The sequence below is a fragment of the Papaver somniferum genome, chromosome 1 (genome assembly GCF_003573695.1).
Source record: "Papaver somniferum cultivar HN1 chromosome 1, ASM357369v1, whole genome shotgun sequence".
Classification (NCBI taxonomy): domain Eukaryota; kingdom Viridiplantae; phylum Streptophyta; class Magnoliopsida; order Ranunculales; family Papaveraceae; genus Papaver; species Papaver somniferum.
The window spans coordinates 245,003,359-245,147,537 of NC_039358.1; the positions used below are offsets into that span (position 1 = coordinate 245,003,359).

A 144,179-nucleotide genomic window follows, 5' to 3' on the forward strand; every position below is an offset into this window, starting at 1 on the left:
AATTGTCCGTTGAAATTGATTTTCGAATTGGAAGGCATCGAGAAACCAGTCTATTGGACGATATCTAGAGATCACCAACCTGATGTACCACTTCCTATGCAAAATGTTTGATCAACCTGGAGCATCTGGTTGATGTTTAAATTAGAAGTTTAGGAATCGCAGGCATCTCAGTGTTTCCAGGTTAACTAAGTAGGCATGTTTTTCAAGAAAGTAGTAGAAGGCCGGGTGAACTCCACGTACATAGTTTATCTTTCCGATATTTTCTTACAAGTACTTTTGTCCTTTCATGATTCAATTTATTAGTCAAAATCTGACTTGATCCGATAGAATTGGAATGGGACACACACAAGGTTCACATGGCCCGTGTGCAAGAATGCCACAAAAATGGAGCACCAAACTAATTAGCTTTCTACTTGCACCTGTCAAGGCTATTAATCCTCGCAACCCTATCGAATGTTGGTTGAACCCTTAATCTTTTTTCTTTTCTGATAGATAAATCCATTGTTGGAACAATATTTATTAATTATTATTTTAATGTGTTTAACTAAATAAAATTAATTTATTGTTTTGTTTGTGAATGAAAAACTTATTAATCCCACATTGTGGAGTTTCCATTTTTTAGTTGTTTTAAGAGACTATATAAGCTTTTTAGTCCCACATCGGGGAATTCCTCTTCTTAAATTGTTTTATTCCATCGTATAAAGAAATTCACTACGTTTGTAAAATCATGGGAAAGGGGTTGTTCTATATTTTAGAGGGACCCCTAAGGGAAAATATTTTATAGCGTTTTTTAAGCATTCGCGATTTTCCTTAACGATTTTTTTCGGAGTTGCCAAACTCAAGTTGAGCATCTATTACATATGCTAGTAGTAGGTGTATTAGGGTGTTTTATCCTGGAGATATCCGTCCTGTGAGGGCTATAGCATCACTCTTGAGTGTAGCCGGGCGCTAATGTCTTAAGGACAGCGTGTTGAACACGTGACTCACTCTATTTTCCAAAGTTTTTCCTTGTTGTTGTTGCGGAGATACAGGGAGCTTGTTCGTTTCGTCAAAGCAATCACTTCCATTATAAAGGAGCTAAGTATCAATAACTTTTGCTTATTTGATTTTTCTTTTGTTTTTGATTATTGCACCCAACATCCATTTCCTTTTCCATCGTGGGAAAACCATGGCTTAGTTGTGGAAGATTGATTGACCTTTCCTTGTCAACTCAGTGTCAAAATTGTATGAATGTTTCGAGTCTAATTTCGTTGTTTCTATAATTTTTTTCAGCTGTAAATCTTTCTGGTTTTTCTAGCTTATGATTAATATTCAAAATTGTTAAAATTCATCGATTTGGTTTAGTTTTCTCCGTTTAAACTTCAACTGTTCCCTTCTTCTCTCTTCTTCGAAGAAAAACAATCTTGGTCCCCTTTTCAGTTTTTTCTGGTTTTTGTTGGACAAAGTTAATTTAGAATTCTGTTCTTTCTTCTCCCCTTGCTTTAGTTTCTCCTGCATTTTTTAGTTTACGCTTTCGAGGTTCTTGTCTGAATGAGGGTTGCACAACGGGTCGGGTGGGTCGGGTTTGGCCTGACCCGCCACCCTACCCGCTGACGGCGGGTAATTGAAGTCATCACCCGTACCCAACCCAACACTACAGAGGGTCGGTTTTCACCCGACCCAGGAGGATGGCGGGTATACCCGTCCTAAACAAACTGAACCATCAGAATGGAATCAATCATCACCTCATGCTACAGATTCAAGCAATATGCTATAAAAGAAAAATTACATCAAGGTATAAGAAAATCAAAACCCAGATACTGATATAAATGAGATACCAGTTTACACGTATTGGATGTTTAGCAGATCCAATTTATGCTATTTTTGCTTAATAGATTGATCTTGTTATTAGACTGTTTTTGATGCATCAGGAGAAGAAACTGAAAGGTAGTAGCGGTCTCAAACCATAATCTGATGATCATCGTAGTAATCTTTTTGGCACCTTTTACTTTGAAATACGCCACCAATTCCTGTTTGATTATTTGAAGAAGAATAACCCAGCAAATGAATCCTGAATAATCCACATTTAACTAAGAAATCGACCGTTTCGATGCTCTTTCCACCATCAGCATCTTTCCATTGGATTGTAAGGTATAGATTTCTAGGCGGGTGAGCGGGTAGGTCGGGTTTTATAAGGGGTGAGTCATAGTCGACCCGATACTTGGCGGGTTTTAGATGGGGCTAGTCATAGCCGACTCGTGTGTTAGGCGTGTAGGATCGGGTGCGGATAAAAACCGGCGGGTGCGGGTCGGGTCGGTGGGTAGGGTCGGGTTTGTGCATCCCTAGTCTGAATCTCCTCTTTCTTTCTTTCTCTTCTCATGTTGGGAATTAAAGGTATCAGTTTAATTATCCTCTTTCTCTTCATTGTGTTTTGCAGGGAAGGATATGTTAGAGTCAATGCTCGGTGGAGGCCTTTTCAGGTCAGTTACTCATCTGTGAGAAGAAAGGAATTGCTACAGTTACTCCCAGCAAACCCTAGTGGCGGTATTTTTTCCTCGGCTGCAAGTAATCAACAATACATAGAGCTTGGAAACACATATAAAACGACATACGATGAGAATAATGAGAAAACTTTAATCATTACGGACTGCATTGATTCTACAGAGAAGAAGTTTGAGTATAGATTATGTAAAGTGTGTGTCACCCAATATCATCATGTCAGACACTTTGTTTCTCACAGCTTCGTTCATAACGATCTTTATTTACATGTGGCAACTGGGATCAGAAGATTTTATCAACCACATACCCATTATGATCGAGTCTCGATATCTTCCTACAAAACTCACATAAAGTACATCACCTATATTAAAAACAACTCAAAAAGCAAACTCAGCTTTACTTCATCAGGAAAAAACTAAAACTGCTTCTTGGCTATTCAAATTGTTCTAAAAATGTCGGATGTTCCGACAGAAAATTACATAGCTCATCTTTCTAGTTTTCTAGAAGACCAGGATAATCCCCTTACTCAATCTTTTAGGTACTATAAAGATTTTCTTCGCACTGCTGCCATTCTTATCGATCAAGGGAAATACCCAAGAGTAGTAGTTAAGTTATTTAAAGAAATAAAGGAAAAGGGATGATCGAATGGTTTGAAGGTTGGAGAAATGGCTTTTGCTCTAAACAACTCGTGGTCACCAACAGGAAGATTGATAATAAGGAAAACAGTCAACCCAAAGATCTTCATCATTAGATTCTCAAATGCTAGTGATTTTGCAGAAGCAATCTATTCTATCCCAAACAGAGTTCATGGTAAGCTTCTTTCTATGAGGCTATGAACCAGCACATCAAAACTGGGGGATATTGATTTCAATGCTCAAGACTATTGGGTCAGTTTTAAACTAAGGAGTGATTTGGTTGACAAGGGATTTGTAGCAAAGATGGTGGCGGATAAATTAGGAAAAGTTCTTACTCTCATAGGTCCTCTTAATCCACAAGGAGAATACAATGCTCATGTGGTGGTCAGTCTCAAAAAAGCTTTAGTTCATCAAGTGAAGATAATCATTATTGAAGGGAATGGCAGAGAAACAATTAAGCTTAAGATATTCTTCATGGAACCTGTAGAAACTGCTGACATGTGTATGGAAATCATAATGAAGAGATATGCAGAGAAATATATGTAGAATACCAAAAGAACTTTCCAAAGGTCTTTGTGTACGGAGAGGAAAACAATGTGATGGGAGTTCATGAAAGTACTTCGGATGTCAGGCCCAAATCGAATAACAGGATAGTGAATGCTGCGGAGGAGAATACTAGCCCAAGGATCTATGACAACGAGATAGATATAGTGGACTACATTAATAGGGGAAGCAAAAGAAGAAGAATAGATATTCAGGAAGAAGGAGAAAACAGTTCCACTAATGAAAAAACGGCAAAGTAACAAGAAAATTACAGAAGATGATCTCAAAAGGGCTCTAAAAGGAAAGTCAGCTATCGAGGTTTCTGAACTGGAAATTGCAACAAGAAAACTGAGTATCAAGGAAAGTAACCAGAAGAAAAAACAGAATAATTAGTGTAGATTGTTAAGACAATACTCGATACTAGGTAGAAGGAGTGGTATTGTGTTTAATGAAACAAACTGTGACAAGGGGGAAGATGAGATCAATAATAATTGGGTTGAAATTGATGGAGATGAAAATTGTCTCCCGATTATAATGGCAGAAGACATTATTAAAGAAGAGAAAGTATACATGCTGGCAGAAGGAAAAAATGGGTATCCTTCATTGTATCCAAGACCTCGGATTAGTAGACCTTAACTTTACGGGATTGCCATTCACTTGGACTAACAGAAGGAAAGGGGATAAAAATATACAAGAGCGTATTGACATGGCCTTAGTCAATTGTAAATGGTTAGAGTTATTCCCAAAATCCATAAATAACCATTTAACTAGAGTTGTCTCCGACAATGCTCCGATCCTTTTAGAAACAATTCCTAGGAAGGGGAAAGGTTTTAAACCTTATAGATATATGAGATGTTGGTCATAGCACAAGGATTATAACAATGTGATCAACAATTTTATATTTAAAAGTAGACAAAAAGAATATAACCTTCTTAAAACTCTTAAAAATGTAGAATATGACCTTAAATCACGCAACAAAACTGATTTTGGTAATATATTTAAAAATATTTCAGCCATATTAAATAGTATTGAAGAAGAAAATAGGAAACCTTTTGACTCAGTAACAAAATATAAAATAGAAATTTTGCAACAAGAATTAAGCTTCTGGTATGAATTAGAAAAAATGTATTAGAGTTAGCATGTTAAAGAAAAATGGATCAAGGAAAATGATAATAACACTGAATTCTTTCACCAATATGCCTCAGATAGGAAAAGACACAACAACATCCATGCACTTACAGATTGTTCCGGGTTATGGATTGAAGGTCAAGAACAAGTAAGTAAGTTAATAACCAACCATTTTAAAAACATAACCCAAACGAGTGGGCAAGATATAGATAGCATATTTAAAGAAATCCTAAAACTTGTTATTAATGATTAAGAAAATAAAAAACTTTGTGAGATCCCTAGTGAAACTGAAATAAAAGAAGCTTTATTCAACATGTATGCCTGGGGTGCCCCATGCCCTGATGCATTTCTCCCAAGTTTCTACCAGCAACACTGGGATATCCTTAAGGATGATATAATAAATTGGTTCAAAAAGCTTTTGAAAACAAAATATTTGACAAAAAAATTAACCACACATTCATTTCCCTCGTCCCAAAAATTAAAAATCCAAAAACACCGAATTATTTCAGGCCGATTAGCTTAAGTAATGCTATATATAAAATAATATCTAAGATAATATATAACAGGCTTAAACCAATTCTTGAAGTTTTAATCTCTCAAAATCAATCAACTTTTATCCCTAAGAGACAAATTACGGACAATATTGTAGTCGCTTATGAGATTCTTCATACGATGAAAACTAGGAAAAGAAAAAAATGGTCATATGGCCATTAAACTAGACCTTTCTAAGGCTTTTGATAGGATGGAATGGGACTTTGTTATTACAGTTTTTAAACAATTTGGTTTATCTAAAGAGTGAGAAAAGGGACAGAGAAAATCCAAAGTTCCAATCCATCGGCTAGAAGATTTACCGAAATATGAGGCCCGTATCTTAGCAAAAAGACCCCTCTCTTGTGGGACCAGCCAGGCATATCTTTTCGCTTTAAAAGTCTGAAAGATCCGGGGCAAGGACAGACCCGGGAATCCTTATGAGTCGAAAGGGACTAGCTCACTTTCTGGAATTTCACAATGATGGTAGGGCTTCAGGAGCAGAAGAGTTCACAGAAGAAGGTGGCTCGGGTGAACCATATTATACCATCAAGTTGGGGAGGACACATTTATACCGAATTCAAAGTTGGATGCGCGCAGAAGTAATTGTACTGCATAGACTCTGGGGCAATTATGGTAGGGTAAAATAAAGCTTGAGAGCCGGAAACACGCCTCAGTTGAAAGAGCAGGCTTCTACACTTCTAAGCAGGAAAAGATGAGAAAGAACAATGAGAATTTACTTAGGTAATGTACTTTTCTTTCGCACATATCTGAATCGCGAAATTTTGTCACGTTACAACTCAAGTAGAAGAACGTCACACCTACCCACTCATCAATCACGGTATTCAGTAGTAGAGACCCCTATTGTATTGGAAATGGGCGCTCATCTTTTGACTGCTGTCAACTAATCTCTCAAATCTTCGATTTTATGTTAGAACATTTCTGTGAATGCTATTCCGATCTAAGTGGTCCTATTCCGTGTCCCGTGCTAGGAAGCATTACTCCTCTTTTCATTCCTAATTCAAGAATACAGGAGTGGTCATATTCCGTGTCCCGTGCTAGGAAACATTTCTGTGAATGCTATTCCGATCTAAGTGGGTTGAGCTAATCTCGTATCTTAGGTATGATTCTATCTCTTACCCCTTCATGATAGCAAGGTGCTCCTCACATTAAAGAGAAGGAGAATGCGCCTAAGATGTACATTCCGGTCATTCCATTGAGTCTCGCCTCTACATGTTCAATCTCAGGTCTGATGGTTATACGTTCAAGGTAGCCGCGAAAGTCTTCATTCAAATAGCCGAGATTATAGCAGTCCCTACTGGCATCAGAGGTATGAATCTGGTAAACGAGTAGGAAAGGATTGGACTGTTGTATTGCTTCAGTTTCTTTTGTTGTTTTAGTGAATGGTGCTCTAAGTGAAACCTTTTATCCTACTAGGGGTATAAGGCAAGGAGACCCATTGTCCCCATACATATTTATAGTGTGCTTAGAGACCTTATCTAAGCTCCTTCATCATGAGGAACATACTGGTAGAATTTCACGGATAAAAGTGACTAAAAACTGCCCTTCAGTTACTCACTTGTTTTTGCTGATGACTCTTTCATATTTACCAGTGCTAGTATAATTCAGGCTAGGAATATCTTGAATATTCTAAATATTTTTAGAAACTCTTCTGGTCAGGTTATAAATTATAGAAAATCTGGTGTCTATTTTAGTAAGAAAGTTGAAAAAAAAACATTGCAAACTCCTAGCCAGAATCCTTAAAGTTAGTAGAATAACAAAAAATGATACTTGCCTGTGCACCCCATTATTTTTTAGTACATCTAAAAGCTTTAACTACCAAAATATGTTGGTAGAGCCTACAATAGAGTTCAAGGTTGGAAAACTAAGTTTCTTTCGCAAGCTGGTAGGACAACATTAATTAGTTCAGTAACCAGTGTTATGCCTATGTTTCAAATGATGTGCTTTATGCTCCCAAAGAAAACTATAGATAATCTGAATGCTCTTCATAGAGATTTCTGGTGGCAAAAAAATAAATATAACAAAGGAATATACATAAAGTCCTGGGATTCTATGTGTGTTAGCAAAGATAATGGTGGTTTAGGAATTAAAAATCCTCACAAATTCAACCTATCCCTTTTAACTAAGATAACTTGGAGACTCATAGAAAATCCAGATAAACTTTGGAGTATAATCCTCAAAAACAAATATTTTCCAAAATGTGATCCCCTAGACTATAAGAAGAAAACTATCAAATCTTGGGTTTGGACAAGCATCTGTGAAGGGATAGATGTCATTAGAGAAAATCACGGTTGGGAGTTGGGAAATGGAAAAAACATAAATGTGTGGTCTGATAAATGGTTACCAAATGGGAAAAGCCCCAAACCAAGAAACATTGGAGATATAGGTCTAGTGTAAAAGTTTCGAATATAATTGATGCAAATGGAAAATGGAATTTCACATTAATTAAAAACCTTATCGAGGAAAATGATGTAAAGGAGATAAAAAAAATTAAAACCTAACTTAAGCTTAGACAAAATAAATACTAAGAAATGGATAGGAACAAAAGATGGCAATGGCTCAGTAAAATCAGATTATAACTACTTATGCAATAAAAATCATTCTAACCTTAACGTAAACTGGAGAGGAATTTGGAAACTAAAAGTTACTCCTAGAGTTAAAAAATTTCTATGGAAAACTCTCAGTGAGTGTCTTCATGTTAGGGAAATACTAGGAAGGTATTCCCCTATTGAAACTGTTTGTCCTCTCTGCAACAATAATGCATTGGAAACTGTAGACCATCTGTTCACCAAATGTATCTTCTCTGAAGCTGTTTGTAGAGGCATGTCAGTCGCTAGGAAATTTTACTGCAAAAAATATAAACTTAAGAATTTGTGTTTGGTCTGGCTCAAAGACAGTGAAAATAGTGAGCTCTTTGCTTGTATCTTATGGTACATTTGGAAATACAAGTGTAGCGTAGTATTTGATAAGATCATTTCTAACCCTCTTGATATTGTTGGGTTCATCCATAAAGACATCAAAAACTATACCAGTACCTGGATTTCTTCGCCCGAAAAGAAAATTAATTCAATCAATTGTGATATTCCCCACCCAAATTGTCGCTCTACTCAGTCTAATTCGTTGCAGGAAAACATTTTTATTCTCTTTGATGCCGCTTTCCATGGAAACTCTGGTAAATATTCCTATGCTATTATTAAAATGAATAACAATGGTATGGTTTGTGACTTTGCAGGAGGTTCAGGTTGGTGCTCCTGCCCAGAAGATGCAGAATCTAGAGCCTGCAGATAAGCTGTCAGATGGGCTCGAGACTGTGGTATAGAAAGTGTGTCTTCTTAAATGATAATAAAAATGTTATCGGAAGTATGATGGATAAGAACCATTTTGTGGTCAACTGGAGATCAAAGACCATTTTGCTTCAGGCTCTTCAGCAAAATCAACTTCTTGCTAGTTCTTATTTCTTTTACATTAAAAGGGATTGTAACAAGTTAGTTGATAAGTTAGCCAAATTCCTTATTAAATTCCCGGATTGTAAAATCGATTCTAGATACTGGGATATATCTAGAAAAGATATATGGCTAGATAAGCAATGTAACCAAAACTATGTTCTCTCTTTTCCTTAGTGGTATAATAATTTCCCTTTTATAAAAAAAGAAAGTCAAAATCTGACTCATTTGAATATACTACGTAATTCAAAAATTGTCTTAGGGTTACGACCCATTGACAAAGAAAATTATATCTATGTAACCAAATAATATTAATCAATAAAAATACTTTTTTTTTCTGTCTTTTTGTCTGCTTCTCTATAATTCACTGCAACACGTTATCAACACGATTCTGTAATAAGGCTATCATCACTGCTGAGATATATCTGGATGAAAAGTATATCATCCCCGTTGAATCGTAACATACACTTTAAAGCACTTGAGTTGAACTCCATTTTTGTTACGTATCTTCAAACAAAACTGATGTTGTCAACCTCAGCTACTAGAATTACAACTGTTGTTGGACCGAAAATAAAGACCAGTGCCACTACTTCTGCCATCCACCTCTGTTGCACCATCTACCTCTGCTGCACATGCTGGTGCTTCTTCTGGTGCTACTGATTTGTTTAGTCAGACTTACAATGGAGTTAACATACAGAACCAGACAAATAATATTTGTGAACCATCATCAGAAAGGCTAAAAAATCCCTACTCAAAGTATATCTAGTTATGTTATGTTTCAGTAGATTTATGTTTCCTAAAACTACCAAGACAATATGTTATGGTTATGTATTATGTTATGGTCTCTACTGTTATTGTAGATATCAGTTAGAATTTGAATTTGAATTTGTTAGGTAATATATTACTAATTTATTTTTCAACTGGACCTATGAAAAAAGATTGAAATAAACTTGGGAAGTTTAGATCTTTTAGACCAGTAGATTTAAAGAAGGTGATTGTTGTTATCCAATGGTAGGAATCATATATGGTTGACATGTGAAAAAATCTGGTATTGTTAAGAATCAACGGGTGGATGCAAGGACCACATCGACGTGGAGAAATCTGAGAGGAAGGACAAGAAAGTCATAAAGTACAAAAATAATACTTGTATTAGTAATTATTAGGAATACGTGGCCTAATCTTAACGGAGGTGGGTAATTCTATCTTTTCCTCACACGTGGGAACTCGCATGCTATTTCTCATAATGGGATATTTTTCCAACTCTTTTTAACACGTGGGAACTTGCACCTTATACTGGGCATTTTCCTAATTTTTCCATATATAATAATGCATGCTTAAAAAAAAAAAGTATTGATTTGTACCCGATCTGTTTCTTATTCAGCACGAGCCGAGATGAACAGTCAGCTCAGTGAGCTGGAAAAACATTTAAAATTGACTCTTACAGTGTGCACGTGCACACTGCTTGAGAGCTGCTCTCACTCTCTTTTCTTCCCCTCTCTAAATCTACAGAAGAAAAAGTGAAGAACCCTAATTTCCACAACTCGCGTACGAATTTTCACTTCATTCAAAGGTCAGTTGGTACTCTCAAAGTGTTTTTACTGTAATATTGGATATATAATTGCTCTCAGATTTTGTATTTTTTTAGGTCAAATTTGTGAATTAAGGTTTCCCTTTGATTGAAATTACATTGCTTGTCTTATTTACATATAACATGTTTAGATGGATCAGAAATTTTTATTAGAGACCTTTTCAAGGAATCACTGATTGAAGCAGTAGCAGTAGTAGTTTGGCCAATTGTGAAATCAAGTGACAAAAATGAACTTTTTTTTGGGTAGTAGATCGTCGTAAAATGGGAAAATAGAGAACACATGGTTAAACAGTCAAAGCTCGATGGTATAAACTGTAAGCTGAATGTTGCAAAGTTTAAGATGCCCTGTAGGTGTTATTGCAATATACTTACTGTCAGTGGGTTCTTTGCTTCGATCCATTTGGTACCTTTGGCACTAATTGAACCTAATGGTATACACTTAGCTAGACATTTGATGCTTGCTATATTTTATTGATTGTATGGCCTTATTGTGGATGTTATTTGAAATAGGGTGGTCTTGTTTTGTGGTTTGAGTTGAACTAGAGGGTCGTGCGAATTGTATTGTTTTTTGGATATTTTGTTTATTATCCTTCAAGCTGAAGTTGGTTTATTCATATGCAGCTTAAAAACAGCGACAAATAGGGTACTTAAAGTATTGAATGGGTGCTATGGCAGGCCAATGCCTGCCATCTCTGGGTCGTGTTAAACTTACAGATCTCATAGCCTCGGAAGGGCTTCCTTCTGATACATACAAGATTTTCAGTTTCAACATTGTCCCAGTCGTTAACTCAACTTTCTGCAGCAATCATTCAACTCCCTGCTAGTGATGGAGCTCTTCTAAGATCTGGTTTGGAATCTGCTCACTTGTACTTCCATCAAAAAGCTTTGTATCCCAATGCACATACGGTACATAACCATGACTCCCGAGACTGGTGCAGGACATCTGGTTATTATGCAGAACCTCAACTGTGCCAAGAGACGTATGATTTCAGACCAGGCCTCACACCAACAGAACCTAACAACAACACAATGGAATACCCTTCGGCTGGTTTGCCAGATATGTTTCCATTGCTTGCAAGAGTTGCTAGAGATATTTTGGATGTCATTACCTTTTCATTGAACTTGCGGAGCTCTGCATTTAACGGAATACTCGATAATGTTCCACTGAGAAATAGGGAAATTTCATCATCAATTTTATCTGTTTGCTGTCACTCGAGCAGGCAAGTATTTCAAGGACAACAACATGGTTTGACAACTCAAGGTGATGGTCAGTTGGTTATGTTTTCTGATCATGAGCATCAGGTCGATAAAGGTTTAATAACTCTTGTTAAGTCAGATAAACCAGGTTTACATATAAGGGACATTCATGGCAATTGGATGCTTGTGGACGCAGATCTTGGTCCTCATGAAGCCATAGTCTACCCTGGACTCGCGCTATACTATGCCACTGCCGGGTATGTCAGTCCTGCCATCCACCGAAAAGATGCTGGTAGCCTGCATGGCTATGAACGCTGTTCTCTACCTTTCAAGCACATGCCTAAGTCCATGGAAAGTCTAAGCGGTTCGGAGATGAGTGCAGCAGGTCACGGAATTGAAGCTCAGTTTCAGCTTCCAATACTTGTGGATGACTTCATGCAGAGAACGCACCCAGTTGACCAACTTCATAACAGGCAAAGCTTCCAAAGTTACAATTTTCCAGTTGCTCAAGATGGTAACGTCAGCGTATTCACATATTTATTTCTTTTAATCATTTATATGTGGAAATAGCATTTAGTAGACAGTCCAATCTAGGCGACCTTCACAAGTTTATGGGTCACTTATGAACAGATTTTCTTTTGAACATGGCAGTGCATTGCCATTGATCAAGATGTAATTATTCTTCGTATTTGGTTTTCATGAAGTTTGATTATTTTGTTTCTACCACTTTTATACCTTAGTAAGTAGCCTTTAATAATAGGTCATTAGGTCGATGAAATGCTGGTACAGGATCTCTGAAGCCGTTGGTGGAGAGGAGGAAGCCAAATACAAGGTGTAAACCACTGCCACCGTCAAAGAGGTTGCGTCTTGAAGCTCAAAGAGTCCTCAAAGAATGAGTTCAGGAAATAACAGGCAGAAGGGCATTAAGCTGAAGTTTTGCAGCTCGAAGGAGTGCGGAAGTCACATACAGAGCCTAGATAGCCCTTGTGGAAGCGTAAGGATGGAAATCAGATGGCCGCCAGGGGTTCCATTTGTTCATCCCCGTGACTTATACCAAATAAGACAAAGCTTGGTTTTCTTGTACGAACCTGGTTGGACAGTTTCCCAAGATGTGGAGTCGAGTCTAATTGAAAAGGTACAGGCCAGTCAATACTCAGGTAATTGTAGTGATCCTTTTCATTACTTTCAAATTTCTTTTCTGCGCTGAATATAAATTAGATATGAATTTCGTTGATGGTTAAGAGACTCAATTTTGTTAATTATCGTTACTTGTTCATTCACTGGTAAAAGTTCGTTTGCTTTGAAATTTTCCAAATTCAATGGGATATAGTTATATCCAGTACTAATAGAAGCTGCCATTGTATGCATAATGTGCAGGAATATATTGGATCTCCTCGACTTTTGGTATATTGGGATCAGTCAAAGTGCTTGACTTTTCACTATAGTGGTTTGATTGTAAATAGGAGCCGCATTTTGCAGAGCAAAAAACTGGAGTATTTCCATTACCATGATGTGTACGGTATGTATCAGATGTTAGTTTCACTATCTTCGAAGAATGAGGGTAGATCTTATAGAACTTAAATGGATGACATGTATCATCTGTCTTTTACCTGATCTTTCTGTTCTTCAACCTTCAACCTGTATCACATCTGTGTCTAGGTATTTTCCTCACACTACAGAACCCGAATGTTGTCCATAAAAAACTAGGGTTAGTTCAATGTTTCCTTTCTTCTCTACTAGCAGACTTCATCTCATGGAACCCAAGAGTTTTGGAACGGAGCTTAAAAGACACTATAATCCGTTCATTTGATATGAAGGTGTCCCTCAAACTACTATTATCAGATAAATTAAAAAAGATTTTTTAAAAGGTTGAAGGAATGGGTTTCGTTCCTTTACTTACAACATCTATTGTAGGCAGCTATACGAGCTATTAACATGATTGAGTGAAGCCACTTGGAAAAGAAAAGTGGATGTTTACAAGAAATGGGGTTGGTCTGAAGACCAAATTCAGCCTGCAATTAGGAAAAATCCTAATCGTATGCTGTATTCCGAGAAGAAGATTATGGCAGTTATGGATTTTCTTGTGAATGAAATGGGTTATGATTCATTGAGTATTGCGAGAAATCCCAGTGGTTTTCCATTATATCTTGAAGGAGAGGATTATCCCTAGGTGCTTTATCATCAGAATTTTAGTCTCTAAGGGTCTGATTAAGGAAAAATTCCTCTGATGAACAAGAAACTCCTGAACTAGTAAAAGTATATTCCAAGATCACTTGAATAACTGAGAGCTACTTCTGAAATGAAGGATTTGATGAGATGTAGATGCAGTGGTACGTAGTCTTCTCCCCTCTTTGTTTAGACACTGCGTCTCTTTACGATTTAGCCCGGTACTTGTTTTTAGGAATTGATAATTGTGCCACCTCTCATATATATACGACATGAGGATATTTGTCATGGAGTAGTTTTGTATGTTTTATGTTATTCGCAAATAAAGCTAACGTATGCTTAAGCCTGTCTATCCGTTTTTGTTATAGTTGAACTCATATGTTTACTCCAGTAAAGTAGATGTCTTCAAAGTCGCACCACCACATGAAGGGAAGGCACTTGATTCAAGCTCTCCGTTCTGGACTTAGAATGATTGGTGTAGGACCGAGAGAAAGGCCTTAAAACCTCCTGCCCAGTGACTCGAAGTGGAGGAGTTGCCTATTAGTTGCTGGCTTTGACTTTTTCATCCGGCTTGAGAAACTAAGATTGAATATTCTCAGTTTTTCGTGAAGTTTTATCTAGACCTTCAGTAAGTAAGCTTCCTAAGTTCCTTACATTGATTTATTAGATGGGAATTGTATTTGCTTTTGGAAATCGTAGACATTAATATTTGTCTTGTTAATTTCCTTAGATCTATGGATAAGGAATGTTGTTTCAAGAGAGGATAACAGGGCTGTGCCAAATATTTACAGTAGGATTTGTACTAGTGTTCTTTAACTGTGAGCTGTCTTATCAGATTTAAATTTTAACCCCTATACGTTTGAGGCCTCTGCGTTCTATTACAAATTATAGCCCGCTTTGTAGCTTCCATGTTATTTACTCTGCTCACATTGTTCAAGCTAGTAGTCACAAAATTACAGTTAAGATTGTGGTCACTGGTTTCATCCCCAAAAAATAGCTCTAAATCTGTTCTGGCATGTTTCTGTTGGATATGTGTTGTTTAAATTCTCTGACGATCAGTAAGAAACTGAGACCATTACAAACAGCTAAGCTTAAGTTTTTTAAAAAAAGAATGTCAGAAACGAACAAAATTAAGACATATTGTATTTTACAGCAATCAGTTATAATTAACAATGTTTCGCCGTGTAACGATACTTTTTTTTTTAGCAGAAATACATATTGCCTTAATTCGTAGGGCATGCTATGCTAGGTTGTTGTTTACGTCCAGTCATATCATAATCTACCGTGCGTTGAAGTTTTTCTAATTCTGCTGTTTGATTGGGTACATCTTTCAGTACAATTTGTTGAAACTAATTTTTTTTCAAGTTGAGCTTGATATGATGCATTTGTAGAGAGAATGTGTGCATTACACATGCTTATATTTTGTAACTACTGGTATAGTTCACCGTGCGTTGTTGGTGAGCCAGAGTTTACACATATATTGAACCAGAATAAGTAATTTGAGTAATCAAATAAATGTGTTAGTCCATGACTCCATGGTTAACTGGGTATAGTTTGATGAAAACATCATTTACCTTGAAAGTGGATTTGGTGAACTAGTTTCACTTAAGAGACTTGATTCAACACCATTTGGATGGAATTTTTTTCCAAATGTAAGAATTATCCTTCTTTTTATGTGATTTTAGGTGTTTTTTTAATTGTTATTGTTATTATTATTATTATTATTTGAGGAATAGGGTGATTACTGATTTGATAGTAAAAATTTGTTGCACCAAACCTTATAATTATTCAAAAAATTGTCATTTGAGGAAATCTGAGATTGAATACTATGCTATGCTTGCTAAAAGTTGGAGTTCACCTCTTCCTAGAGTGAGCTGTCTTATTAGATTACTTAGATTTTGACCCCTCCGCGTTCGATTCCTCTTCGTTCTGTTACAGTTGCAGCGAACTTTGCCGCAGCAGTATTAGTCATGGTTTTAATCGGTATTCTTGGTTGTTTTGTATCTAAGAATTCATGCGGTCTTATAGGACACCAGATACTGACATGGTCAGATTTGTATTCTCAAAACCCTGGAATTGTATTCTTCGCCTTTTCAAGTGTAATGATAAATTTCTTCTGGGCCTATTTATAGCATTAATGTTGTCGTTATTTAACTACCTTTTGAAATACTGTTATGTTAAGGCCTCGGTTGTACGTTAGGCTGCATCTTATCCTCGGTTGTACCTTTTGAAATACTGTTATGTTAAGTTAGTTTGCACTCTTCATATACTTAAAGCCGGTTCCTTTTTACTTCCGAATTCCTAATAATACTCCTTCGTGAGGGGAGCGATTCTATTGTTTCAAGAATTTGTGTGTTCACTTCGATAGAATGGTAACTGAGAAGGGGTACCATATCTTGGAAAGAGTTACCCTGGGCTGTGCTTGGATGTCCCAGACTATGTTTCCACAATCCAACAGTAAGGTTTGGCATGAAGTGAAAAGGCCTAAGGTCTGAGGAATACTTGATTAGGGACTTACTTTTTTGACAAACTTTAGGTACTTTTTGTTGATGTTTACGTCACTTTTTAAGAGCGACTTCCATCTTTCATCTCTGTATAAAAGAATATTTTGCATGATATCATATTTATCCATAATTGTTTATCAATGCAGGATATATTCAGAAAGTCACCGCTAGGAAGGACATTGATGTGACGAAGGATATAGACAATGAAAGACCAACTTGGCAATAATGTATTTTTTGAACTCAAAGAGTAATAAATTAACATCTCCTGATTTATTTGATGAGTCCTCTATCTCCCCACACATGATTGTTTCGGTGCTAAAATGTTTCGTTCACGTTATCCATCAAAGCCTATTTTTCTGACACTGATGCTCTGATGTTTCCATATGCAGGTTGTCGAAAGTCGAATCAATTTGCATTGTACAATGTGTAGCCTGTCTGATTAAGGTAATAAATTAATAGCGTGTAGCATATTTTAACGATTATTGGTTTGGTACAGCCGTTGTTTTCTTCTTTGTGCTGATAAGCTATATTTTGATGTCCAAAATGCTCCAGCCACACTTATCTCTTATGACAACTCAAACAAAGAGGAGCAGAATTTTGTGCCCAGTTAATGGTTTTAAGTCACAGACATTTTAATTATAATATTTATACTTTAGTGCCGGGATTCGTAGGTTCCACAAACAAAGTTGGGAACAATAGATTTTATGATGAATATCAAAAGCATAATATCTGTTATGTGCACTAATCATATATGAATATAAAGGATCAACGTTACATTTGTACAAACTTATTACGTCCTTAATTTGTATGAAAATTATTTGTAGGACGGACAATAAAGAATCCACTGCTCTTAGGTGGAAGTTTTTCTCAATGTCACCGTCTTACTGATTATCTTCAGGCTTGAGCTATGAGGGGCACTGCATGGTGCGTGCTAAGCTATTAGCGATTGCCACCAATGAATCAATGGAGAAATCATTCTTAGCTTAGCTTATGGGTCTTCTAAGTCAGGATGCTATTGCTCCGAGGAATGCTAGCCATGAAAAATACAGCCTTAATAACAAGGATGATACTATTGAGGTAAGATACAGCCTTAATCTTACTACTGCCTGCATTGAATTTGTTAGTCATCACAGTAAAACCTTGCTGTCACCTAACTTTCACTGTCTAGATTAATATCATCCACATCGATATGTTAAAATGGTATTTGTACCATTTTGGGGGTGGTAATGGATATTTAACATATATAAATTTAGCAATTCTCAAGTATAGCAATTTTGGAGATGCATATTTAAACTCCTTTTTTTTTTAACAACCCTATTTTGGAGGAGTTTAAAACACCGTTTGATACCGATGAGGGGTTGAAAACACCTCTTGATATCTTGGAGGGGTTTAAAACACCTCTTCATAATACAAACCCATCTAAGAGGGGTTTAAAACTCCGCCTAAACTTAATAGCTAACCCTGTCATCCATTACGATCAAGTTTTGTGAATACTAAAACGACATGGTATATTTAGATCATACCATACCCTTTAGGATTCACCCTTGTGGATGCTCTTAGAACATGGGACCTTCGTTTACCTTTTAATGCTGTAACGATGCACTTATTTTAAAATCTACAATTTAAGGCTGAGCTTTACATACATAGTCGATTTCTTATTGTTTACACAAACTACAACCATGAAAACTCACTTTTGGTTCGAATGTTGTTGGTTCAGATGCAAATAAGCTAGATGCACACACAGTTGACACCGTAAGCTTTGCTTCATTTGTGTATATCTTCGAATTAATGTCCACTTGATTTGACTAGGTTTCATACTTTCATGTTTGTCAATGTGGATGATGTTGTTCAAAGTGTCACTGCACTTTTACATTTGGAACACCATTAGTGAAAACAGCTTTAAAAAAAAAAAGAAAAAAAGAAATTGATCAGCAGTTGTATCTGCTACGCGATAGGAATGACGTTTGCCTGTAGCTTGTCTGTGGTATTTATCATACACGACCGGTTCAACTTCATCAAATAACAGTACAAATAAAAGGTAACGCTACGGCCTACGAAAGTCTTTGGTTTTGGACCATGGCGTTCACACTATTCTTGAATTTAAGGTGTTGGATGAGCACATCATGGTAGCTTGCACATGGCGTGAACCATTCTAATCTTGAATTCAATTAACGTACGAATTTTTATGAATGAAATTGCTCTTTACGGACACACTCTACGGTTTGATTTATGTATGAATTTTGTGAAGCTTTCATAATTCTCTTCCTTTTTTAGTTTTCCTGTAATTTAATTTAGAAACCACATATACGGTTATCTAAAACTGTAAAACTTCACAGGTTTCTCTGTCTGCAACAAAGCAGTGAAGAATGGCTTCTTTTCATCTCACTAGCTAAAAACGAATCTGAGAAAGAAAACATAACACCCAGCAGAAATCAAATCCATTCAAAACTACCACCATCCTAATCTACCGAAAAGGAGTTAGGGAAGGTTTTAAAAAGCATAAGCGTGGGGCGAAGCGTTCTGATACTAAAGTGTAAAGTGTAGTGAAAGATTAAAGTGTAGTGAAAGATTAAAGCGAAAGCGAGCTTTTACAAATATATAAATACAAAGTTGTCAATAAAAAGTTGTCAATCAAGTAAAAGAAAAATACGAAATTCAGACATAATAATGACTGGAACAATTAAACTAAGCATATGCACATGATAATGAAAGGAACAATTAAACTAACTAAGCATATGGTATAGTGATACTGCCTATTCTACCTAGGAGCTATTTAAATACACTAGTTATAAATGTATTCATCATTCATATTATCATGTAGACGGTCATCGTTATCATGATCATCACCATAAATTAAAGTTATTAGTATTTAGTTAGAAAACGTGAAATAGGTCCTACTCGCCTTCAAACGCCAGCATTTTATTTTCTAGTGTAAGCCGATTCGTAAAGAACCATTTTTGGGACCATAATTTTTTTGAGGGGACCTAAAAGGTGGAGATGACTAAGTTATCCTTTTATTAATTAAATAAATATTTAATTAATTAATTAAAATTTTAAAATTAATTTTTGTTCTTTTTTTTCAATTTTTTTAAATATCTTTTTTCTTTAATTTTTTTGTTGTTTTAAATTTTTTTTTTCTTTTTTGTATTTTTCTGTATGTGGTTCGGTTAAGGGAAAAGTAATAAATCTAGTCGAACTTGAAGTTCGGTTAAGAGAAATATATAAAAAATCTTTTAGATAGAGTTCGGTTAAGTAAAAAATTTCTAAAACTTTTGCGAACATACCGAACTGAAAGTTCGGTTTGCAAAGATTTTTATGAATATAACCAAACACTGTTCAGTGTATTTTTAGATAAGAGTTCGATTAAGTAAAAAATTTCTAAAAAAAATTGCAAACAGACCGAACTCAAAGTTCGGTTAGGTACAATATTTCTAAAACTTTTGCGAACGCACCGAATTATGAGTTCGGTTTGCAAGGAGATTTTTCGTTCTAACCGACGTGTTCTATGTTTCAGGGAGTTCGGTTAGAAAACTAGTGTTTTTTTAAACTATTCCTAACCGAGCAATACTCTGTAACTAACATTTCAAACCTAATTTGATGATTTCTAATCGATTTTTTAAATTAAAAACAAAGTAAAAGCAATGGGTTTGTGGAAAAATATCTTCGAATTTGCAAATCGCTAAAGGGTTTGTAAGAAAAATACTTGTGAAATTGTACTAGTCGAACCAAAACTAATTAAAAAAATTGAATTATTCTTTTAAAATTTTGAAAAAAAAAAATTCTTTTTTTAACAAATATTAAAAATTTAATTTTTTATTTTAAAAAATATTTATTTTACAATAAATAATATAAGGTCATTTTAGTCATTAACTAAATATGTGGGTAAAGGGTGGCTTCATTTTACTTCTAAATGACCTCCTAAAATTGAAACCATGGTTCCTCAAAAAATTCATGGTCCCAAAAAATGAAACGATGCTATAGAAGCACCTAAAACGCGTCCCACAAACGCCTTTTTAAACCATGGAGCTAGGTCACATCAATGTTACAAACACTGAACTATGATTTTTACAGATTTAGATCTGAAGATTACAACCCATTTAACTCCTTGTTTTTTCTTTGTTAGGAAAAAAGATTACAACCCATTTAATTCCTTGTTTTTTCTTTGCGAGGAAAAAGGATATACGGTAACAACAACAATCATTTAACTCCATTTATTTCATTCAACTCCATGACACTCAACCGTCATCAGAAATCAGAATATAGTAATGACCACGGTATTGAAAATCGTGCATTGTCAACTGACTCATATGTTGAATCGTGACATAATTAACAGTAATTTTTCATGTCCTTAGATGTAAAACTAATAATTTACATATGCATGCTTCAAAAAGTTAAAAAAACGCACGTAAGATATTAAAGCATAGGAGTAACATATAATGACACCTATTAGCAGAAATAGGATAAAATATAACTAGATGACCGCTGCCACGGTGGGACGGTCGACGAAGAAATCGACCGAAAACGTGACTCAAAACTCGACAACCAACGCCCGCTTCAATTCTCTTAGCTCCAAGTCTTAACTAAAAACGATTGAAACAAACAAGAACATAAGATATAATAACGTAAGTTGACAGCATTTGGAAAACCCCAGTCTTGTTTTTGTTCTTGTTGCTGTGTATGATGCCATCACTGCTACCATTAATCCCCAAAATCAAGATCTCATGAAGAACCCCTCGAATTGTACCTGTAACTGTAGAAACCCCCAATTTGTTGCTATTGTACTGTGTAGAAAATTGATGCTGGTACCTCTTATATCACTGCTGCTTGAGCTGATACCGCTGATGTTGTTTGAATCGAAAGGAAGAACCACCACAAACACTTGAAATCCACTGTTGCTGCTACTGTAGTTGATGTACAATCGATCTCACTGCTTCATGAACTGATGCCGCTGCTTCTTACCAGAAAACCCCCAATCACAGATCAACTAAGCATTTGTAGCCAATGTACAATTATGAGAGCAACTAATTATACCTTTGTAGGGCTCCCAGTTAAGTAAGCCAGTTCATCTTCTGACCATAGAAGTGGAGATTCCGCAGCTAATTGAACCCTCCCTCGTTGGCGATCAAGCTCCCTGATGAAAGGGTACCAGAAAGATTTCTAGTGAGCATCCACAAGAAATAAACCTTATTCAGAAAAACTGTGTAGCTAACAAAACCGTATTAATGTTGAATAGTGGGGATGATCGAATAGGGTTGCTTCTAGAATGTAAGTTCATTTGCAATTACGACCCCAACATTCTTACAGAATGCTATTGTAGGTTATTATTCGGGAAAGTTGGGCTACATAGGAAAGTTTAACAAACAACAGTATGATAGAATCATAGTAAGTCAACTTACTGGACATACAGGGCCTTGAGAAGAAATCATGGACTCCATCTAAGACGGATCTGAAACATAGCCTAGTCGAAGGTAAGGAAGCATATCGTAAACTGCTTCTTTTTCTTTGCCAGCAGAAACCTGTGGCAGGTTAGGAAATAGTCCCAAAAATAAGTTCAAGTGTGCATGGATTTGCTTAACAAAGAAACAGAAAAGAGTAATGGTTAAATCCCACACCTGAAAGACTTGTACAGCCAGTTTTCTATTTCGCTGAGCAACCATTCTCTTATCGTGGTATTGAGGATCCTCAGTGCTAAGGGATGCCTGGTTCAAAAAAAGCTTGTAAGAACCAAGACCTACAAACTCTTAATGTACAAAAAGAAGGCTAACGATAAAACTATCAGAATGAACTCAGTTTCACCTCAACCAAAATGCGGTCATAGGAGTTATCTTCATCAACAAAGCCATAGTTTATTAAAAGCTTTGAATTAGGTTGTGGTCCACACCTACAGGACAAACCAGCTTCAAATATTAGAATAACACTGTAGAATAACCACTAATAACAGAACTGGCCATAATAAAGACAAAACTAAGCAATCCTGTGAAGGGAGATAGCATACCAGATAAAATTGGCTCCCCAACCTTATATGAGCGGTCAACCATGAGCTGAACAACACCTTCGACAGTAGTAAGCATGGCCTTGCAATTGCTTTTGTAAGCCAACAGTGGTGGCCCTAGAGGAACTAAAGCAAATCTTCATGCCAAACTAACTTTCTGCTCCATTAGAAAGTTAAATATTAGTTCACGAACCATCGCTATTCATTCCACTAAAACAAGCTCATCATGTAGAAAACTTGAATAAACTTCCCTTGGGTATTGTCATGGTTGTTTTAAAGTAGTTCAGATAAATGAATTGTGTAGGATGGCTGGATGTAATAGATGTAATAACACGACTTAAATCAATATAATACTTTTCACTGAAGCTATGAAGATCTTGAATATCTCAGCTGAACGGCAACAAAAGCTTGCTTGAAAATCTCATATGGAAAGGCCTCAGTAGGTATATCATATAAGTATTGCTGCAAAATTGAACTGAAGCCACATCAGGCTTAAGGTATTCAATAACATAGAAACAAGCACTACGAAGTAGTGCAAATCTGAAAGCAAAGTAGACTATTGTAAGGAAGCTACAAAAAGACCTCAAATAGTGATCCTGACATAAACCAGACGGTGTCAAGCTCATTATACTCTCTCTTAATCCCTTATTCCCGTTTGAGAACTGCAGCCTGAAATTTTCTCCAATCACTTTCTATCTAAGCATTTGTAGCCAATGTAAAATTATGAGACCAATACCTGAACTTTAATTGTATGGCTAGCCAAAATTAAGTAAACCTGGACCAATACCTGAACTATTCACCCTAATTGAGTTATCCCTAGATCCATTATCAAGCCATAAACACTTTAAAGTATCAGACTCTTGATTTAGTAACCAAATAGCAGATTTTAACAAACCAAGATGAGCATAACCACCATCAAAGTTTACATACCTCATCGATTATCCAAATATTATTGATACTGAAAATCATTAACTATTTTGTTTCAAATTCAAATTCGTATTCTAGATTATCATTCCATACATCTCTGATTTCAATCGAATCGTATTTTAGAAAACGTTTCTTGAAATACACATATCATAACAAAATTCACAAACGAAAATCTAAAGAAAAAGAAAAGGAAAGAACAAGATCAAAATCGAACTTAGCATTAAAATCAGAGATCGAATCTGGGATATGAATATAAATCAACAGATACATCTGAGCTCTAGGGTTATCGATTGAATCATGAATCTATTTTACAGCGACGAAGGTGATGGCGGGGGAGGTGTTCCTGAATCTGTTTGCAGCGGCGGAGGTGGTAGTGGTAGCGGTGGCTGTCGTCGGAGAGGGAGTTCGAGAAAATTTCGATCTCGAAAGGAAAGAGAATCGATGGAAGAAGAAAAAAAACGTCTACTGAAGAAGAAAAAAAATGACGTGGGAGGAATCGAGTTTCTAATTGAAGGTTAGTTCTGTCATTTTAAGTGCACACTACCAAAAGGGGATGACTACCACAATCTTTTTGTCGTATTGGAAGAAAAAATGTCATCTTCCACGTTGACGCAAAGTCACCTCGTATAGAATCTTCCGTCGCTTTGTTCGGTCGGTCTAATAAGAGTTGGTATAGATGACATATCACTAACATTCAATACATGAGTGTATAGATGGGTGGGTAGAGATAGACAATGTCAACAGTCAAACCCCATTCCGCACATCACATATATATATCTCCTGGTCAGTTTGGGACTATTTTGGGTCTATTACTCCGTGATAAAACTAGATAAATGTACTAAGGTACCCTTATTTTTAAAATTCAATCCTAAGTTTTATCCTTTTAAATTTAAAACCATTTCAAAACCAAAAACTATTCATATCATTTCAAATTCATACTCAACATCGATCGATTTAAAAGAAATTTCATTATCCATTTTTTTTCTTAAAAAAAAGAATCAAACTAAACATCATGGTTTACAATTCATATCTCTTTATTATACTTGTGATTGATTTATCTATTCAAGATTGAAAACTACAAACAATCTTGGGTTATTGTGTTTAACATAATAGGACGAACGTTCATGTCCATATTTAACGATTCTGATGACAATCGGTCAATGTTTATGAACATGTCAACCGATTGTCTGTATTTTCTGATCGAAGAAAATTTAATCAGAATCGGTAAAAGTTAATGCCCACATAAACCCATCATGGTATGGAAGAGATAAACGATTTTATCTATGTTTTTCTTTTGTTAGAGTAAGATTATGTGGATGTTCATATAAACCGATTATATATCCTTTAAAGGGAAAAATGCGCAACAATCGTCGGTTTATATGTGACGAGGAAAAATCCGATTGCGAGAATCGTATTTTATCATTGCATATTTTACCCGATTCTGTACATCCTTCTTGAATATCGAACCACCAACTCAGAATCGGTGTACGAGTGCATGAACGTAAACCGATTCTGGGTAGTGTTATAAAAAAATACAATTCTTTTTTCAGTTGTTTGATTTTTTGAAGATCGATTTAAATTATCTGATCTCACATCTAAATTTTTTAATTAAAACCAATAATTAATACTAATTAATCTGGAATAAAATGGATAGAAAAATAATAATTGAATAAGGATTGTGTAAAATTGATATCTAATGATCTTTTTTGTCATTTAGTAACATGCCCTAAATAAATATCCTAAGTCCCAAACTAGGAAGATATATATATGAGATAGGTAGAGACGATAGGCACAATAAATTCATCTCACGCAAAATGAGACAATCACAAGAATCATATGATAAAATTCTGAATTTCAAACTATATCATTCAGAGGACGGCTTTACGCCTGTAAAAAAAAAGTGGTCCGCTTTAACTTGTCATGTACTTCTTTAAGTCTCCTCATTGTTTTTTTTTTGACCCTTGTAGCCGCAAAAAATCTCACAACTACGTTCAATAAATGTTTTACACACAAACTTACTACACCTAACAAGGAAGATAACAATCAAGCTATTATTATTACTTTTTCAAAAGGTTTATACACAAAGATTGTTTCTCAAAGTATACAAACTCTAGATTTCTCTCTCTATTTCCTCTCGATATTACTTAAACTAGAGAAAACCTCGTTACCCTATACAATTCCTTCTTTCCTCTTATACAGACTTTTTACATAGTGGATAACAGCTAATGAAGTGATTTCTTATCCTACAAAGTCGACTAAGTTTTCTCTCAGATGTCTCTTTATCGCACCATCCCCTGTCAAGATCTTATCGCGATAGGGCTACACTTTTTCATGTGTGATTTGTCTTTGTCGTTGTGTTGTATCCATCTAATTATCGTCGTGTCATCTACTATTCTTGTCGTCAATATTTTTCATCATATATCTCTTGTCGTCAATATTTTTCATCATCCGGTTATCGGGAAACTTTCTATTTGTCGTGCTCATTACTTTTTTAAACACGACGAGGCAATATTTTGTATCTACATTTTGCCGCTTCTCGTCCTAGTCATCTAAAGGGAATAGTAAGAGAATTTCACATTTTCTCGCCATGCCTCTTGGTATTCCCCAGTTGTCATTATGCTCCCGCAAATCTCGCGTAACCGTCTACACGTATTTTCTTCATCGCTTTATTACTGACACGTCTTCTCCCCCTTAAATGCTCTTTCCAGTTTTCTGACCGTCTTAAATGTTTCTGCCAGTTTTTTGACCACTCTTATCAATTTCTGACCATTTCTATATTTAAGTATACAAAAGTTTCACCATTGATTTCCTCATATCCTACCCCTTTTCTTCCTCTCTTATCACCTCTTTACATTCCTTTGGCTTTCCTCTCTCGAGGCGGATAAAAGGATTCCTTCTTCCACCAAGGAATCTTCATTTGAGTAAGAAGTGATCTCTCTCTTGAATCTATCATAATTCAGGATGTAAACAATGCGATTATTGAATGCCAGCCTTTCCTTTTTTGAATTTTCCCTGCTGCTCCTCATTTTCCTAGTTCATTATAGATGTATCATGTCACCCTTGATAAGAAGATTTCCATGTGATCTTATCTCCTTCTGAGGTCAAAGAAGATTCTTAAGAGATCTGTTTCGAAATCAAAATAGGTAAGAAATACTATAATTTTCCAAACCATATTGTTGTCTCTGTTTCTAATCAGTTTTGATTTTGAAGGAGAAATCGGATAAGTCTGTTAATCCATCAAAAATTAAGAGATCTCGAGATAGCCTGCCAGAACCTCTTCTTGATTTGCGTGTTCCTGAGTTCACCCTCCTTAGAGATGGAAAATGTCGTGCCTCTGCTAGTCGTGGAAAACATGAAAATTTTACGACAACCTCTGTCAGGATAAAACCTTCTATTGATTTTCCTTTCGTCTTTCCTTCTCGCAGAACTTCTACTGTTGACAAGGAAGTCTGACCCCATTTGGATAGCAATGTTCACGGAGAACCTGCAGACGCTGAAAGAGATGAGGAAGATGCAAGAGCACTCCATCGCTCTAAAATAAATACAAGAAGGATCCAAAGACAGAGGAGTACAAGAAGCGAGTACAACAGTGGAGGTAGAACCACAGGAGACCTCAAAGCGACCCGAGAAGAGATCGGATCCGCCGCCTAAAATAACAGGAAGAAAGAAATGGGATGATAAAGGTAAGAAGCCTCTCCATGAACCTAGAAGTTATACACCTTTGAATGCACCACTTGAAGAAGTTTTCAAGGAAGTAGAGAAAAGGGACGACAGCAGATATCTGAAGTCCAGGGGAATACAATTTGATGGAACAAAAAACCATCCCGAGTTCTGTCATTACCATCAATACCAAGGTCACTCAACCAATGATTGTCGAGAGGTAAAGGATATAGTTCAACACCTCATTCGTGACGGATACCTGGGGAGATTGTGAAGACAACGACACCCACGCCAAATACACCCGATGCACCCGTACACCAAGTCAGGATCGGTCGAGGAACCCAGGTCGTATGTAACACTATTTCACACTCATCCATCCAGGGGTTCGATCTAGGGACGAGCATCACATCAAGGATCTACAAAAGGGATCAGGCGGGAGTGGAAATATTCAGTGTCGCCAAAACGTTGTTGATAGAAGCCTGGATGATGCAGCCGATCACATTCTCCGTTAAGGATATTCCGATGAACGTCCATGCACATAGCGACCCATTGGTTATTACATTACTCATCGAGGATTTGGGAGTCAAGATAATACTGGTGGACAGTGGAAGCTCAGTGGAAGTCTTATTATACGACACCTTCAGGAGAATGAAGTTATCAGACGAAATTCTAATCCCGTTTACATATCGGATCTATGGCTTCGATGGGACAGTAACAATACCAAAAGTAGAGGTCACACTCAGAGTTTTAGATGGGTATGGATACCTGGACACCCTCACCACCTTTTGTGTTGTGGATGTCATATCACCATATGAGGCGATCATTGGAAGACCTTGGATTACGGGCATCAAAGGGGTAGCTTCTGCCTAACACCAGAGGCTGAGGTTCCCCACCTACAAGGGCATCGTCGAAGTGGTGGGTGATCCTCAAGCCGTGAGACAATGCATGCAGTTACATATTCAACAAAATGAAGACAGACGGTCTAGGTTACGCCAAGAGAAGAGCAAAGCAAAAGAAATCAAGGCAGGGGAAGAACTTGAAAAAGTAATTTCACAGGCAGTCTTGGCCTATGAAGCAGACGAGAAAGAGACATTATAGCAATCAAAGGAAGTGACGCCGATCAAGGGACCAAAGCCAAGCTTCTCGGCCCTAGAGTCTACTCGGGAGATCAACCTAGGGACCAATGAAGAACCAAAAATAGTCAGAATTTGATCCTTGTTATCAGAAGAACAAGCAGCACTATTGATACCTCTATTACGAGAAAATATGGACACGTTCTTCTGGAAAATGCATGATATGGAGGGGATCGACCCAGAGGTGTTTGCCATCGCCTCAAGATAGACTTGCAATTCAAGACGATCCGACAGAAAATGCGAAGGATTGCTCCCGAGCTACAAGCGGGTGTGTCTATTTTCATCTCTATTGTGTATATTGTTAGTACCCATATTTGTACTTATTATGGTATTTTATCTCTTTGTAGGTGTTTTTGGAGAAAATAAGCTTTTGCGGCGAAATTGACTCAAAAAGTTGTTAAAGGCACCTAAGAGGACATTTGCTAATCGGACTCTCTATTTGGATAAGGGGTAACCCATTTCTAGGCATGTGCTAAAGGGACACCGATACTGGATAGGGGAGGGCACCTTTTCTTCTTTAAAATTCAAATTGAAAATTTGGCGGGAAATTGTTATTTCATGTTCACTTTGCTGGCAGATTTGAGTTTCGATTTTTAATGAGTTTTAAAGAGATTAAACTGTGGAAATTGATTGGGCTAGGCCTGTTAAGGCTAAATAGACCATATTCAAGTGATAAATCGATTAGAATGGGCTGGATAAGCCGTGAGAAGGGATCAGAGCTGAACAGAGAGACGGGAAGAGTTTGGGTTGTGTTCGAATTGTTTTTGGAATTCCAACGTGACCAAAACACATGTAAGAGTTTATGAAGATGTGATATATCTTTTAAAGGAGTTTGGGAAGAGCGGGACTCAACAGAAGCGCAAACAGAGCATTAATCCCGTAGCTTACGGGTGAAGAGAAAAAAAAGATAAACCAAATCAGTTTGTGAGATTCGATTGACCTGTTGGCTATATATATCATTGCTTCGAGTCTTAGAAAAGAAGAGAAACCCTAGGGAGAATTTTAGAGCCTCAGAAAAGTGTAAACAATCAACATCCAGGAACCTCTTCTGCTGCTGTTGCCGCCATTGAAGACCTTCAAGAACACGAAGAACAGACACGTAAAGGCAGTCGTTCCTCAAAAGTATCAACGACAGTGGACCAACGGTCTTAAAAAACGGAGACAAAAGCAGTTTATTTGTATCGTTTATCTGTGACACTTTCTGTGAGTCTAAATTTCCTGTTTTAGTACTTCTTCATCTTTTAATCAACGTTTTGGCTATAATCATGTATCTTGAGCAAGTTATTAATATGAGGAGCTAAACCCCATTGTTGAGGCAATATAGGAAGCTATTTTTCCAATAAAGAGTGGTACTTTCTATTTACCTTATTTATTGCAAATATTAATATGATTATTTTGCCTTGATTGATAATTGTTTGAGTGATTTTCGTTAAGCGATTGTGATTTCTTTTGATAGAGCATGCTTCGCTTAGGTTTTGATGCTTTATGCTCTGGATTTACAGTTGCTATTTTGGAAATCTACTTGTTGCAATAGTTTAGAATCGAATTAAACGGAAAAAATGCATAATATAAGTATTGGATTTAATCACTTTGTATTTGGAAAAATAGTGGAATCTTAAGCCTCGGTATTCTCTTATTATTGTTATCATATTTGTCTGAGTTTTCTATTTAGTTTTGAAATTAAGTCTAAAAATCCTTCACAAGTTCGAGTTTGAACGATACTTTTTTTACCACAATCTACAATCACATCAACCAGCTATGCCATAAGTGTTGTTCTAGTTAAGAATGTTGGCGTAGAAGAAAAACCAGTGTACTTTATAAGCAAGACCATGAACTCGGCGGAGAAGAACTATACCAGGATCGAACAATTAATACTAGCCTTAGTATTTGCGACGCAAAAACTACGAACGTATTTCCAGACTCACAGGATTCGGGTACTCACGAAATCTTCTATATAATTGGTACTCGATAGTGCAGCGAGGTCGGGATGGATCTCCAAGTGGGGAACTCAAATTAAGCAATTCAACATCTTCTACGAAATGAGAACGGCAGTGAAAGCACAGGTAGTGGCGGATGGTAGGCTTTGGAATGTGTGTAAAATAAGAGAATAAGAGAAGCCTACATGGTTATACCGCAAGTGCACGGTGTCGGTTGTAGCTTGTGCAAATACGGGTCGAATCCACAGGGACTAGGGTGTGAGTTGAAGTTTCCTAAGCTAATTCTCTGAGCAGTGAACTAATGAAGCAAAGAGTGACAGTGGCAAATGACAGTTACATTGGCAATGAGCCAAAGGCAGTGAAGTATAGAATTTAGAAGCAAACAGTGAAGCAAGAATTTGGAAACAAATGTAAACAAAATACCAAGGTCTTTGAATCCACCTCTAACTCACACTGATTATTCATCACTGACAGTAACTTTGTTTGTCTATAACCACTAGCAAGAGGGATGTCAATCCTCTATATAGCAAGGGTTATTTTGATATGAAATCTCCTATCACAACTAAGGTACTCCTCCTAAGCATTAACTGTCTAGCTAAAGCACAATTAATCAAAAGAACAATGTATAAAATTAAGCATGAGTTGCAGTTCAGCAACACTAGATGATTCTAACTACAATGGATGCCTGACATCCAATGTGAAAGGCTAGTGTTGAATCCCTAAGATGGAGTTTCACTATGAGCATTTAAACACATCAAGGCTACTGACAAGAGCATGAATAACAAATGTTAAGCTAGGGTTTCATCTAAACCCTGGCAAATTAAACTAGAACATGTTTAACACATTAAATAACTGGAATTGAAACATTGAACATAAACATAGCATTGATAAAACAAATCAAAACAACACAGTTGAGGCACTGGCTAGTCCAGTCTTCTTGGGTGAAGCTCTGGCTAGCCCAGGCATGGTTACAACACACACCCACACATCATATTTATACCCAATTTATCAATTTAGGGTTTCCCCAAATTCCCAAATTCAACAGTTGAAATTAGGGTTCGACTTTACCTAATTTGACGTGACAAATCACTCAAGAAGGTCGAACCATTTCTTCTCTGACTCTCCTTCTCCTCTCCATGCCTTCCAATTGCGTTTCTAACTCGACCTAATTCATCAATCTCTCACCTAGGGTTTTAGAGATAGAAAAGAGGAGAGATTAATGAAATAGATGAGTAGAAGGCTAGGGTAATGATGGGTTTTGGTTGTTAGAGTGGTAGGATGGTGATGGTAGCTGTGGCAGGTGGCTGAGGCAGTGGAGAAGGTGGTGGCAGGGAGTGGTGGTTCTGCAGAGGTGAGGGAGAAGATGAGATCGATGGTTTTGGGAAGAAGGGAGTGTTTGGTTTGCTGCTCGACTTGGGATGTAGGTGTTTGGTACTATGGTGTGTGTCGGGGACAGCAAATGTTGATGCACAGCGAGGATGAGACGTGGGATGTGGAGATGGTGGATCGATCTAACGGCGAGATGGAAGGAAGCGAGGAGCGACCGTTGGATGCGGAAGTACAACGAAATTGACGGCTCAAGATGGAGTTAGGTTCTATAGTGTTTGACAGGAGCTTCAGATTTTGATGCACTATGATGAAGCGACCGTAGGATGCTGAGATGATCCAATCTGACGGCTGAAGATGAAGGCGGGTATGGATATTGGAAATGGGTTTGGGCCTTGGGTATGCCAAGCCCATTTATTCTTTAAGAACAATTCTTCCTCTTCAAGCCCAGTTCTAGCCTTTTGGTCTTGCGCACAACATTCTTCGCGGCTTCCTTGTGTGATTCCTCTTGGCTTCCACCACTTTTCTGCTCTTTTTGCTCCGTAATTCATCCAAACTTTATTTACAACCTAAAAATGCAAAATTAATTAATAAAAATATTTATTCTTGAAAAAAATGAAAATAAAGAATATGGGATAAAATGTAGAATTAATGCACAAAAAATGAGTTAAATGCCAAGAAAAATATATAGAAATATGCACTTTTTAGCACTCATCAGCGGACTTCCTGACGGATTTTTCCCTAGACGAAGAGGTTGAAATTGAGGATATCCCGGGAATGGAGGAAGATCGGGAGGATCCGTCCGATCTCCTTGAAACTTGTAGCCCGACAAGATGGGAAGTGTTTGTAGATGGGTCATCTAACAAGGAAGGATCGGGGCTAGGATTAGTCTTCACTACACCAAAAGGAAAGAAGATGGTTCACTCATTCAGGCTCGAGTTCAAGGCAACAAACAATGTTACTGAGTACGAAGTTGTGATACATGCCTTATGGTTAATTGTAGAACTTGGGATCCGTGAGGTGAGGCTAACCAGCGATTCTCAGCTGGTGATTCGGCATATTGGGGGACAATACGCCATCCATGATCCGGTGTTACAAAAATATCGGGAGTTAAACCAGTACTACATTGATCGAATCCACAATATCAAATTCAGGCATATTTGCAGAAAAGACAATCGACACTCGGAAGACCTGGCATATATCGCCCCCATGTTAACGAACCTGAGCATAGAAGGCATCCGAGTCATGAGGGTGTTAATGCCATCGGTTCCTGAAACAACATATACAAAGGCGTATGTAGTTATAACCACATCTAATATGTATGAGGTAGGTGATTGGCGTAAGCCTATTCATCAGTACTTGGAAACGGGAGAACTGCCAAAAGGACGACCCGAGATCAACTAAATCAAAAGTAAGGCGACAACATATGAATTACGGGACGGGATCCTATACAGGAAATCTTACCTAGGGCCTCTCCTAAGATGTTTTAGCAAAGAAGAAGGACACTCAATATTAAATGAAATGCATTATGGTGCCGCAAGCAATCATATCTCGGGTCGAAGTCTATCGGCCAGAGCCAAGACCATGGGGTATTTTTGTCGTACATGAATGAGGACGCAAAACACATGGCATTATCCTGTGATGAGTGTCAGAAGTTTGGGAAAAATATACACGCACCAGCAGTATCATTAAACTCAATTGTGAGTCAGTGGCCCTTCGCCAAATGGGGAATCGACATTGTCGGACCATTACATGTCGGATCGGGGCAGAGGAGGTATTTGATCGTGGCTATAGACTACTTCACCAAATGGGTGGAAGCCGTTCCACTAAGACATATCCGAGACAAAGACGTATTCAGGTTCATATGGGAACACATCATTTGTCGCTTTAGAATTTTTGCAGCAATCGTCTCGGATAATGGGAAACAGCTGCAAGGAAAGAACATTGACCTATTTTTTAACACATACAATATTCGAAAGAGTAAGGCAACCCCCCTATAACCACAAAGCAATGGACAAGCCGAAATCACCAACAAAACAATAGCGGATAACCTGAAAAAGAAATTGGATAGAGAGTATGGTGAATGGTGTGAAGAACTTTACAATGTCCTATGGGCTTACAGAACTGCTCGAAGGAAAGCAACCGGCTTGTCGCCTTTCATGCTTATATACTGCACTGAAGCTATCCTTCTAACTGAGGTTATGATACCCATTACAAGGACGGAAGCTTGAAGGAAAAACATCTCGGCAGATTTGATTCTGGCCAAGCTGGATGACTTGGAAGAAACTAAAGAAATGGCTCTACAAAGAATGGAAAACTACCAAAGTTTATTGTATCGTGAATATAACAAACGAGTTCGTCCAAGAGAATTCCAACCAGGACAATTGATAATGAAGGAGCTACCCAGTTATGAAGGTGACAAAAAGGGTGGAAAGTTATAGGCGAGATGGGGTGAACCATACACCATTATATCGAAAGTCGGAGAAGGGGAGTACAAAATATTGAAACCGGATGGAACACCAGAAGCTCGGCCATGGAACACATGACACTTGGAACTGTATCACCCATGAGTGGTGTATCAACAGGTATGATATTTTGTCATTCAATTCCTTTGAAAATCTGCGTGGGGTAAGGAATATGACATATGCGTCTAATGGTCATTCGCTCGGGGCAACGGAAATGTGCAAGTGTCTAGGTAGTCTAAGGGTACTGGTGGTTGGAAGCCAGTGACCGATTTCAAGGCACGAGTACTTGGAAATCGAGCATACAATAGTGCTCCCATCGCAAGTGTTCGAAACTTCACCTGCCCGGGATTGTTGATCGATAAATAACCATGGGTAACCGAGCCATAAAACTTAGGAAAGAGCGAATCCCTTCCACTAGATCGAAACGTCGGTGATGAGATACCTCAATCAGGATATGGCATTGGGCCTGATGACCCTACCTGTTGAGTGTGTTCGACAGAAATGGAATTTATGCTAACTTATGCGTTATTCACATACAATGCAGGGGATAATAAGGCAAGCTGGCACAAGCAACAAAGTACGGTGTAAAACGACAACAAGTATTGTCGGAGGAACACAACAATTACTATCAACAACGATGAAAAACACTGTAAAATGTGTTGGTGTGAAACGGTAACAAGCAATGTCAGAAAAAGAGAACAACAAAAGAACAACTAATGTCAACAAGGATGAAAAAGTATTGCCAAAATAGTGAGGCATCACCCCACAATGAGAATCAGAGTTCAACGTAAAAAGCGTTACAGCCCGATAAGAAGGGAAAAATAGTGACACAGCACTACAAAAGGAAGGGCTTATTTACCTGGCTGAACAGATACATAACCTGAGTAATACCAAGACCGGTCATACCAAATCATAATCTAGATATTGTAATCGGTTATACCAAGATACATAACCTGAGTTAAGATCATTTCTACCAACTCACACATATTGGACATCCAAAAGATATACAATGAATAGCCGGACCAATATACCTATTGATTTACCTTTCAATTCATTAAACCAGTTCACGAACCTACTTCTTTTAAATAAATGTAAAACATCAATTCCTATGATGAAATCTTCACCATACACCCATACACATAATCATAAAACTATACATAAGATTATGTCGATGTCATATCTACGAAGTTCAAAAGATAAGCGTTATACTTCTTAATATAATTCCTTAATGTTATGGTCATACTATTATGATCATGTCTATCCACCAGAGTATTATCTATATACAAGATTCGCATGTTATATTTTTAATATAGAATGACTTGAAAGATACGTTAGGAATGGAAACAAGTTCAAATCAATACTACTCTCCTCAAGTGGAAGTATGATGTCGTCGTTGTATTCGTTACTTCTTCTCAATCTTCAGGTCTTCAGAGTAATACTTGTATATCTCAACATTCCTAGACTTTCTAGTCTAACCTAAACGAATTTGACTCTAGTATTTAATCAATCGACTCTAGATGAGTTTTGATACTAAAATATGACAACAAAACTTGACATACCACCTCTTGGTGGGTTCAAGCGAGCTATGCTATAAGACCGCCATCTTGGAAAGAAGTCGTCTTCGAGTTTACCAGATATTGCAAAAGACTCGTCCAATGAATAAGATATTTGAAGTATGTTGGTATTGTTAACTTTGGGAACCACATATTTGAATATATAAAACCTTGACTACATTGAATGATTATCATGCGAACAATATGTACAGATGTATAATCCTTACTTGGCGCCTGATCTGGACCAGAGTACGCAATTATTGACTGAAGATCTTGTAAAGTCGTTGGCGAAACATGTAGAAGGTTTTCTGGTACTGGCGCTGGTTTTAATGGTTCTTCGATAGATAAAGATGGAGGAAAAATAATCGACAACCAAAGTCGTCGAAATCGTTCCTCGGTCTTACTCGGTAGGGGAGCTTAGAGTGAGGAGCAACAAGTTCGGACTTGGAAATCGCCAAAAATCGGTATATTACCATGAATCTATTTATTTATAACTTATATATTGCTGCTCATGAGTTATGATTTTTACCTAATTAAAATTAAAACTTTAATGCTATCGTATAATTAAGTGTATAATATTGTTATATTGAACGTCTTTATCATGTATTTATAGTTTTTTCTATTTTATAACTCCCATCTGAGGGGTTACGAAAAATTTATTTTTTGATTATAGAGCATGCAATGCCAACTCGGAAAAATCGTTATCTCGTTTTGCTCAAAAATCGATCTAAATTCGCAAAATCGGCCGCCTTAATCATTAAGAATCGAGAATGGCTTGGAATCAGAAATCTCCTCGGTCATATAGCCTGTAGCGATTACTCTCCGATTAATCGGCATTGGAGAGCGATTTTCACTACATTGTCGGCAACGCAAATATATAATATCGTATATTGTCATACATGAAATCAAAACTATGTGCTTCTTTATTATACTCCCTCCGTACCACTTATATAGACGGTGAGAGACAATTCTCTTAGATTAAGAAAAGTACATATAATTCATAATTTTTTTATATTTTTCATGTTTTATCCCTTGTCCTATTAGCAACGCAATTATCTATGTACCATTAATAAAGGTATATATGGAAATAGTAATCCTCCTATCTAATGAGACAATCAAAATTCAAAATTTCGCATATATATGTGATACGGAAAGAGTAAATTGCACCTCCAAAATTATTAAAAAACGGTTTTTTGAAAATCACGTCGCGCTGATTCATGGATAATTTCTCGAAACAAGCTCCATCGCCGTAATATTCTAGCCCATATTGAAAACAAGGAAACCGACATTGGAATCCCAATCGCCAAAAGCGATTTCTTGAAAGTAACTAGCTAATTTACGAGGCACTTAATTTTTAGGAACTAACGGATCAATAATTACCTTAATATCGACTCCACCTATATGAAATATAGTAGTGCGAAATTCTGGCGCCGTGCTGACAGAATTGATTGTCGACATATAACTCTGGAAGATATTACAGACGTGTTATTGGTGCAACTGGAGTGGACTTGGGATATCGGATGTACGAGTTAGATTAGCCCAGTAAGACTAAGGTGGAAAAGGAGTTAAATGTGAATGAATATGGCGGGTGGGCTATAATGGGCTTGATGGATGGGTTTTGTACGGAGTGAAGGAAAAAAGACAAAAATTAAGTTAGAACCATGTTTTAGGGCATACAAGAAAATTTCAAGGCATACTGAATAAAGACAAAAACGGGTTGGAAATAGTAAATCCAATAGCCCCTTAACCAAATATTTTTGATAATGGCAAATTTACCCTTTCTGTACTAGTGTTAATAATAATGAATAATTTTGATTAGTATTTAATATAAATGATTAGTGATTAAGATAATTAAGTTATAAAAGTTTGTGTTGATGATAATTTTTGGGAAGAATTTTTTTTTTTAGGTTTTTGGGAGAAGAAGGGGAAGTGAGGAAAAACTTGTATTCTTATGAGCCAAATCCAGAAGATGAATACAACGATGAGAAACCCAATGCTAACAACACACAAGTATACCTAGAGCTGTCAACGGGGCAAGCTAGGGTCAACCCGGCCCTAGCTTGACAAGCCATAGACGGGTTAGGGTCAGCCCTAGCCCTAGTACTATTCATGTACAAGCCAAAAACCCCAACCCTAGCCCTAGACGGGTTGGCTCTAACGGGTTGCGGGTTGGCTTGTTAAATGGGGTGGTTGAAACGTAAAATCACTTAAATGTATAAAAAATTTAGTGGGCAGAGGGATCACTACTCCGTAACCCTAAATCAAATGAAATTTGGATTGTATTAAATCATTTAAGGAAATATGAACTTTGATTTCTAGCACAAAACCATAATATTCTTAAATTAGTAACTTAAAATTCCTAAATTAGTAACTCACATGAAATTGACGGGTTGGCTGGTAACCCGCGGGTTGACCATAGCCCGACTTGTTTTTACTAGGGCTAGATATGACAACCCTAACCCGGATTGTTTAGACAACAAGTCAAACCGAGACGGGTTAAAACAAGCCAAGCTAGGTCCAACCTGCGGGCCGGGTTAGAAATTGACAGCTCTAAGTATACCTGCAAATTATTTTTAGTTTCATTTGTGTAGGTTGAAATCATCAAAAAGTTGATTTTTTCACCCAAGTTCGGCGAACCAGAGATAGGTTCGGCTTGAAATTATCAGCCGAACCTCACTTGTATACTACTGAAGATGAACAGTTCGGCTTACTCGAAATACAATATTTATTGGCCGAACTTATAGTTTGTAACTTCTGACCTACTTACTAGTTAGCTAATAAGAAATTTTAATTACAATCTGAACCTTCTCTTGAGAGCTAGGTTCGGTTTTTACTCTAAATATCGTATCAACAAAACTGTATATTTTTCCAAGTTAGGCTCATATTCAAAAAATCATATCAGCCGAACATGTTACTGATTTTCCATAAAACATTTAAACTCATACACATTTAGGGGTTAGACTTTTTATTACATATGTTTTCTATTAATTGTGCAAGCTTTTCATAGGATTAATCAAACAAAAAAAATGGAAATTACTAAAAGTGTTAAGAAAGTGAAGTCTGTTGATGAAGAATACCAAGGTCCAAATTCAAATCATTAAAATCAAGGAGATCTTATCTTCAACTTCAAGAGAATGAAAAGACAAACACAATGCAAAAATAATGAGGTCATTCCGACATCGGACGAAAAAGTTATGGACAAAAAACACAAGATCGAAAGACTTGAGTTTGCAGAGAGAAGGTTCGGATGATAACTCATCAGCACGAGCTAGTCGAACCTAGAGCCTCCAAATCAATATTTTCGGAGTTTTTACAGTGAGATTTTCGGCTTGAAAGTGATCTAATCGAGTCAGCAGAACCTGACAACCACCTGGGGTAAATTTCACTTCTCAGGTTCGGCCGGGAAAGGTTGGCAAGGTATTAGCCGAACCTGACACTGTTCTGGGACATATTTGGACGCCAAATTGACTCTTATCTCAAGAAAATACGATCCCGGAAGGATTATGAAGCCTAAGTTTGAGAGATTTATACAAGAAAACATCCAAAGACCTAGGAAGTGAGCCATATCTCGATGACGAATACGTCGATCAGAAACCCAATGCTACAAATAACCATAGATAGTTAAAAATAAAGTTGTGGTTCGGCTCATTTACTTAATATCGAATCAGCCGAACCATATATCTTTTAGGTTCGGCTTGTATAGTGAATATAATATTATCCGAACACCTATTGGATCTTTTAGAAAAAAAGTTAATTTAATACACATTTTGTGGTTCGGCTAAAAACTGTTATTTATTGTTTAGCCGAATTTTTCATAGAAACTTTCAGGGTGAAATTTCAAGAACAGTTCGGCTCAAAACTCTACTCAATTATTAGCCGAACCCGCTACTGTAACCGTCAAAAACCCTAAATTTTTAATAATTTAACCCATTCAATCCATGAAAAACAACAAATAAGAGATTGGGTTTGTAGGATATACCTTCTTATCCTCATTTCAGGAGTTGGAGCTTCAAATGGTTGAATTTCCGATTCAATTACAGTTTTTACACCTTCATTTTCAATTGATTCTTTTTCTTCAATTCATGGATTAGAAGAGAATTTAGAACGCATGACGTCTGCTTTTTTCTTTATATCACCCATTATATAGTTCAATTTGATCGACGATCAAATTTTCACGAATCTATAATTAATTACGGCGATGGAAAAAAATTCTGGGAGAAAGGAGAAGAGATGTTTAGGATATAAACATATTTTATTGTTTGTTTTTTGATTTTAGGTTCAACGACATATAGGTAATTGAAATACCCAATAGACACCCCTTATAAGGTCACCTAGGATGGGAAAACTATTTTGTATGCCTTGAAATTTTTTGGTATGCCCTAAAACAGGGTTCTTAAGCTAAGAGGAGTTTAGGCGCAGGCCAAAAAAAACAATATTCTTACTGTCAGACCCACAATTAATTTTAGATACCGTGACACCCAAAATTATCCTAAATTATTAAGAATCAATACATAACTTGTTATGCATACTACTCCCTCCGTTTCTAGAAAAGTGATACTTTCACTTTTTCATTTTAGCCTAAAAATAGGCCAAATTGAAAAAGTGAAAGTATCACTTTTCTAGAAACGGAGGGAGTATCTTTTAGGCATAACTCGTTATGCAACCTAATTTTTCAGGGGTATAATTGACAACGCAACTTGGATATAACATTTCTAAAAATCCGCGCCTTGGAATTTTACAAATTTTATATCATTGTCATTCTTTTTAAGAGAGCTACACAACGAGTACAAACAACAATATGAAATTTTTGTTTTTCACGAAAAAATCGGAGGTGATCATCATTTTACGGAAAATTTTCGAAAACTGACTACATATTCGTTATGCAGACTCCAAAAAAGATGCATAACACAAAATGCATACACCACAAAAGATGCATAACATGTTATGCAACCATATTTTTTTTCATGCATCAATTATTTTGGTTATGCAGCCACTAAAATGTTGTATATGCCTGAATCCAACAGAAAAAGCAGACGCATAACAAATTATGCAACCATTTTCTCGACTGCATAACTTGTTATGCAGCCATATTTTGGTTGATTTTAGTGTGTACAGATAAAATTGTATAATCAAACCCTCCTGTTATACAGATAAAATTGTATAACTTGTTATGCAACCATTTTCCTTCTTGTAGTTAATTGTATAATCAAACCCCAGAAGTTTGGTGAGCCATCTTTGTTGTAATAAATTTGTAATTTTTTGTTCCGTGAAGTATCTTATGCTCTGTTGATTAGTGTTGATAATTCAGTGGTGGAAAAGGAGATAATGTCTCCATTTGGTGACTGCATGGACCACAACTGGTAGATCTTTTTCATAAGTGTATCATCCAAAGGCTTCTGTCCCTAGTGGTTTGATGTAGAGAGCAATGGCTCTACCCTCCTGCATGAGTACAACCCTAAAGCCTCTAGAACATACATCAGTTTCCACTATAAATGTAACACCCCGTGTTTTTAGCATGGCGCATGCTAAAACATGCGTCATTCACTTTTGATGAAGCTTCATCCAAATCTTCCTTTGCATAGTGAGATGCATTTGGCCCGGGGCAATATTTGGTGCCAAGGAAGGCACATTGCGTAGGCGTATTGATAAAAGTCCAATGTTGCATCATCATGATGCATTAGGCCAGTTGGGTAGGTGGCCTCGATATCGCAGCTTAATCATTGAGTATTATAGAGGTTATTGGCCTAGAGCAAATATCGCACAATCATTGTGTATCAGGTCAGAGAGGGCTGGCTGAACGAGTGTTACGCAATCATCACAGGCAATCATCGCGAATAAATACAATCATTGTGAAATAACGCAATCATTACGAATTAACACAATCATTCTAGAGGAAAGCAATCATTGCGAATGAACAGTGAAGCAGGCATGTCAATTTGGTCCCCTTTCCATACTTGTAGAAATTGCAAGTTAACATATATAGGGAGGGGTAGTTGGTTGAAGGTGCATATGCGGGCTATGTACCAAGTAAGCTCCATAGATTAACTGGAAGAGTATAAATGATGCCTAAAGATCATTTATCATTGTGTAGCCTTTACAAGAGAGCATTTGATGCTATGGCATCATAATGCCACGCCGCGGACCCGATAATGCAAAATCATTGTGCATTTTGACGAAACGGCTTATACGGACGAGGCATTACCATTATTGCTAAGCCACGACCTCGCAAACGATTTTTGTCTTAAGTTGTCGGTCCCTTCGAGGATGAACTACGGTCTGTTCTTGATCCCTTTAGCGTAGGGAATGGTACGTAGGAAGCCGCAATGATTTGCAGCATTGCCGGTCCAACACATTTTCGCTTGTATCATCTAATTGTGAGATGATTGCGACATTATGGCCTCTTGATGAGTGCCAAATATTGTATATATTTATCCCTTTTTGTTGGCATTTAACTCATCTTTTGTGCAGTAATTCTACATTTTATCCCATATTCTGTATTTTCATTGTTTTCAAGAATAAATATTTTTCTTACTTAATTTTGCATTTTTAGGTAATAAATAAAGTCTGGATGACTTGCGGAGCAAAAAGAGCAGAAAAGTAGTGAAAAGCCGGGAGAAATCACGCAAGGAAGCCGCGAAGAATGGTGCGCACAACCTCATTTTCTACACACAAAAACGCCTCCGTTCTCAGCCATCAGATCAGTTCTCAGAAGCATCTGATGGTCGCTCCTTCATAGAGCATCAAAATCTGAAGTCTCTGCCAAGCACCACAGCGCTGAAATTCCAAGCCTTCAGATTAGATGGTAGTTGAATCCAACGGTTGCTCCCTTGCTGTTCATCAAAGTTTGATATCTCCGCCTTACACTACAGCACCTAACCTAATCTAGCACCGTTCGTTTCGTTGTATCCCTTCATCCGACGGTCGCTCCTCGCTTGCCTCCGCATCACCGTCCGATCTACCTACCAGCTCCACATCTCACGGCTTAGTCTCGCTGAACATCAAACTCGATACGCCCGCTTAACACCATAGTACCAGAAACATATAACCCAAACAAACTACCCCTTCTTCTTTCTTCCATCGAGCTCTCCTTCACCACCATACCCTGTTTGCAGAACCAGCTCCGCCACCTGCTCCACCAACCCTGACACCACCATACCACCTCCGTCATCATCCTACACGTGATTGAAAGCTTCCCCCATCATTCTAGCCCTTTATCCCATCAACTTATTACCTAACCTAAACCCTAGGTTATGGGTTGATGGATTAACGTGTGCTAGAGAAGCAATTGATGCATGGAGGTGATACAGGAGAACAAGTGGAAGCATGGGTCGAAGATGGAATGGTCTCATCACATCAAATCAGGTTACAAAATCGATCCCTATGTCACTGTTGAAAATTAGGGTTTCGTAAATTAGGGTTCTTCATTTTTGGGTATAAATAGAGGGGGTGTTGTATGTGTAGAAGGTGTTCTTGGGCTAGCCGAGATTCCCCCAAAATTGGGTTAGTTTAGGTTTAATTTCAGTTCTTAAATTTCAATTAAATTTCAATTTAGGGTTTCAATTTTAATTCCCTGTTATGTTTTAATTTTAATTTCCTGTTAGTGTTAAATGTTAATTCCATGTTAATGTCTACTCTTAATTACTTTTGATTTTCAATTTCACTGTCTTTTTTAATTTCACTGTCTAGGTTTGTTCATTTTAGGTTAATTTTCAAATGTTATGTTAGTATCCATGTTATGTTAGTATCCTGTTTAATTTTCACTGATTTTCAAATGTTATGTTAGTATCCTGTTTAGGTTAATTTTGTTCATTGTTAATGTTTGTCCCCTGTTAATGATAATTCTGTTAATGTATCTGTTGCTTCAACTCACTGTTAAGTAATGGAATGTTAGATTAAAACTTTGATGCATTGTGTTGATTGAGTAGTGGGGAGAAACTAGTGCTCACTAGTGACAATGAGCAAGCTAGTTCTCTTCCCACTCTAGATGAATGCCTTAGCTTTGCTTTGTTACTTCTTCTCCACATCCCTGCCCTTGGCCTTAGGCCTTGGTTCATTTATCTTGTTCACACTGTTTTCTTCATTGTCATCTTTCTTTTGCTGTTTAGTTTTTAGTCTGTTTAATCTTTGCTGTTTTTGCCATTCTTTTGTTCTCTGGTTTGCTTCCAATTTGGCCTAGAGCCACTGTTTACACTCCTCTTTTGCTACTAAGCCAGAAGCCCTTGTGTTGTTGCTTTTGCCCTGTTGTTGCTTCCCTATCCTGCTACTCAGTGCTTGTGCAGCTGCTTTCTTTGCACTGCTGCTGCTGTTGCTGCTGTTTTCTCCAGCTTTGCTGCTGCAGTACTGCTGCTTTCCTTCTTCTTTGCCTTGTGCTGCTGCTGCTGCAACCCTGTTGCTGCTGCTGCTCCCCTTCCCTTGCTGCTGCTGCTGCTGCAACTGAGCTTGGCTCACAGCAATCCCAAAAGCCCAAGCTCAGTTCTAAGCCCACTGTCCATTGTTTGTACAAACTGAAGCCCATTTCCTCAAAGGCCCAAAGGCCCAGATCCTTGACTGAATCCAAAGCCCAGTTCACATCAAAAGACACTGAGCCCAATTCACAAGTGAACTGTTGAGCCCAAGTTCAGTTCACTGTAAGGCCAAAGCCCATTTACACTTCAAGGACCAACTGAGCCCAAGCTCAGTTCAACCCATTTCAAAGGGTATTCAAAGCCCAACAGCAATTTAGGAACCCAATTAGCTAGAAACACTACAAAACGCACCCGATCTCTGTGGATCGACCCGTACTTGCACGAGCTACAACTGACGACCGTGCACTTGCGGTATTACTGTAGGCCCGTTTTATTACGCTTCAATTTTATACGCTTTCCCGGGCCCACCAAGTTTTTGGCGCCGTTGCCGGGGATTGATGATGTGTTTTTCTTGTGTTTTTCTTTAGCTATTTTGTATTTCATTTCATAGCATTTGCATCTGCATCTGCTTCACTTCATTTGCTGTTGGACCTGCTTTTCTGAACCTGTTTTTCCTCTGCTGGGACGCCACCAAGGAAAAGAACCAAAACCCAACTGGATTTTTGCAACAATATCAGAGCAGCTGGGCTGTGCTAAAAAAGGTAAGCCTAAACCCATTCCATTGAGAGAACCCAACCTGTGGGCTTCCAAATTTCTTTAATTGTGGGCTTGTAATAATTAACCCAATTTTTTGGGCTTTTTATTTCTCTATTTTGGGTTTGTAATTAATTATTTTTGGGCTTGTTGTTTAATTTGTTGGCTTGTATTTATTTTGTGTGGGCTTGTTTAAATTCTTCCATTGGACTTGTATTTTGTATTCTGGGTTTAAACCCAGCTGAGCTTGTAACCGATTGTGGGCTTGTTTCCACTCAAGAGTGGATCTCGAAACCAAAGTTTTAAAACAAACGTTGGGCCTTAGCCAACTGGGCCAAATTAAACTTTCAAAATTAAAACTTAGTGTTTCGTGGGCCGCAGCCTACCTTCCATTCCATTAGAGGACCAACAGTGGGCGTGCTCCCATTTCAAAAACCAAATTTTATTTTCTTCATTTTATTGTTCTTAAAAAAAAAAAAAAAAAAAAAAAATTCTTTTGCTCCCAATTTTTAAAACAAAATTTCTACTTTGCTCCCATTTTTAAACCAAATTTTCTTTTTCGTTTTCCCATCAAAACCAAAATTTGTCTTTTTCCCAAAAAACCAAATTTTTTCCAAACAGTCCAATCCCATTAACCAAATTTTCTTGTAGATAATGTGTTAGTTAAATTTCCTTTTGTGTATATTTTGCTAATCCAATATGATCTCGGCTGAAATATGTTGGATTTTTGCCTTGAATAACGGAGTTTTAATTCTGCTTTCGCCGAAATCGGGTATTCTCTCTCCTTTTACTCTACTCAGCATATCCCTTTCCATATGTTGCATTTTAATTCTTTGCATATTTTGAAACATTGAGGACAATGTTTAGTTTAGGTTTGGGGGTATAGAGTAGATACCACGATAATTTGCCATAATTGAAAACAAAACTCCATCTTTTTGAAAAAATTGAAAAATTCCAAAAAAAAAATTGAAAAATCAAAATTCAAAAAAAAATTAAAAAATTAAAAAATCATAAAAAAATGGAGCTCATTTACCTTGAAATGTTGACTCTTGTGCAAATATGTATTTTTATTAGGAGTCTTAGTCTAGATATTTAGGCACCCTGATTCTAGCACAATTCACATAGTGATAAGAAATTTGCACGCGCACGATCTACCAATACATGTATGGCCTCGATCTTCAAGGTGTTTGATAGGAAGTTACGATTGCCAATCACTTTAGAATACTGAACGAAACTTGACTAGCTTGTTCTTTGGTTGGTTGGGATAGAAGGTAGAGGTTACATTAAGAAAGACAACCATCGAATTTAACTGGGTGCATCAAAAAGGGCTACCTCTTGCAAAGTGTCATGTAATCTTTTGTTTCCTTTTGTATTTGTATCAAAAGTGTTTTCATTCAAAAAAAAAAAACGATGTATAAACTCAGAAAAAAAAAAAAAAAATCAGAAAATACAAAAAAAAAAAAAAAATCAAGTATTTATCAATTCCATCCTCTCTTGTTCCAAAAATAAAAGAGAGTAGTCAATGTAAATAAGAGTCATGTAAAGAGTCATTTTGTTGTTTCCTTGTAATAAGCAAGGAGGGTGTATGCCATTGATGTACAACGCGAGTAATTGTGAAATACCTCCAACTCATTCACAATTCTCGTAAAGTCCGGACAGCTAGCTAGATTTCGACCTTGGTTCTTAGCCTGAGAAACTATCTCTTGGTGATTAGTAGTCACAACTTCAGATCTTTCTTTACACATGTGTAGATACACTTTACACTCTTATCACATGTCTTTTTTTTGTTATCAGTGCTAGGATTGTGCCTTTGATAGCTAGATTGACATCTCCATTTTGTTGTGAGCTTAAACTGACTTGCACATGTCACATTTGATGGAATCTGAGCTTATATTTTGTCCTTAGGTTTTGTAGGCACACCTCTGGTAAACCTTCACGAGACTTCACTCGTCCACTAGGGACACTTAGTGGTTTAAAAGGCTTAGTGCATACGCTAAATGCATTCGAGAGACCAGCGACAGTTGTATAGTTAGGATTTCCTTAGTTTTGTTTTACTTGAGGACAAGTAAAATTCAGGTTTGGGGGTATTTGATGAGTGCCAAATATTGTATATATTTATCCCTTTTTGTTGGCATTTAACTCATCTTTTGTGCAGTAATTCTACATTTTATCCCATATTCTGTGTTTTCATTGTTTTCAAGAATAAATATTTTTATTAATTAATTTTGCATTTTTAGGTAATAAATAAAGTCTGGATGACTTGCGGAGCAAAAAGAGAAGAAAAGTAGTGAAAAGCCGGGAGAAATCACGCAAGGAAGCCGCGAAGAATGGTGCGCACAACCTCATTTTCTACACACAAAAACGCCTCCGTTCTCAGCCATCAGATCAGTTCTCAGAAGCATCCGATGGTCGCTCCTTCATAGAGCATCAAAATCTGAAGTCTCTGCCAAGCACCACAGCGCTGAAATTCCAAGCCTTCAGATTAGATGGTAGTTGAATCCAACGGTTGCTCCCTTGCTGTTCATCAAAGTTTGATATCTCCGCCTTACACTACAGCACCTAACCTAATCTAGCACCGTTCGTTTCGTTGTATCCCTTCATCCGACGGTCGCTCCTCGCTTGCCTCCGCATCACCGTCCGATCTACCTACCAGCTCCACATCTCACGGCTTAGTCTCGCTGAACATCAAACTCGATACGCCCGCTTAACACCATAGTACCAGAAACATATAACCCAAACAAACTACCCCTTCTTCTTTCTTCCATCGAGCTCTCCTTCACCACCATACCCTGTTTGCAGAACCAGCTCCGCCACCTGCTCCACCAACCCTGACACCACCATACCACCTCCGTCATCATCCTACACGTGATTGAAAGCTTCCCCCATCATTCTAGCCCTTTATCCCATCAACTTATTACCTAACCTAAACCCTAGGTTATGGGTTGATGGATTAATGTGTGCTAGAGAAGCAATTGATGCATGGAGGTGATACAGGAGAACAAGTGGAAGCATGGGTCGAAGATGGAATGGTCTCATCACATCAAATCAGGTTACAAAATCGATCCCTAGGTCACTGTTGAAAATTAGGGTTCTTCATTTTTGGGTATAAATAGAGGGGGTGTTGTATGTGTAGAAGGTGTTCTTGGGCTAGCCGAGATTCCCCCAAAATTGGGTTAGTTTAGGTTTAATTTCAGTTCTTAAATTTCAATTAAATTTCAATTTAGGGTTTCAATTTTAATTCCCTGTTATGTTTTAATTTTAATTTCCTGTTAGTGTTAAATGTTAATTCCATGTTAATGTCTACTCTTAATTACTTTTGATTTTCAATTTCACTGTCTTTATCAATTTCACTGTCTAGGTTTGTTCATTTTAGGTTAATTTTCAAATGTTATGTTAGTATCCATGTTATGTTAGTATCCTGTTTAATTTTCACTGATTTTCAAATGTTATGTTAGTATCCTGTTTAGGTTAATTTTGTTCATTGTTAATGTTTGTCCCCTGTTAATGATAATTCTGTTAATGTATCTGTTGCTTCAACTCACTGTTAAGTAATGGAATGTTAGATTAAAACTTTGATGCATTGTGTTGATTGAGTAGTGGGGAGAAACTAGTGCTCACTAGTGACAATGAGCAAGCTAGTTCTCTTCCCACTCTAGATGAATGCCTTAGCTTTGCTTTGTTACTTCTTCTCCACATCCCTGCCCTTGGCCTTAGGCCTTGGTTCATTTATCTTGTTCACACTGTTTTCTTCATTGTCATCTTTCTTTTGCTGTTTAGTTTTTAGTCTGTTTAATCTTTGCTGTTTTTGCCATTCTTTTGTTCTCTGGTTTGCTTCCAATTTGGCCTAGAGCCACTGTTTACACTCCTCTTTTGCTACTAAGCCAGAAGCCCTTGTGTTGTTGCTTTTGCCCTGTTGTTGCTTCCCTACCCTGCTACTCAGTGCTTGTGCAGCTGCTTTCTTTGCACTGCTGCTGCTGTTGCTGCTGTTTTCTCCAGCTTTGCTGCTGCAGTACTGCTGCTTTCCTTCTTCTTTGCCTTGTGCTGTTGCTGCTGCTGCTCCCCTTCCCCTGCTGCTGCTGCTGCTGCAACTGAGCTTGGCTCACAGCAATCCCAAAAGCCCAAGCTCAGTTCTAAGCCCACTGTCCATTGTTTGTACAAACTGAAGCCCATTTCCTCAAAGGCCCAAAGGCCCAGATCCTTGACTGAATCCAAAGCCCAGTTCACATCAAAAGACACTGAGCCCAATTCACAAGTGAACTGTTGAGCCCAAGTTCAGTTCACTGTAAGGCCAAAGCCCATTTACACTTCAAGGACCAACTGAGCCCAAGCTCAGTTCAACCCATTTCAAAGGGTATTCAAAGCCCAACAGCAATTTAGGAACCCAATTAGCTAGAAACACTACAAAACGCACCCGATCTCTGTGGATCGGCCCGTACTTGCACGAGCTACAACTGACGACCGTGCACTTGCGGTATTACTGTAGGCCCGTTTTATTACGCTTCAATTTTATACGCTTTCCCGGGCCCACCACCTCTCATATCATCTGGCTCGGTAGCTCAACGCAAGAGATGATTGTGGCCAAACTTGATGAGGCAAGTTGCATTCCATTCACTGGATGCTCATACTTCCTATCAAGACGTTTGACATAGGCTAAAAGCCCGAGTGGCGTAATTTAGCTCAAGAGAAGTCCATTTTGATGGAAAATGGACCAAAGATCAAGACGTGTTGATCTTTAGATCCACATGGTCACCAGAATTTAGCCAAATTCCATCGTTTAGGGTCTCAAAAGTCCGTTTTTGCCGTTTTAAGAAAGTTTTTGTTTTCTTAATAAACCCTTCGCGGAACAAAGGTAAGTTGGAACGGTGTGGAAGCTAAGTTAGCTGCATCATGCTCCACGAGCATGCTTGCAAAGGAAAATGGACATGCATTTGCCTAGCCATAAGGCCCGGGTAGTAACTTCATTTTGGCGCACAGGGGGAGTTATGGCCTTTGCGCCCAGGCGTGTCAGGCATAATTTTCCGGTCCGTCACAATAAACTACTTGGTAAAGTCAGGAAGGGAAAGAACATGAGTAGTAAAAATAGCATTCTTAAGAGTAGTGAAAGATTCCTCTGCCAATGGTGACCAAATGAAGGACATTTATAAGGTCTAAGATTGATAGGTTGGAACTCAGGTTTAAGAATGATTTTGTGGTCGAAAACTTTATGTGGTGGTAGTTGTGTTGGTTCCACAACTACCACCACATAAAGTCATTTGATTTACTTACGCCTAATATTACAAGGTGGAATCGATCAACACCTATTGTACACGAGTAGTCATCCTTGTTGCTTCTGAAATATGTTCTTGTAACTGGGACTTCAGGATTTGTAAGTCGGAAATGTGACGACTACTAGATATACATTAAATTTTCTCGCATTACGATAACCTCATTCCATAAAACCCTGGATTCATTGATAATAAAATAAAATCATATTAACTTAAAGAAGAACCAAAAATCCAAAACTACAGAAAACAGTTCACATCATTCCGTAAAACCTAATTCAGTATCATGATAAGAAGCATACCTAGTTAATCTTGTGAACAATAATTGCATTGAATTTCAACTAAGTAGCTAATTATCCATCTTTTTTTTCTTCTCTATTCTTCTCGTGGACTAAACTGTTATGTATGGTGGACTAAATCGATCAACTTGGTGGACTAAACTGAATTTTTATATTTTGAATAAGGGTAAAACCCTAACTTGATGAGGTTTTTCTAGAAAAAAGGGGGGTCTACATCCAGGTTTAGTCAACCTGTGCTTCCTCCCCTGATTTCAATTATATAAACAAATATAATGTGGAAAAGAAATAACACAGACACCGGAAATTTTGTTAATGAGGAAACCGTAAATGCAGAAAATCCCCTGGACCTAGTCCAGATTGAACACCACATTGTATTAAGCCGCTACAGACACTAGCCTATTACAAGATTAACTTTTTACTAGAATGTAGTTGAGCCCTAACCAATATCACATTGATCAAGGTACAGTCGCGTTCCTTACGCCTCTGAATCCTAACGGGACTCTACGCACTTGATTCCCTTAGCTGATCTCACCCACATCCAAGAGTTGCCATGACCCAAAGTCGAAAACTTATACACAAATCTGTCTCCCACGGAAATATCTATTCTGATAGATAAATCTGTCTCTCACAGAAATACTTATGAAGTTTTGTTCCGTCTTATGATAAATCAAGGTGCACAGGAACTAATTGATAATCCGGTCTTATATTCCCGAAGAACAGCCTAGAAATATCAATCACCTCACAATAACTTAACTATATGGTAGTAGAACAAGTTATTGTGGAATCATAAAGAATGAGATAAAGAGCTTTGTGACTACTTTTTATATCTCACCTATCGGACATAAATATCGAGTTAATCTTAAAGAAGATAGTACTCAATATAATTGAACAAGTAAGATCAGAATACGCAACTACAGAGAAAATTGTTGGATCTGGATTCAGAATCCCAATGAATTCTTCAAGTCGTTAACCTACACGGTTTTGGAAAAACCTAGGTTAATTGAGAATCCACTCTAGTACGCAACTAGTATCACACAGGAGGTGCGGGGATTAGGTTTCCCAGTTGCTAGAGTTCTCCTATATATAGCTTTCAAATCAGGGTTTGCTTAGTTACCTTAGAAACAAAGCATTCATTATTCACCATTAGATGAAATCCTGATTTAAGATTCAAGCTACGTTTTGCTTAAAACCAAAGCAATATCTCTCCACCGTTAGATGGACTTATCTTGTCACGGACAAATGAAATATACTTCATTTAGATATGCGTAATTATACCTAAACGTGTACATACGGTTTACTTAATAATAGTTAACCAAAGTTAACCATATGAACACTTTTGTCTAATTCACATTCATCTAACACATCTAGATCAACTGTGATGATCAATAAATCATGAATGATAACCAAAGAATTTAATTGTGTTCTTCATAGTTGTTCAATTTTTAGCAATCACATAGAAGTGTATATGATCCAATTGAAGCAAAATCGGAATGATTCGAAAGAATCAATTCATGAACATTTAAGCCACGGTTTGCAAAGATTGCATTCCTTAATATATAGATGTATTTGTTTATGAGTATGGAATCATATTTTACCGATTTAATAACTTGAACCACTTAAGTTTGCAAACGGATATGCAAACTTAAGTTCCGGATATTGGTCATGAACCAACAGTTTGCAAAAGGGTACACAAACTTGAGTTACGGACCAAACTCGGGTGAATAAGTTCACATACGGTTATGCAAACTTAGTTCCCGGTCTTAACAGTTAAACCAGTATGTGAACGGGTATTGGCAGGTCCGGAAAGGTGTGTAAAATGAAGCAATGAAAACGGGCCTACAGTAATACCGCAAGTGCACGGTCGTCAGTTGTAGCTCGTGCAAGTACGGGTCGATCCACAGAGATTGGGTGTGTTTTGTGGTGTTTTATAGCTAATTGGGTTCCTAAATTTTCTATTAGGCTATGAAGCCTTTTGGCTTAAATTGGGCTTTGAGTACTAATGGGTTTGTTCACAATAAAATGAACTGAGCTTGGGCTCAGTTTGGTCTTTGAAGTGTAATTGGGCTTTGGTTTCAGTGAACTGATTTGAGCTTTGGGCTCAACAGTTCAACTGTGAATTGGGCTTAACAGTTCACTTGTGACTTGGGCTTGGTAGTTCACTAGGCTTTGGCCTTAATTGGGCTTCAGAGGCTTTTGGGAGTGAACTGAGCTTTGGGCTCAGTTGGTTGGGCCTTTAGCCTTTGGTTTCACTGAAGTGGACTTGGGCTCAGGAGTGAAGTGAGCTGTGGCTGAACTGAGTGGACTGTGGGCTTGGGGAGGAAGCAGCAACAGGCAGGAAAAGGAAGGCAACAGCAGGAGCAAGAGCTGCAGCAGTTTGGCAGCAGCAACAGCAGCTGAGGCAGGAGGCAGCAGCAGCAATAGAAAATGCACAGCAGTGCAGCAGCAACAGAGTTGCAGCAGCAGCTGCAGCACAAGTGACAGAAGGCAATGTAGCAGCAGAGGAGCAAATAGTAATGCAGCAGTACAATGCAGCAAAGCAAGTGCACAACAGCAGTTACAGAATGCACAAGGAATGGCAGGAAAACAGCAGACAAAAGCAATACAGGGCAAAAACAATGGAACAAAGCAAATGAAAACTAAACAGTGAACAAAACACAAAGGAGCAAGGTGAAAATGACACAAAGGAAGTTAGCCTAAGGCAGGGGAAGATGGTTAAGCTAACATGGAGCTAAACTAAGGCACTCTATTAGAGTGGGAAGAGAGCTAGCTTGCTCATTGTCACTAGTGAGCACTAGTTTCTCCCCACTACTCAATTAACACTATGCAGTAAAGTTTAATCTAACACTCCATTTAACAGAACTAACTGAACTAACAATGAACAACACCTAAACAGGACACATGTTAACAGGAGATGAAAATAAAAACATTAAACATAACAAGTGAACTGTAAAACATTAAGCATTAAACATTAGACATGAACATTAAACAAGCAGCAAATTGAACTAAAAACATTAAGCATAACAAGTGAACTGAAATTGAGCTTGTAAATTGAAATTTAACAAAAATTAACAGTTAACAGGACATGAGAGTCCTGGATGTAGGCTAGTCCAAACATAATTCCAACACTCACCCAATATCCCCTTTTATACCCAATTACATAATCAGGGTTTACACCCTTTTCACCCAAAAATTCCCAAAACAGTAGACATTAGGGTTCTACCTAATGTGACAGAAAATCACAGTGGACCTAGGGTTTCGACAAAGTAGGGGAATGGTTTAATTACTTACCCCATTTCACTTACTCTCCTCCTCCCAATTCTCTCTCAACAGAATTAGGGTTCATATACAAAAAAAACCCCCAAATTGACAGTAGACTAGGGTTTTGATTTTCGAACTTACCAAACGTGATAAGACGAGTCCGTCTTCAACCCATGCTTCTTCTCCCTTCTCTGCTCCTTCCCATGCCTTCAATTTCTCTTTCTAGCTCGAGCTATTGTACCAATTTCTTTCCTAGGGTTTTCTGAGAAAGAAAAGAAAAGAAATTGGTAGGATAGATGGCTAGAAGATGGGGGGGGGTGATTATAGTGGAGTTGGTTGTGGTGTTTAGGTGGCTATGGAGTAGGTGGTGGCGATGGCAGTGGCAGGGTGATGGTGGTGATTCTGCACAGGGTATGGTGGAGAGGAAGGAGGTGAAGGTCGATTGTTTAGGGAAGAAGGGGATGTTTGGTTAGGTCATAGGGTTCGGTTGCTAGGGTGTTAGGCGGCTTCATCAAATTGGATGAACAGCGAGGATGAGCCGTGGGATGTGGAGCTGGTAGTAGATCGGACGGTGATGCGGAGGCAAGCGATGAGCGACCGTTGGATGAGGTGATACAACGAAACGAACGGTACTTGATGGAGTTAGGTACTGTAGTGTAAGGCGGATATATCAAACGTTGATGCACAGCAAGGGAGCGACCGTTGGATTCAACTACCATCTAATCTGAAGGCTTGGAATTTCAGCGCTGTGGTGCTCGGCAGAGACTTCAGATTTTGATGCTCTATGAAGGAGCGACCGTCGGATGCTTCTGAGAACTGATCTGATGGCTGAGAACGGAGGCGCTTTTGTGTGTAGAAAATGAGGTTGTGCGCACCATTCTTCGCGGCTTCCTTGCGTAATTTCTCCCGGCTTTTCACTACTTTTCTGCTCTTTTCGCTCCGCGACTCATCCGAACTTTATTTATTACCTAAAAATGCAAAATTAATTAATAAAAATATTTATTCTTGAAAACAATGAAAATACAGAATATGGGATAAAATGTAGAATTAATGCACAAAAGATGAGTTAAAATGCCAACAAAAAGGGATAAATATATACAATATTTGGCACTCATCAGGTATGCAAACTTAAGTACGCTGACTTAACAGTTGAAACAGTTTGCGAACGGGTATGCAAGCTTGGTTTCTAGTCCTGAATTATATCAAAAAAGTTCGCGCACTTAGTACAAAAACGGTAATATATCCAGACATGGGTTTTAGCTCTTAACTCTCATTTCAATCATTGAAACATTCTCAGAAGACGACAATGGATATATCACACACACCATTAGCTAATAAGCAATTTTGAAGTGATCGAATGATCGATACGAAACTTTCCAAGTCGACATCAAATGACTGTCTCACACAAATCATGTAAGATGTTTCAAGATAATTTCCACATGATCATCTTTTGACATAAAGTCAAGAATAATGATGAATGTAACTAAGACAGAAAGCTATCAACACGTATTTCGAGAAATAGATAAGCGAGATATACTCAGCTTGAAATATCAAATGTGTATGATGCGAAATACTATATCGTATATGACTTTTGTCTCGATAGGAGATAAGTAAGAATAGAATAGACTTCTGAGGATAGATAAGTTTTAGTCTCCACATACCTTTTGTTGATGAAGTTCCTCCAACTTCTTCAGTAGATCTTCGTCTTCAGTTGTAAGCACCTTGAAGTCTAAAGATCAACTATACAATCTATCCTAGTCCAAAAATCATATAGGTAGACTAGAAATCAAGACTATAGCTTTGATCAACTAAACTTGACAAACAAGCTTGAGATAGCAAAGCTTGAGAGTTCGACCGAGCAATGCTCTAACAAAGACAAATTGACCAACCAGAGTTGGAGCATTCTTCATGGCATTGCTACTAAACATCATGAGTGTTGGTTTAGTGGAGGTACCTTGTAGGGTGATCTTTTGACCTTGGTTAAGAAAGGAAATAGAGAGTTTTTCCAAGTTAAATGCGAATCATCTAATGTCCTCAACCAGTCAGCTCCCAGAACAAAATCACATATACCTAAAGGAAGTAATCTAAATACTGCAAAAGAATTGGTGGTACCGCGTTGTCCACCGCAAATTCTAACAGACCCTTGTTCTTGTAGTTTTAGCTCCATTAGCCATAGTTACCAACATGGAGAAGTAGGTTGGACTTCACACCCCAACTGAGTGTCTAGAGAAGAATCAATGAAGCTATGGGTGCTTCCTTTATCAACCAACACAGTTATAGCTTTCCTCTCGATGAATCTAGGTATCCTATTTGTATCAGATTGAGATTCCGAGTAAGAGCATGAAGGGAAATATCCATGTCAGATTCAATTAAATTATCTTCAAGGGTGTATTGTGTAGGTGGTAGATCTAGCTCATCTGCTTCATTATCAGCCACCATCATGAACAACTGTTGTGATTTACATCTATGGCCTGGTTGGTATTTTTCATCACAACTAAAACAGAGTCCTTGGGATTTTCTTTTACTCATTTGTTTATAAGATAATCTTTTTATATGAGGTATATAAGGAGATTTAGGTGTTGGGTTTGGAGGAGTTGAGTTGTTGGATGTACAAGCCCCAACAATGGAGGGGGTAGTAATTGGTTTTGAAGTAGAAAATCTGCTGAAGTTAGTAGTGGGTGGTTTAAGTGGAAGGGATTTAGAAAGTTGGGTTTGAGAAGAAAGAGCTACCTCTTGCAGTCTTGCTAAGAAAAATATTGAGAAAGAGTAGTAGGTTTATGCATCTGAACTGAGCTTTTCAATACCTCCTTTAACCCACTAATAAATCTCAAAACAAAGTAATCCTCAGTGAGATGAGGGTTTTTACTTACCATCAAAGCTTTCAATTTTCAAACTGCTCAAAATACTCCTCATCAGATATTTATTGGAAAAGATTCCTACAACAACCCACATAATTATAATTTGCTATATCTTCAAAATGATTACAGATAGATTCAACAAAAACATGCCAAGAGATATATGTTTTACCAGTAAGAAAATTGAGAAACCAAGAATCTGCTTTACCGTCTAAGTGTAATGAAACAAAATCAATCTTCTGGTCATCACTAATGGAGTGAATCTGGAAGTATCTCTCACACTTACGAATCCAGATGCGAGGACGGTCTCCACTAAATCTTGGAAAATCAATTTTTGGAGCTTTAGAGAATGTGTTGAAATGTCCAGATTTATGTGTTTCAGCATGACTATCAAAACAGGATTGAGTGTAAGAAGGAGGTGGTGTAGTGTGAGGGTCTGACTGATATCTAGAAAGAATCTCTACGAGGGAGTCAAACTTTTCTTGATTTGCTTCAGAAATCTTAACCAAGGAAGCAAGTAAGGTATCTTGTCTCTGAGCAGCAGCAGTTCGTTCTTCAGTTTCACGTGTGTGAAGATCTGTAAGATTTTTGATGAGTTGTGAAAGTTCACGGGTGGTAGAAGCTACATCCTTGTTGGTTGAGCCTGTCATGATGTAGAAGGAAGAGGAAGTTCCTGGATGATACCATAACGATATGTGATGTAATATAATAAGATAAAGATGGAGATATAACTAGTAATGAAGTAATCCAATGCCACTGTACTGCCTCCCTTCTATTTTCATGATAAGCTTTCGATGCAGGTACAGGCATAATAAGGAGAAGAAGACTTAACACTGGACCCTAATCATATCGCTGACCCTACACATGGTCGAGTTACCAATTTCAACTTAACAAGCTTAAAGTAGCGTAAAACAGGGTTAAAACTAAATTGAAAGATAAAGACATCCTCATGATGGTTTTCGGGCACCACAGGACCATGACATGTTCGTATGCCAATATTATCAAATTTTCACATTTAAATTCGTCCAAAGCTCTAATCCAATGAGAATAGATTACTTTCTTCAGATCAACCAATAAAAAAGACAACAATGTTTTGTGATTTCCAAATTTACTCCGGACAATAGGTAACTAGCCAGCCAACCATCGTCTGGATGCGTTCCTGACGAATATCCTGACTTAACCTCAAAACAAATTGAAATGCACGTAAACCTCTGATCATACATTCAAACATGAAACTGATGCGGAATTCCATGCTTATCAGACATTTTTCAAAGCCAGGCGGCATACATTAGTTGCGAAGTCGATAGAAGCCGATTAATTCCCTCTGGAAGTTCGTCAGTAAACCCAAATATACAAAAACACTAGCAAATGTAAACCCGGCTATCAGAAATGGAGCCCATCCATATCTACTCCCAAGTATGATATCAAACGCAATGTTAAATGCAACTATCACACTGATTACTGATACGTCAAGACTTCCAAGACCAAACACTAACTTTGTCGGTAATATCATCTCAAAATCTGCTTCTGCATAACTACCAGCCAGGACGGATAAAAACACAAGAATTGACGTAGTTGAATTTAAGAGAGCTATAGCATCAACCACCATGAATCCAATGAATGACTTCTTTCCCAAGAATATTGGATCTCCACTGTCACTGAAATTTCCACCCGGCACTGTAAATATTGCAGCAAAAGCAACTGTAGCTACTAAAGCGGCCACTACTAAACATGATTCGGCTGTACGTATCATGTAAGCCTCTCCTTTTTTCACTAAATCTTTGTGCTCCCGAGTGAAAACCTGTTGAGGAGTTTCTCCACTATCATTTCTTTTTTTTCTGAATGCAGGTGGTACCCTCTTCTCCACTTTCTATAGTCATACAAAACCCAAAAGACATGCTACTTCAGTAGCGTACAAGTTTATATATACAGCTTCAACAGTAGAAAACTTGTCTGGGAATAAATTATATGGAGCAAACGTACCTTAAACCATCTGATCTCACTTTTAATTTGAACAACAATGCTGCTATAAATGTTTAGTCGACAAGCAGGCGCAAGTTTTGCAGCAATATGTAAGATATTACCGCCGTTTGGATCTACTACGCGTGTAATTAGAATCTTCTCATCTGCGTTCATGTGATCGTACAAGTAATCAAATACACTGTCTTGTCTGTTTTCCACCGCTATTTGAAGTATGTTTCTTTCCTCGTGAGGAAACCAAAGCTGATCTGGATAAGTGGAGATACACAATTTCACAATTTCAATGGTACCATTTTCTGCCGCAGTTTTTAGGAAATTGGAGCCCCAGAAAAAATGATGCATGTCTACCCTGGTCATGCACGCAATTTCTTCAGAGATAATATCAAGTAGTTCCGGGAGAAATGTTGAAAAGCTCAGCCTTTCACGGCGATAAGCTGCAAATGAAAGCAACCATTAGAACATGGGTAAACCATTGTGTAATTTAAAAAACAAAAAATGCCCAACCGAAAAAGAACAACTAAAGCTTTATCAAGTATATACTCTTTCCGTTTCAAAATAATAGGCTTGTTTGTGTGTAAACTTACCCTTTAAAGATGGGAGGAGTGTGAATATCACATTGAGAGGCATATATGATAACTTGACATGAGAACCCTTTTCTGCTAGAACATCTAGCAAAGTGCTTCCGTCGCCCTCACGTGCAGTTGCTAAACTTGGGTATTCACGGATTAGATCAGATGCCAATTCTACAAAATTAATCTTATAGACATCAGTAAAGAGGATTATACTCATCTGCGATGAAGAAAATAAAAGACCATGTATATTCTTATAGGAGAAGAGTCGGTAGTCATATTATTATCACACCATCTCATGATTGTTATTAAGAGTAGGGGACATACAAAATTCGAAATTAATAGGAAGAGAAAATTACCATATAAATCTGCACGAGTTATACTGCATATGAGGTGAGCTCCCGAACAACCTTGTAAGAAACTTGGTTCATCTTTCATCTCATCACAAAGGAATTTAATAATTTCTGTATGCTCGAAACTAACATGAATAGCAGCATTGAGTAGCGGATTCAACCCCTTTCCGTTACACATACGTTTTAAGTTTTCATGTTTCTGCACCATTGCTTTAACAGCATCTTCAAGCCCACCAATAACAGCAAGATGAAGAGCTGTGTTACCATCATAAGCGTCTTTCAATTCTAGTGCTTCTGTTGGCATGCGTTCGAGCAGTTTTAGCATGAACTTTGAGTTTCCTGCACCAGCTGCAATATGCAATGCAGTCCTTCCGCATGCTGTTATTGGAACTTCGAGATGACTATCAATGAAATTTCCTATTGACTCCCACTCATCATTCATGGCAGCATCTAATAAAGGTCGATATAAATTGAGGTCCATGTCGTTTTCTGTATGAAGTTTCAGAAAGTTTGTCACCATGGACATGTTTTCTTATAGTCGATCAAATCACATTAAGAGATACAAAAAAATTACATAAATAATACAGCTAGTTATTTGTGTGAGAGTAGGGTATATACTCTTTGTGTCAATATTATAATGGTGAAGCATAGCATTTTTCTTGTAGCAGGTAACCATACAGCGGTCCATGATATAAAAGACTCAAAGAGCCATACACGTGGAGGGGACGTGTTGGAGGTAAATAGTCTTACATAGACTACTTCCTAGAATCCTCGAAATAAGCATGAGGGCCACCCCATTCACTGTTAATTGGTTTTGAATTGGAATCCCAAATACTAATATTGACCACTATACATACCTTATTAATGACGTATGGGAATCATTACAGTTGAGTGAGCTGATGTCTCTAGTACATATTTCATACAGTCGAATTATCTCGTTTAGTGTATGTGATAATAACAGATGGGTGATTAACCCAGTTAGTCACGAGTCGAACTCCCAAATTATAGGTTAGGATTCGATTCTCGTGATGATCGTATCAAATCATCAAAATATAAATATGGGCTAACTTGGAAGTTGCTAAACTTATTAGGGTTTTTTCTCTCCCGAAAAAAGGCGAGCCTCACATGCATTAACGATATTACTCTGATTTAAGTGCGCAATCGGTTACAGGATTAACAATAGATTTTATATAAAAGGATTAACAGTAGATTTTATATAAATCATTCGAATCAACCTATTAGGTTTCATTAAGGATTTATTTTCTATTTACGCTTTTCCTCGATGGACAGTCCCGATCTAGACCTATAAATATAAATCTTATGAACTTGGTCCTCCCTCTACCGATAAAAGGAACACAATACGTATGAATACAATGTTCAAAGGAATTACTACTCATTATGGCTTGGGTCAAGAAAAAGAAACCGAGATCTCCACAAGGTATTACGGCTATCGATGATAGTACCACGGATTACCAGGTATTCCTCATGTATTATTTTTATTGTGTAATTATTGTGAAGTTCACTATCCTGCAATTAGGTATCCATAAAATGGAAGATTATCTAAAGACTTAAAAGCTTAGACTAATGAAGTTCCCATGTTGAACAGTGAGGAAACCTCGTTTCTTATTGACAGAAATAAGCTCTTTTTGAGTTCCGTGAAACGAGGGTTCTGGTAAGGATACTTGGCAACGTATGATTGGTTTTAAAATTACAAACTCAAAAGGAAATCTTAACTTACAGTGTTTGGAATTATATGGAAGTCCAAATTCAATTCGAAAGACGAGTACCTACCATATTATGACTCTTTTTTTCAAATTAATACATAAAAGGGGGATTCCACATAAAAGAAAAAATAAATAAAATCCTCACATATTCCCTATTTTTTCTTCACCTATTTATGCATAGAGACGGGGCAGGGAACACCAAATCTAAAAGAAAAAATAATGTCCGGTGTGTAACACGCGCACTAATTGAGCCAACCGAGCGAAGCGATGAAGGACCTTATATGGCCACTTTTTTTATATAAAATCTAAGTGATCAATTGGCACAAAGAGATTGGATTTCTCTTTGGTAGTCATTTCTTTTTTGTTGTGCACCTGAAAATTCGAAAATGCCCCTACTTTTTAGTTAAATTACTACAACTCCTTAGTATCCCATCTTTTCAGGGGTATAATTGGAAAACAAACTTTAATATAACATATTTAAAAAACCGTGCTTTGTAATCTTACAAATTTTATCTCGTTGGAAAAGTTATAAAAGAATCTACGCAATGAGTGCAAACAACAATATCAAATTGAGAGGTTTTACTAAAAAATCGGAGGTATTTATCATCTTAGGCACAATTTTAGAAAATGAAATGTATATCCATTATGCAAACCACCACAAAGGCAACATAATACTTTATGTAACCATATTTTGGTTTTTGCATCAACTAATTTTCCATTTCAACTATATTAAAACGATGTACTCCCTCCGTTTCAAGAAAAGTGATACTTTCACTTCAGGAACAATTCTCAAAAATTGAATGCATAGTCGTTATCTAAACCACCACAAAGAATGCGTAACACATCGTGTAATCATATTTTGGTTTATGGATTGACTAATTTTGTTTTTCTTGAAAAGTGATACTTCACATTCTGTGTCAGGAGAAGATATATTTTTTCTAAAAAGGAGCAGAAGTATCACTTTTTATGAAATTGAGAGAAAGTATCACTTTTTGTTGAAACAAGGCGAACGTATCACTTTTTATGAAACCGAAAGAAAGTATCACTTTATTTTTGAAACAAGGCGAAAGTATTATTTTTTTTGAAACGCAGCGAAAGTAGTCGCAGACGGACCCATCTTCATATTCTTCTTTAGTCGGCACTCCCATCATAGCAACGATTGTACTAATCTAATATATGATGCAGGACAAACAAGAAAAGAAAAAAAACAGTGAATATTTATAAAATTACAACAATTTCTTATAACATTTTGTTTCGTCTGGTAGGAAGAATCGAGCCAATTCAAAATATTAATGTGTTCAGTATTAGTTTAGTTAACGTAATTCAATTAATTTTGTTTTACTCTGAAATCCAATTGTATAGCATTGCTAGACCACTGTCATGCAAATTATTTGGATATGATGCAATCTTAAGCACCGAAAACTTTTCTTTGGAGGGCATATATGGAACAGAGAAGGGCATTGATTTTTCTTTTTTTATAATAACAGAAGATTTTATTGATCCACAATCCACTTAACAATGTCTGGAGGAAAATTCGAGAGAAACTACTAGCTTCAAGTCTAGTTTTTTTTGTTAACTCATGAGCCACGCTATTACTTAATCTATTAACCAACTTGCAAAACCAGAATTCATGAATTGAAAATTTGTTTTTAACTGGAAAAAAAAAGATGATGATTGATCCAGTGCATTTGTGGGTCTTCCATATGTATAGAATTCACCAAGTTCTCGCAGTCCGTTTCAATTATCACTTTATTGAATCCATATAGTTAAAATCCGTGAATCTTTGGAGGAAAGTTAACATGCTTTAATTTATGCTACTTACCTCCATTTTTAACTGTCATTTCTATTTTTGAACTTTGACCTAAAAACAGGTCAAATTAAAAAGTGATAGCAGTATTCTTTTTCTAAAATATAACTACAAACTTAGATAAAGGCCATTAAGAAGTTGAGAATGGTGATAATAGTTACCTGTATTCATTACGATTTTCCTTGCCGATGCTACTTGGGTGGCCTTATTCGCCCTGCTTTCGCTTGTCTAGACTTTTCTTTTGTTAAATATACTCGCTAACTGCTTATGCCCTGGAAGAGAACTTAGAAAAGGAGAGCGAGAGAACTTTTTTGCGATATGAAAAGCTACGCAATGAACGAGAGAAGATGATTATTAGACAAACACTTCTTGATCAATTATATATGTATAGGCCCATATGGATAAAGTCTTTGCAAGGATCTCTGATTAAAAGATTGATTGACTAGTTCTATCAATCCGGGACGGCATATATCATTGGTAGTGGGTAAGTTGAGGATCAGGTGCACTATTTATAAATCAATTGACAGAAATGATACGGCTGGAATTATAGTTGAGGATCCAATCACATCCAATGGAGATTGATTCGTGATATGCTAAATCGCTACAATATATTTTGAAACATTCTTCTAAAATAAATAAGGTAGTTTGACATTCCCCAACAAGCTGATTGATGTGGAACCTTGAGTGAAAGCTTGGATCGAAGCATATCAAATCGACTATGCAATAGACCTTTTATAAAAATGTCTGCAACTTGTGTTCGGGTCGGTATATATATCGAATTTGCAGTATGCAGTGACGTACGCAATCCTTTCCATATCATTTTTTTTTGATACGAAAGAAAATTGAATATTTAATTTCAATTATCTTCTAGTTAGATTAGGTCTTCTGTTCCCCATTCAACACACTTAGGTCATATATAGTTCTCGAAATTATTTCCTTGCGGTCCCAATAATAATAGGTTGTACTTAGAGGTATGAGTGGGTGACCATGAACTAAATGCACCAACTGCACCACAATCGGTTCCCCATCAAAACCTGGTCCTTTCAAGGTTTTTTCGTGTAAATTCTAACTAAATCAAAACCAAATTTCACCTATGAATTCCTTCATCCTCCTTTAGCTAAATCCCCTTGTTACTGTTCCCTTTATCGATGTAGTCCCATATTCTCTCTGGATGTGTTCAATTTTTCTAATGTTCAATTTTTGGTGTTCTAACTCTTCCGGTGTTCCTTTAAAAAAAGATTCCCTAAATGAAGAGTTTTTGTTGATGATTAAATTATCGATTATTTTTTCGGCTTTGGTCCCAATTCCAACTGATTCGTTATGGATAATCTTATTAAATTCTACTCCCTCCGTTCCTTTTTAATAAATTGGTTTTGTTTTTAGAGAAATTCAAGGAAATTAAGAGAACTAATCATTGAAACTGGTCCTCATGACACTTGTCAATAAAAGAAGTGAAGTGAAATGGTTCCCATTACACTTGCCACCAAAAGAAGTGAAGTGAAATGGTCCACATGACACTTGTCATTAAAATAAGTTAAGAGAAAAGTGGTCCCAAAAAAATTAAAGTAACATTTGACTTTCTCAATTAGGAAACCAACCTATTTTTTTGAAACATTTATTTGTAGAAACTAGTCTATTAAAAAGGAACCGAGGGAGTATCATATATATTAGCTGTCTGTAATTTCAATTCTAGTTCTTGATGCTGAATGGTCTCCTGAAATTGGGTTTAATCTCCGTCTCCTTTGAACCTGTTTTTCATCATGATATTGGATTTTCTTCCCCAAGTTTCTCTATTGTGGCTGGATTGCACTTCTATTACCAAGGTAACATTGTTCATCCATCAGTATGGTATCATTTCATCTTTTCAGAAAATTTTTATTCAAGTTTTGGAGATGCAGAAATTATATGTGGTACTATTAGAGGTTTACAACTAGGATTTGAGACTTATTTTTGTTGTTAATTACTTACTCCCTACGTTTCTAAAAAATAGGCAGGTTTTTTTTTTTGGTATGTCAAAAAATAGGCTTGTTTCCATATGTGGAAAGTCAAATGTTATGATTTTACTACTATATCCATTGAGGGACCACTTCTCTCTCTCTCCATTTTCTCTCCTAATACAAAAAGAGGACCACTTTTCTTTTCCCTTTCTCTGATAACAAATGAGTGGGGGACCAAATGATAGATTAGGAAAAAGCATGAAAAAATGGCTCGAATGATTAGCTTTCTTAATTTTTCTGAAAACCAAACAAACCTATTTCTTAGAAACGGAGGGAGTATTATTTTAGAAACTTCAACTCCATGTTTCCTGCTTATGTTTTCGTAAATGAATCTCCTCTTTTGAATTGTAACCATAATGTTTCTTATCTTCCTATTTTTTTATGAACCCATTTCACCTATAAATTCAACCCATAACCATATTATGTTCCATCCTTGTTTCGCTCATATCAGTTTGCTTACTTACCTTTTCTTTTAAAAAAAATCTTCCTTTCTTTGCTTGCTCTGGTTTAATTTCAATAGGTCAAGTCGTGTAACTTGTGATATTCCCTTTTATCGCTTTTCTGAAAGATGCTAGGAATGTTGTGATTTTTGTTAAGTAATGACATAAGCTAGTGGGTACTTTTTTAACTAAGATGAATAAATATGTCAGGATTTTCATAGGGAATCACTGACAACTGCGGAATAACGGATCTTGAGATATTATGATGAATAATAAGTAAACCAAGCACAAGCAACTATAATAATACGAGAAAGATAAATCAACTCACAAGACACAAGATTTATAGTGGTTCGACCAATACATACAACGTGTATCCACTTTGAGCCGCACCAACTCAAATCCACTATGAAGAAAAACGATTACAACGTCGTGTGAATTCCAGCAAACCCTTGGTTACACCGCAACAATTACCCGAGACGATAACCTTGTCTCTTGTTCCTCACCAATATGCTCTCACCACGAAACCCTAGCTTTAGCCCTAAAAGCTATACAAGAAATCTCTCACTGATCTCTTAATCGTTTTCTACACAATACAATTCTACAAGGCCTAATTACCTATTTATATAGGTTACAAACTTGGCCACCAAGAATTATAACCGATTTAGGAAACCCCTTTCCTAAAATATCATGGCTAACTTTAGGAAATAATTAATTAGTCTTCAATTAACTAACAATATCCCACTTTGAAGACTCATTGATTGTCTTCAATTCTTCTTTTCTTCAACTTTGGATTTGACGGTGCTAAAACATCTTCATATCAGTGCGGCTCCCCTCCCAGATCCTCATTCTGAGAGACCAACTAAAGCCTTTCAGTGCTTTAGCTTATCTGATGTAACTCCCTTGGTAAACATATCCGCCGGATTCTTCGAACCAAGAATCTTCTCGAGCTTCAACTCTCCTTCTTCTAAGAGATCCCGAATGAAATGATAATGAATATCTATATGCTTAGTCCTAGCATGATAGGCTGAGTTCTTAGATAAATGTATATCGCTTTGACTGTCGCTAAACAGAACATTATCTCGTTGTTGCTTTCCCAACTCATCTAACAAACCTCGTAACCAAATCATCTCTTTGCTCGCTTCTGTTACTGCTACGTACTCCGCTTCCGTAGTAGACAACATTACCAACTTCTGTAACCGTGAGTTCCAACTCACTGCAGCTGACCCCATAGTATAAACATAACCGGTCGTACTTCGCCTTTTATCTACATCACTTGCGAAGTCTGCATCCACATAACCCCTCAAGATAGAACCACCTTTTTCATAACACAATGGTATGTTTGTGTTATCTCTCAAATACCTGAGAATCCACTTCACAACTTCCCAATGTTGTTTTCCTGAGTTGCTTGCATATCTACTCACTACTCCCACTGCATGTGAAATATCCGGTCTCGTGCACATCATATCATACATTAGACTCCCAATCGCCGAAGAATATGGTACGTTAGCCATGTACTCCTTTTCTTCATTTGTCTTCGCACACTGCATACTTGAAATACGAATTTGACTTCCAAGTGAAGAACTAACTGGTTTAGCATTCTCCATATTGAACCTTTTCAACACCCGTTCAATATATTCAGCCTGACTAAGCATAAGTACACCCTTAGCTCTGTCTCTTATGATCCTCATACCAAGAATCTGCTTTGCTTCACCAAGATCTTTCACAGCAAACTCACTTGCTAATTGTTTCTTCAAATTCTCAACTTCTTGTAGAGATGTTCCGGAAACCAACATATCATCCACGTACAGTAATAATATGATGTAGTCAGAACCGCACCTTTTGAAGTAACAACAATGATCTGCATTACACCGTGAGTAACCACCTCTATGCATGAAGTTATCAAACTTCTTCTACCACTGTCTCGGGGCTTGTTTTAAACCATACAAACTCTTCTTTAGCTTGCACACCATCTCTTCCTTGCCTTTTATTATGAATCCTTCTGGCTGCTTCATGCAAATTTCTTCATCTAGGTCACCGTGAAGAAAAGTTGTCTTTACATCTAACTGTTCAAGGTAGAGATCTTCAGAAGCAACTAGACATAACACTACTCGAATAGTAGTCATCTTCACAACTGGAGAAAATATCTCGTCGTAATCAACACCAGGTTTTTGCTGGAAACCTTTCACAACCAACCTCGCTTTGTAGCGAATATCTCCATTTGCTTCAGACTTCATCCGATAAACCCACTTGTTATGCAACGCCTTCCTACCTCTTGGTAATTTTACTAACACCCAAGTGCCATTCTCCTCAAGTGAATTCATCTCATCTTCCAAAGCAAGTTGACACTTTCCTGAATCATCAGCCGCTAGTGCTTCTTTAATATCTTCAGGTTCACCTCCATCCGTAAGTAATAGATAATTCAGAGCATACCTTGGGTTTGGTTTTGGAGTTCTTGATGATCTTTGTACTTCTTGTGGAACTATAGGAGTAACTCTCACTGCAGCAGAAGTCTCTTCACCTTGTACTTCTCTGCCATCAGCAACACCGTGCGCTTCTTGTACCACACTTTTTCCAGAAACATCATTAATATCGATATACAACTCCTTATCGACGTTGCTTGATCCGACATCTTCAACTTGTGTTTTATTCATGTCCTTGTACAGCTCATTCTCATTAAAAGTGACGTCTCTACTTCTAATAACTTTGTGACCCTCGTAGTCCCAAAGTTTATACCCAAAAGCGTCATTTCCGTAACCAAGAAATATACACTTCTTTTCTTGAGCACCTATCTTAGACCTCTCACCGGGACTAAGATGAACATAACCAACACAACCAAAAACTTTCAAATATGAAAGATTTACCTTTTTGCCGGTCCAAAACTCCTCTGGTATCTTCATATCTAATGGACTATTAGGTGTCCTATTGATTAGATAAGCATCCGTCTATGTTGCATGTGCCCAGAAGGTCTCGGGGAAACCATACTGCAACCTCATGCACCTAGCACGTGCATTCAACGTCCAATTCATACGTTCTTCTACTCCATTCTCCTGTGGCGTCCTTGGAACTATCCTCTCCAAACGAATTCCATTTGTAGCACATATCAGTAAGAATTTTGTTTTGTCATACTCACCACCGTTGTCTGACCTTAGACACTTCAACTTCAAGCCAGTTTCTGTTTCAACCAAAGCTTTACACTTCTTAAACACTTCATACACCTCTAACTTATTCTTCATGAAGTAAAGCCACACCTTTCTTGAGTGATCATCAATAAAGATTACATAATATTGGAACCCGTTGTGAGATGCAACATGAATTGGTCCCCATACATCCGTGTGAACCAAATAAAGTTTCTCACATCTCAGGGCTCTGCCGCCTCTGCTGAAACTAACCCGTTTTTGCTTTCCAAGAACACAGTCTTCACAACCGTGAAGTCCGAGTATTGAGACACCAGAGGGCAGCGGAATGGAAACTTTCTGAAGAGGTTCCTGAGGTGATTTCTTACATACAATTCAGTGCTTTATGGCCTGCCATTAATTATGGACATCAGGAATATGATAGTGTGACGGGCTCTACCTTTAGTGAGATATTTTATCCAGAAACTTATACATTTCAATTACCTTTTGGAGAGATGGCAATCACTCCTGATGAAGCGAGTAAGATTACAGGCTTTAAAGAAAGAGGTGTAAGTGTGGATGCTGATTTTTATGACATGAGTTGGGATGAGCTCTACAAGTTGTACGAGAAAACTCTTGGTTGGGAAGCATACAAAACTGAGTTTGAGTTTTGTCGGTCCGTTAAAGATGCCGATTCCGTATTCATACCCAATGGCAAAAATAAGAAGAATAAGAAGATCAAGCTCACTAACTTGAAAAAGGAATTTGAGAACACAAAGGAGAAAGTAAAGGAAGGGGTGTTGGTAATGGATGACGTCAAAGTGAAGCAAACCGGAACTGCCTACTTGCTTTATACTCTTGGTAGAGATATCTTTCCCGACCTTACCGGAAACAAGGTAAATGATAATTATCTCCAATTGTTAAAGAATCTTGAAACTGCTAACAAGTATGCTTGGGGAACGGCTACACTAGCTTACCTGTTGGACCAACTTGCAACCACGTCTAGGTTGACAAGTACAAACATCGGAGGGAACTTCACTTTGCCTCAGGTAACTTCTGAGAAATCAGATTGTGGTTCGGTTTATAACTATAATATCGTGTAAGCCGAACTTGTTACTTATCTGGTTCGGCTTATGATACTTTGTCCATACAAGCCGAACAATGCTCTGAGCTTACAAACTTTATTCTTACTTTGATGTTTCCGAGTAAAAATCGTTTCTATCACTTCAATTCCTTTGATTTTTGAATGTGGTTCTTTGGATATAGGTGTGGGTATATGACCATTTCCCAATTTTGAAATTGTCCAAAGCATTCGAGAAGGATATCGATTGGGTTGATACAGAGCCAACTGCAACACGGTACGAGTACGAGGACTCGAAGAAATGGAACAAAAAATAGTTGGTGGAAAGTTTGGGAGAGACGTTAGACATAATGGGTGTTGATGACGTCGTTTTTCAACCATATGAGAAGGAATATGAAGAATATGAAGTTGTTGAAGATGAGGATATGCCGGTAGGCATGTACCATGGGCCAATGTTTTATCCCGGTGGTTATGTTATATACGATCCTCAGCGAGTACTCCGTCAATTAGGATGCGTCCAAAAGGTTCCTTTGTTTGACGAGAAATTCAGGTTGTTACCAAAGGGTGGTAATGGAACTAAAAGCACCACTTCATCATGGGAACCAAAGTATGATCCTGATTCCACCTTTGAGTTTTGGAAGAAATTAGACGATCACACATTAGATGCATCCAAGTTAACACCTTTAGTTGATGATCCATGTGAAGAAGATCCGGGCTATATGGATTGGTATAAACAAATTTCTCATCACTTCATTATCAATAAGAAAAGTCAAAAGGTAGTTGATAAGGGGAAGGCGAAGGCAATCAAGATCACCGAAAAGTCTACTTCCGAAGAAGTTGTCAAAGCTTTCAAGATAATGGTAAGAATGACTTCACTTTATACTAACTTCATAAATTAGTTATGGTAAAAATGTCTTCAATCTCACGGTAATAAGTTGTTGACAAATGAAAAAATAGGTTGCCGAGGGTAGGGAGATGTTGAAAAAAAATGAAGGCCAAAACTTGGTTACAAAACATCTATGACAGTTGAAGAACAAAAATACCTCTACAAAAAGTGGGATGCAATCATCAACAAAGGAAAAGGACCCGAGGAACCCCCACAAAGGCCTACCACTAAGAGGTCTTGACAATTTGGTGAAGCTACAAGTGGAGGTGGTACTACTGGCCCACCCGGTAATGATGCGTCGGAGTACGAAGACCAAGGTGGAAGAAGAGGTGGTCGTGGAACTAAGAAGAGGGGTCGTGGTTAAGTTCCCTTTTATGTTTGCAAGTTCCTTTTAATGTTTTCTTAAGTTTTAAGTACACTTTTATGGTGTTGCAAACACCTTGGATTTTAGGTGATGAACTTTCTTTTTAATGGTTGCATTAGTGAACTGGATTTTGTTATGGACACCTTGAATTTCATGTTTTAATCGATAGCGTAACAGTTAATTAGTTATCTATTTCCTGGAATTTGTGATGTTCGGCTCAACATGTAATTTCAGTTGCAAGCCAAATCGTGTGTACCCCAGGTTCGGCTTATCCTATAATCTTAGTTACGCGCCGAATCTGTAAAACTAAGGTCGGCTTGTCCTATAATTTCAGTTGCAAGCCGAATCCTTTGTCAGTTAGGTTCGTCTTATACCTTAGTATTACTGTTGCGCGGAACCTGTTTAATTAAATTTCATCAACGGCTAGTTTTTGAATCTTTTTAAAACCATTGATCTGTTGGGGAATTTCTATATATAGTGCTGCCCCTTTCTAACAATTTTTTAGTAAAGCTAATCGATTTCATCCATACCAATTTTATTTTTTGTATTTCTCCAAAAAAAAATGGAACCATTCACCGTTGAAGATGATAAAATTCTTGTCAGAGCTTTCATTCGAACTTATCGTGAGTGGCCTAATGAACATCATTCGATGTTTTGGAAAAGAGTTAAAGAATTTCATTTTGATTTAGATGGGAATCCAAAACGTCGTAAGTGGATGGAATTATATGAAAGATTTGAGAGTATCCGTTATACCATGCGAGATTACATCATAATATTAAGATGGGTCAATCATTATCATCTCACTGATATTAATGAAGAGAAGGTTAGTATTCTAAATTCCACCGCGCTTATAGGTACGATTTTGTTTGAATACTAACTTCGGTATTCTTCTTTTTTAAGGAAGCTAGAGTTCAAAGCCTTTGGGAAATACGGCATGGAGGAAGATACGAGATTGGAATGTGTTATACATGGTTGAGGAGAAGAATTCCGAGATTTATTAGAAAACTAAACACCGAGATTCGTTTCAAAAAAATTTAAGAACCATTTAAGTATTATGTAAAACAGGGTAGTAAAAGATAATTTAAGTTTATATTTAAGATTCTAATTAAAATCTAATCGTGTTAGTTTTCATTCAAATCAGTATTGGAAGGTAAAACAATTTATAGTTCGGCTTATACCTGAAAAACTATGTACGCCGAACCCTGAAAAAATTTCAAAATTTGAAAACTAGCCGTTGGTTTTACATATTCTACTTATTTTGCAAAATTATAATAAGCCGAACCCTGAAAAAAATTCAAAATTTGAAAACTAGCCGTTGGTTTTACACATTCGGCTTATGTTGCAAAATTATTATAAGCCGAACCTTGGCATTGTTGCACACAAATCTAGGAACGACTCTTTTTTTTTGAAATATATAGTTGTTGTAAACCTGTCTCATATATATACCTACATGTTTTTTCATATTCTAAAGCACCTATACTAAAAATATGGCACCCACAACTCATGAGTTCACTCTAGAAGAAGATTTGTTTCTTTGCACTAATTACGTAGCCTATTATCGAAAGAAGGGTGAAGAACGACGAGTGAAGGGTCTGATGAATATGTACTACTTGGTTAGAATTCATGAATCCTTCTCCACGGAAACAGGTAATCCTTACAACTGGGATAGTGCATCCTTGTTTTGCTAAATTGAAACTATTAAAAAAAAAGTCGCAGACTTTATAGCTTTAGTTCGGGTTATGAGTCGATATCGGATCGAGGGTGAAAAAAACTCTGAGATTGAAGTTCGATCTCTAGAGGAATGGCGAAGATGGAAAGGAAAGAATTTCGAATACAAAGATCACTACTACATTCTTAGAAAGTTTCTCATTACCCGTTTAGGATATTAGAAATTTATTGTAAGGCTACTATGTAACGGGTATGTAATCCACATTTTCTAGGAATGATATGATAATTCTTGTGTTCATGACTCATGCCAGATTCGGCTTGCTTTGAAATAATTCCACAAGTCGAACCTGACAAAAAAACTGTGGTTTTTTTTATTTTGTCAGGTTCGGCTTGTATTTAACTAATGTTACAAGCCGAATCATCTCCTGTGTTCATGAAAAAGTAAATACTAAGGTTGTTCCAAAAAACGATACATTCCATAACAAAAAATTAAATCATTCAAGTATTTTTGTTTTGATGAGTACATGTAATTGCAATTCTAATTTTTTATCATCCTCATCATACACGAAAATCAAAAGACACAAAATAGGTGGATAAATCCATAAAACATTTTTATGGAGATCCTAAACGAATCTCATCATCTTCACTAACCTCTTTCTCATCATCTTTACTAACCTCTTGCTTATATTCTTCATCCTCGTCACTTGTAAATTCGATTACTTCTCCACTTGGTATCGAGACATGTAAAGCTTGCCAAATATTCATTTCCTTTTCATAATTTGCACACCAATCCATCGCGTAATTATTATCAAATTTAGGCCAAAAGGCTGCCCCCATCAAGGGTGGTAATGGTCAACCAGGCCTAAGTTTGAGACCAATGAAATGACAATTTTGAACAAATCCAATAACAAGTATTCTATCTTTTACACCATCATGGCAAGGTCTTGTTGGGGGAGCGTACGTAAAACTACTACTCGTCCACCCGAAATAATGTACGACGCAATCGAATGTCTCCACTATTAAAAACTCACAAACGGGTATTGACATCCAATGGTCTTGGGTGATCTTTAAGTCCCCGTGTAAACGACGTTCGAAGGCAATGTAATCCGCTGCCACCCCGGCATCTCCTTTTGGACCTCCTCTCATCATTGTCTTGTATAATTCTTTATTCCGGCGTAGGGTTTGTAACAATCATTGCCTAATATAGTTGACTTCATCTTCATGGGGCACCGGATTGTTCCCATCCTTAAAAGGACCAAGTTGTTCCGCCGTGACGTAATATCCACAATTTCCTTCACCTTGTACGTCGTCCATTGCTACAATATGCTCATGAATTATTGGCGATATATCTTCCAAGTAGTTATCGTATATAAAATTGATAGGCCTCAAATAGTTACCGAACTTATCTCTTTTGGGTCCTCTCATCCTACCAATTTCATGTACGGTCATTTTCTCCTTTATCTTAGTTTGTGAAGGATACATCTTACCCTTCCCCTTGACATCCTCTTTATTATCCTTTGCTTGTGACGGACAATCATTCTTATTAACCTCTTTGTTTTGAATACTCGGATGACCTCGTTTTCTTGGAGATCTGACTTCTTCTTCCGTCATCAACTTCTCAATTTCCTTCTTTGCCTTTTCATACCTTGCGTCATGGTATTCAATGCCCTATGGATCCCTTTGAGTAGCCAATAGTTCCTTGTTGGCTTGTCTAGTTTGAAAATTATTCATTTTCTTACTCTTCCTACCTTTCGGTTCACTCTTCTCCGGTTCCAAAATATTTTCTTGGGTGAAAGGATACATGACCGGCATCGTTGTCCCATAGGATTTTCTTTTGAGCTCGGAACATCTTCCTACACATCTCCGCCAATTTTTTTCCCATTTATCGTGTCCCATATCTCTAGATCATTCTCTTCGTCTTCGGTTGGGAGAGGATCGAAACTTAATTGTTTCCAAAAAGGATCAATATCCTCAAATGGTTCCTTGTACCGAAGTAGGTCGTGGCAGCATGGAAGTCCCATAGATGTCTTCATTTTACACGCACTCTTCCTTTTGCAAACACACTCTTCCTCCAAGTTGGCGCCTAATTTCTCAATCAAATCCACTTCTTGCATCAACAAGTCGATGCATAAATGGGAGACTCTATAAGTTAATTCTCGTAGCCATTTACTATTATAATCCTTGTGTCTGAACATAAGGTTATGCTCGAACGTGGCTTTAATTATCACAACATCACTTTTGAAATACTCATCAATTGCATCAAAAACCGTGACAAAAGTGTCAACACATCCAAAAAGGTTCTTCTTAAACCGATAATGAGACGACTCTACCGTACTTGTGGCTTGGTTGTCGAAGTGCTTGTGCCGATTTGTGAAACAAGACATGAACCTTTCTTTATTAGGTTCCAACACATCTTTGACCAAGTACGTAATGACATCGGGGTAGTCGGTCTTCCAATGCTTAATAAGCATTTTAAAATTTTCTTCATAGACATCCTCGGTTATTGATCATACCAAAGCTTCCCATTCGCCTTGGAAAGAAGCTCACAACATCTCATTATGTTCATATTGTTTCAAGAATTCCTTGCTTTTCTTTACTCGTGTCTCCACCAGTAGCTTAGAAATATTCTCTAATTCTTTCAACTTAAGTGGTTGAATTTTCGGTTGGCATTTTTTCCTCACATTGCACCATATGTGAAACGTACAAAGAAAATTGAATGCATCCGGAAATACCTTCTTAAAAGCATACATCGACGATGAATCTTGATCGTAAATGAACACTTTAGGAAGAGCACCCTCCCGAAAGATTAACTTCAATTGTTCTAACCCCCAAACATAACTCTCTTTCTTATCGTTTTTCAAGATATAAAAAGCCACGGTGAACGGTGCCTTTGTCGACGTATGCCCCACAATGTTCATCAACGACATCTCATATTTGTTAGTCTTGTACGTGCAATCCAATATAAGAACTTGAGGGAAATAGAGCCAATTGGACGCATTCCGTGTGGGCAAGGAAAAGGTGTGTGACTTGACCGAAGTCATCCAACTTCTTTTGGCAAGCGTAGTTATGCTTCACCACTAACCACATTACTTGTTGCATCACCATCCTACCTTGCAAATTTAGTCTTCAAATATTTTGTCTTGCATTGTAGATATTTTGCATAGTCGACTTGTTATTCTTGTCGTCCCCCTTCAATTTGCTAAGAATCTTAGACGGTGGTAAACGTGCTCCTGTCATTTTATCCACTTCTAGCATCTCGTTGGGTTTGAGTCGCACTACTTTCGCATGTCCATGAAGGTCTTTGGGACGTGGTTGGCAATGACGACAATCCATATATTTATTCATAATCCAATATTGATCATCTTTGTTCAAGGACTTATTCTTGAGGTTGAAAACGAGCTTGAAAGGGCAATTTCTTTTCTTCGTCTTCGTCCTATTCTTTCTCCCGGTCTTCCCAACATATACAGTACCCTTTTTAACCTTGCTAGCGACGGTTCTACTACGCTCACAAATCATTTCAAACCGATCCCCTCGGTTTTGTTGTCCTTTAACTAGTACACAATTTATCTTCATCGCGTGTTCCTCAACCCAATCCATAACTTCGGGTTTAGTTTTCCATCTCTATGATCATTCAAAATCAAATTATTAGTAAGAAAAACTTTGGAATATTCCGACAACATTAAGGTAAACAAAAACTTCTTACGTACCAAATCATTTTGGAAGTGATCCTTGATGTCTTCGTGAATTATGTCTACTGGTTCAGGTTGATTTTCCATGGGTACAGGTCCGCCAAGCACGATCTACAAAGAATATCGCAAGGTTAAATACTACAAAGGAAAATTAATAGTAATGTTCGGCTCATACGATAATCATATTATGTGTCGAACCATGAACATTTAGAGGTTTCGGCTTATACGATATTCTCAATATGCGCCGAACCAGTAACAATATTTTTACCCAAAAATTAACAATTGCATTTTCAGCTCATACAATTTTCGATATATAATCCAAACTAGTAATAATTTTTATTCCGGGTCAATCAGGAGTAGGTTTCGGCTTTCTATGAAACTTTCATATAAGCCGAACTGGTGTCTAGCAAAAGGGTTGGAATTCGGAAATATATGTTCGGCGCATGTTGTAAACAGTTTCAGCGAGCCGAACCGTTCATCATTTGGTTTGTTCGGCTCATAGATGTGAGACGAACCTCAACCTGGTTCGCCGAACCATGAAGGAAAATCACAAACTTTTCATAATTTCGATCTATAGAAGTGAGATTGAGCATAAGATATAAGTGTACATGTGTATTAGAAGCATTGGGTTCCTCATCAATGTCTTCATCATCTGGATTTGGCTCATAAAATCATCATATTGAGTTTGTGTTCGAGTTTGAGCTTGAGTTTGAGTTTGTGTAAAATCATTCTCATAATCTAAGAAATCATCCATTTGGGTATCATTGTTGTAGTTGATGTGTATTTTCCTAGGTTTTTTAGATGAATGTTGACCCTCCTCATCCTCCATTGAATCAAGAAGAAAAATTTTCTCACTTTCTCCTTCTCCTTCTCTCCTTCTCAATAAAAACTTTGATTTTTTCCCCAAATTTTTTCATCTAAACAAACCTTTATAATTCTAAAAATTATATTAATCACTAAACAAAAGTTCTAATCACTAATCCAGATTAGTAACACTAATACGTAAAGGGCAGATTTTCTATTAAAAAAAAATTGGTTAAGGGGATTTCTGATTTTGTTATTTCGCATACTTTTTTCGTCTTTATTCAGTATGCCTAATAAGATTTCAGTATGCCTAAAATCATGGTTCTTTAATACTCCCTTGAAGCTTCTTTCGTTTTCATATTATCCCACAAAGCCCATAAAACCTTCTATCAAACCCAACAACACATATCCATCATACTCTCCCTACTGAAGTAACTCTTCTTGCTTAGTAAAAATAATTTAATTCATCAATGACAATATTAGATTAAAGTTGTCAAGGAATAAACTAGCTAATCATTATCCAAAATTTAAGAGGGTTAGTTAGCCTTCACATACTCCTACCAATAGGTGGGTTGCGTCTAGGCAGGCAGGCGGCCGGTGTAAAAACTTTTTTCGCATTCTGGAGATAAGATCGTTTCGAGGTTTATCTCTGCTCTACCCGGTACTTGTTACTGGAAAAGAGATTCGGTTCTCGGTTAGCCTTCACATGCCCAACATTGTATTTCTTTCTGAAACCTTATCAAATAATCATCACATGAGAGGCCTGACTCAATGCCTTCAGTTTTATAATCATTTCTCAGTTTCAAAAATAGGAAGGCGTGGTGGCGTCTGCCTAATGTGGGACAATAACCTCAACCTCGAAATTTTAACTCATTTACAAAACTATATATATGCAATAGTTACCCCACCATCCCCTGAGCAGCCGTGGTTATGTACTGGCATTTATGGTCCACCACATCCGGATTTACGAACAAACCTATCGCAAGATTTTCCTCTAATTTTCAACAACATCAACTCGACTATGCCTTGGGCTTTGCTAAGATATTTCATGACATTCTGGATCAACTAGGGAAACAAAAATGAAGAAGACAAGCAATATATGCACAATCTGAACCAATCCTCACAATGATGGACCAGATGGATTAATGGACCTAGGGTTCCGAGGCGGCCCCTACACCTGGAACACCGACCATCTTGGACAAGATAACATTTAAGAGAGACTGGATAGATCCCTTACAACCCAACATTGGCGAACATAAAATCCTAATGCAGCAATTACTCACCTCCCAAGGATAACATCTTATCATGCTCCAATTATACTGCATGTGAAAGCAATAGATTGGCAAGGAACAAATTCGAACATATTTGGCTATCTCACCCAAAACTCAAGAAAGTTGTTGAATCGACTTGGATTCAACAACAAGATATTGAACCAACCCTAGACCTTCAATTGAACCTCACAACAACCATTCAGCCACTCTCATAATGCAACAAAGAAACCTTCATACACCTACCAATTATGATCAAGAAATCAATATTTAGAATAAAAATAGCTCAACATCAGTATGCTACCCAATCAAAACTTAACCTAGAATTCTGGATGATCCAAGAAAAGCATCTAAGAAGCAACCATGCGGGTCCCTATAATGTAAGGCAACATATTAATAACAAAGTTCCAAAATTCAATGGCTATAATCAGGAAATCTCAATACAACATTCTTCCACACTAAAGAAACCATTCAACGATCCTATAAAAATATTCAACAACTCCAATATGCACAAAACAACTGGGTTAATAATTCATATGATGGTTCAACTCATTCTTGATCATTTTTCTAAACAATACACGGCTCCACCTGCGGTGATAGATGGTGGTCTTTTGCAGATATCAACCTAAGATTAACTACTATAACATTTAACTTTCTTACCAAGGAAGTATCTACAACATAAATCAGACAAGCTGTCTTCTCCATAAACTCTAAGAGTGCTCATGGTCCAGATGGTTACACAAGTAAGTTCTACAAATTTTTCTTGGAAACGACTCACACTCTATTGATTGATATGGTCAAAAGTTTTTCCAATAATTTGAATATGCACGCACTCATGAATCACACAAACCTCACTTTAATTCATACAGGACTCTACAATGTCACATATAAAATCATCGCAAAAATCCTGGTGAACCGAATTAGGCCACTCCTTCCTTTCTTAATAATCCCATCCCAAAGTGAGTTTGTTTTGCAGAGATCAATATACAATAACATAGAAATTTCCGGAGAATTATTCTATCATATCAGAATTTCATGCCTCACCAAAGACCCAAAAATAACTCGCAAACATGATATCCAGAAAGCCTACGTTAGTCTAGACTGGGATTCATCAAATCTGCTTTCATCAAGCTTAAATTTCCAACAATATTTACGAACTACATCATGATATGCGTCACATATGTAACATACTCATTCAACATTAATGATACACCATATGGATACATCAACTCAACAAAAGAATTAGGCTAGGAGACCCTCTTTCGTCCTATATCTTCATAATTTGTGCCAAAATCCTTTCCACTAACTAGGGAAACCTTCAAAACCAACATCTAACTAGTAAAAGGTCTTAACATATAGAACAAAGCACCACTCATTATCCATTTAATGTACGCTGACAACCTTCTAATAACTTTCAAATCCTCTACCCAAAGCAACAACCAACTCAAGGAACCACGGATCTTCAGCAAGACAGGTAATGAATACCTCCAAATCTGATATTATTCGTCACTCGAGACTAGACCCATCCAAGGTGACCGAACTGTAGAAATTTTTCGACATGACAACTACATCAGACCCCCTACATATCTGGGGGTTCAATTCAAACAAGGAAGAGAATTTATACAAACCTTTGCACCTCTAATTCAAATAATGGCAAGGAAACAATTAAAGGGATGGATGACAAAATTTCTACCCCAAGCAGGAAAAATGATGCTCATTAAAACTTCCCTAACCCCCACATAAAAGCACACTATGCAAACACAAACTCTACTCATCGAAGTACAAAAAAAATAGATCGCATCACCAGGAATTTTTTTTTGGGAACTACTCGTCAGTCAAAAAGCTTTGTGCAATTGGTTGGGATAAAGAAACAAAAACAATATCTGAATGAGGGCTTGGCATAAGGAAAAGTAATGAGCATAACAAAGCTCTTCTCTATAAAATAATATGGAATCTGCATGAAAAACTTGACTCCATCTATGAGAGACTATGCAACGAGAAATATCTCAACCAACAACCAATCTTACAGGGCACTCATACCATCTCATCTTCTTCAAGCGCTCAACGGAGGCAACTAGCTAGCAGCTCTAGTCCAAAAAATGCAACGATTGATTTTTCGTAGTATTGGAAATAGTTTAACAACACTTATTGTAGAAAATTGGATCTCATAGTACCCAAACCTAGATCCAGAGCAATGCTAACACATCCAAACAGTAGCGGGTATCATTGACCTGATCGTACACAGAACTGGATTCAAGAAAAAATGGACACCCTCCCCCATCTTGCATCCCAGAAAATCATAAACATCCACCTACCCCATGATAATTCCCAAGATAACATTATTTGGTCGCGTTCAAAATCTGGTAAATAAACTATTTCCTCGGAATACAAATGCCTAACCCATTAAGTTGGTCAAACTCCTTAGAACCCCCTCCCAGATATCATATTCATGTGGACACTTCCGTGTCCACCAAAGATTCATCTTTTCTTGTGGTAAGCAATAAATGAAGGGCTACCAACCTTACTATCATAAACGCATCCACCCGACCAACTCAGTCATTTGCCCAAAATGCAACTTTAATCAATAATTGGTGAACCACATGCTACTCCAATGATCAATAACGGTTGCATCTTGGAACACCTTCTTCACTCAGCACTCCACGCACCTAACACTAATCGTCATAACTCCTCAAACAACCATTTACCAACTCTTACAATAATCTACTTCTACACCTTGCATATCCTCTCCATGTTTCTTGCTCCGGACCTTATGGATATCAAGCAATGAGCTGGTATACCGACAAAAGCAAACAACAACAGATGAAATTATAGTTTAGGTCATAAAGCAACAACAAGAGTATTATGAGGCTTTAAAATTATCGCATCTTGTGTTACCAGGTGACTCTCCGATATCTTTCATTATGAAAACACCTAAAGGATATCAACAATCACTGGATAAAGATCAACACTGATGGAGCGGCCAGGGGCCACCCAGGTTTTGCAGGTGCAGGCTTCATCTGCAGAGACTCAGAAACATGAACTGTGATGACGCTGGCTCAACATATAGGAATTACGACTACCCTAACAGCAGAAACTTGAGCTATGCTCCAAGCAACCAGAACGACAACATAAAGGAAATGGCAAAAGGTGAGACGGATTCTGAAAACCTTCTCTGATTCATCATATCTCCTACTTCTCCACAGTGGCACATCGTGGGAATGGTTCATGAAATAAAAAAATAGGATGCAAAAAATTCTGCAATCAGCTATCCAACACAACTACCCAGAAGGAAACCGGACGACAGATGGGATTGCCAATCATGCGGCGGATGAAAGTCAAATGCGAGATCTTTCAACCAAAATTCTGGACCAGGCAATCCTAATTGTTATTGGTCAAATTATCTTCCACGACTCTGTGGGTACCAGAAATCCACGCAAAATTGTAACTTAACCCTTCTTATAAATGCGTGCTAAAAAAACAAAAAATAAAAGGAAAATGGGTCATTTGTCCAAATACTTTTAAAACATGGTTCAAATGGACGAGTAAAAATTAGTGTGGGTGAAATGGACACCAAAAAAATAGTAAGGATGAAACTGGATTCATCCTGACTTAAACTTAAAAAATAACAAGGATGAAACTGGATGCATCCTGATGTAAATTAATAAAAAAAAATATTTGAAAATGGGTAGGATGAAAGTGTTTACATCCTGGCTATTTTTACATTTTTGTCATTTTAAACAGTAATAAAATATAAATGTCCTTTTCACCCAGGAATTGTTGATTTTGGTCTTTTTAACCAATTTTGTGAAAACAAAAACAATGTATTGATTCGTACCCGATTTGTTTCTAATACAACACGAGCCGAGAGGAACAGTCAGCTCAGTGAGCTGGAAAAACATTTAAAACTGACTCTTACAGTGTGCACGTGCACAGCTGCTTGAGAGCTGCTCTCACTCTCTTCTCTTCCCATCTCTCTGAATATACAGACGAAGAACTGATGAACCCTAATTTCCACAACTTGAGTACGAATTTCACTTCATTCAAAGGTCAGTTGATACTCTCAAAGTGTTTTTACTGTAATATTGAATATAATTGCTCTTCTGACTTTGGTTTTTTAGGTCAAATTTGTGAATTAGGGTTTCCCTTTGATTCTTTTTTTTGGAAATTACATTGCTTGTCATATTCTTCTCCTTGATACTTATTTTACATATACCATATTTAGATAGATCAGAAATTTTTATTACAGACCTTTTTCAAGGACTCGCTAATTGAAGCAGCAGCAGTACTAGTTTGCCAATTGTGAAATCAAGTGACAAAAATGAACTTTTTTTTTTTTAATTTTTTTTTGGCAATAGAGAACTAAACAATCAAAGCCCGATGGTATTAACTGTAAACTGAATTTCTCAGTTGTCTAGTGTTGCAAAGTTTAAAAACCCCTGTTAGGTGTTATAGCAATATATACTTATTGTCAGTGGGTTCTTTTCTTCGAGCTACTTGAAACCATTTCCGCTAGTCGAATGTAATGCTATATGCTTATCTATACATTGGTAGCTTGCTAGACTATATTATATGAATGGCCTTATTACGAATATTATTTGAAATTGGTTGGGGTCATTTGTTGTTTGAGTGGAACTAGAGGGTCATTCGAACTCTATACTATTTTGGATCTTCTGTTAATTCTCCTTCCAACTGAAGCTGGTTTACTTATGTGCAGCTTATAACAGAGACAAATAGGGTAGTTAAAGTATTGAATGGGTGCTATGGCAGGCCAATGCCTGCCATCTCTGGGTCGTGTTAAGCTTACGGATCTCATAGCCTCGGAAGGTCTTCCTTCTGATACATACAAGATTTCTGTTTCAACATTGGCCCAGTCGTTAACTCAGTTTTCTGCAGTAATCATTCAACTCTCAGCTAGTGATGGAGCCCTTCTAAGATCTGGTTTGGAATCTGCTCACTTGTATTTCCATCAAAAAGCTTCGTATCCCAATGCACATATGGTACATAACCATGACTCCCGAGACTGGTGCAGGACATCTGGTTACTACGCAGAACCTCAACTGTGCCAAGAAACATATGATTTCAGACCAGGTCTCACACCAACAGAGCCTAACAACAACACAATGGAATACCCTCCGGCTGGTTTGCCAGATATGTTTCCATTGCTTGCAAGAGTTGCTAGAGATGTTTTGGATGCCATTACCTTTTCATTGAACTTGCGTAGCTCTGCATTCAACGGCATACTCGATAATGTTCCACTGAGAAATAGGGAAATTTCATCATCGGTGTTATCTGTTTGCTGTCACTCAAGCAGGCAAGCATTTCAAGGACAACAACATGGTTTGACAACTCAAGATGATGGTCAGTTGGTTATGTTTTCTGATCATGAGCATCAGGTCGATAAAGGTTTAATAACTCTTGTTAAGTCAGATAAACCAGGTTTGCATATAAGGGACTTTCATGGCAATTGGATGCTTGTGGACGCAGATCTTGGTCCTCATGAAGCCATAGTCTACCCTGGACTCGCGCTGTACTATGCCACTGCCGGGTATGTCACTCCTGCGACCCACCGAATAGATACAGGTAGTCTGCATGGCTATGGACGCTGTTCTCTAGCTTTCAAGCTCATGCCTAAATCCATGGCAAGTCTAAGTGGTTCGGAGATGAGTGCAGCAGGTCACGGAATTGAAGCTCAGTTTCAGCTTCCAATACTCGTGGATGACTTCATGCAGAGAACGCACCCAGTTGACCAACTTCATAACAGGCAAAGCTTCCAAAATTACAATTTTCCAGCTGCTCAAGATGGTAATGTCAGCATGTTGATAAATTTATTTCATTTAATCATTTTTATTGAAAATAGCATTTATTAGACAGTCCAATTGAGACGACCATTACAAGGTTATGGGTCACTTATGGACAGATTTTATTTTGAACATGGCAGGGCAGTGCCGTTGATGCAAGATGTAATTATTCTTCTGACCTGGTTTTCTTGAAGTTTGATTATTTTGTTTCTACCACTTTTATACCTTAGTAAGTAGCGTTTAATAACAGGTCACTGGATCGATGCCATGCTGGTACAGGATCTCTGAAGTCGTTGGTGAAGAGGAGGAAGCCAAATACAAGGTGTAAACCACTGCCACCGTCAAAGAGGTTGCGTCTTGAAGCTCAAAGAGTCCTCAAAGAACGTGTTCAGGAAATAGCAGACAAGAAGGGCATTAAGCTGAGGTTTTGCAGCTTGAAAGACTGTGAAAGTCACATACAGAGCCTAGATAGCCCTTGTGGAAGCATAAGGATGGAGATCGGATGGCCGCCTGGTGTTCCATTTGTTCATCCCCACGATTTACCAAATAAGGCAAAGCTTGGTTTCCTTGAAGCGTATGAACCTGGTTGGACGGCTTCCCAGGATGTGGAGTCGAGTCTAATCGAAACCGGACAGGCCAGTCAATACCCATCTAATTGTAATGCTCCTGCCCATTACTCTTAAATTTCTTTTATTCACTACTGCTTTATATAAAATTTGGACATGAACTGTTTTGATGGTTAAGAGACTCAATTTCGTTACTTACTGTTCCTTTTTCTTCCACAGGTAAAAGTTTGTTTGCTTTCAAGTCTTTCGAAGTCAATTGGATATAGTTATATCCAGTACTAATAGAAGCTGCACTTGTATTCATAATTTGCAGGAATATATTGGATCACCTCGACTTTTGTTATTTTGGATCAGCCAGAGTACTTGACATTTAACTTATAGTGGTGGGACTGTAAATAGAAGCCGCATTCACAGAGTAATAAACTGGAGTTCTTCCATTACCATGATTGTATACGGTATGTCTCAGATGTTGTTTCATTATCCTTTGAAGAAAAGCAATGTTATATTTTTACTTTTTTAGGGTAGATCTTACAGAAAGAACTTGAAAGAATGATATGTATCATCTTCCTTTTACCAGTTCTTTCTGTTCTTCTACCTGTATCACTTTACGTAAATATCTATGTCCGTGTACCATGTCAAACAATATGTGGACAGAACAAACAAGAATTGCTGCCCTTGTTTGGGCATACTTCACTCTCTAGGTTGTTGTTGTCACTTGTCGTCTTAATTTATATTTACAGGTTTAATTTATAGATTTAATGCATATAAGGCTACAAAACTTGATTCCTTATTAAGATTAATACAAGATTCTCTGCTAATCACAAAGTTTATATCTTGTTTTATTGTGACTGTTAATAAATTCTGTTGCATGAAGATGATCTAAGCATTGATATATTGCTGAATGAAAGTTTTGAGTTTCGACAGGACATTATAGTTGGCCCAGAATAGTACTGAAACACAAAACAAAAAGAATTACAGGGAAAAGTGAAGCCACACAGAGAAAAGACAAAACATGGATGGTTCTTATTGTACAATTGAGATTTTTTTTTCGAGATTTTCTCGAAATTTCAATAATGAAAAGGTTGATTATTCCAGCAGTTGCCAAGCCGAAGCAGTAAGTAAAGATAAATCTTTCCAGCCTAACTTCAGAGACCCAGTTTCTTCGTCTTCAACTAGAGTATAACCTTTCCATGGAAACATGCCTAGTAATAAATTTGCTTGAGCTGCTGGGTTACCACCGAGTGAAACCGATTTGAAACCGATTCTTCTCAACTCATCACCCCATCTGTCTACTTTCACTTCTCCTGTTCTTTTTGGTCCACCAACAGCCACAATGTTTCTAATTTCAACGCCGAATAATTGCTGTTCCACTTGATGTCTATCGATACTGTCTCCGCTTAATCCATCGCCTAGGGCATCAAATAATGCGGAGTAATAATGCAATGCTTCGACGAATCTGCCTAGGAAGTTACCTCCATGGCTTGAATCTTGTTCAACGATCGTGATCAGTTTCGGCCTCAGGATTTTGAGTAAGCTTAACGTACCGAGATCGGAACCGGTCACGTTGTATAAACAGTGGTGCATCCAGTGTACTATTGTCGTTTCACCACCTTGTCTTGGACTGAGTCGACTCAGATCGATTATGTTACCAACTTTACCTTCCAGTGGATTAAACTCAAATGGCAAACCCAGTGAACTGGCGAAATCAGAGAGCCGTTTCCCTGTTGCTTGTAGCATCAACATTGATGAACCAATCCCTGTAATTCTCATTGATCTGATCTTCTTTTTTGATCTTGATGCTAAGATATGAAACAACCCTGGCCATTGAAGTCCTTGCATTATATCAAGATCAATAATATGAATCCTGTCTTCACCTTCTAATGCTTGAAAAATTGCTTGATTTGCAGTGAAATGAGAGAATTTTATCAATGGAGAAATCGAATTGTATGATTGAAGCGCGTTGCAAATCTTCTGGCTCTGGTTCAAATTCAATGATTTATCAGAATCAAGTGGTGAATACGTACCTATACAACAACTTATGATTCTTGATTGTAATGCTTGACCAAAATATGATGCAACTCTTTCAGGTGATGTACCAAATGGTGATGATAATTGTGAAATCTCTGGTAATAAATCACTTGCTTCATCAAGATTATCCATTGATATTGATTCTGCACACTTTAGTAATAGCCCCAGTAATCTTAATCCACTTGATTCATCATCATCACTCTGAGCAGTATTACTCTGATTATCAGTAACCATCATCCTCCCCTGTTCTTCAAAATTCTGTTTCTTCCTCGGTGGGTTTTGATCATCTGATTGATCAGAGCCGTTATTGAAAATTGACAATTCATCATCATTTTGATTCATTCTTTTGTGGGTTTTCACTGAATTTGCTGCTGCTGCTGCATATTCTGATGATGATGATTGGTGATAAAGAAAATTACTACTACAACTCTGAATCATAATAGTAATCAATAATTGTACTCCTTTATGATTTTGATTATGATAGATCAAAATCTTGTAATAAAGACAAAACAAGTTTCGTTAGGATAGAATTTTGCAGGTTATAAGGAAAATTGGTGGTTTCTGTTTGTTCATGTTGGGGTTTTTTGCCGTTATCATTGTGTTCTTTTTCTGTTTAATTTGTCGTTAAAAGGTAACAGTTTTTCTGCCGACCGTCATTTGTTAATTAATTCATTAGTCTTTGATTACTTCACTAATCAAGGAATAGAAGTATGATTAGTTTAATCTTTGGATTACTTGGCGGTTGGAATGAGATTAACAGGCTTAATCATATCGTTTTCTTTGATTTTATTGATGATTGCCAAAGGGATTAATAGGTACAATTTAGCTACACATGTGTCGCGTTTTGGATGGTCTTACAGGGGATTCAGTATAAATTTAAAGCATCCTCGGTCATCCGAGTGGTTAAGTAGTTAGCGTACGCATCGTTGAATTTGCACAAAATCACACTCTTAGGGCTTGTGCATCTTTGGGATATTAACGGTGTAAGAATTTGGAACGGCATTACCTTACTGTTGGCGCGGTTGAAGTGCATTTGAAATCCGAAAACTATCCCTAAAATTTCATCAATGAGATCTATATGACCTCGAATTCAATGGTCCTTAGTCTACTGATTGGGTGGCCACCTCCCCGTGAATCTTTTAGTGAGGTCAAGTGCAATAAGACATCACTCGGCAATAATTGCAAACTCCACCCTACACTTCACATGACATACCAATGGCAAATGCTTGTGAGCTTACTCCCGCTGATGTTAACATCTACAATTATGAGCAGTTATAATCAACGGAAAATGGGCCATTTGTACTAATATTTTTAAAACACGGTTCAAATGGACGAGTAAAAAATAGTTTGGGTGAAATGGATAAAAAAAATAGCAAAGATGAAACTAAATTCATCTTGACTTAAATTTAAAAAATAGCAAGGATGAAACTGAATGCATCCTGATGTAGATTAGAAATAAAAAACAATATTTGAAAATGGGTAGGATGAAACCGGTTACATCCTATCTATTTTTACATTTTTGTCCATTTAAACGGTATCAAAATATAACTGTCATTTTCACCCAGAAATTTTTGATTTTAGTCTTTTTAAACAATTTTGTGTATAATCAAATAAGTGGACTTCTTTCCAGTTTTAAGAGTGTTTAGATACATTTCATAAAGTAATTTGCGACCAAGTTAAGTTGAAAAGTCAGATATTAAATTAGGAACCGAATTTTAAAATGATTATTTGTGAAGCAAATTCTTTTAGCTTCTGATTTATATAAACCGCCTTTCTATCAGCTCAGACATGCTATGATAGTATGTGTGGACATCAGAAGTAGAAGTCAGAAGCAAAATGATTTTGCTTCAAAATATTCAACTCTTTTAACTTCTATTAGTTATTCGAAAATTGTGCATCCAAACTAATTTCTGACTTTTGTATTTTCAGAAGTCAAAAAGCAATTATAAAGTGATATCCAGACGAGTTATGTGATAGCGTGTGGATACCAGAAGCAAAAGTCACAAAAAACTGACTTTTCTGCTTTCAAAAGCCGTTCTGAAAAATTATTGTCAAACTGACTTATGGTTTTGCGACTTCCAGAAATCGAATTTTTTACCTGCCGTCCCATTTTTGAAAAATCAGAAATTTGGTTGGAAATCAAATTTAAAAATGACTAAAAATAAATATACAATATTTTTTTGGGAAGTAAAAGTTTTGGACTTCGAACTTCTGAAAACTGATTTTACTTTGGTTCAAACAGGCTATTAGACTGGTTCATATGGGCATGGAAAAGATCCATTTTTTCCACTTTTGCACCCACTATGGGCATGGAAATATGGCAACATGCCTGGCTAAGAGGAAAATTTTCCACTTAACCAGGCCATGTCAAGTTTCTACCGAGCGGTCGAGACTAGACCGCTCGGTCACGACTATATCGTTCGGTGTTGTTTAGCCTGTTAGCGACTTAGACTCGGCCGTTTGGTGGAAACAAGACCGTCCACTAGATCAAATCCAACGGAGATAAATTCATCCGTCTATACATACCCAATATGAACATGTCTCGGTTCATAGAAGAGAAACATGCTGCCGAAAATCAAAGAGTTGAACTTCGAGATTATGTGAAAAATGAAATAAGAATACCAAGAAATGCGAGAGTTACACATCTGCGCAAATTTAGTACGTTACAAGATGAATGCATTTGTAGGAATTATGTTTAGTTCACTAATTATCCAATCATTCATGGGGCATTACAGGGCACTCCGCTTTGGGGACGCGTTTTATTCAAATTTGAAGAAGAAACAACGAACATTAACAACAAGATTCGATGATGTTGAGTGATCGATTCTCCATTACTTCTAAGAATGTTAACAAATATATTGGTATCATAACATGGGAAGCAGCTCGAAACATGAGAAGTAGTGAAAACCTGCTGGAGATTGATCAAAGGTATCGTGCAAAGTGGCTCCGTGACAACGGACAGGAGTTCTGATATGGAAGTTGTTATGAAATCTTAAAAGTGTAGTCAAAATCTAATATAATTTATATGTTTTAAGTTCTCAATTTTAACTTAAATATAAAACTTTAAAAGAAGATTATTATTTATCAAACAAAAGTGCAATTATATTAGTGATTTAAACCACGATTCAAATTAATGATTAACATTTATCTATCAAAATAACGATTACTAAATATATATTCCTCGAAGCCTGTTTGATTATCTGAAAACTCACTATTCTGAGTCTGAGATGGTGGTTGAGTAACATTAGGAAATTCAGAACCTTGAAAAGGTAACGGAGATGGTTGAACTGGAGGTGTTTGAAATTGGTGAAATGTTGAAGTACTTGTTGAGGTATAAATTACGGATTGCCTAAATGCTTCCATATTTACGCCACCACCAGGAGTAAGTACAGGACCTTGGGGCATGAAACCAATAGGATACTGGAATTGAATATCCGGTCTTCTCCATATCTGCTGATGTTGTTTCTCCTGCTGCTGCTGGTAGCTGAGTCTCTTCCACCATATTTGGAGTAGAATGACGACTTCTTCGACCTCCACGACTTCCACGACTTCTTACACTGCTATCACCATGGAAAATGCTATCACGACCTAAACCTATTTGAGAACTTGACCCTAACAGAGTCCCAGGTATTTCGAAACTCATATTTTCCCTCTGTCTCAAGAGAAAACTTTGTAATTCATTGAAAAGAAACGTTAATTATTCAACTGGTTATGATACTCTTCTGGTGATGCCACCACACCATGGTATTGATAGCTCTGGTGCAGAGCTTCATCACTGAGAGGAACTGTAACAATATCTCCAACGGTTAATAAAGTCTGGACTTCCCAAGATATTTGAGGCATATTTGATGACCCATTTGACTGCTAGGATATGTATATGCTTCGCCTATCGGTGGTGGAGGTTGGGATGAAAGATCTGTAAATGAATTTTTTTTTAATTGCTGCGAAGTTAATATTACATAAGTTTTGTGGATGAACAACAATATTTAGCTTGCATACCTTTTGAAACCAACTGTAGTAATCAAAGTAAACCAATCATCCTGTGAAATTATTGAAGTTTGAAATGGGTTGATTGATTTTACCTTTCTGCCTTGTAGCTGAAACATATGTCTTTTTCCGTAGTACCAAATACCATGACCCGCGATTGGACTGTAAAACACAAGTTGCTTAAGGCTTAATTGTAGCATGGCTTGTGTTATTGGTTCATGGTACTTGTAAATGGAAGTATACATCATTGACCTAACGCTGATACTAGTTCTGCACAATTGTTGTATCCTCTGAACAGCAGCGACATTTTGACCATCATTGATTTGACTAATCCAATATCATCTTTGTACTTTTACAAGATTGGAAAAATTAATCGTGTTTTGTGAAGATCAGGTTCGCAGACCTAAAAGTAAATATACCACCAATACTGAAAAATAACATCGACGAACATTCTTGTGTTAGTACATTCTGTGAGAGCATAGCTCGGTCAACCTCGCATGCGTTGCTGTATCAAGCATGTTTGTCAATGTTAGTGATCAAAACTATGAGTCTTGATTTCTAGCCTATTATAGCTAAGTCTCAGACTAGGATAGGAAAGTGTAGTAAGCTCAAGGACTTCATGGCGATTCATCATACAACGACGAAGATCTACACAAGGAACCGTGGAACTTCATCAACAAAAAGGTATGTGGAGACTTGAACTTATCTGTCACTCAAAAGTCTATCTATTTTATCTCATACTTCTTATGAGACAAAAGTTGTATGCTATATAAACTGGATCATACACATTTGACATTTCGAGCTGAGTATACTCTACTTATCTTTTTCTCGAAATCGTGTGTTGGTAAAGCGTTTCGCTTTGATCAGGTTTATCTTCACCTAGTGAAGAAAGTCATGAAAAGTTTCAATCACTTTGAAAATTCCTTTGACGAGAAATAGCGTAACAACTGTATAACGTCCTATAAGAATGTTTCAATGGTTGGAATGAGAGTTTAGAATACATAACCATGTATTCCTTGAACCGAAGTTTTCGAACTTTGTTGATCAAGAGAAATCAGAAGGATTGTGGAATTGGCTTGCCAAGTCCGCGAGCTCAGTCCGCGAACTGACGGAAGTTCTTGTACCGAGAATTTCTGCTGGGATTTCTAAAAACTCGTTTGTGTGCTAAGTCGCAAACTGGCGGAAGTTCTCGACCCGAGAATTTCTGCTGAGTTTGGAAAACTCTGCCGGTTTATCTTAAGTCCGCGAACTTGTTTGTGAGCTTAAGAGGTTATGATCTAAAGATGTGCTCTGAACATGAAACTTAAATTACTAAGGAATGCTTTATGCAAACCGTGGCTAAAGTTCATGAGCCGATTCAATCGAATCGAATCATCTTTGTTTCAATTGTGTCTTGTGTAGTTACATGAGATCTCATAGCAATTGAACAACTCTCTAACTAGTTCATTTAAAGTCAATTGAACTAGTTATGGTGAAGAAGAACAAGGTTAATATGAAATGCTCATATGGTTAACCTTTTAGGTTACTATGTTGAACCAACATACACGTTTGGGCATGGTTTTCACGAACCCAGTAAACGTTTACCTCAAGTGTGTGTGACAAGCTAAGTTTTCGATCTAACAGTTGAGAAAATTTAGCTTGAATCTAAATCAGGTATTCATCTAAAGGTGAATAAGGATTTCTTTGTAACTAAGGAAAAACCCTGATTTGAAGGCTATATAAAGGAGACATCTAGCTTTAGGAAAACTAGTCCCCACACGTCTGTGTGCTACTAGTTCTCTTGCTAGAGTCGATCTCCATTAACCTTTTATTTTCTTCTCTAAAATCAGGTTAACGACTTAAAGACTTCATTGGGATTGTGAAGCCAGACCGATACTACTTTTATCGTAGTTGTGTGATCTGATCTTGCATCTTCTATCGTACGAGTACAATCTTTGATTGGATTGAGATCATGAGAGTTCTCCGATAGGAAAGATAAAGAAGTCACAAACATCTTCGTCTCACTGTTTGTGATTCCTTGACAAACTGCTTGTGTATTCGGGAAGGATTGTTGAGAGGTGATTGATTAATCTAGGATGTTCTTCGGGAATATAAGACCGGATTATCAATTGGTTCCTGTTCACCTTGATTTCATATCTTAAGACGGAATAAAACCTAGGGTTTATCTGTGGGAGACAAATTTATCCTTTGATAGACTTTTCTGTGTGAGACAGATTTGTTTATTGTTTAAAGCCTGCGAATTTGGGTCGTAGAAACTCTTAGTTGTGGGTAAGATCAGCTAAGGGAATCAAGTGCGTAATATCCTGCTGGGATCAGAGGCGTAGGGAGTGCAACTGTACCTTGTATTAGTGAGAGATTGATAGGGGTTCAACCATAGTCCAGTCCGAAGTTAGTTGGTAGTAGGCTAGTGTCTGTAGCGGCTTAATACAATGTGCATTCAATCTGGACTAGGTCCCGGGGTTTTTCTGCATTTGCGGTTTCCTCGTTAACAAAATTTCTGGCGTCCGTGTTATTTCTTTTCCGCATTATATTTTATATAATTGAAATAATACAGGTTCTGCGTTTAGATCAATCAATTGGATAGTCCTACCTAACGGTTGTTGATTGATATTGATTGATCCTTGGATATTGGTCTTTGGTACCGTCCAAGTTTATCTCTCTTTAATCGAGACTCGTTGTTTGCTTGAGTAAGATTAAATCGAGAGATTGAGATATAAACTCTTTGATATATCTTTTTATTGATTGAGTCTAACTGTCTAGTTGATTCTCATAAAAAGTATATTGGAATTTGTCCATATAGATTGCTAATCGAATTATTGGGCGATGTTGTTAGACCCCCGCCTTTTCACATTCACCACCAGTTTAACAATTAACTCGATAATGAATCAAATATTAGAAATGGATTTTGGTTTTTACCTCCAATACGACCTAAAATCAATTCAAGTTATCTTTATCCTTACTTGAGCATTCACCAAGACTTATGTATAGCTCAGCTAAAATTGCAGAACCCCAATCATAATTTGGTGCTTTACTTAAATCTTCTAAAATACCAATTAATGTCACCGAGCTAGCATCGGGGAAAAAAACTTGGCTTAACACCCATAACAAAAAAAATACGTTCAAGCTCGGGATAATTTTCAACTCCATGTATCCCCTTGGCAGCATAACGGTTCAAAAAAGTCTTCAACCCATACACTCTTAATCCATATGAGTGTAATTGTTTGGATTCTGGCTTTCCTTCAATATCATTTGAGTACAAGGGAAGTAGTTGTTTCCATCTTCCTCCTGACTTTAGTTGGTTAAATTGTACTAGTTGACCCTCACATTTTATTCCCGTCAACATATACAAATCTAAACGGTGTGAACCCTAAAAACAACATGGACGTAAAATTAAAATTTGTATGTGGAACTAAAATTTGAATCAAACTAAAAAGTTGAATCTCTAAAAATTGAAATTTGTTTTTGAACTAAAAATTAAAATATTGAATAGAAAAATAGAACTTACCACACTCGAAATACTTTAAAAAGAACGTATTTGCAGTGTTCCACCAACATTCAACTATAAATCGCACAACTTGGGTCCTGTGATTTTTTCCTTTCATGAAATATAAATGTTGCCAAGGATATCTTCTCAAGGATTCTTGAACAGCTTCGAGGAGGAATCCAAACACTTCGGTTATCTCAGACCATCCACCTCTTAGTTTAGGTAAACCAACTTGCTCGAGGTGGTTAGATAAATGCATAGGTAATACACTAGGTCCATCCAGTTGCCTAACATTTGCGAACCATTTTCTTTATCCTGAACTCATACGGTATCACTATTTGCAACAGATTTCCCTTTGTCTAGCCTGTTTCTTTTTCTTTGTCTATTTGTTTTGGAACTACTCATTTTAAGCAAAAAAATCACTATGTTTTGCTCTCTAAAGAAAGAAAGAATTTTTTTTTTTTTTTGTGAATGAAAACTAAAGAGAAAGACGGTATTTTTAAACGATAAAACACCCACCGCATGAGGTCGAGTTTAAGTCTCTACCGATGCAAACTCGACCAGGTGATCAAGTTGAAGCCGGAGCGATTGGGACTCGGTCGTTTAACTTTCTTCACATAATGATACGGCCGGTTTACCAAGCCAATTGGCATGGCAAATGGATGGGTCATAGAAACCGGCCATACACATTCGAATTTCTTACCAATACCGGGGTTAGGCGCACTACGACCACATTGACCAGGTAAAGATGGCACCAAATCATCATGTCTCGCACATCTAATTTTAAACCTGTTCTCTAAAGAACCCAAACATTTCTACTCCCAAAAAGAAGAAAACCCTAATGGCACTAGTGTAATTCCAACAAACTCTAGGTCTAATATAGCAACTTTCTTCGGATATATCAGCCCTCTAGGGTTTCATAATCTCTTCTTATTCCCATAAAGATAAAAACACAGTTTCTTCATATCAAACCAGAGTGCGGCGGAGGTAAGAGGCGGAGCAAAAATGGTGAAGTTTTTGAAACCAAACAAGGCCGTAATCGTCTTACAAGGTCGATTCGCTGGTCGTAAAGCAGTGATTGTGAAGCAATTCGATGAAGGAACTCGTGAGCGTCCTTATGGTCACTGTTTGGTAGCTGGAATCATGAAATACCCAAAGAAAGTCATCCGTAAAGATTCAGCAAAGAAGACAGCAAAGAAATCGAGAGTGAAAGCTTTCATCAAGGTTGTGAATTACAATCACATCATGCCAACTCGTTACAATCTTGATGTGGATCTTAAAGATGTTGTTACAGCTGATGCGTTGACATCCAGAGATAAGAAGGTTACTGCTGCTAAGGAGACTAAGAAGAGGTTGGAGGAAAGGTTCAAAACTGGTAAAAACAGGTGGTTCTTCACTAAACTCAGGTTTTAAGCATCTCTTTTCATTTTGGGAGGTAGTGCCAGGGGATTATCATGCGGTTTCAACAGTGTTCACAGGAATTATATGTTTTTTATTTTCCAAGTACATTTAGGTTTTTAAAAAAGTATTTTGATTGAGAAGTTGTATATTTCTCATGGATGGAATTTTTGTCTATGGATTAATGGGTTTCTGAAATTGAATCTTAGTTTTGGTATCATATTGTCTCTTGATTTCTTAATCTTGGTTACATTTAAGTATTTTCATAGTTATACTTAGATACTGGTGATATATAAATTTTCATTTTCTAACCTGTGTTGTTGCAGCCTGCTTAATTATGGGTTCTGATCATTTGTTGAAATGTAGTGATTTGAGTGACTAGGATTCTGTGATTTGATATGTGTGAATGCTGTTTTAGGTATGATTACAGTTAGTGGTTGTTTTTAAGTTTAATCTTTCTGGAATAATGTGTATATGAGGGCTTTAGATTTTGAAACTCAGATCAGTCTTTGTTAAATGACAGACAAATTACGGCACTAATGTGACTGAATCTAGTCTATACTGCTTAAGACTATGACCTGCTTAAGACTCTGACTCGTGGTAATAGGATAATCAGGAAAACTGCCATTACGTTATTTTCTTCTTATATATGATCATGTGAGCTTTTTTCTTAATTTGGTACATATGTTGTGTCTGTTTTTGTTTTCTCAGATTGCATTTATTGGGTTGATGGAGTGTGAAGGCTTTATCCTTCCTCTCGGATATACCAATGATGCACACATTGAAAACCAATTGATTTATCGGTTGGTAGCGGCCAGACAACCGTAGGGATGTGGTATCCACAGATAGCGGGTTTAATTCAGTCCCGACTTGTCTACTAACTCCATCTCACATATATAATACAATTAGTCTGGTTTCATTGTTATAGTGAGCCTTTAGCTTATCAATATTGGTTGGTTTTTTCTTCTTAATTTGGTATGTGGCGCCTGTTCTTGTTTCTGAGACTGCATTTATTGGGTTGGTTGAGTGTGAAGGCTTTATCCTTCCTCTTGTATATACCAATGATGCACACATTGAAAACCAATTGATTTATCGGTTGGTAGCGGCCAGACAACCGTAGGGATGTGGTATCCACAGATAACGGGTTTAATTCAGTCCCGATTTGTCTACTAACTCCATCTCACATATACAGTGCGTTTCATCAAAGTTTAGTCTGTTTTCATTGTTATTCTGTTTTGATTAAATGAGAGCTTTTAGCTTATCTGTAAGGGAAGGGAACATAGTAATCGGATCGTAAAGGGGAATGATAAGTTGTGTGGATGGCCAAGACATGGAGATAACTGAAATTTGAGCCATATTTGGAACTGTACTAGTGTCTTATTGTGGTTATTGAATGGCTCTATTTCATGGACATTATCCATATCTCTTTTGCATTGAAACTGTTGATATATTATTTCTCTCTTTACAATCACGTGCCTGTTCTAAGAGATCCGCTAGCCTTTTTACTACGCCAAAGTAGTGATTCTACACTGACCGTGGGAATTCCCGAGGCAAATCCCGTGTGAGAATCCAAGGGATTTGAAGTGGTCCAACTCCCTCTCTCACATGGGATTTTCCACCGGATTTCCCACGGTAAGTTAATCATTTCTGATGCTAAAAATTCACAGAACAACACTTGCCTGTACAAAAATAGTTAAAGTCTTTGTTGTTAAATTTTACGTTTTCGCATGCAAAATATAGTCTTTATTTATAAGGCTTCCAGTACAATTCGGGTGGGTAATCTTAAACACCACCATATATCTGGTTTGTACTGTAGTGTAGTCCTTATTTCATAAGGTCTATGCAAATGGGAGCTGCCTGGTGTGTTTGAGGTATAGTAGGATAGCATTTGAAAGAGCTACATGTGCTCATGACTATTGGTTAACATAGATTCTGGTAATGTTGAGGTTTTCTTTTTCTAATTGTGTTGTTGCTGCCTGCTTAATATTGGGGTTATGTTAGATTTCTATTAGCATGACTAGGGTTTTGTGATTTGATTTATGTAAATGATTTTGACATGTTCTAGACGTGATTACCTAGGTATTAATTTTTCCGAAATAATGTATAGATGGGGTTTAGGCTTCAGAATCTAGAATAGTCTCTGTTAATTGAGTGTTGATATCACGGATTTAAACAGATCAATTAGGGCATTAAAGTGACTGAACTTGGTCTATACTGCTTAAGACTATGACTCATGGTGGTAGGATAATTAGAAACAGTTTCATTATGTTTTTTTCTTCCTATTTATGGCCATCAAGTATTATTAATATCATTTGTGACTTAATTTGGTATATAAGTAGTGTGTGTTATTGTTTTTCGTGATTGCATATATTGGGTTGATTGAGTGCGAAGGCTTTATCCTTCTTTTCGTGTAGACCAGTGATGCTCACATTGAAAACCGATTGATTTTTCAATTGGTAGCGGCCAGACAACCGTAGGGATGTGGTATCCGCAGATAACGGGTTTAATTCAGTCCCGATTTGTCTACTAACTCCATCTCACATATATACTGCTTTATATCACCACATATAGTCTGTTTTTGTTGTTATTTTTTTTATTAGTGGAGAGCCTTTAGCTTATCAATATTGGTACTGTTTGTGCCTGTTGCACGTCTTTAAGGGAAGGAACACGGTATAGTTATTGGATCAGGGGAATGATAAGTTCTGTTTGGGTGGCCATGACATGGAGATATCTGAAATGAGCCAAAGCCATTTTGGAACTGTATTAGTGTTATATTGTGGTTCTTAAATGGTTGACTTCAGCCTTCTCTAGGTCATGGACATCATCACAAATTCAACCTGTTTTATTCATATTTTTGGCGCATTGAAACTGTTAATTTGTTTCTCTGTTCAAAATCACATGCCTTTTTGTTGTAATCTAGGATATCTGCCAACTTTTTTACTATGCTTAAAGGGTGATTCTAGACTGGCCGTGGGAATTCCCGAGAAATACTTCAGTGAGGATCCAAGGGTGGTTGGCTCCGATCTCACACGGGATTTTTTCACGGGAATACCCACTGTAAGTTAATCATTTCTGATTCAAAAAATTCACAGAACACTTACCTGTGCAAAAAAGTCTTTGTTGTTCAGTTTTAAGTTTTCTTCTGTACAATTTTAGATTAGTAGCTCTGTGACATGTAGTAGTAGGGTAATCTTAAGCACTACCTTATGTTTGACTTGTATTTCTGACTTGATTTCCTTACGCAAATTCCCTTTGACAGGCCTTAACTTATATCCTCTGCACATTAGAGTTTCTAGGCTGGTTGGTAGCTTTTAGATTAACAATATTGACGTCTTTCTCTTAACTTGGTGATCTTGGTGATAAAGGTGTCTGTTGTCACAATTGCATTTATTTGGTTACTCGAGTGTGAAGGCTTTAACCTTCCTCTAGTGTAAATCGTAAATCCAATTGGCAGCGGCCAGACAACCATAAGGATGTGGTACTCGCAGATAATGAGTTCAATTCAGTTCCAATTTATCTACTAACGACGTCTCACATTTGTTGCATGTGGTTTCAAGTTAAGGAACATGGTATTGTTACCGGATTATGAAGGGAAATGATAAATTCTGTTGGTGGCTTTGGAATGATACGACTAAAATAAGCCATTTGGAGCCGTATCTACTCTATGGTTCTTGCATGGACATTTTAGCCATATCAACTCTACGGGCTCCTCCATATTATCAACTTTTTTTCTTCATGTCTCTTTGCAGTTTAGAAATAGTGATACTAGTGATGTACTTGTCTAAGATATCCTTTTGCCTTACTATGCTGAAACTGTTACGTGTTTTGTTTTCAAGTTTTCTCATGTACAATAGTTTTAGTCTTTGTTTGATAAGTTCTCCATCTCCTGTACAATTTTGGATAATTGGATAAGTAGCACTATGACATACAGTGGTAGGGTGATCTTTGGAACATGATATTATGTTTGGCTTGTATTCTGACTTGGTTTCCCTAATGCAAAATTTTCTTTAGTTAGCATGTTGCTTATATCCTCTGCACATTTGTTTTCTAGGCTAGTTGGTAGCTGTTAAGGTACTGTCATATTTCTTTGTTGGATTGAGAAACGGAGCTGCCTGGTGTTTTTGAGCCTTTGAGGTATATTATGTTAAAAGAGTGACGAGCTATACTTGTTGATTATCTCATTCTGAGTAATCAGTAGCTGTTAATTGCTTATGTATAACCTTGATTGGGCTACTAGACTGTTGATATTTTTTCTAGCTGATGCCCATGATGCCAAATGAGAATGATTTAGACTTTGTAGGTTAAGTAGGTTGAATGAGTTAACCGTGCATAATTTTGATTTTTGTAGTGTCTGTACGAGTATGGTTTGAGTTAGCATAGATGGTTGAGAGAGTGCAAGTTGTGGCTAAATTCAGTTCTTGCTGTTGCTGAGGACTGGCTCTCTGCAGTGCCAACAATATTGGTGACTTAATCTGCAGACATAGCATTACCTTTAACCAGTGGTAAAAAAACTATGGCAAAACAGCATTTCACAGTTTTTTTTGTGGGTCCCAATGGGCCTAGTCCCTCGGGACACGTACAGGGCCCATGCAATGTGTGTGGCGGTTTTTGGAGGGGCTGGGTCACACATAATGCATGGTCTCTACACGTCTCCCGAGGGGCTGGGCTCATTGGGATCCACCAAAAAAACTGTGAGATGCGGTTTTGCTATAATTGTTTTTTCTCGGTTTATAAAGAACCATTGTACTTTCAATAGGTTTATGAGATTGTAGTTCTTAGGGTTAAATATGTTGGAGAGCTTCGTTTTGGACATTTGGAGTTGTATAACGGATATGTCTAATCCATTTTGGCGAAGTTCATTTTTGCTTTGGTGATTCGATAACCTTGTAAACCTTCTTTTTAAGATAGGATGTGGTAGCCCGTGCCTGTGGGATTGTGGTGCCGTAAGGTGTCTTTTGAGAAATTGTCAAGCTCTCAAGTAAGTTGGATGAGTTGGTAGAAACTTCATTTTCCGGTCCAAACCTGAACATTTTAGAAGGTTATGTAATTGTGAGTGGATGGATCATACTCCTGCATTTCTCAACCAAGTGTTGTATTTTTCTGATCAATGAAATTCTTTTTCCTAACCAAAAAAAAAAAGATAAAAAGAAGTACAGTAAAATGAGTAGTTTATAAATTTGACCTTTGAGTCTGTACGTTGTATAAGATCTTGTTCCTGACCATGTACTGGGAGTGGTTAAGAACCATCAAACGCGCGTTTGGTTAGTTATTGCTTATCTTTCTGGTTTTTAGTTGGAAGAAATAGACCAATGTTCGAACGATGAGCACACTGAGTTAGGGTCCCATCGGCAAAATCTTCATATGTTAGATTTGCACTTGCAGTGCCTTTTGCCTTAAGGAATTGGATCAGACTTAAATTCAGACATGTGCACCTAATTAAGGGTGTACATACAAAGTCAGACTAATGAAGCCATTAACACTCCAGTGACAGAACTAATCAATGCTAACTATACGTTATATAATTTGTTTACCGTAATTAAGAATCCTTGAAAACATAAAACAAATTATATCATCAAGACTAAATTACATTAGATCTACGAAGTCAAGGTCTAAATATTTTTCTAATGATCATCAATCACTTATAATTTCTCTTCTTCAGTTCCAGAGTTCCAGATTACAAACAATTTCTCTCCCTCTATTTTTATTTTTATAACAAAGTTCTTTTCCAGGTGAAGTGGTGTGTGAGTTGAAAGTAACCAAAGTAGTACCAGCAAAGACTAAGCCATGGAAAGAAGGGGATTTATGGCCACTGAAGGGGCGCTCACCAACGAAATTCGTATATCAGTAGAGCAACGCAGTCCGGTTACTGTTATGAGACAACAGGTACTTACTAACTCCATTACGCTTCCATGTTCTTTTACCAAGTTATAGTATAGCAATGTAAGTTAATGTTGATGTCCCTCCAAGAATTCTGAAGTTGTGGTTCACTGCTTGACCCTTGGAGTTGCTGAGTGCAACCCACCCTGAGCTCTGCTTTATTCAGCTTGTGCCTGCTCCGGATGATGTCCTCTTTACCCAAGTCTACTTTTGGCCAATTTTGATTGTGATATCAGTTGTTAGGATCCATGTACTACAAAATACAAATGGTATAAGCCTCCTTGGTGCCAAATTTATAGTACTAACAATGCTTCTACTTAACCACATAGATCTAGATGTGCATTTCGGGGCAGACGTCTATCTTGAAAATTCTATACACTATGTAAAGTACTAGACCCCCTTGGTTGAGATCAAATTCATCTATTGTTGCGTAGAGTCAGATTGTGCCAAGCATTTTGTATACCCCACTTCAAACAACCAGACAAAAAGACTACACAAATGATCCTCCAGATAGTTAACTATTATTTATGTAATTTTCTTAGATGTTTCCTCTGTGAGCAATGTAAGAAAACATGTCAAATGGTGATTAACATGTTGAAACTTAATACAGAAAATGGCAGGAACCACGATTTGTATCGACCTTTATTAGATGCAGCAATGGAAATAAGTGGAGATCAGTGGGAGATTTCATAAAAAGTCACCCCGGTTCAGTGGAAGTTCCCATCACAGTTTGTGGAAGGACTGCATTGCATATTGCAGCTGGTGCAGGACACTCAGAATTCGTACTGATACTGGTCGAACTCATGTCCATAGAAGCACTTGAACTGAAAGATCGATACGATGGTAATACAGATCTTCATCTTGCTGTTATTGCTGGGCTTGATGAAGCTGTTAAAGCAATGGTGCAAAAAGATGAAAACCTAAAATATATATGTAACAAAAAGGGGTTGAATCCGCTACTCAATGCTGCTATGCATGTCAATGTAGAGCATAGAGAGATTTTTAGATACCTAAGCAGTGTTATGAAAGATGAAGATTCAAGTTCCTTTCAAGGTCATTTGGGAGCTCATCATATATGCAGTGTAACTCGTGCTGGTTTATACGGTAAGTTTAAGTTTTTTAACTCTACAAGTACATCTTTAGATCATAATAGGTTATTTTTCAGCAGTTTGTTCTTTGGTTTATTCCGCATATATCCTCACTTTATGCTTAACTTCTTCGAATTTAAAGGTTAAGAACAAAATTGTGCACATGAGTATAGCCGAAAGGATATATTTTTGATGTGGGCGTTCTTTGATGGGGGCATGAGGGACAAATCAAGAATTGACATGTGTTTTTCATATTAATTGATTCAACTAATTTTGTTGCCAAAAATATCAAAGATAAAATATAAGCAATTAAGATAACCAATATTTTCTCAAAAAATAAACTTGTCTTGTTTTTTTTTGGAAACAAAATTTGTTGGAATCAATTAATATGAAAAACACATGTCAATTCTTGATTTGTCCCTCATGCCCCATCAAAGAACGCCCACATCAAAAATTTATCCTGAAAAGATAATTGTTCTCAAAGCTTCTATTTACAGAATTGGCATATACTCTAATCAGTAAACACCCAAGTTTAGCAACTGCTAGAGAGGGCGATGGCAAAACTATGCTAGATGTTCTAGCAGAAAAGGGCTCTGCGAGAAGGCTGGCCTCTGCTCAACAATCTGCACTGTATTTCCAATCATCACGTGAGTATATACCTCTGAAATCATTAAAGCCTCCACCCGACTTATTTTAATTACCTCGATCAGTTATGCTTTCAAATGAGTAAAATCCTCCACTCTTTTGTAGCTACTCAGCAGTACAAATTTGTCAATAAGCCATCTACATTTCTTGAAAAGCTATTGTATCCTGGCCCCAATTGTCGAGGTATGCCTCCTATAATCTTCACAGGGAGCATAAATGATTAAGCCTTTTTCCCCCCTTAAAATTACTGAAGTAAGATGATTGATTTCGTTTGCAGCTCGTCGCAGTGAAAAATTGAGATCTTCTGTTATTCTCCCTGAGTTGGTAAATCTCATTTTTGAAGAAATGTCGCGTATGGCAAAGGAAGACATGCATCGTTTTTTCTTCAATTCAAATTTCCTACAAACCGCTGCAGAAAATGGTGCACTTGAAATTGTGAAGAAGTGCATTTCAACTTATCCGGATCAGCTTTGGTTTCCTCACAAGGGAAGAAGCATATTTCAACTGGCGGCCGAGAACAGACAAGACAATATTTTTGATTTCTTGTACGATCACATGAACGCCGATGAGAAGATTTTAATTACTCGCGTAGTGGATTCAAACGGCGGTAATATCTTACATATTGCTGCAAAAATTGCGCCTCCTTTTCGACTAAAACGTAGCCCTGTTAAACAAATACAAGGGGAGCTTAAATGGTTTAAGGTACACCTCCATAATTTACTCTTCTTATAAGTCCACAGCGTCCATATAGCAAAAGTTGGCATCTACAGAAGTTTTCTAAAATTGAAGTTGTATAACTTGTATACTTACTGATTGTTTTTTGGGGTTTTTGTTTGTAAAGAAAGTGGAGAAGAGGGTACCACCTGCTCTGAGAAAAGTGAGAAATGATTGAGGAGAAACTCCTCAGGAGGTTTTCACTCGGGAGCACAAAGATTTAGTGAAAAAAGCAGATGCATACATGTTACGCGTAGCAGAGTCATGTCTAATAGTGGCTGCTCTGGTAGCTGCGGTTGCGTTTGCGGCAGCGTTCACAGTACCTGGTGGAAATTTCAGTGACAGTGATGCGACTAACAAAGGAAAGCCAATATTCCTGGGAAGGAAGTTGTTCCTCTTATTCATGGTGTTAGATGCTATTGCTCTGTTTTCTTCTGCTTACTCGATTCAAGTGTTCTTATCTGCATTTGGCATGACTCATACGGAAGCGACATTCGAGTCAATAATCCCAATCAGGCTCAAGTACGGTCTTATATCTCTTAGAGTGTCAGTTGTTTGTGTGATGATTGTATTTAGCATAGCAATTTCAATCACACTTGGGAATAAATATGTTTGGGCACCATATCTCATAGGTGTGGTTGCCTGTACTTGTTGCAGTCCTTTTGAATTTGGAAAATTCTAATCATCAATTTTAATGAATGATCAAAGTTTATGTTCATCTCAATGTTTCCGGGTTAAGTCAGATCGGGATGTTTTCGAGTAAAGAAGTGCATTTTGTAGATGTTGAGACCCTATGATTGTCAGAGCACGTGTTGTTCGCTTGAACTTTAGGCATACGGTGGCGCAATATCCATCAAAAATAACAGGTGCCCAAGCATTCCAACCTTCTAAAGTATGATTCAAACCACTAAAATGGTAAGTTATAGTTGGAATACTATTAAGCTGTTCCATCCTAACCAGGTAATACAGGTCATAATACTTGGGGAGATACTGCCTTTTCAGCTGTATCATCTGTTTCTTCAATTCCGCAAGCAAGATCTGTGTTGGTCGAACCAGTATCAATAATCACTCCTCTGTAACCCGATTCTGAAGTTCTGAACATTCCTTCCGGGATATTAAGCCTGGTGTTGCCGACACTGATTCCTTGTGTCCGCAGACGAATGGAAATTGTATTTGGATCTTCCAACCAAGATGAGTATCATCTAGAAAGCTGAAATTATCAATTGACAAAATCCCTTTTGACTGCGCACTGTCATAATAGCTCTGGTCGTACTGGCAATAAACGCCATCCAAATCGCACGTTAGGCTGCCAGGATATTCTGCATTGCATAATGGATTTTCACATCCTACTTTTACATTAATGGACGATTTGCGGGGATCAAACATGGCTACCTCTGTTTCCTGGGGGAAGCAGCTGCCACAGGGTCTCACAAGGCGTAGGTTTCGACTGGAGGTGTACCCACACCAAAACTTATCACGTACTCGGATGTGCGGTGAGTAACAGGAGCTCGCACATCGTTAGGACGTCTTGCCAAGTGGTTATATCGTTCGACAGATCGCTGTTTCGCATTCCTCATTCTTTCAGCGTCTGTAAGTTTAGGGTCATAGAATGGCGAATCACAGTGAATTAAACGCGCTGTAAAACCAGCCGATTTCATTTTAGGTTTATGATCCGAGAATGGGAATGGAGTAGCACAGATGGAACATGATGATGATCCGAGAGGAAACAAAACATCGTCCAAGAAATTGGGGTTTCCATATAAGTAGATACATTATATAATTGAAAGACTAATTACTCTTTGGTGCAATCCCCGTTTTGGAGAGAAATTACTTTGTTTCTCAAATCATAGCCGACATTAACATCTAGTAGATGTTGAAACCCTATTATTGTCAGATCATCTGTTGCTCGCTTGAACCTTAGGCATACAGTGAGGCCATATTTACCACTGTAGAGTGACCAAGCATTCCAAACATCTAGAGTATGATTCAAACCAGTAAAATGGTAAGTTATCTTTGGAAAATCATTAATCACTTGTTCCATGGTTTCAACCAGGTAACACAGCTCATAATTAGAGATAGACACCCTTTCCAGTATAATCCGTTTCTCCAATTCTGCAAGCAATACATCATATGCATCTCCAGCAAGATTTGTGTTGGTCGTACCGGTATCAATAATCACTCCTCTATAACCCGTTTCTGAAATTTGGAAGGTTCCTTGTGGGATATTAAGCCTTGTCAAGCCGACACTGATTCCTTCCAAACTAACATAATAAAGTGGAAAACTTTTATTCCCAAATCCCACCATCGGAGTGGTTTCATTGGTGATAATTGCATCTTCTCCGAAGCGTATTAGACTTGTTTTTGGCGATCCCTTTCTGTATATCGATGCAAAGCAATGGGAAAAGCGGTCGATATTGTTTAGTGAAATGAAAGACAAAGCATCTTTATTTACACCAAAAACTCCTGGTATTCCATAATCACCATTCGGGTAGGTGTTATTGTGTCCACAGCCAAATGGTAATTGTATTTTGATCTTCGTCCCATCAAAATGAGTATCATCTAGAAAGCTGAAATTATCAATAGACAAAATCCCCTCTGACTGCGCAGCGTCATAATAGCTCTGGTGGTAGCTGCAAAAAATGCCGTCTCTATCGCACGTGAGTTGGCCAGGATATTCTCCATTGCATAATGGATCTTCACATCCTATTTTTACATAACTGGAGGATTTGCGAGGATCAAATATGGGTACTCCTTTGTCCTGGGTGTAGCATTGTTCGCAGGGTCTGCACTGGATCCACGTCATATCACTAGCCGTGTCTATCAAGGCATAAGTGTCGACTGGAGGTGTACCTACACCAAAAATTATCACGAATGCGGATGTGCGGTAATCAACAGGAGCTCGCACATCATTAGGACGTCTTGTGAAGTGGTTATACCGTTCCATAGATCGCTCTTCTGCATTCCTCATTCTTTCAGCATCTGTAAGTTTAGGGTCATAGAATGGCGACTCTGGTGAATCACGATGAATTAAACGCGCTGTAAAACCCACCGGCTTCGTGTTACGTTTATGATCTGAGAATGAGAATGAAGTAGCAGAGATGAAACATGATGATGATGATACGAGAATAAGAAAAATTAGAAGCAATAAAGCAGAAGAGGAAATTGATGATGAGGAGGAAGAAGAAGTACCCATGGCTCTCTGCTGAAATTCTTATTTTGGTGTAGAAATGAAATGTATTTATACGCGAATATGAAAAAAATATGCATTAATTTTGTTTTTATTAATGATTTAAGAGTTTTGATTTTTAAGATATGCATTAATTTTTTTTATGATTCAAGAGATCTGTTACAGTATTAAAAAAGTATTTTTAAAATTGTAAAAAAAGAAAAATAAATAGGAAATATTTTTAAGACGACATAAATTTGTTTTTAAAGTATTTACTCCTAATAGTTTACATGAATAGAGATTCTTTTACGGAAAATATTATATATTTCCATATTTCCACAGAAAATATTTGGGAAATCTTATAAATTCCCGTAATCTGATTTTTATACCTATCTTAATCTAAAAAAATAACAAAATAAACGAAAATATTTAATGTTATTAATTTCCATATTTTGATTGTTAAACCATCTTAATCTTAAAGAAAAAAATGTTTACCGGACACAGGGATGACCATTTGCCCCACCCAAACCCATCCCCGTGGGTACCCGCCCCTATTGGATAGGGTTTTACCCGTACAAACGGGGTTGGGGTTGGGTATGGGTAATACCCGAAATTAGTGAAGCGGGGATGGGGCGGGGATGGGATTCTAGGTCACTGGTGCTGCAGCTAATTGTTGTTGCCTACGTAACCTACAAAGAAGGGATTCGGGAGCAACTAAATTAAGCCAAATCATATTGCAAGGCCAAAGTCCAAGCATAGCCTAATCCTCTTATGCCAAATGGTCTTTTGCAAATGATAAGCAAGAATGTGCATCATTGGCCTTTTTTTCATTTTGTCATGATGATGCACCCTTAGTTTCTCAATGCCAATAATTATGCTCAAGCATCAAGAATCTCTTTCACGTAAGTAACGCGCAATAATGATGCTTTCACATCAAAACCGCTTTATCGGCTAAGTTTTGAATCTTACCAGTGCATCCACGTTATATGCACCTTCAACTAACTACTCCTCTCTATATATGTCCTATTGAGATTTCTATAACTAAAAATTTGGGGACTAATTGACATGCTGCTTCACTATTGATGGTCGTTTCGCCATGCATCCTCTGCAATGCGCCATGGTGGTGCAAAATCCAGTTTTGGCCTGACAGCCAACTTGAATGATGCGCTATCATGGTGCAATATTGCGCTCGTCCAGTCACCCAATGGAGTGATGCACCACGATGGTGCAACATTTCCTCGGGCAGCCACCACTGACGTGATGGACCATGATAATGTGATATTAGCCATTGGACAATGTAACCTGCATAATGCACCATGATGATGCGATATTGTCCCTTGGACAATATTCCTTTTAGCTCGCAACCTTATATCGAAATGACGCTTCATCTCATTAAAATGATGCATCGTGGAGCATGTGCCATGCTAAAAGTAAAAGTACAACAATTGTCAAAAGAAGTTTTTGGACGTTTTGTACCTTTAGATTTACGAACCTAAGATTTTAGGTTAACGAACTCAATTAGAAAAGTGTCAGGAGAATATTTTCTAATCAAGGTTTGAAAACTCAAAAACTAAGTTCGAGAACTTAAGTAAGTTTAGGTTCAAGAATCTTTCTTTCTCCACTAGGTTCGCCAACTCAAAACATAGGTTCACGAACTCAAACCAAGCCGAGTTCAGGAAAATTTCTTTCTCTTCAATTTTTGCGAACTTACAACATAGGTTCGCAACCTAATATGTATAAATTTCAAATTTCAAATAAATTTCTTAAATATAGATTTGCGAACCAATACTTTCGAAACTCATGTGATAATAATTACTTGATGTTAGTTTCGAAAAAAGCGACAACATGAGTTTGACACCGAAACTTCACTAAACTTTAGCTGAACATCTAGTTTATGACAAGAACCATCTTTGTTAAAGTCTTCGGTTTTGTTATGATAGATAGATAAAAGGAAAAGCAATCTGAAATAAAAACCAATCTTTTTTACTAACCTTTGATGAAGTTCTTCATGTAATCTTCAATCTTTAATCTTCGTGAGTAGCTTGGATGAACCTAAGAATTTACTACCTAATATATCTAGACCGAAGCTAAGTTTAGTAAGTTATGAATTGAGAAATAATTTTGGCATCAAAATTTGACAACATACTTTTCATATCAATACATAGAGGTTCAACCGAGCATTCTATCTAACAATATCTCCCTTTTATCAATTATGGTGATAAATTTTTTGAAATAATATGGACTTTGATAAGTTTTACTTTTAGTACAAACGCCATGATACTTTCTTGATTTCTTGAAAGTTCAATTTTATTCTTCTACGGTTCTTCATGTGTTCGTTGAGTACAAGCAATTGAAGATTCGACAGTGATAGATAACAACTTTAATATTCCTACCCTTCAGAATTTGCATACGGATGACTTTCATTTTCGCATATTATTTTTATCCCAATGAGTAATATCATTTGTCACTTCTAAGCACAATATACTTTTTCAAACATATAGAGATACTACTTATTATTTTGACATGTACTCCCCCTTAGCCTTTACATGTTAATTTTTGCTAGATAGGACGATGATCACACATATTAATTAACTCGCCCCTTAAGATAATGTTTCAAAAAACCATATATCATTAGTATTAAATTATTATTTTTTCTCACCCTTTTTGTCACAAAGTTGACAGAGGTGATGAGAATTGGGTTTCTTGAATTAAGCCATTAGGAGAACAATTGACACTAAGAGTTCTATCATATCGTCAATGATAATTTCACTAATTTTCACAACTTAGTTTCTTTCACCTTAAAGAGATTAAAGGGACTTTTCTCTCCTAAATTCTACAAACACACTCCCCTCCAAAGATATGTTAATTAAACACCAGTTCAACTATAAGAATTCACCTCCATTTATATCATTCTCAAAATAGAACATTTAAGGCGATCTTTTTACTATAAAAATAATTTTATCTAATTTTAACAAATCTCAAAAGAAGATAGAAGACATGGATCAATCGTCAAAAAAATTCATCTTTAGTTAATTATTCATGGAAGAACATGAGAGTTATAAGCATAACTATTAAAGATTACCATGAGATCGGCCACAATGAAAAAATGACAGAATATAAATATCATGGAAAACAATACATAGAAGATCTATTCATAAAGATAAATTGTTGTAATTATTTTCAATGTACAATTCAACTAAAGGAATTCCGTAGACGATAATATAAAGAAGTAGCTGCTGCTGAGAATTTACAACTATGTAAATATTAATATTAATTACAAAAAAAACAACAGTTAAAACAGAAATGACTAAGTATCCATAATGCATTCAATGATCTTCATTAAAGTATTTACTATATGCATTACTACTAAAATAATTGTCTAAATGTTTCCCATGTATTAAAAACACAGTTTGTAATAAAATCTTATTACATATAATTTTTCTAGTACAAATATGATTCTTTGTATTTTTCGTTTAAATATTATTTTCATATGTAATATTATAATGGATTTTTTGGTAAACACTTTTAAAAAGTAATTTTCTCTAATTTCAAATAATCTATATAAAAATAAAAACAAGTATCAATTTAAAATATTTTTTATTTTCTCTAATCCCAAGAAATGAAGATGTCAATTCTTTTTTCTATTATATATAGATAAATACTCATAGGAGTGTAAAAGTAGAATGTTGTTTCTTAAAAAATATTACATATCCTTATATTTAGTGATATGTATTACAATAACATATAAGAATATGGGTAAAATATGCTTCAAAAGTCGTTCCGTGTGCAAATACTAATTGTTAATTTCATATAGGTATGACCATTAAATTTATTTTAGAAAAATTATAATATATAGGTACGCCTAAAAGGCCCCATTTAGACGCACGCCTAGAGCCTCCAGAAATTCTAAGACGGCCTTGTACTTAGGTCAATTCGCCATATTACTAGCCACTTCGAAGATTACTATAAACATAAGGTATGTTTCTCGATCTTAAACTAAATGAACATTCCTGACACCATCTATCTATATGTATATATAATGTCCAAAGCAACCATTGCAGAGTATCTTGGGAGAGAAGAATTGCTTTGTGTACATGCGAAGTCATCACCCAAAATTCCTTATTCACCGTACCCTGGAGATGCATTATAGCACAATCTGCCAGTCCAGCATGAAACAATGGGATGCTATGTTTGAGGATTACATCGTAATTCAGTGAGGAAGAAGGAGCTAACAATATGAGAGAAACCATTTACCTAGCTAGATACATCTTGTGAACTATGAATCTGTTTTTATTATGGATTTAGTCTGTGTTTGTCTACTTTATCTTTATTTATAGATCTGTTTTTATTATTTACATTTGGATTGGATTTAATCTATGTGCGTCTACCTTATTTTTCTTAGAATGATTGAAATAGTTGTTGGAAAAATACAGTTTTATGTGAATAAAAATTAATAATAAAACGGTTTTTCCAAAAATAAAAACACCTTCCAAATTTATCTCTTAGTTTTTACGGGATAAGTTTATTTTGGATTTGGGTTAGGGTTTTATATAAGAAGAACCTCTTTTTATTGCCGATAGAGTGAGAAAACTTATTCTTCTTCTATGTTTTTGAAATGAGGGTTTAAGTACGTTTCATGTGTTTTCCGCTTCCAAGTTCTAGATAGAATAAGGTTTGAGTATGCTCTTCAAACTTTATTGAGATTGTTGTATCTTGGAGGCAGATGTCCAATAGGGCTATAGCATCATCCTTTTTGGAGTGTAGCAGGGCATTCTTGTCTTAAGGACAACATGTTGAACATGCGCCTCAATCCACCATTACAAGTTTCTTCTTTCTACGGTGTTTAGAAGGATGTTCAAGACATCAACAGATGACTAAGGAGAAGACAAAAAAAAAATAAGATAAGTGCCTCTAGGTAAGTCAAATACCAAATCATTAGCATAGTGATGAGATGTATCTTCGAACAACATACCAATTGGGGAGGGTTGATCATCCATTGGTGTAGGTTGGGATTCCATATACAAGAAATGTAACAACATCAATTGCAATCACAAATAAGTTCTGTTACATAAATTTTTTATCACGACAACCGAACTCCTAGTTCGGTTGGTTGAGCAAGTTTCCAAGTAACCGAACAGAAAAAGGAACATAGTTCGTTAACATGCAAAATTTTATCGCAACAACCGAACTAGACACTGGAACTTCATATTTTTTTTTGTTTGTTAAGTTCGGTTGGTTATGCTGTTAGGTTCAAGTTTGCGAAGCAACCGAACTTATTAAACTTAGTTTGGTTAGATACTTGGTACATGCAGTTTGAGAACCAACCAGCTTTATACACTAAGTTAAACTTTATTTATACGTAAAGTTCGTTTAGCTGGGAACCAACCGAACATAACGCTGCAAGTCAGATTGGAAATTAATATGGAGTTCGGTAACCCGCGTGTTTGGATTAAGCAACCAAACTACACCTTCAAATGAGTTCAGTTACTTATTCATCTCATGGGGAAACCTAACTACACCTTCAGAACAGTTCGGTTACATGTTCTTCATAAATGTAACCGAAATGTTCAAAATCCAGTTCAAAAATTTACATTTTTGGGAAGTTTTTACCAATTCAACATACATTATCCAAGTTTGGAGCATACCTGGACACCCAAATACTCTTCCTATGGTTGTGGTTGATAAAATCCATCATTTTCATCTTGAGTTTCATTTTGGAGAAGAATACAATCACCATCTAAGAAATAAGCCAAATCGGCTCGATTATGTGAAGAACCTTGTAGGAGAGGATGGAGCTAATCCTCAGATGAGTTTCAGCACTGTGAAGACTAAAAGTGAGGAAAGGGAAAATGGGATTTTTGTTTCATTGCCAGGGGGTGCGCCTTCATCTCTTAATTACTCGCGCAAGAAGGCGAGGAGAAGAAAAAAACCCAGCGGAGGGAATCACGAATTAGGGGAACAAAAGCAGGGGCACAAGCATAACCTAAAAATTAAATATGGGGGGTATTTCGGTATTAAACTATTGACCGTTTATTCACAAGTCTATTGACCGTTTTAAATGAATATCCTATCTCCATGTGCAATTTTCTGTTTGTATCTGCTGCTGCTACTACCCTTCTAGAATCTAGTGATCAATAGGTTTATGTAAAGTAATGTTGGGTGCAATAATCAAAAACAAAGAAAAATCAAATAAGCAAAAGTTATTGATACTTAGCTCATTTATAATGGAAGTGATTGCTTTGACGAAACGAACAAGCTCCCCATATCTCCGCAACAACAACAGAGCAAAACTTTGGAAAACAGAGTGAGTCGCGTGTTCAACACGCTGTCCTTAAGACATTAGCGTCCGCTATACTCAAGAGTGATGCTATAGCCCTCACAGGACGGATATCTCCAGGATAAAACACCCTAATACACCTACTACTAGCATATGTAGTAGATTCTCAACTTGAGCTTGGCAACTCCGAAAAAACATTAAGGAAAATCGAATGCTAAAGAAAGCAATACAAAATATTTTCCCTTGGGGTCTCTCTAAAATATAGAGAATCCCCTTGGGGGTCCCTCTAAAATATAGAGCAACCCCTTTACCATATAGGAGTCCCTCTAAAATATAGAGCAACTCCTTTTCATATCCCTTTTACAAAACTAGTGAACTTGTTTATATAATTGACAAATTCAACTTAAGAAGAAAAACTCCTCGATGTGGGACTAAAATATTTATATAGTCTCTTAAAAATACTAAAACTTGTAAACTCTACAATGTGGGACTAATAAGTTTCATTCACAAAAGAAAACAATAAATTATAATTTTTATTAAAACTTTAAAAAATCATTGTTTTATTAATTGTTTTCCAACAATCCCCCACATGAATGAAAACTCGATAAAACATGAAAACACAGATAGATCTTGGTAAATCAACATCCCAATCTCACGACCCAAACTGACTGAACAGATAGAAGGATCGTGCAAGTGTTGAATTCATACTAGCCATTTCAACGTCCTCTCTTTCACACAACAGTGTGTTGATCCCAGTGGCATACTATGGATTGCATAAATCATAATAGTATAGAGAGCTTTCATCTTTAGTTTCTTACAAGTGAGACTAAAGGTTTCTTTCACCAAAGTGAAAAATCATGAACTAGTGAACCCTTAGTGACCTTTAGGTCCTAATAACTAGTAATACCAAGACCATAAAAACAACATAAAACTCATTTTCTCAAAATGAATTTAAAATAGAAAAAAAAAGCGAAAAACAAGAAATACCACTATAGGCAGAGGTGTCCATGAGGTCTTGAACCTTTGCTTAGTGAGAGATTACCGGAACTACTTGCTAGACAGTGAACGCGATGTCTTGAAATGCTAGCGTTTGGTGTAATCCACGATAATAACCACGCATGATATCTCCAAGGTTGCTTCCAAGCTCGTTCCGTTGTGTCCGTTTTGGCCCTGGACGTGTCCTATTTCTCAGAATGCTCTAGAGAATCAACTCATATTCTCATAGGAAGCGACCCACTTCCTCATTCAGATAGGTGAATTCCATCAAGAGTGTTTAATGCTACACCCCACTTCAATCTTAAATTGAAACTATAGAACTCATTAAGACTTATTAAAAAATCATCATCCACATGCAGTCACACTATCACGTCTACACCATAGGGAAGGGACAGAGAATGAATTTCTCTGATAGTGTTTACCTTTACCCACCACAAATTAGTTTCTCATTCGAAACCTTGATCATGGGATCTCCAGTCAGCAAGGTTGAGTATCCTTCATGGCAAGTTTACTATATGAGCTTAAGCCCCAACCACCTCGATGCATTTTTAATTATCTCTTTGTACAAACCTTTCGTCAAAGGTTGCGCGATATTCTCCTTGGACTTTGTCCAATCAATGGAAATAACGCCGATTGAGATTAGTTATTTCTTAGCTTTAACTATTATAGCTTGGCTAACACAATGTATAGATATAGCTGGCACAAGCCTATGCCAGAGAGGAATGTCTTCTAAAAGGCATCTTAGGCACTCGTCCCTCTCTCGTTCTTTATCTAACGCAATACTCTCAGATTCCATAATGAATTGAGCAATATATGTTTGTCTGAAAATCTTCCAAAAACAAACCCTCTTGCTAGAGTGAAAACATATCCACTCGTAGACTTAGACTCCTCTGAGTCAACTATCCAGTTTGCATCACAAAGTCCATAAAGGACAACAAGATACCTTTCATAAATAAAACAAAAGGTAATAGAGTATTTTAGGTACCATAATACTCTACTAAGCGCTGATGTGTTTTCAAATGGTTGTTGTATAGTGGTAAAAACGGGGTTCTTTTCGAACTTGTGAAGGGAATAACTTTTTTTTTTAGATTTAAATAAATTTTAGAAGTAAAGAAAACTTATTGAAAAATTGATTTCAAGTTATGAGAAAATAACCAAGACTCTGATTTCACTATTACGCATAAATGATGATGATAATTATCCAAAACTCTAATTATCTTTTAAGTACCTTATTTCTTAATCCACATATAATCAGGAAAATTCTCAAAAATTAATTGTATCCCCTAAGCATAGATTATCTAATCAAATTATAACCTATCTAGTTGAATCACAACTAATGACGAAAATTATGCAAACAATTGAGAACTCTGCAAAAACAGTGATTGAGTGAACTATAAATTATAAATTAGAGAAAATAAAATGGTTACCACTCATTCATGCAATAAATATCTTCCTCATTGCCTTGGTTGTGGGATAATTAGCTCATCATCATGTTGGAAAAATACTCAAAAGATTTTATTGATGCTCAAAAGTTGAGTACAATTGATGAAATAACAAGAAATCGTTTTAAGACTGTCCTTTGCGACACACAGGAAGGGTAGGGAAGGACGACACTTCAGAAGTGCTGTAAGCACCGTTGCGACGTCGCGGGAAAGGAACTGAGAATTGTCGCAAATATGCGACACTAATCAACGACTTTCATGGACTGTACAATGTTCTTCGTGTTCTTCCTTTGACAGCAGCATAACTTTTTCTGTGTGAACTCTTCTGGTGATTCTCTCGGCTCTAACTCTCTCCCAATCACTTGATAACCTCTCCCAAACTGTTTTTCCTTGTATTTATAGTGTTTTAGGACCAAAAATCCGAACATTACTTGCGTATATTCTCCATTTAATCCGATTATTCTCCACTGCCAATAATAACGATAATTTCCAAAATTAACTCTGTCACACGTTAGAGTTGGTTCTGCACACTCCAATTCAGCTCCCCCACGCCTAGTAAGTCGTCGAACGTCCCTTAATCACTTCCATGCGTAGCCAAAACACACACAACATCGTGTACAGGGTGTGTTCAGTCCGTGTAGCTCTGTTTTGAGATTGAGAATCAAATCGATATTTCTATCCAATTCCGATCAAATTCGATACCCAAAATACCTTCCTTAGGCTAAATAACAACTTCCTACCAAGTTTGAGCGATTGAATCGCACCACAACACCTTCATTTTTCCGCCTGAAAATCTAACAGAAAACTGTTCTTCATTTCCCGCCAAAAAATCGTTTTTAAACGAAGAAGAAAGGATGTCCCCCTATCTTTAACTGGGGTGCGAATAGCAGGTTCCACTGAGGTGCCCCTTAAACAATAGTGAGAGTCCGAATAACAATTGTCCTTCAAGGGTGCGGGCAACTTTTCGAGCTGATTTTTCCAAAAATGTTTATTTCCAAAAAATACCTAAAAACACATAAAACACCATAATAAGTACAAAAACAAGTACTAACAATACGAAACATTGAGGACAAATTAGACACAAAAATGCTTATATCAAGCGCATCCCAATGCTCTTGTTCTTGACTACAAGTATATATACTTAACTTACTCAAAATATAGGCAATGTCTGGACTCTTATAGTTCATTAAATTCATCAGACATCCTATAACTCTTGAGTATTCAAGTTAAGATATTCCATTACCCTTATTTTTCTCGAGTCTACAAGAAGAATCGTGCGGAGTACAGGCATGCTTATAATCAGACTGATTGTATCTCATAAGCACAAATTCAACACAATGAGAATGACTAAAACTGTAAATGTTAGATTATCTTCTAATCCTCATCCTTATGATTACATCAACAAGGTCTAAGTCTTTCAAGTCAACGTTCTCATTCAGCGTATGTTTTAGTGGAATTAATTATATCTTAGTTTATATCAAGTATAAGCATATCATCAACATACAAGTATACAATCACATAGGCATCCTTAACAAGTTACTTGTCAGATTCATTACCTTAAATCCACTACTCATTATCACATGATCAAATTTTTCAAGTCACTGTTTCCGTGCTTATTTGAAAACCATACAAAGATTTGTTCAACTTACAAACTTTGTCTTCACAACCTTTCACTACAAAGTCCTTACGTTGGTCTATGTAAATTTCTTTATCTAATTCACGATTTTAGAAAAGCTGTCTTAACATCCATCTGATGTATCTCCAAGTTGTTTATGGCAGCGCTATTAATTAGCATCTCAACAGAAGTAATCATCGTCACAAGTGAATAAGAATCAATGAAATCTACACCTTCTTTTAGTTTATATCCTTTATATATCAACCTAGCCTCATATTTTTCCACAGTTCCATCTACCTTACGTTTCCTCTTAAAGACTCATTTACATCCTATGGTCTTACTCCCTGGAGGTAAAGCAAGCTCCCAAGTCTGGTTCCGACGGTCTGAGTCCATTCACTAAATGAAGCTTCTTACCAGAATGGGGTTTCAGTAGATATCAAGGCTTCTTTACAAGTATGGGGCTCAGTCTAAGCTAGGCATGTTATGAATTCGGTTTCATAAGAAGTCTCAAGTCTAATTATTTTACTTCTCTTAGGATCAAAATCAACTTCACCTTCCTTTAAAATAAGTTCTGACTATTTGAAAATAAATTTAGGGGATCAACAATACATTTCTAATGAGGTACATATTTAGAATAAACATGTTCAAAAAACTCAGCATCCCTAGATTCCGTAATAATATTCACACCGAAGTCAGAAAAAATCAGAACACACAACCAAAAATCTATTTGTAGAAGTATACTCAGCATACCCTATACGAAAACACAATCAACATTTTTGGTTTCAATCTAGTTCTTTTAGGAAGAGGAATTACAATCTTAGTCAAACACCCCCACACTTTGACGCATTCATAAGAAGGTCATCTACCTTTCTATAAACCATATGTAGGTTCATTTGATCCTTAAAAGGGTACTTTATTCAGGATATACTAGTTAAGAGGACTGCCTCCCCCCACAAGGCCGCATGTAATCCTGAACTAATCAATATGGCAATTATCATCTCCTTAAGGATACATTTGTTATGTTCAAGGCTTTTAATTGGTTTCCAACTTCAAGTTTATACATCTTAAGGCTTCTAAGGAGTCATCATTATCCCTAAGCATGTATACAAGATAGTACCTTGTACAATCATCTACAGAAGTTATAAACCATCTTTTACCATAGTGGTTTTGGGTTGAACCCATGTCAACTAGGCCTAACTGAATTAATTCTAAAGGATTAGAATTACTCTGAACATTTGTGCTAAAATATTTTATAGCATACTTTGATTCTTCACAGATTTCACTTTTGGGTTCAAAATACAAACTAAATTTGGATACGCAGCCTATGCTAGCCAGTTAAGCATTGACTTATAAGTTTATGGTTCCAAGTATATCATGCAAAACATTCAAATACACAAAACAAAGCACAAGACTCAACTGTGTTCAATTTATCATATTTTTCTTTAAGCTTATAAAGACCCTAAGTCTTATAACCGTCTCCTAAAAAATCACTGTCCTTAGTTACAACAAGTTTTCTAAATTCACTTAAGATCTTCAATCTTTTATCATCTACAACATAACAAGATACAAGATTCTTGCATATGCCCGGAACATGAAAACTTCATTCGATGTGAGAATGTTACAGATATGAGCTTCTGCTCGACCTTTCCCTTTTATGCAACCTCTGTTGCAGATGAGTTACTCATATAGAGTTTCTCGACATCCTCTATCCTCTGATAGAAGGTGAACATGTCTCTGTTTCAACAAACATGCTTGGTGGCTCCAGAGTCCACCCACAAATTTCTCACATTGGTTATTAAAATACCTTTCGACATCATTCCACTGAACTCGTTCTAGTTTGTTTCAACTAAATTAGCATTAACTTACTACTTATTAAGGTTTTTACGTTGTCTACAATTTACTTCCATATAGCCAGGAACTTACAAACATAAAAATCACCCTTAATTAAAGTAATGCTAGATTTAGGTTTACGAAACATACCTTTATTATGAAGACCACGCTTAGAGTTGCGTTTGATGTTCTCACCTTTGCCATCTTTGGAAGATTTGTTTCCAACCACATGCGGCTATTAGCCATGTCCATTGGAGATGACACCTTTATTCACAAATCACAATTCAAATCAGAAAGTAAAATATGAGTTTTGAAGACAACATCTAGATATACAAACTTCGTTTGAATCAGCGTTTCAAAAAACTCATGGTTACATTGCCACAAGATGGAATCCCTCGTAGTCATAGAAAATTGGTATGGGATTTGCTTCAAAATAAGTGATTACCAGGGAGTGCATGGTGAGGGGGGGGGGGGGGTATCATCGACACAGTATGTAGAAGGCAAGCCACATACCTGAATAAACTTCTGAAGGGAAAACTGATAACAAGAACCTTTTTCAGTTGAGAATGAATTACCAAGAATCACCTTTTATTATATATATATACCGTCACATATTAAATTATTTAAAACACTCTTCAATCTCCACTTTGCGTCATTGTAAACTTCGATAAACATATAACACTAGTTTAGACAATTCAGATGAATTGATAGACGGTGAAATCATTCAAGGCCAATAAAATTTGATTGAATAGTTGGGTTACTGCAATTCGATGAATGTTAAGATTTCCTGAATATCAGGAAGAAAACAAAGTTGCGCAATTGTTGACTGATGAAGAAATAATTGAGAGCGCTATAGGAACTGGTAAAGATGGGAGAGAAGATGATGAAAGTTCAGGGAACGAGGTTATTAGAGCGGCAATCACACTAAATAATTTCTCACTGAGCTACGAGAAAACAACACCATAAATGCCAACGATGATAAGAAAAAATAGAGATGAAATTCAACATGACATTGATTTTAACAAAAAATAGAAGACAATTAATCATTTTCCGAAAAAGTCTTCATAAATCATTAATATATTGAATATTGCAATGAATTATTAATTTATATTTAATGTGAGATCTACAATAGTGTATTATTTTATAATTTTAGCGATTTATTAATTTGCACGTTGTCCCCGATTCGGGACCGGGTTAAAAATATTATTTAAGAGAGCTTATTAAATTATCACTTATTAATTAATGGAGTTTCTACTGTAGTATTATCATCAAAAACTCTAAACCGGTTGCCCCCAAAACAACTCCACAACTGTTGTGACACCATCCCCACTCACATGACGGTTTTGGGGATGTTTAAGAGGCGGTCTGCCCAGAATCACTCTATTATCACTGTCCACGTTAAGTTTTGGGTCCCACAGCCGCGGACCTACGTATCCAAATATAAAAACTGCAGGTTGTTTGGGAAATTAATGAATATCGGAAGCTTATTAAAATTTAAATAAATTGAAATTGGTAATTTCAAATGAATAAATAATCAACCAAATTAGTTTCTTATACCCTTTGAATAAAGGAAGAACCTAAAAATGGGAATTTTTCTCTAACAACTTATAGTTTCTCCCTAATATCAATTAGAAATTAAAAATATAATAAGAGGCATCTACTTGAGGTTCTAGAATAAGATGATCTAATTCTCCCTAGAGACAAAAATTAAGACTCAAAGAAGAGATAACTTTTATCTTTACAAATATGATAAAACCAAAACTAACTCATCTAACCTTATCTCATCTTTACTTCGCAAATTCAAAATATTTCAAATATGAAATATAAATTATGCTTCAATATTGATGTGGGGCATCCACAATGCATCAGAAATAATCATGAGCGATCTTATGGGAGTCATCAATGAATTTTACATGGAGGAGAAACTTAACTGGAGATTAAATTGCTCATTCATCTGCTTAATCCCCAAGAAGGAAGATTGTGTCAGGCCACAACACTTCATTCCTATAAGTTTGGTGAACAACACTTATAAAATTATCTCCAAAGCAATGACTGAAATATTAAAACATTTCTTCCTAAACTGATCTCATAGCATCAGAGAGCATTTGTTAAAGGAAAACATATACATGATGGAGTTCTAATAGATGGAGAACTAATAATGCTAGACTTAAAAGCAAAACTCCATGAATCTTTGAAAACGTCAATTAGCATTGTGTTGATGCAATTCTTGAAGGTTTTGGATTTGGTACTAAATGGAGACATTGGATTCAGTGGTCCCTATCTTCAGCTCAATCCACGGTGCTAGTTAATCGAACATATCCCTCAAAATTTAAATACTTCAAGGGATTAGACAAAGTGACTCTATGTCTCAATTCTTGTTCCTACTTGTTACTAAAATTTTCACCAAGTTACTGAACAAATATGAACAACTCAACATGATCTTAGGATTTCAAGTGGGAGATGACATTAAAGTATCTTATCTAAAATTTGCAGATGTTGGTCTTCTTAGATGCAAAATTAGTATGGAGAATTTTTTAATGATTTTTCAAATATATGAAGCTATTATAGGATATCGAAGTAAACTTGGAGAAGAGCACAATGATAAATATAGGTGAGATCATACGGGATAAAATGTACAACAAAAAAGAAGATGAGGGACTAGACATTAAGAATTTGAGATGCATGAACAAAGCATTGCTGGCTAAACAGAGTTGGAGACACTCTACAGAAAAGAAGACATTATGGACAAAGGTGATGCAACATAAGACAAAGTCTGAAGAGGTTTCTCTATATCCAAACTAATACAAACTTCCACAAGGTAAAGGCTTTTGGAAGGGTATACAAAAAGGAAAATGGTTTACCGACAAGAACTACAAAAATGAAAATCTTCAATGGGCAATCAATCAAATTATGGCACAATAGGTAGCTGTCAGAAACTCTCTTATCAATATACCACAAAGGAATCTTCAAAATTGCAGCCGACAAAAATTATGAAGTGGCTGAGATGATAAAGATGGCAGTTGGAAAACCTCTCTAAATAGATAACCTAATGGAGAAGAAATTCAGGAACTTATGGACTTTTGGGCATTCTAGTGGATACACCTGAATAGAATCTTGATGCAGACACAATATTTCAGTTCACAACTAAAGAAGGATATCAATAATTGATCTCTCAGCATAATCTCCATCAATCAGAAATTTTCCCTTACAAGTGTGTGTGGGTAAGGTATGTCCCTACAGAACACAAAGTTTTTATGTGGTGTATTCTACATAATGCAATTTCAACGACTAACAATCTGCTGAGAATAAGGTGTGACATATAAGAGATAAGGTGCAGTCTCTGTAATTTGATGGAAGAAGATGTGGATCACCTACTGCTGCATTGTTCTTACACAAAATATTTATTGGAGTATTTCTTGGAGAAATATGGGGTCAGAATGAATTACAAATCAATAGTGAAGGAACATTTGGAGGAATGGCTCAGCAATAAAGGGAATAATAAAGGCAAAAAAAGTTTGGCCCTTAATCTCAGCTGCCATACTATGGGCAGTGTGGATGAAAAGGAATAGAGAGTAATGGTTAAGAAAAGGCACAAAGACACAGAAGAGGTAATTAATGAAGAGAAGAGGCTGATCTTCAAATGGGGTTCCATCCCAAACTGGTTCTCTATTGTATCATTCAGAGATTTTGTATTTTAAATTGGTCTGCAATACTTGATTATAATTTGGATAAGCATTGATGAGGAAGGGAAACAAAAAAACAATATGACTAAAATGAGGGACATAAGAGATAACTTGTGTCCTCAATATCGACTTATATTAATCTCAACGCCAGTTATTACCAAATAGATAATTTTAAACGTTATTTTGACTATGGGTCCCAAAAAAGTGACCACTGTTGCGTTTAGGTCCTAGAAAGTATTGAATTAGAGTTTAGGTCCCAGGACCAAAATTGACCGTCTTGACTGTTACAAAAAATATTTTTATTTTAATTCACTTTATAATTTTTTTGGCCGTGACTGTCCGTTAGTTACATTCCGATCCATATATTATAGAACACCTTTTATTACCTCCCGATCTGGATCGGTTGTGTCGATTAAAAGCCAAACTGGAATTCATAGTTGCGGATTGATATACAGAAACTTGATTAAAGCTGAAGAACCTAAAAAACTCCCTCCATCACCATTACCTAAACCACCACCATGCCTCCTCTCTCTATCTCACTATCCATCTATGCTTAAAAAAGGATCCCAATAGCTATAAATTCCCCCATATCTTTATATTTCAATCGTAAGTTCTTAAATAAATCAAGGCATACAATAAGAGGTATCCTTTTCTTCTATCTTGCTGATGTATTTGGAGTTTCCCGATAATTATCATCAAATTGATTATTCCCCAATCAACCACTTTTCTTCAAAAGTCACCAATTAGATAGAGGGGAAAGAAAATCCCTTAGGAAGATAAAATCAAACAACCCAACACAATCAATTTATAAGAAAATTCTGATTTTAGGTTCCAAATTATCGGTATTTTCATAAACATTCGATCATTTTAGTGTACTTGGATCAAAATCAACCAAAGACGATGGTATGTGTTAAATTTTTTAATCAACTGTTCACCATTGCAATTTGATTATCGTGTTTTTTATGTTTTGAAGAAGTAGTTTTTGATAAATTCACGTTATAATTCAGGGTAACATAAGAGTAATGGATGAGTTAGTAAATAAAGGAATGTCAAGATTTTAGTTAGTCGTTTCCATGTTTAACAGACTTTTAAGACGGTCAACTAGGGTCCTAGGACCCAAACTCTAATTTAAAATTTTCTGGGACCCAAACGCAACACTGGTCACTTTTTTGGGACCCAAAGTAAAAACATCCCTAATTTTAATCGGTATGACTCAACATAAGAAAATCCTACGAAGTGTATGTTGCAGTAATAATACAAAAGTATGATCACGAAATTCTTAAAGAGTTTATTCTATTTTCAGTTTATAAAAACATAATAGATTTTAACTTCTGAGCATATATGAAATATCAGCTCGATTCCATAAAAACACAAAGGAACAAATATATCATAAGTCTTTTGCAATAATTAAACCAATAATGATTACATATATTGTCCTTAACCGAAATTCATCAAGTATGAACAAATGTTCATTAAGCTTAGTCATTATATTTCAAGAAGTTTCTTAACTTGGTAATTAGTTCTCGACTCAAAATTCTTGATATGCTTAATAGTCCAATTAGGTATGCGACATCGTCTCATATATAGAAAGATGAATATAACTTGAGAAATTAATAGGTGGTTCAGTCTTCACTTACCTTTTGTTCAAGAAGTTCTCCAAAAGCTTCGGTTGATCTTCGCCTTCAAACAGTAGAACGCAATGATGACTTCCGCGATGCCTGTTTCTCAACTACACTTCTATCCTAATTTGATACTTAACTAATGCTAGACTAGAAATCAAGATATAGTTTTGACAACTAAATTTGACAACAAGCTTGAGATGAAAACACTTGTGAGTTCGACCGAGCAATGTTCTAACAAAACTAGATAATTCCATTGTTATTTTAGTTTTCGATTTTTGATTTGATTGACTAACAAATGTTGAACCTTTGATTGCACCTAGTTTTATTATTTTTGAGAACCTTCTCTTATGATATAAGGTCATTCAAACTAGTTCAAAGGATCGAAGAGATCGTCATAATTATTTTTAGATCTAAAGACAACTTGTGATCTTCTATTGTTAACAAACTTTGTTCTACGTTTGATCGATCATAAGTGGAATAAATTTTTATATGCAGGTTCAACTGAAGAAAATTGAATATTTCAAGACAAGAAGATTTTTATTATTAGTTTTGCATCTTGTGATATTTGTGCACACACCTTGATCGGCTGGGTCCAAAAAAGATGATAGATTTGATTAACTAGTCGTATAGATCATTAATTATCATTTGGTGGTATTCTTCAATATCAAAATATGATAGCTTGTGAATCTAGGTTCAATTACTTCGGTAATCTATATCTTGATTGATCTAAACCTGACAAACAAGTTTACTTGTTCAACGAAAGTGCCTTAGTCAAAACTCAATATATATTTATTCAAATATTGATAGAGTGTTTACTAAACAACTTAGTTCCTTTACTGTTTGAAAGACGATCCAAAACATTTGAGTGCAAAAGACTTTACATCAATAAAACTACTCAATATAGTGATTTCTTTCTTGGGATTAACGTGCGTTGGACAGACAGTTGTAGGGGTAGATTACTTGTTCTCAACTAAACGAAGTTGGATTTTTTTATTTGTATAGCGTCTTAATTCTGAGAGTATTCAAAATTGGAATAGGTCCCGGGGTTTTCCTACATTTTCGGTTTCCTTGTTAACAGAATCTTGCTATGTTATTTACTTTACTTTCGCATTATAATTGTTTAGCTATAATAAAGTAAACTATACTGTACGTTAAACCAAAGCACTTGATATGGATCTTATAGTATATCGGTCTTGTACCATAACTATTATCAATTGATTACCTTGTTGTTGTATTATCTTTACTTTTTCTATAGTTGATCACATAAGGTATCAGACTTATAGGTTGATATATAAAATATCGTGGTGTACTTGGGTACCCTCGTTATTTCAGAGTTATTATCTTAGGTCTCTATAAGGTTTTCTTACCTTATTAACCATTCCTTGTTGGACGGTTGAGAACTAAAAGCTAATATTAAAAATCCTAGGAACTTGGTCCTTTTCCTCTGCCTATAAATGAAATGTAATACCCCATGAATATTGTATTCAAGAATTAACAACTCATTACGTAAATGGTGAAGAGGAAGAAACCAAGACATCCACAAGGTATTTTGCAGCAAGGATATTTATGGGAGGAGGATCACTTGGGTTCAGTATCATTGACATCGGCAGGTATATATTCTATACAATATGCGTACATATGTGGTTGTCATGTAGTTCAAAGATTTTGGCATCTAAAGAAAAGTTTTAGATAGTATGATTGCCCATTATATAGTATGTCATACTGTGTCTATATGAATCCATCATCATGTTGGGTGTATAACTACGTTGTCTATGGATCATGATTTATTACAATAAACCGTGTTCATTTTACCACTGCATAAATTAGCATATTTGAAGTGATTTATTACAATAAACCGTGTTCATTTTACCGTTGCATAAATTAGCATATTTGAAGTGATTCATGTTGGGTGTATAATTAAAATCATGTGTTTTTTCTCATGCAATCTTGGCTCGAATTATGCCTGAAACTGTTTAGGACATTGATCACCACCGTTTACTTATGTTACAAAGTATGCATGAATATAACATCATAATGGTTCACACATATTACTTACGTTTTAAAAGATTGATTTTTGTATTTAAATTTGCAAAACCATAACTGTCCATTTAAAAAAAAACATGTTCAATTTTTTTTTTGATCCTGATAAAGATTTAGGCTCACCTATAATGTTTCTTGTTTTGTTTGTATGCATGTTAGTCTTTGTTATATCAAACCCAAAAACTTAAGTAATGAGAATATGTTTTATATTTGTTTGTTAATGCTTCCTGGGTTGTTAAAGAAAAAATGCCTAATAAGGTCATAAGTTTCCCTGTTTGACATTAAAGTAATGAGAATATGTTTTATATTGAGGCGGAATAAGGATAATCCAGATTCCTAATTGAGGCGGAATAAAGATAACCCTAATCGAGGTGAATAAATATACCTTTTTCAAGTACTAACTTCTTCTTCCCTCCTCCTCCTCCTAATCACTCAGTTTTACTGTCTACTACACTTTACAAATAAAATCCTTTCTTCTTACAAGCCCCTCTCAAACACAGAAAATGGTTTCTTCTACAGCCGGTTCTTCTTCTTCAGAAGATGAAAATATACCTACAGACTTGATATCTAAACTTAACTTTGGTCTGATGATTGACCCAAACCTTATCATCTACCAAGGTAATCTAGGTATAGTTAGATCTAGTCCTGGCTGCAGATTGCGTCTCCCCAACCTGCTTGGATACATCGGCATTGCCGGTTATTATCCACCTCCATCGAAGACAAGTTCCAGAGCCAAGGTGGAAGTTGTGGAGTCAGATTATGATCTTTTCGATGCCTATGATATGATTCTCCAAGATCATCTGAGCTTGCCTGTGCATGAAAGAAAAATTCATCTTCTTGATGTCACACAACCAACACTTCATGGGATTGACATATTAGAGTAAGTAATCTAACTTGTTTAAGAATTTATTCTTTGATTTGAGTGTTAGATGGAGGAAATTAGGCTTGTACTTGATAACCATCATGATAGATTTGATGAATTGAAGGCACAGATTTTTTTTTACTGTGTAATGCTTGTATTTTTTTTCTTAGTTTCATATTTAATTCTACAGTCAGAGGCCCAAAAAATGATTTTTTTTTGTTTTTTAATTGTATCATGCAAGTGGTGTTGTGACATAGTGTCTATCATTATTCTTGATCTTTCTAGCTGTTATTGAAAGCCGTTTGTTTTGTATCTGGTTTGTATTGCTTTCCAATTTCATTTAGTCATTATTTTATTTTTGTACACTTTTACATAAGAACATCAAAATTTACCACATTTACCATCATCCTTCCCTACTACATTTATAAAAATTGGGTATCTTTACGGTATATGGCTCTTTCTCTTCGCGATTTACCTGTAATTGATATCTTCATTTGTATTAGGGATCCTATTATTTTTTATTTTGACGTTTTTGTTATTCTTGTAACATTTTGATTTGAATAAATTGAAACTGGTGATTGACAAAAAAAAGAAAAGAAAAAACAATTCTTTTTAAACTAATTTAAATATCCTCCTTCTCCGTGACGCCATTTAAAATATGATGAATACTATGGGGAAAATGTCATATTTTAGCAAAATCCCACTATTTTCTAAAGCATATTATATTAATCTAAACTAAAAAGAAATAATCCGTGAGTACGTTACCCTCATACCCCATGGAGTCATCAATTATACATTGTCTTAAAAAGCGCGTACTTATATATATATATATATATATATATATATATATATATATATATATATATATATATATTCCTAAAGATGGTTTCAAATAATCTCCGATGACTTCTGTCTACTGCCCTATTTGCTAGTGCAACGCCTGCCTAATTCTCCTCTCCATACATGTTGTGCGTTGTATGATGCTGAATGGAGCAACATGTCTCTCATTTTGATCATATGCCACAAACACCATTGTGTCTTGATCCTTCTGGTGATGAAATTGACTAGGTTTTGTGAGTCGGGTTTTTGTCTATTGTATGTTTTTATTCTAACCATCATAAGCATGCTCCATGTTTCTCAACTAAAATAGTGATTATTCCCAGAGGTTGTGACATTGCTACGACCGTGGTAGTTGAGAAATTCCTGCAGAAAATTCTCACTATTAATTTGATGTTACAACTAAAAGAAAAAAAATATGTACAACAAAAGTTATCAAAATTAGAAAAGACCAAAACGTCAAGTATCAATTATTTGAAATCAAGATCTCTTTCTCGCAACTGTACAAAGATTACTGAACTTGGTCATCCATTTAGATCAAAAGTACTTTGTGATGTGTATCAAAGCAATTAAGAGAACTAGAAAAATGCAGTTTTTTGTTTATCTGATTTATTTTCATGTTTAGAGATACACTTTATGCTATTAGAGAGTTTTTAGTAAATATGAGATCAATCCATCAAGAATCAGATGAATAGGTTACTTTAAATGCGATTTAGGGCTTGTTTTTAACGGGGAGACCATCGTAGGAATAACTCGAGGATTGCACCAGAAAAATGCTGTTCATTTGCCTTTGCAAGCATGCTTCCCAAGCATGTTGCCTTAAGTGTATTTCCATACTTAGATTTTCATCATTGTAACTTACCATTATTCTACGAAGGGTGTAATGTCTTAAAGGATGGTGCTGATGTATCTTGGTATGCATCACTGGCTTTCGAGTGCCGTCCAGGCATAACACATGCATTGGAATTGCGCATAGACCGTTGCAAGCTTATTTCATCTTCCTTACTTCACTTTGGCATTGAGCAGAAAACACGCACTGGTCTTTATCGAGCCAAGGGTGTATAATTCAGGCTCATGAGCATCTAGGGAATGTAACTACCCCATCAAGAATGGAAACAATCATCTCTTGCATATACCGAGCCAGGTGATACGAGTTACCAAAATATCCCAATCATATCCCCCATTATATGATATGAGTGACAAAATATTGGATCACTGGTGCTGCAACTAATTGTTGTTGCCTACGTAACCTACAAAGAAGGGATTCAGGAGCAACTAAATTAAGCCAAATCATATTGCAAGGCCAAAGTCCAAGCATAGCCTAGTCCTCTTATGCCAAATGGTCTTTTGCAAATGATAAGCAAGAATGTGCATCATTGGCCTTTTCTTCATTTTTTCGTGATGGTGCACCCTTAGTTTCTCAATGCCGCAATAATTATGCTCAAGCATCAAGAATCTCTTTCAAGTAAGTAACGCGCAATAATGATGCTTTCGCATCAAAACTGCTTTATTGGCTAAGTTTTGAATCTTACCAGTGCATCCACGCTATATGCACCTTCAACTAACTACCCCTCTCTATATATGTCCTATTGAGAATATTCAAAAGAAGTTTTTGGACGTTTTGTACCTTTAGATTTACGAACCTAAGATTTAAGGTTAACGAACTCAATTAGAATAGTGTCAGGAGAATATTTTCTAATCAAGGTTTGAAAACTCAAAAACTAAGTTCGAGAACTTAAGTAAGTTTAGGTTCAAGAATCTTTATTTCTCCACTAGGTTCGCCAACTCAAAATATAGGTTCACGAACTCAAACCAAGCCGAGTTCAGGAAAATTTCTTTCTCTTCAATTTTTGCGAACTTACAACATAGGTTCGCAACCTAATATGTATAAATTTCAAATAAATTTCTTAAATATAGATTTGCGAACCAATACTTTCGAAACTCATGTGATAATAATTACTTGATGTTAGTTTCGAAAAAAGCGACAACATGAGTTTGACACCGAAACTTCACTTAACTTTAGCTGAACATCTAGTTTACGACAAGAACCATTTGTGTTAAAGTCTTCGGTTTTGTTATCATAGATAGATAAAAGGAAAAGAAATCTGAAATAAAAGCCAATCTTTTTTACTAACCTTTGATGAAGTTCTTCATGTAATCTTCAATCTTTAATCTTCGTGAGTAGCTTGGATGAACCTAAGAATTTACTACCTAATATATCTAGACCGAAGCTAAGTTTAGTAAGTTATGAATTGAGAAATAATTTTGGCATCAAAATTTGACAACATACTTTTCATATCAATACATAGAGGTTCAACCGAGCATTTTATCTAACAATATCTCCCTTTTATCAATTATGGTGATGAAATTTTTGAAATAATATGGACTTTGACAAGTTTTACTTTTAGTACAAACGCCATGATGCTTTCTTGATTTCTTGAAAGTTCAATTTTATTCTTCTACGGTTCTTCATGTGTTCGTTGAGTACAAGCAATTGAAGATTCGACAGTGATAGATAACAACTTTAATATTCCTACCCTTCAGAATTTGCATATGGATGACTTTCATTTTCGCATATTATTGTTATCCCAATGAGTAATATCATTTGTCACTTCTAAGCACAATATACTTTTTCAAACATATAGAGATACTACTTATTATTTTGACATGTACTCCCCCTTAGCCTTTACATGTTAATTTTTGCTAGATAGGACGATGATCACACATATTAATTAACTCGCCCCTTAAGATAATGTTTCAAAAAACCATATATCATTAGTAGTAAATTATTATTTTTTCTCACCCTTTTTGTCACAAAGTTGACAGAGGTGATGAGAATTGGGTTTCTTGAATTAAGCCATTAGGAGAACAATTGACACTAAGAGTTCTATCATATCGTCAATGATAATTCCACTAATTTTCACAACTTAGTTTCTTTCACCTTAAAGAGATTAAAGGGACTTTTCTCTCCTAAATTCTACAAACACACTCCCTTCCAAAGATATGTTAATTAAACACCAGTTTAACTATAAGAATTCACCTCCATTTACATCATTCTCAAAATAGAACATTTAAGGCGATCTTTTTACTATAAAAATAATTTTATCTAATTTTAACAAATCTCAAAAGAAGATACAAGACATGGATCAATCGTCAAAAAAATTCATCTTTAGTTAATTATTCATGGAAGAACATGAGAGTTATAAGCATAACTATTAAAGATTACCATGAGATCGGCCACAATGAAAAAATGGCAGAATATAAATATCATGGAAAACAATACATAGAAGATCTATTCATAAAGATAAATTGTTGCAATTATTTTCAATGTACAATTCAACTAAAGGAATTCCGTAGACGATAATATAAAGAAGTAGCTGCTGCTGAGAATTTCTAACTATGTAAATATTAATATTAATTACAAAAAAAAAAACAGTTAAAACAGAAATGACTAAGTATCGATAATGCATTCAATGATCTTCATTAAAGTATTTACTATATGCAACTACTAAAATAATTGTCTAAATGTTTCCCATGTATTAAAAACACAGTTTGTAATAAAATCTTATTACATATAATTTTTCTAGTACAAATATGATTCTTTGTATTTTTCGTTTAAATATTATTTTCATATGTAATATTATTATGGATTTTTTGGTAAACACTTTTGAAAAATAATTTTCTTTAATTTCAAATAATCTATATAAAAATAAAAACAAATATCAATTTAAAATATTTTTTATTTTCTCTAATCCCAAGAAACGAAGATGTCAATTCTTTTTTCTATTATATATAGATAAATACTCATAGGAGGGTAAAAGTAGAATGTTGTATCATAAAAAATATTACATATCCTTATATTTAGTGATATGTATTACAATAACATATAAGAATATGGTTAAAATATGCTTCAAAAGTCGTTCCGTGTGCAAATACTAATTGTTAATAAGGTCATAAGTTTCTCTGTTTTACATTGAAGTAATGAGAATATGTTTTATATTGAGGCGGAATAAGGATAATCCGGATTCCTAATTGAGGCGGAATAAAGATAACCCTAATCGAGGTGAATAAATATACCTTTTTCAAGTACTAACTTCTTCTTCCCTCCTCCTCCTCCTAATCACTCAGTTTTACTGTCTACTACACTTTACAAATCAAATCCTTTCTTCTTACAAGACCCTCTCAAACACAAAAAATGGTTTCTTCTACAGCCGGTTCTTCTTCTTCAGAAGATGAAAATATACTTACAGACTTGATAGCTAAACTTAACTTTGGTCTGATGATTGACCCAAACCTTATCATCTACCAAGGTAATCTAGGTATAGTTAGATCTAGTCCTGGCTGCAGATTGCGTCTCCCCAACCTGCTTGGCTACATCGGCATTGCCGGTTATTATCCACCTCCATCGAAGACAAGTTCCAGAGCCAAGGTGGAAGTTGTGGAGTCAGATTATGAGCTTTTCGATGCCTATGATATGATTCTCCAAGATCATCTGAGCTTGCCTGTGCATGAAAGAAAAATTCATCTTCTTGATGTCACACAACCAACACTTCATGGGATTGACCTATTAGAGTAAGTAATCTAACTTGTTTAAGAATTTATTCTTTGATTTGAGTATTAGATGGAGGAAATTAGGCTTGTACTTGATAACCATCATGATAGATTTGATGAATTGAAGGCACAGATTTTTCTTTTACTGTGTAATGCTTGTATTTTTTTTCTTAGTTTCATATTTAATTCTACAGTCAGAGGCCCAAAAAATGTTTTTTTTTTTGTTTTTTAATTGTATCATGCAAGTGGTGTTGTGACATAGTGTCTACCATTATTCTTGATCTTTCTAGCTGTTATTGAAAGACGTTTGTTTTGTATCTGGTTTGTATTGCTTTCCAATTTCATTTAGTCATTATTTTATTTTTGTACACTTTTACATAAGAACATCAAAATTTACTACATTTACCATGATCCTTCCCTACTACATTTATAAAAATTGGGTATCTTTATGGTATATGGCTCTTTCTCTTCGCGATTTACCTGTAATTGATATCTTCATTTGTATTAGGGATCCTATTATCTTGTATTTTGACGTTTTTGTTATTCTTGTAACATTTTGATTTGAATAAATTGAAACAGGTGATTGACAAAAAAAAGAAAGAAAAAACAATTCTTTTTAAACTAATTTAAATATCCTCCTTCTCCGTGACGCCATTTAAAATATGATGAATACTATGGGGAAAATGTCATATTTTAGCAAAATCCCACTATTTTCTAAAGCATATTATATTAATCTAAACTAAAAAGAAATAATCCGTGAGTACGTTACCCTCACACCCCATGGAGTCATCAATTATACATTGTCTTAAAAAGCGCGTACTTATATATATATATATATTCCTAAAGATGGTTTCAAATAATCTCCGATGACTTCTGTCTACTGCCCTATTTGCTAGTGCAACGCCTGCCTAATTCGCCTCTCCATACATGTTGTGCGTTGTATGATGCTGAATGGATCAACATGTCTCTCATTTTGATCATATGCCACAAACACCATTGTGTCTTGATCCTTCTGGTGATGAAATTGACTAGGTTTTGTGAGTCGGGTTTTTGTCTATTGTATGTTGTTATTCTAACCATCATAAGCATGCTCCATGTTTCTCAACTAAAATAGTGATTATTCCCAGAGGTTGTGACATTGCTACGATCGTGGTAGTTGAGAAATTCCTGCAGAAAATTCTCACTATTAATTTGATGTTACAACTAAAAGAAAAAAATATGTACAACAAAAGTTATCAAAATTAGAAAAGACCAAAACGTCAAGTATCAATTATTTGAAATCAAGATCTCTTTCTCGCAACTGTACAAAGATTACTGAACTTGGTCATCCATTTATATCAAAAGTACTTTGTGATGCGTATCAAAGCAATTAAGAGAACTAGAAAAATGCAGTTTTTTGTTTATCTGATTTATTTTCATGTTTAGAGATACACTTTATGCTATTAGAGAGTTTTTAGTAAATATGAGATCAATCCATCAAGAATCATATGAATAGGTTACATTAACTGCGATTTAGGGCTTGTTTTTAACGGGGAGACCATCGTAGGAATAACTCGAGGATTGCACCAGAAAAATGCTGTTCATTTGCCTTTGCAAGCATGCTTCCCAAGCATGTTGCCTTAAGTGTATTTCCATACTTAGATTTTCATCATTGTAACTTACCATTATTCTACGAAGGGTGTAATGTCTTAAAGGATGGTGCTGATGTATCTTGGTATGCATCACTGGCTTCTGAGTGCCGTCCAGGCATAACACATGCATTGGAATTGCGCATAGACCGTTGCAAGATTATTTCAGCTTCCTTACTTCACTTTGGCATTGAGAAGAAAACACGCACTGGTCTTTATCGAGCCAAGGGTGTATAATTCAGGCTCATGAGCATCTAGGGAATGTAACTACCCCATCAAGCATGGAAACAATCATCTCTTGCATATACCGAGCCAGGTGATACGAGTTACCAAAATATCCCAATCATATCCCCCATTATATGATATGAGTGACAAAATATTGGATCACTGGTGCTGCAACTAATTGTTGTTGCCTACGTAACCTACAAAGAAGGGATTCGGGAGCAACTAAATTAAGCCAAATCATATTGCAAGGCCAAAGTCCAAGCATAGCCTAGTCCTCTTATGCCAAATGGTATTTTGCAAATGATAAGCAAGAATGTGCATCATTGGCCTTTTCTTCATTTTGTCGTGATGGTGCACCCTTAGTTTCTCAATGCCGCAATAATTATGCTCAAGCATCAAGAATATCTTTCTAGTAAGTAACGCGCAAAAATGATGCTTTCGCATCAAAACTGCTTTATCGGCTAAGTTTTGAATCTTACCAGTGCATCCACGCTATATGCACCTTCAACTAACTACCCCTCTCTATATATGTCCTATTGAGATTTCTATAACTAAAAAGTTGGGGACTAATTGACATGCTTGCTTCACTATTGATGGTTGTTTCGCCATGCATCCTCTGCAATGCGCCATGGTGGTGCAAAATCCAGTTTTGGCCTGACGACCAACTTGAATGATGCGCTATCATGGTGCAATATTGCGCTCGTCCATTCACCCAATGGAGTGATGCACCATGATGATGCAACATTTCATCGGGCAACCACCACTGACGTGATGGACCATGATAATGTGATATTAGCTATTGGACAATGTAACCTTCATAATGCACCATGATGATGCGATATTGTCCCTTGGACAATATTCCTTTTAGCTCGCAACATTATATTGAAATGATGCTTCATCTCATTAAAATGATGCATCGTGGAGCATGTGCCATGCTAAAAGTAAAAGTACAACAATTGTCAAAAGAAGTTTTTGGATGTTTTGTACCTTTAGATTTACGAACCTAAGATTTTAGGTTAACGAACTCAATTAGAAAAGTGTCAGGAGAATATTTTCTAATCAAGGTTTGAAAACTCAAAAACTAAGTTCGAGAACTTAAGTAAGTTTAGGTTTAAGAATCTTTCTTTCTCCACTAGGTTCGCCAACTCAAAATATAGGTTCACGAACTCAAACCAAGCCGAGTTCAGGAAAATTTCTTTCTCTTCAATTTTTGCGAACTTACAACATAGGTTCGCAACCTAATATGTATAAATTTCAAATTTCAAATAAATTTCTTAAATATAGATTTGCGAACCAATACTTTCGAAACTCATGTGATAATAATTACTTGATGTTAGTTTCGAAAAAAGCGACAACATGAGTTTGACACCGAAACTTCACTAAACTTTAGCTTAACATCTAGTTTATGACAAGAACCATCTGTGTTAAAGTCTTCGGTTTTGTTATGATAGATAGATAAAAGGAAAAGCAATCTGAAATAAAAACCAATCTTTTTTACTAACCTTTGATGAAGTTCTTCATGTAATCTTCAATCTTTAATCTTCGTGAGTAGCTTGGATGAACCTAAGAATTTACTACCTAATATATCTAGACCGAAGCTAAGTTTAGTAAGTTATGAATTGAGAAATAATTTTGGCATCAAAATTTGACAACATACTTTTCATATCAATACATAGAGGTTCAACCGAGCATTCTATCTAACAATATCTCCCTTTTATCAATTATGGTGATAAATTTTTTGAAATAATATGGACTTTGACAAGTTTTACTTTTAGTACAAACGCCATGATGCTTTCTTGATTTCTTGAAATTTCAATTTTATTCTTCTACGGTTCTTCATGTGTTCGTTGAGTACAAGCAATTGAAGATTCGACAGTGATAGATAACAACTTTAATATTCCTACCCTTCAGAATTTGCATATGGATGACTTTCATTTTCGCATATTATTGTTATCCCAATGAGTAATATCATTTGTCACTTCTAAGCACAATATACTTTTTCAAACATATAAAGATACTACTTATTATTTTGACATGTACTCCCCCTTAGCCTTTACATGTTAATTTTTGCTAGATAGGACGATGATCACACATATTAATTAACTCGCCCCTTAAGATAATGTTTCAAAAAACCATATATCATTAGTAGTAAATTATTATTTTTTCTCACCCTTTTTGTCACAAAGTTGACAGAGGTGATGAGAATTGGGTTTCTTGAATTAAGCCATTAGGAGAACAATTGACACTAAGAGTTCTATCATATCGTCAATGATAATTCCACTAATTTTCACAACTTAGTTTCTTTCACCTTAAAGAGATTAAAGGGACTTTTCTCTCCTAAATTCTACAAACACACTCCCCTCCAAAGATATGTTAATTAAACACCAGTTCAACTATAAGAATTCACCTCCATTTATATCATTCTCAAAATAGAACATTTAAGGCGATCTTTTTACTATAAAAATAATTTTATCTAATTTTAACAAATCTCAAAAGAAGATAGAAGACATGGATCAATCGTCGAAAAAATTCATCTTTAGTTAATTATTCATGGAAGAACATGAGAGTTATAAGCATAACTATTAAAGATTACCATGAGATCGGCCACAATGAAAAAATGGCAGAATATAAATATCATGGAAAACAATACATAGAAGATCTATTCATAAAGATAAATTGTTGCAATTATTTTCAATGTACAATTCAACTAAAGGAATTCCGTAGACGATAATATAAAGAAGTAGCTGCTGCTGGGAATTTATAACTATGTAAATATTAATATTAATTACCAAAAAAAAACAACAGTTAAAACAGAAATGACTAAGTATCGATAATGCATTCAATGATCTTCATTAAAGTATTTACTACATGCATTACTACTAAAATAATTGTCTAAATGTTTCCCATGTATTAAAAACACAGTTAGTAATAAAATCTTATTACATATAATTTTTCTAGTACAAATATGATTCTCACTTTAATTTCAAATAATATATATAAAAATAAAAACAAATATCAATTTAAAATATTTTTTATTTTCTCTAATCCCAAGAAACGAAGATGTCAATTCTTTTTTCTATTATATATAGATAAATACTCATAGGAGTGTAAAAGTAGAATGTTGTTTCGTAAAAAATATTACATATCCTTATATTTAGTGATATGTATTACAATAACATATAAGAATATGGGTAAAATATGCTTCAAAAGGCGTTCCGTGTGCAAATACTAATTGTTAATTTCATATAGGCATGACCATTAAATTTATTTTAGAAAAATTATAATATATAGGTACGCCTAAAAGGCCCCATTTAGACGCACGCCTAGAGCCTCCAGAAATTCTAAGACGGCCCTGTACTTAGGTCAATTCGCCATATAACTAGCCACTTCGAAGATTACTATAAACACAAGGTATGTTTCTCGATCTTAAACTAAATGCACATTCCTGACACCATCTATCTATATGTATATATAATGTCCAAAGCAACCATTGCAGAGTATCTTGGGAGAGAAGAATTGCTTTGTGTACATGCGAAGTCATCACCCAGAATTCCTTATTCACCGTACCCTGGAGATGCATTATAGCACAATCTGCCAGTCCAGCATGAAACAATGGGATGCTATGTTTGAGGATTACATCGTAATTCAGTGAGGAGGAAGGAGCTAGTAATATGAGAGAAACCATTTACCTAGATATATACATCTTGTGAACTATGAATCTGTTTTTATTATGGATTTAGTCTGTGTTTGTCTACTTTATCTTTATTTATGGATCTGTTTTTATTATTTACATTTGGATTGGATTTAATCTATGTGCGTCTACCTTATTTTTCTTAGACTGACTGAAATAGTTGTTGGAAAAATACAGTTTTATGTGAATAAAAATTAATAATAAAACGGTTTTTCCAAAAATAAAAACACCTTCCAAATTTATCTCTTAGTTTTTTACGGGATAAGTTTATTTTGGATTTGGGTTAGGGTTTTATATAAGAAGAACCTCTTTTTATTGCCGATAGAGTGAGAAAACTTCTTCTTCTTCTATGTTTTTGAAATGAGGGTTTAAGTACGTTTCATGTGTTTTCCGCTTCCAAGTTCTAGATAGAATAAGGTTTGAGTATGCTCTTCAAACTTTATTGAGATTGTTGTATCTTGGAGGAAGATGTCCAATAGGTCTATAGCATCATCCTTTTTGGAGTGTAGCAGGGCATTCTTGTCTTAAGGACAACATGTTGAACATGCGCCTCAATCCACCATTACAAGTTTCTTGTTTCTACGGTGTTTAGAAGGATGTTCAAGACATCAACAGATGACTAAGGAGAAGACAAAAAAAAATCAGATAAGTACCTCTAGGTAAGTCAAATACCAAATCATTAGCATAGTGATGAGATGTGTCTTCGAACAACATACCAATTGGGGATGGTTGATCATCCATTGGTGTAGGTTGGGATTCCATCTACAAGAAATGTAACAACATCAATTGCAATCACAAATAAGTTCGGTTACATAAAATTTTTATCGCGACAACCGAACTCCTAGTTCGGTTGGTTGAGCAAGTTGCCAAGTAACCGAACAGAAAAAGGAACATAGTTCGGTAACATGTAAATTTTATCGCAACAACCGAACTAGACACTGGAACTTCATATTTTTTTTGTTTGTTAAGTTCGGTTGGTTATGCTGTTAGGTTCAAGTTTGCGAAGCAACCGAACTTATTAAACTTAGTTTGGTTAGATATTTGGTACATGCAGTTTGCGAACCAACCGAGCTTTATACACTGAGTTAAACTGTATTTATATGTAAAGTTCGGTTAGTTGGGAACCAACCGAACATAACGCTGCAAGTCAGATTGGAAATTAATATGGAGTTCGGTAACCTGCGTGTTTGGATTAAGCAACCAAACTACACCTTCAAATGAGTTCGGTTACTTATCCATCTCATGGAGAAACCTAACTACACCTTCAGAACAGTTCGGTTACATGTTCTTCATAAATGTAACCGAAATGTTCAAAATCTAGTTCAAAAATTTACATTTTTGGGAAGTTTTTACCAATTCAACATACATTATCTAAGTTTGGAGCATACCTGGACACCCAAATACTCTTCCTCTGGTTGTGGTTGATAAAATCCATCATTTTCATCTTGAGTTTCATTTTGGAGAAGAATACAATCACCATCTAAGAAATAAGCCAAATCCGGATCATTTTGAAGATTAACAAACATTGTAGGAGAGGATGGAGATAAATAATCAGATGAGTTTTCATCACTTGAATACTCAAAGTTAGTAAATTGGATTTTTTTTTTATTTTCCATGTTTTTCTCCTTCATCTTCTCTAACTTTACTCTCTCAATAATTCTATTCTAATAACAAACCCATCTTTTAATTTAATCTCACTAATTATTTTTTAACAAAATCATTTCACTAATCATAACCTAAAAATTAAATATGGGGTAATTTAGGTATTAAACTATTGACCTTTTATTCACAAGTCTATTGACCGTTTTAAATGAATATCCTATCTCCATGTGCAATTTTCTGTTTGTATCTGCTGCTGCTACTACTACCCTTCTAGAATCTAGTGATCAATAGGTTTATGTAAAGTAATGTTGGGTGCAATAATCAAAAACAAAGAAAAATCAAATAAGCAAAAGTTATTGATACTTAGCTCATTTATAATGGAAGTGATTGCTTTGACGAAACGAACAAGCTCCCCATATCTCCGCAACAGCAACAGAGCAAAACTTTGGAAAACAGAGTGAGTCGCGTGTTCAACACGCTGTCCTTAAGACATTAGCATCCGTCTATACTCAAGAGTGATGCTATAGCCCTCACAGGACGGATATCTCCAGGATAAAACACCCTAATACACCTACTACTAGCATATGTAGTAGATTCTCAACTTGAGCTTGGCAACTCCGAAAAAACATTAAGGAAAATCGTGAATGCTAAAGAAAGCAATACAAAATATTTTCCCTTGGGGGTCTCTCTAAAATATAGAGAATCCCCTTGGGGGTCCCTCTAAAATATAGAGCAACCCCTTTACCATATAGGAGTCCCTCTAAAATATAGAGCAACTCCTTTTCATATCCCTTTTACAAAACTAGTGAACTTGTTTATATAATTGACAAATTCAACTTAAGAAGAAAAACTCCTCGATGTTGGACTAAAATATTTATATAGTCTCTTAAAACTACTAAAACTTGTAAACTCTACAATGTGGGACTAATAAGTTTTATTCACAAAAGAAAACAATAAATTATAATTTTTATTAAAACTTTAAAAAATCATTGTTTTATTAATTGTTTTCCAACAATCCCCCACATGAATGAAAACTCGATAAAACATGAAAACACAGATAGATCTTGGTAAATCAACATCCCAATCTCACGACCCAAACTGATTGAACAGATAGAAGGATCGTGCAAGTGTTGAATTCATACTAGATATTTCAACGTCCTCTCCATCACACAACAGTGTGTTGATCCCAGTGGCATACTATGGATTGCATAAATCATAATAGTATAGAGAGCTTTCATCTTTAGTTTCTCACAAGTGAGACTAAAGGTTTCTTTCACCAAAGTGAAAAATCATGAACTAGTGAACCCTTAGTGACCCTTAGGTCCTAAGAACTAGTAATACCAAGACCATAAAAACAACATAAAACTCATTTTCTCAAAATGAATTAAAAATAGAAAAAAAACGAAAAACAAGAAATACCACTATAGGCAGAGGTGTCCATGAGGTCTTGAACCTTTGCTTAGTGAGAGATTACCGGAACTACTTTCTAGACAGTGAAAGCGATGTCTTGAACTGCCAGCGTTTGGTGTAATCCGCGATAATAACCACGCATGATATCTCCAAGGTTGCTGCTAAGCTCGTGCCGTTGTGTCCGTTTTGGCCATGGACGTGTCCTGTTTCTCAGAATGCTCTAGAGAATCAGCTCATATTCTCATAGGAAGCGACCCACTTCCTCATTCAGATAGGTGAATTCCATCAAGAGTGTTTACTGCTACACCCCACTTCAATCTTAAATTGAAACTATAGAACTCATTAAGACTTATTAAAAAATCATCCTCCACATGCAGTCACACTATCACGTCTACACCATAGGGAAGGGACAGAGAATGAATTTCTCTGATAGTGTTTACCTTTACCCACCATAAATTAGTTTCTCATTAGAAACCTTGATCATGGGATCTCCAGTCAGCAAGGTTGAGTATCCTTCATGGAAAGTTTAATATATGAGCTTAAGCCCCAACCCCCTCGATGCATTTTTAATTATCTCTTTGTACAAACCTTTCGTTAAAGGTTGCGCGATATTCTCCTTGGACTTTATCCAATCAATGGAAATAACGCCGATTGAGATTAGTTATTTCTTAGCTTTAACTATTATAGCTTGGCTAACACAATGTATAGATATAGCTGGCACAAGCCTATGCCAGAGAGGAATGTCTTCTAAAAGGCATCTTAGGCACTCGGCCCCCTCTCGTGCTTTATCTAACGCAATACTCTCAGATTCCATAATGAATTGAGCAATATATGTTTGTCTGAAAATCTTCCAAAAACAAACCCTCTTGCTAGAGTGAAATATATCCACTCGTAGACTTAGACTCCTTTGAGTCAACTATCCAGTTTGCATCACAAAGTCCATCAAGGACAACAACATACCTTTCATAAATAAAACAAAAGGTAATAGAGTATTTTAGGTACCATAATACTCTACTAAGCGCTGACGTGTTTTCAAATGGTTGTTGTATAGTGGTAAAAACGGGGTTCTTTTCGAACTTGTGAAGGGAATAACTTTTTTTTTTTTAGATTTAAATAAATTTTAGAAGTAAAGAAAACTTATTGAAAAATTGATTTCAAGATATGAGAAAATAACCAAGACTCTGATTTCACTATTACGCATAAATGATGATGATAATTATCCAAAACTCTAATTATCTTTTAAGTCCCTTATTTCTTAATCCACATATAATCAGGCAAATTCTCAAAAATTAATTGTATCCCCTAAGCATAGATTATCTAATCAAAGTATAACCTATCTAATTGAATCACAACTAATGACGAAAATTATGCAAACAATTGAGAACTCTGCAAAAACAGTGATTGAGTGAATTATAAATTAGAGAAAATAAAATGGTTACCACTCATTCATGCAATAAATAGCTTCCTCATTGCCTTGTTTGTGGGAGAATTAGCTCATCATCATGTTGGAAAAATACTCAAAAGATTTTATTGATGCTCAAAAGTTGAGTACAAATGATGAAATAACAAGAAATCGTTTTAAACTGTCCTTTGCGACACACAGGAAGGGTAGGGAAGAACGGCACTTCAGAAGTGTTGTAAGCACCGTTGCGACGTCGCGGGAAAGGAACTGAGAATTGTCGCAAATATGCGACACTAATCAACGACTTTCCTGGACTGTACAATGTTCTTCGTGTTCTTCCTTTGACAGCAGCAGAACTTTTTCTTTGTGAACTCTTCTGGTGATTCTCTCGGCTCTAAATCTCTCCCAATCACTTGATAATCTCTCCCAAACTGTTTTTCCTTGTATTTATAGTGTTTTAGGACCAAAAATCCGAACATTACTTGCGTATATTCTCCATTTAATCCGATTATTCTCCGCTGCCAATAATAACGATAATTTCCAAAATTAACTGTCACACGTTAGAGTTGGTTCTGCACACTCCAATTCAGCTCCCCCACGCCTAGTAAGTCGTCGAACGTCCCTTAATCACTTCCATGCATAGCCAAAACACACACAACAGCGTGTACATGGTGTGTTCAGTCCGTGTAGCTCTGTTTTGAGCTCGAGAATCAAATCGATATTTCCAGCCAATTCCGATCAAATTTGATGCCCAAAATACCTTCCTTAGGATAAATAACAACTTCCTACAAAGTTTGAGCGATTGAATCGCACCACAACACCTTCATTTTTCCGCCTGAAAATCTAACAGAAAACTGTTCTTCATTTCCCGCCAAAAAATCGTTTTTAAACGAAGAAGAAAGGATGTCCCCCTATCTTTAACTGGGGTGCGAATAGCAGGTTCCACTGAGGTGCCCCTTAAACAATAGTGAGAGTCCGAATAACAATTGTCCTTCAAGGGTGCGGGCAACTTTTCGAGCTGATTTTTCCAAAAATGTTTATTTCCAAAAAATACCTAAAAACACATAAAACACCATAATAAGTACAAAAACAAGTACTAACAATACGAAACATTGAGGACAAATTAGACACAAAAATGCGTCTATCAAGCGCATCCCAATGCTCTTGTTCTGGACTACAAGTATATATACTTAACTTACTCAAAATATAGGCAATGTCTGGACTCTTATAGTTCATTAAATTCATCAGACATCCTATAACTCTTGAGTATTCAAGTTAAGATATTCCATTAAAGAAAAATCAAATAAGCAAAAGTTATTGATACTTAGCTCCTTTATAATGGAAGTGATTGCTTTGACGAAACGAAAAAGCTCCCCATATCTCCGCAACAGCAACAGAGCAAAACTTTGGAAAACAGAGTGATTCGCGCGTTCAACACGCTGTCCTTAAGACATTAGCGTCCGACTATACTCAAGAGTGATGCTATAGCCCTCACAGGACGGATATCTCCAGGATAAAACACCCTAATACACCTACTACTAGCATATGTAGTAGATGCTCAACTTGAGCTTGGCAACTCCGAAAAAACATTAAGGAAAATCGCGAATGCTAAAGAAAGCAATACAAAATATTTTCCCTTGGGGGTCTCTCTAAACTATAAAGATTCTCCTTGGGGGTCCCTCTAAAATATAGAGCAACCCCTTTACCATATAGGAGTCCCTCTAAAATATAGAGCAACTCCTTTTCATATCCCTTTTACAAAACTAGTGAACTTATTTATATAATTGACAAATACAACTTAAGAAGAAAAACTCCTCGATGTGGGACTAAAATATTTATATAGTCTCTTAAAACTACTAAAACTTGTAAAATCTACAATGTGGGACTAATAAGTTTCATTCACAAAAGAAAACAGTAAATTATAATTTTTATTAAAACTTTAAAAAATCATTGTTTTATTAATTGTTTTCCAACAAG

General features: G+C 36.4%; 7 protein-coding genes, 1 long non-coding RNA gene, 1 other non-coding gene and 2 pseudogenes across 22 annotated transcripts in view; 7 read left to right on the forward strand and 4 right to left on the reverse strand.

Annotated features, from left to right (window-relative positions):
- LOC113323334 (ankyrin repeat-containing protein NPR4-like) overlaps window positions 1-562 on the forward strand; it is a 3,081-nt gene extending 2,519 nt beyond the window's left edge. For both annotated transcript variants that reach the window (XM_026571625.1, XM_026571632.1), the window contains one exon: window positions 1-562. This exon is cut by the window's left edge. In XM_026571625.1, the coding sequence (XP_026427410.1) occupies window positions 1-111 (111 nt within the window). In that variant the 3' untranslated portion in view covers window positions 112-562.
- A 9,680-nt stretch (window positions 563-10,242) lies between these two features.
- LOC113323359 lies at window positions 10,243-18,616 on the forward strand (annotated as a pseudogene).
- A 1,857-nt stretch (window positions 18,617-20,473) lies between these two features.
- LOC113323403 lies at window positions 20,474-23,623 on the reverse strand. 6 transcript variants are annotated; one of them, XR_003347591.1, is made up of 7 exons: window positions 23,365-23,623; window positions 22,806-22,892; window positions 22,227-22,685; window positions 22,028-22,112; window positions 21,844-21,930; window positions 21,628-21,747; window positions 20,474-21,362 (listed from the first exon to the last, which is right to left on the reverse strand). It is a non-coding gene; the product is annotated as an uncharacterized LOC113323403 (long non-coding RNA). The 6 variants fall into 6 exon arrangements; XR_003347593.1 differs by lacking the exon at window positions 23,365-23,623 and having other exon boundaries at window positions 22,227-22,380; window positions 22,578-22,685; window positions 22,806-23,362; XR_003347586.1 differs by lacking the exon at window positions 23,365-23,623 and having other exon boundaries at window positions 20,474-21,179; window positions 21,263-21,362; window positions 22,806-23,362.
- Window positions 23,624-56,971: 33,348 nt separating this feature from the next.
- On the reverse strand, window positions 56,972-62,735 carry LOC113323350 (ankyrin repeat-containing protein NPR4-like). The gene is made up of 5 exons (XM_026571642.1): window positions 62,590-62,735; window positions 58,904-59,386; window positions 58,560-58,718; window positions 57,979-58,409; window positions 56,972-57,865 (listed from the first exon to the last, which is right to left on the reverse strand). Exons 1-5 carry the CDS (start codon window positions 62,597-62,599, stop codon window positions 57,284-57,286), a joined length of 1,665 nt encoding a protein of 554 aa, XP_026427427.1. The 5' UTR covers window positions 62,600-62,735; the 3' UTR covers window positions 56,972-57,283.
- An 18,934-nt stretch (window positions 62,736-81,669) lies between these two features.
- On the forward strand, window positions 81,670-86,136 carry LOC113323369. Of its 7 annotated transcripts, none has more exons than XR_003347555.1 (5): window positions 81,670-81,784; window positions 82,453-83,540; window positions 83,816-84,193; window positions 84,322-84,557; window positions 86,010-86,136. XR_003347555.1 is itself a non-coding variant. In XM_026571690.1 (5 exons), exons 2-5 carry the CDS (start codon window positions 82,490-82,492, stop codon window positions 84,366-84,368), a joined length of 1,350 nt encoding a protein of 449 aa, XP_026427475.1. In that variant the 5' UTR covers window positions 81,670-81,784; window positions 82,453-82,489; the 3' UTR covers window positions 84,369-84,865. The 7 variants fall into 7 exon arrangements, 3 of the variants coding, with proteins under 3 accessions (XP_026427475.1, XP_026427447.1, XP_026427464.1); XR_003347565.1 differs by having other exon boundaries at window positions 84,416-84,557; XR_003347558.1 differs by lacking the exon at window positions 86,010-86,136 and adding an exon at window positions 85,027-85,145.
- Window positions 84,967-86,754, reverse strand: LOC113323396 (scarecrow-like protein 23). Its single transcript, XM_026571698.1, has one exon. It carries the CDS (start codon window positions 86,566-86,568, stop codon window positions 85,189-85,191), a length of 1,380 nt encoding a protein of 459 aa, XP_026427483.1. The 5' UTR covers window positions 86,569-86,754; the 3' UTR covers window positions 84,967-85,188.
- A 7,777-nt stretch (window positions 86,755-94,531) lies between these two features.
- On the forward strand, window positions 94,532-95,232 carry LOC113323423 (60S ribosomal protein L27-like). The gene has a single exon (XM_026571732.1). The coding sequence runs from the start codon at window positions 94,607-94,609 to the stop codon at window positions 95,012-95,014; it is 408 nt and encodes a 135-aa protein (XP_026427517.1). The 5' UTR covers window positions 94,532-94,606; the 3' UTR covers window positions 95,015-95,232.
- Window positions 95,233-95,731: 499 nt separating this feature from the next.
- On the forward strand, window positions 95,732-95,895 carry LOC113342531. The gene has a single exon (XR_003356717.1). It is a non-coding gene; the product is annotated as a small nucleolar RNA snoR143 (small nucleolar RNA).
- LOC113323428 lies at window positions 95,749-104,046 on the forward strand. 2 transcript variants are annotated; one of them, XM_026571747.1, is made up of 7 exons: window positions 95,749-98,056; window positions 100,729-100,882; window positions 101,487-101,980; window positions 102,462-102,611; window positions 102,715-102,792; window positions 102,887-103,311; window positions 103,451-104,046. In XM_026571747.1, the coding sequence occupies exons 3-7, from the start codon at window positions 101,680-101,682 to the stop codon at window positions 103,499-103,501; spliced, it is 1,005 nt and encodes a 334-aa protein (XP_026427532.1). In that variant the 5' UTR covers window positions 95,749-98,056; window positions 100,729-100,882; window positions 101,487-101,679; the 3' UTR covers window positions 103,502-104,046. The 2 variants fall into 2 exon arrangements, with proteins under 2 accessions (XP_026427532.1, XP_026427524.1); XM_026571739.1 differs by lacking the exon at window positions 95,749-98,056 and adding an exon at window positions 99,672-99,977.
- On the forward strand, window positions 96,004-96,187 carry LOC113342516 (annotated as a pseudogene).
- A 1,069-nt stretch (window positions 104,047-105,115) lies between the features above and the next one.
- On the reverse strand, window positions 105,116-106,516 carry LOC113275593 (aspartic proteinase CDR1-like). Its single transcript, XM_026525134.1, has one exon. It carries the CDS (start codon window positions 106,514-106,516, stop codon window positions 105,116-105,118), a length of 1,401 nt encoding a protein of 466 aa, XP_026380919.1.
- Window positions 106,517-144,179: the final 37,663 nt, after the last annotated feature.

Bases quoted from the DNA above. Each gene is read 5' to 3' on its own strand.
- LOC113323369 (XM_026571662.1), top strand. From the start codon at position 82,490: ATGGGTGCTATGGCAGGCCAATGCCTGCCATCTCTGGGTCGTGTTAAG. The intron at 83,541-83,815 runs GTAATGTCAGCA...ATGCTGGTACAG, and splicing joins TTTTCCAGCTGCTCAAGATG to GATCTCTGAAGTCGTTGGTG. The intron at 84,194-84,321 runs GTAATGCTCCTG...TTTCTTCCACAG, and splicing joins CAGTCAATACCCATCTAATT to GTAAAAGTTTGTTTGCTTTC.
- LOC113275593 (XM_026525134.1), bottom strand. From the start codon at position 106,516: ATGGGTACTTCTTCTTCCTCCTCATCATCAATTTCCTCTTCTGCTTTA.
- LOC113323350 (XM_026571642.1), bottom strand. The intron at 58,719-58,903 runs GTAATTTTCTCT...TTAATTTTGTAG, and splicing joins AACTCGTGCAGATTTATATG to AATTGGCATCTGATCTAATC. The intron at 58,410-58,559 runs GTAAGTTTACAC...TTTCATTTGCAG, and splicing joins ACTCCTCCCATCTTTAAAGG to CTTATCGCCGTGAAAGGCTG.
- LOC113323423 (XM_026571732.1), top strand. From the start codon at position 94,607: ATGGTGAAGTTTTTGAAACCAAACAAGGCCGTAATCGTCTTACAAGGT.
- LOC113323396 (XM_026571698.1), bottom strand. From the start codon at position 86,568: ATGATTCAGAGTTGTAGTAGTAATTTTCTTTATCACCAATCATCATCA.
- LOC113323428 (XM_026571747.1), top strand. From the start codon at position 101,680: ATGTCCATAGAAGCACTTGAACTGAAAGATCGATACGATGGTAATACA. The intron at 102,612-102,714 runs GTGAGTATATAC...ACTCTTTTGTAG, and splicing joins ACTGTATTTCCAATCATCAC to CTACTCAGCAGTACAAATTT. The intron at 103,312-103,450 runs GTACACCTCCAT...TTGTTTGTAAAG, and splicing joins GGGAGCTTAAATGGTTTAAG to AAAGTGGAGAAGAGGGTACC.